Source organism: Leucopleurus acutus (genome assembly GCF_964270905.1).
Source record: "Leucopleurus acutus genome assembly, chromosome: 2".
In the NCBI taxonomy this organism is placed as follows: domain Eukaryota; kingdom Metazoa; phylum Chordata; class Mammalia; order Artiodactyla; family Delphinidae; genus Leucopleurus; species Leucopleurus acutus.
Window position 1 is genome coordinate 84,696,171 of NC_139143.1, and position 104,283 is coordinate 84,800,453.

Consider the following 104,283-nt stretch of genomic DNA (forward strand, 5'->3'; position numbering starts at 1 on the left):
GCACGTTTCTGGACCGAGATAAGAGGGACTTTTTCGTAGAATGCTCTATGGGGTGGGGGGAGGGTATTTTTGGAGAAATAAAATGAAGCTGCAGTGTAAGTGACTGAAGTTTCACATCAGGAAATCTTGTCATAAAGGGAATTTGGCTGGAAAAACCTGGGTCGCAAGAGGGGTAGGCTGCAAAAAAAAACCCCAGCAAAGTACTGGTGAAGTTAGGGGTTTGCCCCAGCAGTTCCCTAAGGAGCAGTTCCCCTTCGCGGAGCCAGAGGGGTGCCGAGAAGCGTATTTTATTGCACGCATGCGTAGCCTCCTCTCAAGGACTCCCAGGCCGCACTCGAGCCCCGCGCGCCGAAGATCAGCTAGCGTGTGTCGTGAGGTTCCTCTGGCCCGGGCTGGGTGCAGATACCTGTCCATTACTCCCGGGGGCCAATGAGAGGGACGAGCAGGACGGCCTGCCCCGCCCACTGCCTGGAGCGAAAGACCTCGCGCGGGCGGTGGCTGCTTTTGCGGATTTAGAAGTCTCGTTTTTACCGGCGCGTGGCGGGGATATCCACCGGGTTGGAGCCCTAGGCCGCCCTGCCGCTGGCGCCTCCTGGAGGCCAGACCACGCCTTGCAGCTAAGGAAGCCTCGCCAGTTCCTCTCCGGGTTTTTTGCCTAAAAGTCCTCGACAGGAATCCGCTGGGAACAGTTTGAAGAACCCTGAGATGGTTTCCAGCTCCGCCCTTTACGCTTGTGATCCTGCCTAGTCAAAGCTCTACCCTAAGCCTCCGTTTCCCCACCTGAAAAATGGGGTTGAGAGGCTCAAGTACGATAATGTACGTGAAAACCCTTTCTAAAGGAGAAAACATGGTATCTTGTGAGATGGTGGTTCCTTCAAACTCACCCTGGGCTATTATTCCTAACTTTGCGATCTGCTTCTACTCAACAATCCGCTTCCCTTTTATCCTTACAAACTTCGTTTATAGATTTTACCTTTACCCTCAAGGTTTTTAAATGCCCTCTGAACACTTCTCACACATCGGATAGCTTGTTCCACCAAATTTGGCCGTCCTCCAGAGTCTACCCGCTTTCTGCTTGGAGCTTGTTTCACCGGGTTGGAGAGGTCCTTTAGATCTCAATTTTTTCTCACTGGATGCTTTACTTAAACCGAGATACTTTGAAATCATTGATAGTTGCTAGATAGTGGAGGAGAGAAAGGAAGAAGTAAAGAATCTTTCCAGTCACCTGACTTCATTATCCTTTTCAAACCAAGCCAGGACAAAGAAAAATTCTAAGACTGCAACCTTTCATAGCCCTCTAAGGGCCAAGTCTCACAGATACTTCAGTTCTTGCCCTGAAGGTGGTCACAAAGGCGTAAAAGATCCTCAGGTTCAAATGTAGACCCAAAAGAGAAGTACAATAGAAATTTAACAATTTACAGGTTAAAGTCCTGGTTTCAGTTTAATTGTAAAGGATGTTCATTTATTAGTATTTCTAAACTATGGGGACTTTCCTGGTGGTCCAGTGGTTAAGAATTCGCTTTCCAGTGCAGGGGACACTGGTACAATCCCTGGTCGGGGAACTAAGATCTCACATGCTGTGGGGCAACTAAGCCCGTGTGGCAATGAAAGATCCCGCCTGCGACAACTAAGACCTGACGCAGCCAAAAATAAATAAATATTAACAAACAAAAACACTATGGCAACTTCTCTAGCCAAGAATGCCTAAGCTGGACTCTCAGAACCTTCTCAGGGCTAGTGAAAGCAACTATGTTGCAGTGAGAGCAACAGTCCTTGGACTCTGCCCCTTAATAATTTTATGGGTGACCTTGGCAATTCCACTAACCTCTCCGCGCCTCAGTTTCTTTTGTAAAGTATGGAAAGAACATATGCCAACGTGGGGTTTATAAAACACCATATAAATATATAGGCTTAAATTAAGTGCTCTGTGGGAAACGGTTATTTGCCCAAAATAGACTATTAAGAATGCAATTCATTAGCACTCATCCTGAAACACCTCATCCTGACAGCAGTGAATAATAAATTAGGGATAAACTGAAAGAAATGATTATCACTATCAACACAGGGATAAACATGATCCTAACTCAGGAATCTGCTGATAGTCTTTTTTTAAAAAATACATTTATTTATTTTATTTATTTTTGGCCATGTTGGGTCTTCGTTGCTGCATGCAGGCTTTCTCTAGTTGCGGTAAGCAGGGGCTACTCTTCGTTGTGGTGCACGGGCTTCTCATTGCGGTGGCTTCTCTTATTGCTGAGCATGGGCTCTAGGCATGCGGGCTTCAGTAGTTGTGGCATGTGGGCTCAGTAGTTGTGGCTTGCGGGCTCTAGAGCGCAGGCTCGGTAATTGTGGCGCACGGGCTTAGCTGCTCCGCAGCTTTGCAGACCAGGGCTTGAACCCGTGTCCCCTGCATTGGCAGGCGGATTCTTAACTACTGTGCCACCAGGGAAGCCCTGATAGTCTTTTTCTAAAATTAGGATATTAGCTCAAACTTTGTGTTTAGAAAAAACAGAATGTACCAACAGGATAAAGTTGTCATCCTGAGGGATTTCTAAGCTGATTTCTCAGAGGTATCCTGGGAGGTTATGGAGAAACCAGGGCCCCAGTAGGCAGAGTCCAACAGCTTGTATAAAGCTTTGGGGACCTGAAATACAGAAGGTTCCACAGTCACAAAGCTTGAAAAGCTGTTCAGCATCTTGGGTTCTTTGGTAGCTAAGTCATAGGGGCCTGAGCTATTATTATCTCTCAGATTTATGTCTCCTTGATGCTACTACCCCACCCTTGGGAACCACACAGGTGTGAGTCACTCTCTGTTACTTAATCCAGCAGTTGACCCTTCAGAACTGTTGACTCATAAGAATTTAAGGTCACATGTATGAGAATAAGATTGAAGTACATGGATAAAATATGAAGTCTATGAATCCAAAAGATCACCTATCTTTACCAGGTGTATTAGGGTCCCAAGAGAAAATAGTTGACATGCTCAAAATAATGAAGGGCTCCTTTTAAAAAGTGTTGGCAAGGGATAGGTCAGTAACTGGAGGCTAGTAACAGCCTTACACCTGAAAGGACAAAGGGAGGTAATGGCTACGAGACTTGGAAGGAGAGATTTCATTGAGTGGGGCAGTAGCCTTTAATCAAAGGATACAGCTAGGTCCAAGTGACCCCAAGGGAGGGAACCTGGGAAATCAATACACTGATTTCAGTCTTTTGTCTCCATCCAGTCTCCTGCCCAGAGCTCCCTACTGACTGAATCCAACTGGAAGCCAAAGCACAGGGAACCCGTTGATGAAATTCATACAGGTTAGCCTCCCAGGATAGAGAACGAGATACAGTAAGGAGGAAAGTGATCTAAAGGAAAGACAGAACAATCCAGCACACCTAGAGATGAAGACCCCATCCATTTCCTGCAAGAGAGGTTATCTTTGACTCTCCTTGCTCAAGTGTTGCTGACCAGCAGCTTTATGGAGATGCCTCCTGAATTAGTTTTGGAGCAAAACTTACTTTGGGGACTTTGCTAGAAAGGCTGCTTGGAGAATTTACTTCTCTCCAGTTTCTTAACTGCAATTTGAGATGAATTAAGCTGCCCAAAGTCAAGTGAGACGGTATTGTGACTAAAGGATAAACTACAGAGGAAAAAACACTACTAACTCTATGTAGAAACTGTAGTTTTAGAAAGAAAAAAATTTTTTTAAGCTGAGGGACTTGGGGCAAAGTCACAGCCTGTTTTTTAATATCTACATAATGAAGATAATACACACCTTGCAAGATAGGTATGTTTGTGTGCATGCAAAGTTCCTAGCTCATTGACGGACACGTAGCACAAACTAAAAGCATGTTATTATTTATGATATTGGCCTCTCTCTAAAATATCATTTTACTTTACAGTAAGAACTTTCTTAAACTTTAGGACTGTTTATGGTAGCAGAGTGCAGCCCCACACCTGGCTCAGGGGTCCCCTATAGTCTAAACTTACTATTAGGTATCAGACATCTTGCAGAAACTCCTACATAGGTGTAATTATCACTAGGCTGCTCCCACTTCAACCTTCTCTTGTATTTTCTACCTACTGATCTTGGAGTAGAGGGCTCACTTTCACAGAGAGAGAAAATCTTAGGCAAGTTGCCCTAGTTCATGGTTTTTTCCATCATTTAAGAATATTTACCCTTCAGAGAACTCTAGGTTCCTATCTCTCCAATTCCCTTCCAACTTTCCCATATGCCTGATGATTTTTCTCACTAGGATTTTTTTTTTATTTTTGGCTGCACTGGGTCTTTTTTGCCGCATGCGGGCTTTCTCTAGTTGTGGTGAGTGGGGGCTACTCTTCGTTGCGGTGCGCGGGCTTCTCATTGAGGTGGCTTCTTTTGTTGTGGAGCACGGGCTCTAGGCGTGCAGGTTTCAGTAGTTGTGGCACGTGGGCTCAGTAGTTGTGGCTCCTGGGCTCTAGAGCGCAGGCTCAGTAGTTGTGGCACACGGGCTTAGTTGCTCCGCGGCATGTGGAATCTTCCTGGACCAGGGCTCGAACCTGTGTCCCCTGCCTTGGCAGGCGGATTCTTAACCACTACACCACCAGGGAAACCCTCTCGCTAGGATTTTAATTCAACACTTTCAGTTCTTTGCTTCTCAAGGCTTTTTGAGTTCCTGCTCTTTTTCTCTCGGCAGAGCAAAGACCATATATACATTTATGAGGTACCTGCCAGATGCACCTTATAGTTAATATGTACACAGTACTGTTTACCAAAAAGCAATTATCCACATGCAACCTAGTACATGGTAAGCGTTCAATTTCCTAAATACTGACTTTGAGAGCTTACCTGGAGATTCTAATGTTGAACACTGATACTTATATGTCCTTGACTTTGGTTTTACCCTCATTTATTTATTTATTTTAAATTTATTAATTTTATTTATTTTTTATTTTTGTCTGTGTTGGGTCTTCGTTGCTGCACGCGGGTTTCTCTAGTTGCGGCGAGCGGGGGCTACTCTTCTTTGCAGTGCGCAGGCTTCTCATTGCGGTGGCTTCTCTTGTTGCGGAGCAGGGACTCTAGGCACGCGGGCTACATTAGTTGTGGTGCGCGGGCTCTAGAGTGCAGGCTCGGTAGTTGTGGCGCACAGGCTTAGTTGCTCCGCGGCATGTGGGATCTTCCCGGACCAGGGCTCGAACCCGTGTCCCCTGCACTGGCAGGTGGATTCTTAACCACTGCTCCACCAGGGAAGCCCTACCCTCCTTTATCTGAGAAAGGCATCTTTATTGCCGATGGAGCAGCTTTTGAGAACATTATACACTAGACGGGAACACCCAAGTAGCCAGCCAAGTGGGTCCGTTCAACCCTGGCTATCAACAGGGATTGCGCCACAACCAGACTGCTACGCATATTTACTTAATAAATATGTGCTGAATTAGACTGAGATAACAACAAGCACCTTATCAACTAAGAGTAGCTTAGAAGCCAGCAGAGCAAATGCACTATGTCCAAGCCTCCCTGGGCCTGATGTTCTTCCCGTACCCCGCCCCTTATCTTGGCATTGACTTAACTCCCACACAAGGCACAGAATCATTTACTTCAGCTACTGTTCTCCTCTCTTGGTTGTTTGCTTTTAGGGAATGGAGTGGGGGATAAAAGAAGGAAAGAAGATGTAAATTAATAAGCCAGTCAAAAGTTCTCTCCATTCTCACTTCAGTTCTTACCTCAACTTGCTCTGCCTCTTAAGAATACCAGCTGAGGAGTAGCTAGATAAGGAAAAGGTAGAGAGTGTGAATGGGTCAGAAGAGGCACCAAAGAGGGGAAAGAAGATGCTCCCCCCACCAAAACCACCCTCCCACTGCTCCACCCTCATTAGCTCAGTAGGACGGGGAAAACTTGCTCTTAAGGATTATCTGTGACCAGGCAGTAGATACAATTTTTGCCCAGGAGATGGAAAAAAAATTTCAATGACACCTGAAATGGTAAGACTTTGGCATTTTAGTAAGAAACATTTTTTTATTTTAAATGATAGTACAAAAATTGTATATATAATATAGATCTGTATAGGTGTACATACACACAAATGCTCACACACACACACACACACAAACTTGCTCATCGGAATCAAACCCTATTTAATTAAAATCCTAAATAAAAAAGAGAATTATACTTAAGTTTTCTTAAAACATACTGTACATAAAGCTGTCAGACAACCCAAAAAACTGAAGATGTTTTGAGAAGAAGCTAGGCACCCCACCTACCCTGTCTCTGCTCCCCCCCAACACAAATGGCCTTGGCAGAAGGACAGTACACAGGGCAAAGCCAGAGAAGGGAGCTGCTGCTATCATTACTGTTGATAGAGCAAGATGCCTGAGACCAACTAGGAAGCACAGGATATAGGGTATGACCTAGATTAATTCTCAGAAACAAATCACTTAAGAATAAACAGAAAATATGTGGTAGGGAAGGAGGGGACAGAAGGAGGAAAGACAAGGCGCATAGATTAGAAATGACCTATTAATTAAATTCTAGTGCCTGGGAAAGACTCAGTGAGATAAGAACAATGGGGTCACAGAGGCAGAAGTAGTTAGAGGGGAAAGGGGAGGAGAGAGACAGGGAATCACAATTTCCTGCCATTAACAAGCCAAATTGCTATGTAGTAGTCTGGAGTCTAGGGATATCACCCCACCTCCTAATCTTAAGAGAAGCTTAAAAAAAAAAAAAAAAGGCAGCACCAGAGGTTCAAGCTACTTAATTTGAATTTACATCCTTCTTGCTCCTGGTCTCTTGTTAAATATACTGGCATAGGAAATAGAGTACTAACTCAGAAGGGGAAAATATCACATAAAGTGGAAATAGATAAGAGCCTAGAGCAGCACAAGGCGGTCTTAATATGTATTCCATTCTAAAGCTCCTTTTCTGGCCATACAGAGATGTCTATATAACAAGTAGAGAACAGGAGGCCATTCTCCAACAAATCTGGACAAAAACCGATTCCCACTCAATATTAAACTTCTGGGAATAATTCACTACATGCCTCATGTCTTCTAGCTCTGAGGGTCTATAATGTTGTTTGTTAGGAAAAGAGCCACAGAAGTCTTTCTCAAAATGATCATTCCTTAAAAGGCTGAGATGCCTAAACTGGGAAGCAGATGTATAGAATGTCTGCTCCTTCTGCCATGGAACTTTACCTAGGGTTTCTTTCCTTTTCAGAGGTGTAAGAAATTATACAAATGCCAGTCAAAACAGCTACCATAGGAGCTGAAAGGAGGTTTGCTCTGTGGAAAGGCAGCTCCATCTCTACCCCTGACCCTGCTCTGAATCTTTCAGTTTACCAATGTCATCACACTGTATGCTAAAGAAATCTCTGCAAAGCTTGGTACTAGCTCTCCCTAGGGCCTCACTCCTCAGGTTTCTTATTACTGCCAGTTGAGCCTGCCTCGGAAAAAGGGCCAAAGAAATGCTTGCTTTTTCTTCCTCAGTGTCTTTACTCAATTGAAAGAAACCCTCTCTAATGTTTTTAATGAAATAAAAATATTTTCAGCTTTTACCAGGTACTTTAGAGTTGAACCTCAAATAAACAAAGAGAAAAGTGGGAAAATTCATATGTGTTTATAAATGTACACAATATATACGTGCAGCAAAGGGGTGTTAAAAATGCCCTGGTCACAAAATACCTAACTTCAACTGGAAAGCCCTCTGTTAAATTCATTTCTTTTACAGCAATATAAAAAAAAGTCATTTTGCATGCCACAGATTTCTAATATTACTGAGCAGACACAAACATTTTAATAATGCAGTGCTAAGGCTGAAAAAGGGGGAGAGGCAAAGGCAAAAATTATGAAACACAGATCTGACAGAGAAAAAGAACATCTTTTAAGGTGCTGAGTTCAATATACAGAAAACCTAAAGCCAAGTTCTCCCATATTTCAATTAAGAGACCTCAACTCTGGCATTACAATTAAGGGATCCCACAGAGGTAGTGATAGGAAGGGAATGTACATTTATACATTTGTAAGTAATTTCCCTGAAACCAGGAACAAGAACAGAAATATTAAGATTTATTTCTTTCTCCTTTTTAGGGGAAAGCTTAAAACCAAAATGTAAATGTAGGGTCTAATATTCCTATATTAATACTGATATTATTAAAGCAGCTTTATTTTAAAGTAGGCAATCATCCTAGGCTTCAGGTTTCTCCTGCTCAAGTACCATCTCTGAACCACTTGTCTGTTTGATTCTCTGTAATCCAACCTTACCAGTAAGCCAGTTGGAATCCCCAAACCCAGAAGATCTAGGAACATTTTTCCAACTTCCATGGCTGATCCAGAAAAATATGCAAAATCATACAATGGTATGGCCATTCATGTCTTTAATATTTAATCTAACTACTTCAAGGGATCCTGACCTACCATTCTCTCTATGGCAATACAATTAGAGATCAAGCCCTTCTCTGGGATGCTAAAAGGTCTATTCCAAGTAAATAAAAACAAATGCCCTTTTGCTACCCACCCCTTTCTAGACATTTCCCTCCTCTCTCCCCCTATCCCAACCCCCCCTTTAACTCCCTATCTCAGAGAGCCCATCATCAAAAATGACTTGGGCTGTATTAGATATTTTACTGGGTGGGAATGATAGGCTCTTACAAAAACAGAATAATAAGAAACTCTAAACAGTTCCCCCAAACAGTAGGTACTCTGTATGCTCAGAAGAGAGTGTTGGATGGAAACTCCCCGCCCTCAATAAGAAGCTACCTCAGAGAGTGAGGTGGTTGGGCCTGCATATTTTCTACACAGTTAACCTCCACTCCCTGAATAGGAAAGAATAAAAGAAGGAATTAAAGTCAATGTATGCACCAAGAACACACACAAAACACATCTAAAATAACACTTGGTCCCTCTATAGTTAAGCTAAAGCTTTGAAATGGCACACAATAGCAGCTTATTGTTAGCACCTGATTCACAAAGGGACTCATAAAAAGGAAAAATATTGCAAACAGAAATAGGACGACTTGACAGCAGATACCACAATTTTACCCTCTCCCTTACCTAGGCTGTTCCACTGCATTTCTCCATCATCCCCAACAGTGCAGACTAATCTCTGATCATCTGGGAAGTGCTTAGTACTTGGTCCATGGAGTAAACCTAGCTATGCTGGCCCGTAGCCAAGATTAATTTCAAAACTGATATTTTCGTCTATAAACCTCTAACAGCCAATTCTGTTTGTTAAATTTGGTTTGGGGAGTTACGTTTTCAGTCTATTTTAAGCCCCAAATGATTCTGCACCTCTGGAAAACTGCAGCAAATTACTTCACTAATCAAGGTAAACAGAACCATGTTAACTGTCACATTTTATTCCAAATTAAAAATGTATGTTTTCCCCATGATTGCTAATTAAGAAAACCATATTCTAAACAGTCATTCAAATGTTTACTTGCCACAGCTCCCTCTGGTTGCTTTTAATTTACAACAAAGCAAGCAAGCAAGTTCAGGATGATGACCTCTCCATAACCCCTCTCTCTCCATCCGTATTCCCTTTTTTAAAAAAACTCCAAGAAATCCCAGCAATGAAACACTTTCAAAAGTATATAGGCAAAGGGAGCAGGCATAGTGGGAGAGAAGAGAGTCAGGTGACGAAGCATCTGGTCAGAATCTTTGGTTCCTTACATTACGGCACTGGTAGTTCTCACTCCCTTTGCCAGCACACACTGAGCAACTATAAGGCACAAAAGCTCTGCACAAGGCCCGACCTTAAGGAAATAGAGCAATTTACTCAACCCAAATCAGATGGAGAAAGCTATACAACATCCTCAGCATTCATCTCTCCCCCTGTCTTTTCTTGCATATGAGAGGATACCATGTAAGTTCCACAGAAAGGCACACTTAGAAAACTCAACAAAGTTTTATAAAATTAAAAAGTTGATATTAAAGCTTGGTATTACATAAATAAATGGTTGGAAGCAAGTTGTTCTGACAACAGACTACCCTCCTGATTGCGATTTCATAAAATCCAGCCAGAGCAAAGTTGGTATCTCAGGACCAGATTGTTTCCTAACCCCACGAGCCTCTTTCTGGCCACTTTCCAGCATTGTAGAGGCACAGCCTGGAGGATTTTGGATTTATATACACTTCTCTCCTTTCCAGTTTTTAAAAATTCTATTTCAGTTTCTTAAACTGGCATCTGAGCTATGGACACACAATGGATGCAAATTTAGTCAGGCAATCACACATTTCTTTTCAGTGAAATTAACTCAGGATAGTGGGGAGTGCCTGCCTGCTCCTTTGGAAGTGGAATATATTTCTTTCTCTTCCCCAAAACTTGCATCTAATCCCTCCTTCCAATTAGGTTTCTCCTCTAACAGGTACACATCATAAATCTAAGGCAGTTTCAGGTCACTTGATGGTACAACTATAATATTAAAGGCTCTGGGTGTGTCCATATTAGGAATATTATTTTAAAATCTTTTCATAGAAAGTCAGTTATTTAAAAAACAATCAATCTGCAACATCCAGCATTCTTTTACCTCTATGCTTCAAGCAATGAAGTGAGCTGAGAAATTTGGTCCTTATTCTTTTGGTCCCTCAGAAGACTTGTTCCCTAAATTTGGCTTTGAATTTTCCAGTTGCATAGAGAGCCTTCCTGAGCCCAAACTCTGTACCCTGCTATAGTTTTCTTCTTTAGGACATTCTTAATTTTTATACAATGTTTGTCCTTTGTATTTTCTTTTAAAAAGAGGAAAAAGATAGACACAGCACAAGCTGTGGCCCTTGCACATTAAGTTGAAACAGTTTCCATGGAAACTCCAGTATGAGGCTCTGTGGTCCCTACTGCCCCAGTCACTTCTGTCTCTCTCCCCTCCATCTCCCCCTCTGTAACTACTACAGCATCTACCTCAGCCACCTCTTCAACCATGGTGAAATCAACTCCATTGGGCTGTTGTCGGGCCATGGCCTCTAGCTTGAGGCGGTACTGTTCTGCCTCCTGCTCTTTCTTTAGGAGCTGGTGTCGGTATTCCTGGGCTCTTCGATTAGCCTCCTGGAGTTGCTGCTGAAGTAGCTCTCTTTCAGTGCCTTCCTGTAAAAGTAAACCGCCACAGGTAAGAATTCCTGAGAGTAGACAAAAAAGAAGGGTATGGGCCTTGAAAGTTCTGGCTTTTGAATCTTTGCCTTCTCTTCTCTCCACCACTGCTAAAAACATTACCTTGCTTTCCTCCACACTGTCTGTCATCTCTTCTATCCTTGGTTTCTTAGTCAGTGGCAATTTCTCTGCTTCTTCTGCCTCTTCTTCAATGACAGTCTCCTCTGCAACCTGACCAGCAGGTACAGTTAAAACTATAAGCCAAAGGACACCAATTGGAGGTGATGAATACATAGTAAAACAAAGAGACTTTGCTTACTTTGAATCAGACAATAAACTAAAATATAGGGCTTCCCTGGTGGCGCAGTGGTTAAGAATCCACCTGCCAATGCAGGGGACACGGGTTCAAGCCCTGGTCTGGGAACATCCCACAGGCCGTGGAGCAACTAAGCCCGTGCTCCACAACTACTGAGCCTGCGCTCTAGAGCCTGTGAGCCACAACTACTGAAGCCCGTCCACCTAGAGCCCGTGCTCTGCAACAAGAGAAGCCACCGCAATGAGAAACCTGTGCACCGCAACGAAGAGTAACCCCTGCTCACCGCAACTAGAGAAAGCCTGCGCACAGCAATGAAGACCCAATGTAGCCAAAAAAAAAAAAATCATCTAAACTGAAATATATTCTCTGATATCTCACTGTTCATATCTCTTTGGATTTTAGAATCAATAGGCAAGGCATGGCTTTACAGAGAGAAACCAAAAAGATTAGAGGCACTAAGAAGACCTCAGAAAGGAAGGGTGAAGATTTGCAGGTTTGGAAGCCATGCAGTTAAGACCCAACTCTGAGGCTTTTATATAGAAATGTCTGACTGTAGATCAGAAGCTGTGACCACTTAGCTTACAATTCTGCAGGAATAACTTATCTAAAGTAGGTCTGATATCTTAAATAAGAATTTTGAGAAACCTTTCATGAAAGCAGTTTGCCATTAGCTGTGTCTAATTTAACTATTTCTCTTCTCATAGATAAGTGAGAAAAGGGTCAACACACATATGCACACAACACACATGATGCACTACACACCTATCCGAATGGCTAAAATTTAAAAAAAAATAGTGATAACACCAAACGCTGGCAAGAATGTGGGAAACTGGATTATTCATAAATTGCTGGTGGAAATGTAAAATGGTACAGTCACTGTAGAAAATAGTTTGGCAGTGTTTTACAAAAGTAAACATGCATTTACCATATGACCCGGAAATTTTACTTTTGGACATTTACCCCAGAAAATTGAAAACTTATGTTCCCATACAACCTGTACACGATTGATCATAACAGCTTTACTCAGATATAGCCAAAACCTGGAGACAGATTAAGTAGGTAAATGGTTAACCAAACTATGGTACATCTATACCATGGAATACTACTCAGCAATAAAAAGAAATGAACTATTGATACAAACATCAACTTGGATAGACCTTAAGGAAATTATGCTGAGAGAAAAAAGCCAATGTCAAAAGGCTATATACTGTATGATTCCATTTATATAACATTCTTGAAATGACAAAAATATAAAGATAGAGAACAGATGAATCAGTTAGTGGTTGCCAGTGGTTAGGAATGAGGTGGGAAGGGAAGTGGCTATAACACAAGGAATACAGAGTAGCAAAAGGAATCTCGGTGATGGAACTGTTTTGTATCTCAACTTTGGTGGTGTTGATGCATTAAATTGCATAGAACACAAACTCACAAATGAATGCATATAAAACTGGAAAAAATCTCAATAAGGTTGGTGGATTGTACCAATGTCAATTTCCTGTCTGTAATATTGTACTAGAGTTATAAAAAATGTTACCATTGGGGGAAACTGGGTGATAGGTATATGGGATCTTTCTGTATTATTTCTTACAACTATACATGAATGAATATATGATTATCTCAAAATAAAAAGTTAAAATTATACTTAGGTTTTAGGATGCATTGTGATTTTTGTTTAAAGCAGATTTACCTAGTTATTTGGTTTGGTTGATTTTAACATTAGCTTGTATTCCTTGAACACTCATCAACTGATAGCAGTAGAAAGCATCTTGGATATCTGCTAAGTGGAAATGGAAATTCTGTCTGGGATTAAAAATTTCTTACAATTAATTCACAAAATTTCAGCTCTCCTTCTTTGGGCCTGGTTAAATGCATCTGTAAAAAGTAGTGTAGTGGACTTCCCAGGTGGCGCAGTGGTTAAGAATCTGCCTGTCAAGGCAGGGGACACGGGTCTGAGCCCTGGTCAGGAACGATCCCAAATGCCGCGGAGCAACTAAGGCGGTGCACCACAACTACTGAGCCTGCACTCTAGAGCCCATGAGCTACAACTATTGAGCCCGTGCACCTAGAGCCCGTGCTCCGGGCTCAATGAGAAACCCTGCACACTGCAACGAAAAGTAGCCCCCGACAGGGCTTCCCTGGTGGTGCAGTGGTTGAGAGTCCGCCTGCCGAGGCAGGGGACACGGGTTCGTGCCCCGATCTGGGAAGATCCCACATGCCGCGGAGCGGCTAGGCCCGCGAGCCGTGGCCGCTGAGCCTGCGCGTCTGGAGCCTGTGCTCTGCAACGGGAGAGGCCACAACAGTGAGAGGCCCGCGTACCGCAAAAAAAAAAAAAAAAAAGTAGCCCCCGCTAGCCGCAACTAGAGAAAGCCCTCATGCAGCAACAAAAACCCAACGCAGCCAAAAAAAAATAAACAAATAAGTAATGTTTTCTTAATAAGTAATTTAAAAAAAATGTTTTTTAAAAAGTAGTGTAGTTTATCTATGCAAAACCTCAAATTTTATTTTTTTCCTTAAAACAACTTCGTTCTCATTTAACTCCATTACAAGCAGAGGCTCTCACTTACTCAATGAGCCCCCCAAAACTTTAAATGATAATCATGTCCACAAAAATATCAGTGGTATATTTTCAAATAAGCTCCAAGAACTTATGATACCAAAGCCCGAATTATAAAGGTTTAATTTCTACTGTTTCTTCCCATACTGCAAAGATCCATCAGTTCAAATAATTTGAAAATTATAAAATCCCCATAATTATTTAGGCCAAATCAAAATTTTGATGACACAAAAGCTAATTATACCAACCCTCCTTCTTCAACCTTCAGTATTTCTGAGAAATGAAGTTGTAACGATTAGTTTCTTTCTTTTTTCAAAAAAAAATTACTTATGTATTTTTAAAATATGTAATACATTCACATGGTTCAAGGATTAAAAGCTATAAAAGCATATACATTGAAAAGCTTCCTATCCATCCCTAGCTACCCAGGTGCCCTGCCACAAGGGAACCAATGTTATCAGTGTTATTTCTGAATGTTCTTCCAGAGATAGTCTAAGTCTATGAACATATTAGCAAATATACATATATTTCCCTTTTTTAAAAATACAAATGTAGCATACTCTACACACCCCTGCATCTTGCTCTTGTCACTTAATATATTTTGGAGATCAGACCATACTTTCATACAAGAATCTTCCTCATTGTTTTTTTATAGCTGCATAGTATTCCATTGCATGGGTGGTGTGTATCATAATTTATTTATCTAGTTCCTTAATGACTTCTACTTAGGTTCTTTGTAATCTCTGATGATTACAAATAATGCTGTAATGAATAATTTAGTATATATGTCATTTCTGTGTGTGTGAATATAAATTCATAGAAAAATAACTTTTTAGCCAAAAGGTATATGCGTCTTCAATACTGATACATATTGACAATTTGCTCTTCAGAGGATGCAGTAATTTACACTCTCACCAGTGATTTATAAGATTGCCTGTTTCCCCATACCCTTGACAATATAGTGCTTTAACGGTATCTTGCTGCAGTATTTATTTATATTTCTCTTGCATGAAAGAAGTAGGTTGAATGTATTTTCCTATTTTTTTCCTATTTTCTTTTCTGTGAACTACTAGTTGACATTATTTGCTCTTTTTTCTACCAGATTATTGGTTTTACTCACAGATTTTATATATATGAGGAGAAATAGCCTTTGCCAGCCTGGCTTCTGTTTCTTTTCCTTTTTCAGAGCTTCTTTGTCCCATCTGGCATCTGGCTTTCTCCCATTCCCACTACTTGCCCTAATGCCTCATATTTTTTTTTTTTTTTTTTTTGGCCATACCACGTGGCCTGTGGGATCTTAGTTCCCCAACCAGGGATCGAACCCACGCCCCCTGCACTGGAAGTGCGGAGTCTTAACCACTGGACCGCCAGGGAAGTCCCCCTAATGCCTCATTTTTAGAGGTGTGTTGAGTGTCTAAAGTATCTTTTAATAAACAATTGTTTAAATGGGATAACTCACCTTGCTGTCCATCTTGCATAGTTACAATAAATGGCTGGCCAATGCCTCCAGTAGGGATTGCAGTTTGGATATTACCCAGAGGGACTCCATCAGTCACTATGGTGATGACCCTCTGGCCTCCACTCCCCACCACTTGCTGGATTGATGAGTCAACAGAATTTCCTTCTATGATTTCCTCTGAATTAGCTACAGATGACAAAAGGAAACATAACATTTCAGCTTTAAAAAAAATAGAAGTACAGTAATTTCAGCCCCCTTAAAACTGATAATATCAGGGATAGAAAAACTTGAAAAAAAAAGTTAGATTCAACACAGTTCACAAAAGCAAGCTCCTGTAAACAATGCTAAGTCAGAGGCGAAAAGAAAACAGGGAGGGCTTCCCTGGTGGTGCAGTGGTTAAGAATCCGCCTGCTAATGCAGGGGAGATGGGTTCAAGCCTGGGAAGATCCCACATGCTGTGGAGCAACTAAGCCTGTGCACCACAACTACTGAGCCTGTGTGCCACAACTACTGAAGCCTGCGAGTCTAGAGCCCGTAGTCCGCAACGAGAAGCCACCGTGATGAGAAGCCCGTGCACCGCAATGAGAAGTAGCCCCCGCTCGCCACAACTAGAGAAAGCCCGCACATAGCAATGATAGACCTAACACAGCCGAAAATAAAATAAATAAAAATAAATTTAAAAAATTTTTTTAAAAAGAAAGAAAACAGGGAATGCATTAGAACAGTACTTTCTAAAATGTCTTCAGGGACTTCCCTGGTGGCGCAGTGGTTAAGAATCTGCCTGCCAATGCAGGGAAAACGGGTTCGAGCCCTGGTCCAGGAGGATCCCACATGCCACGGAGCAACTAAGCCTGTGTGCCACAACTACTGAGCCCACGTGCCACAACTACTGAAGCCCGCACGCCTAGAGCCCGTGCTCCGCAGCAAGAGAGGCCACCACAGTAAGAAGCCCGTGCACCCCAACGAAGAGCAGCCCCCGCTCTCTGCAACTAGAGAAAGCCCGCGTGCAGCAACGAAGACCCAACGCAGCCAAAAATAAAAATAAATAAATAAGTAAAATGTCTTCATTGACATGTTAGCTTTCACTAAAGATAGGTTCTATGTACAAATACATTTTCAAAATGCTCATTTAAATATGCTTAAATTTTTGTGTTTATTTTGTAGGAAGTATCAGAGACCCTAACAGACTAATGAGCATTGTGACTCTCTAATATAAAATAAGATATGTTGAGTTTCCCAAACATATTTGATCTCAGAACTCCTTTTTCAGAAAGCATCTTGAAAGTCTAAACAACTTTAGAGAGCTTAGAAAAATAACTATAGAGATCTATTTCTATAAGAAATAAAGGCATTTAATAGTGAACTAACAAAATAATATGTCAAGAAGTCAAAACATTGAAGAAGTCTGATAGACAAAAATAGTAGATGGCTTCTCTCATCTGACAGATCAACAATAACATTAACAGCAATGATACTATGTGCCAGGTACCTTTCTAAGAGCTTTACATGTATCATGTTGAATAAAGATTTTCAGTTTGGTTAGTCAGTATCCCCAATAACTATTAGGGGAAACAGCTCCTACCACTATGAAATTTCTATATCTAAAGAGTCACAAGTAGAACTCTGCAATAAGTGGGGTAGGGACTATCCATATGAGACACATTCAGGCAGTTCAGTGGAAATAGAGCATCCACACCTCTTAGAAACGAAGAACAGTTAAGTGTTATAGCTGAAAGGACCCTGATAGGTAATCTAATCCAACCATCATGTCAGAGATGAGGAGACTGAGACCTGGAGAAGTTAAATGATTTATCCAACATCAAAGAACAAATCAAAAGAATAACAAGCACAAGTTTAATACATTGCTTTTTCCTCTGCCATGCTGTTCATTCATACACATCTGAGTAGAGATCTTTATGATTGTTGTCAGTTGGAAAAATAGGATTGGAGGAATGTTCTCAGCATCCAAGTGTCAACGGCAGAAAGAAATCAACAATCTGCTTTCATTTATGATGGAGCAGACTGCCAGAGGTTTCCAGAAAGATTCCTAAATGACTATTTAGCCCTACCTATGACTATTTGTCCCCTACCTATATGAAGCCTTAAGCCTTTTCCCTGTGGGTCACTAGCTTGGGCTAAGTGACCTGAAACCTTTCTGTTTTAAAATAAGAAGGGCACTATACAGAATGTATCTTCACAAATCCACTGGAAATGCCAAAATAACATCTCCAGTGAAAATAGAAGCAAGCCAACCTGAGGTACAAAGAATATAACAATGAGCCAGGTAGCAGTCCCATGTATTTTGATGCTTTAATACAAGACATTTAGGCTGCTATTCTGAATCATTCTATGATAGCATCAGACAAAGCATAACATAGAGTATTTCCAAAACTCTGCTAATATAAGACTAAACATTTCAATCTGATGCAACTGGAGTCAGGATAAACAAACTTGAAGCTGCAAAACTACAAAGGAATAACTTACTTATTCTCTGATATTATTCAGCTGACTGATTATATCGCTTAGCGATTTTTCTTTCTGATGTTCAATGACTCTACATCCCTTTATCCTAGCTGTCTCTAACCATAATTCTTTAACATTTCATGCAAATTAAATCTGCTGGAGATTCAAAAGCAAAAGAAGAAATGGTGATTCACCCAGCAGATATCCCTTACCTACCTGTGGCTCTGTGTGAGTTGCAGAGGGGGGCTGATGCCTCAGCAAGAGCTGCAAGGGTGGCCAGCACTGAGGTGGTAGAATTTGAGAAGTGTACTGTTGAGGAGGCATGGGGGTCACCTATTTCGGTAAAAAAGGCAAATGAGGTCCAGCGGAGAGAATAAATTGAGATGAACTAAAAATGGCTTATTAAATCAAAACCTCAGCTTTTCACTCTAATGTGCTTAATCTTGCTCTCTAATGCAAACTTACAAAAACCAATTATCATGGTGTTAAAACTCTTAAGGTTTAAAGTCTTCTCTTTAAAGTGGATTAAGGTAATATGCTTGGTATAGGGCCACACTACATTCCCTTCATTTGATCATTCTCTTGGCATTGCCAATGCTGAGCACCAGTAGCTAACAGACCAAGAGTGCCACCCACTCCCTAGGCTGGCTATGCAGAGCTCTCCTTGGCACCAGGCAGTAAGGGTACAAAGCATGCCTCACCCCAAACTAAGCAGTGTTGAGGGAATAGGCCCCTCCTGGGCTTTATTCAACCATGCTACTTCTATTCATCAGCTAGAGAGGTGAGAAGACTAGCACTGACTTCAAGCACAAAGACATTAAAAACGTGAAGTTTCACATATTGAATGTCAAAGGCTAAACAATTACCTACTTTACCTACTTTAGTTAAGTCATGATGTGCTTTTCAAAAACAATTTGTTCATAATCTTTTTCTCTTGTATCTGTGTGATATCCTTACAGCTAAGTTCCAAGAGGGAAGTGTATTAGATCTGGCAATAGGCACTCCTAACTTTATGAACTGAAAGCATTACTCAACAGTTTTGCATAAATCAAACTTTTATAACATGAATTTCATTTCCCTCTTTCACTATAATTTCAGAGATACTTATTGTACCAGTTGTGAATTAATTGCTTCTTGGCTGCAAATCCACCCTTCTTTGCCGTATCTTGTGATACTGAAGCTGGACCCCATAAATATTTCTTGTCATCTGGCATGAGATTAAGTTTTGTCATACAGAAGTAGTGGCTGCTCCCCTTACTGGCTATTCCTGAGTTCTCCTCTCCTCATAGTAGTTACTCCATTGTTACTAAAAAGTGTTTATAAATTAAGTTTATAAGCTTATAAATTATATACTTATAATATATATATTATATATGTATAATAAAATAAATACATTTATTTTATATGTACAATAAAATTACGTATAGTAAAACTACACCATATGTAGCTTTGTCACCTGACTGAAATGTGACTGATACACTTCTTTTCTTTTCTTTTTTTTTTTTTTTTTTTGCGGTACGCAGGCCTCTCACTGTTGTGGCCTCTCCTGTTGCGGAGCACAGGCTCCAGACGCGCAGGGTCCATGGCCATGGCTCACGGGCCCAGCCGCTCTGCGGCATGTGGGATCTTCCCGGACCGGGACACGAACCCATGTCCCCTGCATCGGCAGGCGGACTCTCAACCACTGCGCCACCAGGGAAGCCCTATTTTCTTTTTAAATGCGCTTTTTTTTTTTCTTAATTTCATTTATTTTATTTTTGGCTGCATTGGGTCTTCATGCTGCACGCGGGCTTTCTCTAGTTGTGGCAAATGGGGGTTACGCTTTGTTGCGGTGCACAGGCTTCTCATTGTGGTGGCTTCTCTTGATGCGGAGCATGGGCTCTAGGTGTGCAGGCTTCAGTAGTTGTGACACGCGGGCTCAGCAGTTGTGGCTCAAGGCCTCTAGAGCGCAGGCTCAGTAGTTGTGGCTCATGGGCTTAGGTGTTCGGTGGCATGTGGGATCTTCCTGGATCAGGGCTTGAACCCATGTCCCCTGCATTGGCAGGCGGATACCTAACCACTGCGCCACCAGGGAAGCCCTAAATGTATTCTTAAGTTCTCCCACTACTATGCTTAAAAAAAGTCAATTATCTATAAAGTACTTAAAAAAACTTAAGTCCTTTTCTGATATGATTAATCTAGTTAGTTTAACTGGTTTATAAATTTAAATTTCAGAAGATTTTTCCATAAAAAGGTGGATTACTTGTATAATACACATAGCTGCAAACTATCTTAATCAAAGCTTTTGGGTGATGACTGTGGGAGTGAAGATAAGGGTAGAGATAGTAATAATATCCTTATTTTAATTTCTCATGAAATACTCAGGGAACCAAATGGTCTGAGTAGAACACAGTGCTTGACCTCTAGAAAGGAGCCTGTGTCTATCTAATGACTTCAGTAAGAGCAAGATTCAGCTATAGCCTATACCCTAATTTTCCCGCTTAGTTCATGTTTTTCTTATCACTCAGACTATCGTACCAAGTGCTGACATAAAACTCACAGATGAAACAAACAAGGAATAATCAATTTTTAGATATATGCCTCATGGAGGTTGGAATATATGTGACAGTAAGTCACTAACAATAAAAAAAAGAGGCTGTTATTATTTTACCACAGTTAAAACACACACATACACACACACACACACAAGCAAGGCTGTTATAATTAAAGTTCTAGGACAAACATCAGGTAGGCCACCAAGCTAAAGGAGAATACCTGGGTAGAACTGCTTCATGAGAAAGGCATTATATACTTCTTAGCATAAAATGATTCCAACCTAAGGGTGCTCTCCCTTTGATTCAAACATAATGACTCACCCAACTTCCCCTCAATAGCAAAATGAAGAACATATGTGACAAATTAGGTTTAGTTTTCTGACATACACAGTTGAAACTGAAGAGATGATGCAAATTACCTCTTTAGACTTATCCCAGGTAGTTCTAGGAAAATAAAGTACTTTATTGTTAAATAATGTTAATTCCTTCATTCTCTTTAATATAAGACCCCACATCAAATAAAGTGAAATGTGCATGGTTGCTCTTGCTTTTGGAAGGGAAATGGCATTGTTAGTGACAACTTTTTACCTATTCAGAATGTGGCTTATATAAATAAATAAGCTCTTCAGGCCAGGATTTAGGGTAGTGTGCTATGGTTGGCTAGGCAACCTCAGCAAACTAGATCCAGAAAAATTAAGTAACTTGCCCAGGGTCATGCAGCTAGTAAATGTCAGAGCCCAGATTAGAACCTAATTATTAGATTCCAAAGCCTGTACCCTTTATGAACCAATATAAGGCAATTTATATTTGACTTTGGAGTGCATCTTATGATTCTACAGAAACAGGAAATTCGTCTTCATAACTTTGTTTTGCTCTGATTAATGTTTAAGTTAGTCTGCCTTCCCAAATCACTGCAGTTTGATGGTGGCACTGATGACTGATATCTTTAAGTCACAAATGGAAAATTGAAAGCAAACTTTATAATCTGGATTTTGGTATCAAAAATATCCACCAAGGACTTTCCTGGCAGTCCAGTGGTTATGACTCCGGGCTTCCAATGCAGGAGGCATGGGTTCAATCCCTGGTCGGGGAACTAAGATCCCACATGGTGTGGGGTGTAGCAAAAAAAAAAAAAAAAAAAAATCCACCAAAATGATAATCCTATGATACTTTCAGTTAATTGTTTTTTTTTTTAAGGTCTTTCCAGTTAATTCTTAACAATATTACTGGATGATGGGAAACAAGAGGCCTACCCCACCATTCAGGAAAAGAAAATCCTTTAATCCAGTTCAATAACACAACCTGAATTTGTCTTATAACTTTTCCCTTTCTTTTATCTGCACTGATTAAGCATCAGATAGGTCAATTCCCTAAAGGGGAATAGCTAGGTAGAACTGCTTCATGAGTAAGATGACACTGGAGAGATCAGCTCTAATTATGTGATGGTTTAGCAATTTCAATTTGCCGTTGTCAACATACAGAAGAGAGAAAGAAGAGTAGGTTTGCAAAAAGCAACACGACAAGCATGATATAGGTCCATGGGAATCAAGGCTAAGAATCTCTATCCTGAATGTCTTCAACTTTGCTTATCATTCCAGATAAGAATCTGCAGAATTTCAGTAGTTAGACTAAAGACTTAACTCTAGCTCTTTTTATTCAATACGTGTCTGTGAACATATAACTTTATTGGCTTCTAAAAACTTTTGGATTAAAAAAGCACTTGTTCTAATCAGTGAGGCCTGAACCACAACAAATCCAAATGGCTGTGAATATTCTGATTAACAGTGATTTTAAACAACAGTTGATAGTTATAAAATGAAGGTCACTACTGCCCCCTTGTGGGCATGATGGACTCAACCTTCACTGAGAAGTTGTATTTCCACTTAACATTAGCTATTACTGAAGCCCTGCTATAAAGTGGGTACTGAAATACAAAATCTAAGTCTCACAACAACCTCATAAAGTAGATTATTATATCCCAATTTTATATATGAGTACAGAAGGCTTAGAGAAGTAATTTTTCCAAGGTCAAGCATCTTAGCCAAGTAATAAATCAGTATTTGAAAGCAGTTCTGAATGCAAAATTCTATGTATAGTGTGTTCTTTCTATTTTACAATGCCTCTCAATAATAATACCTCATTCAAGATCTTCCTTTGATATTTTACAAACTTAACTATGAATACAGTTGTGTATTTTTAAATGAAAGTCAGAAACAGAAAAAGAAACCAAGAGTCAGTAGGAAAATTTATTTAAATTAGGACACAAGTTCCTTCATTGTAAAACAAGTATTTGTAAGGAGATGTTGAAAATAAACTCAATTTGCTCCTTTTTATTTTTAAAAAATTTTTATTAGAGTATAGTTGATTTATAATGTTGTTTTAGTTTCTGCTGTACAGCAAAGTGGATTTGCTCCTTTTTAGATAGATATTTTTGTTAAAAACATACAAGTCTCAAAAGATCAACACCAAGTGCTTTTCTTTGCTATTTTGTTGTTATATATGTTCTCAAGAACAAATCAAGACTCTTACACTTTAGTCAAATAATCACATGTACCTCTTATATATATCAGCATTCCAACAACCATTTATGTTTGTTCTGCTTTGTTACTGCCTTAGACTATAAATATTTAACTATTTTCCTTAGCAGTACCATATTAAAGCACCCATATATTTTCATTTAGGGGTCAGACATAACCCTTCAACAGATTAATCTGTAGAATATTTTACTTTTAACACAGTAAACACTTATGTACAATCCCAATGTATGATTTTCCCTTCCCTTAGAAAGAATAAGTGCATTAGCTTTTTTTTTTTTTTTTTTTAGATGTACGTGGGCCTCTCACTGCTGTGGTCTCTCCCGTTGCGGAGCACAGGCTCCGGACGTGCAGGCTCAGCGGCCACGGCTCATGGGCCCAGCCGCTCCGTGGCACGTGGGATCCTCCCGGACCAGGGCACGAGCCCGCGTCCCCTGCATCGGCAGGCGGACTCTCAACCACCGTGCCACCAGGGAAGCCCAGTGCATTAGCTTTTAAATCTATTATAAATCTTCCATTTGAGGAATGTTTTAATAAAGGAGTGGGTATCAGACAGGGTACCTATTCATCTCATAAGAAAACCTGTAATTCTGTTCATTTTAAGTCTAAGATAAATGTCACATTATCAGAACATTACCTGAGGTTGTTTTGGTGCTGGCTGAAGAAACAAGGCTTGCGAGGTTGACAACTTCTCCTGACGTGAAGATGAATGGGGTACCCATAGTCACAGGGTTGGCTCTCTCAGGATTAGCATTCACCTGATTCTGCATTGCTTCCTATAAAACAATGCAAGATATTTCAAAGTCAGAACACTTACTAACCAGCCTTAGTTATACAGTTACTGAACAGCCCCCCTACAATGCTCTGTCAAGCAGAACTAGTTCCGGTGCACAATGTCCCAGGGACCTCACAGTTCTCATTAAGACGACTGTTTTTTCTCAAACCAGGGCAACAGAGACATTAGATTGCTTTCCCAAGCTTATCTCTACTTTAGAGAAAAAAAAAAAGGTGTTATTATTGGCAAAAACTTCTAGACAATTCACTTAACCTCTCTGGATATTGGTTTTTAATTTGAAAAATAAAGGGGGTGGCCTAAAAAGTAATTTCCAGCACTAATATTCTATGATCAATTATGTACAAGACAATGTGCTAGCTGGAGATCCCTGCAGAGAATCTACACAGAACAATATTCTCCAGGGTTTTGTCCAACTACTTATTCCATTCTGCCATTGACGAAATCCCTAAGAGAATATATAACAAGCAAATAAATGAGTGCCGGATTTTAAAGTCTAGTTCCATATGCTGCACTTCTGCTTCTAGAGATATCTGCACAATTTCGGTATAAAGATGCTTATCTTTATTTTATTTTTTTACTTTCATAAGCAGTTTTCTACAAACATGATCACTACTAAAAAAAAGTCAAATTATAAAAGGGCTCTAAACAAGGAATTGAAAGTTGAAGAGAATAACCAGTCTATAGGGAACCATATGTCAGAAAAAACCAACCAACCTCTGATAATACAGTAGAAATGGTTATTTTTTTACATATAATTATCCCCTTGCTAAGAGCTTCAATTGAAACAGATTATCCATTCTCTGATTACTGTAAAATTCCTTCTTTACCCTCCATTATCACTTCCTTAATTCAAGCCTTCATTGCCTCTTGCCTGGCCTAATGAAGGTCTTCAGCATTAAGTGTCTTCTCTCTCAAGTCTGTACCACACTCCAAACAATCATCGTTTTAAAAAATCTTATCATATCAATTCTCTACTTAAAAGCTTCTATTGGATCCCCCTTGCCCACAAAATAGTCCATACTTTTTTTTTTTTTTTTTGCGGTACGCGGGCCTCTCACTGTTGTGGCCTCTCCTGTTGAGGTCCAGACATGGAGGCTCAGCGGCCATGGCTCACGGGCCCAGCTGCTCCGCGGCACGTGGGATCTTCCCGGACCTGGGCACGAACCTGCGTCCCCTACATCGGCAGGCAGACTCTCAACCACTGCGCCACCAGGGAAGCCCAATAGTCCATACTCTTTTGCATGCCATCTAACAACCCTATGTTCAGAACTCAGCCTCTCAAGCCTTAGCTCCTGCCACTCCCAAACTCTGCTTCTCTTGCCCAATCTCTGGTCACAGAACTACTTACTCTTTCCTGAATATTCCATGTCCTTTCCCACCTCTGTCTTTGATTTGCTTTTTCTAGCCTAGAATATCATCTTCTCACACCTCTGCCTACTACTCCTTCAAAACGCAGTTCAGAGCCTACATATACTTTAATCCTTGCCTTAAGCATTATCAATACTCCCTCTGTAATACTCACTAGGTATCTGTTTACCACCATAGTACTGTAATGCTTTATATCTTGTCTTTACCTTCATCATACTGTAAACACTCCAAGGACAGGGCTATGTCCTACTAATCTTTGTATCTCTCATCCTGTTATTTCCTGATATACCAGTGCTGGCTTAGGAAATCAATGGATGATATCATCACAGCTGATTTTTAATTTTGAGATGGCTTCCTTATGACTCAATATGCTTTAGAGCTATGTACTATCTCACAAGAGCTGATGTATATTCATAAAACATAAAGAGGTTTTTAATATTATCCCAAGTCAAGTTTAATTAGAAAGGGAAATTTTCATGGAGAAAAAACATTCTAAAGCCAAATAAAAACTTATTTTTGTACTGGCCACAACATTGTTCTTCAATCATCATGAATAATTCAGGGCTTTATAGAATATTATTATTTTTTTAAAGATACTAATGACACTGAGTCACAAGATTGAGACATAATGGAAGTATTACTTTGATAAGATAGAGAAAATTCAGTTTTGATTCAGTTCCTACAAAAAATCCTTAACTTCAACTGAAGTATACTGTGGTGTATAAAAAGAACAGGACCTGAAGGATGACCAGAATCTCAGCATTGTTTTTCTCCAGGGCTATGTCAAAGGCAGATTTATCAAACTTGCTGAAAGCATGGACATCAGCTCCATATTTGATAAGTAGCTCTACAACATCTCGATGGTGGTGCTCTGTGGCCCAGTGCAAAGCTGTCATCTTCAGCATGTCCTTGGCATTCACATCTGCACCATTCTGTCATAGAAAAGTAATTTTTTTCAAAGAGACACTGGTTACAGTAGCACAGGTACAATATCCCATCACCATATACAGAGGATTTCCATAGAGATTACACATATTCAAATTTAGAAATGTTTAAGAAATATCAAAGGGAAAAACATGTCTCCTGAATTCAAATTCTCCTGAATGCTCATAGACACAATGCCTTAAATGAGAGGCCCTTTTAAGGACATAGTTGGAAATTATAACAGATGGGAGAGGAAGGGGAAAAGAACAGATTTTTGTTGCATTTATTAACAGAGAGCTGAGTGCCTGAAAAAATAGGCATAAGATCAGAGAACACCTGCAGAAGAAAAATGAAGAAAGTTCAATAAAGTTTGTTTAGCCTTTAAAAACTTAGAAAATAAAATCCTCATAGCCATGATGACTCTTGAAAGAGATGCAATTCAATACTATAAACTGTCCTAAACTTAATCTTTCCCAACCTAGTTTCCTACCACCTGTTGAAGTAAAAAAACAGGGAGGTATTTGTCTTTTTTACAATATAGACCCCCTCACTCTTCCTGCTTTACCCTAACAAGTAGTTCCACGATGTGTGCATGTCCATCAGCTGCAGCCATGTGCAAGGGGGTCCTGTCCACTTTGGTCCGGGCATCCCTGCTAACGCCTGCTCGAAGGAGCACTTCTGCTGTGGAATAATGACCATACTGGGCTGCAAGGTGGAGGGGTGATGTTCCAAGCTGTGGGAAAATAATACTCATTTAATATCAACTGTGTGCAGAGTCCTAAATCATTACTGGAGGGATACAAATGAACAACAGGTGACGCCTAGGTTCCTGTCCTTAGAGAGAGAAACTGGCTGGACAGATAAGCTGAAGAAATTATTTCATTAAAATTAATACACTAATGGACAAATAAATATACAACCAATTAAAGAAGCGCTAAGTATAATGGATTTAAGTCAGGTAGACTTACCAGGTAAAATTCCATAAAGGGTATGATTTTAAATAGGGCTTAGAAGAAGGTTAAAAAAAATGGATAGAAAAGAGCATTCTGAGTCAGGGATAAAGGGAAGGGATAGGCAAGTTCAAAACAATTCTAGGAAAAGGGCAGAGACTAGAAAGTTACATGTGAAATTTAGGGTACAAATTTCATTGGTTGAAAGAGAAGTTTGTTACCACAGTAAAGCTAAGCAAAAATACTGATGAGATGAAGTGCCCCCCCGCACCCCGCAGAAAAAAATAGCAATGGTGTGTCAATAGCAATAAGCACGTCTGTATCATCTCAAAGTAAGTCTTGTTACTAATCACAGTTATCTATCAGCATCCATTTTGGCCAGAGATCTATTCCTTTTTCGTGTTATGGTCTCTATTTTAAAACCTATTTTGTTATTCTTTGCTTTTCATATATTCACTCTCTTTACCTGATTGGATTTAATTCACATTGCTCTTTTCAGGTCTATTTATAGAAATGCTAATCTCATGGGTTTCCTTTCTTCCTTTTTGTGAAGTGCTAAGAAACTGCTGGCCTCTAAATTTATGAATTAATCACCCCAGAACAGAGGACAGTGCTTATCGAATTGTTAAAATTAGGCAATGCTTACAAAATCTATGAATACTAAGCAAACCCATGTTATAACCGGGACCTGGATCTTCTGACACTCTGCTCTCCAAGTTGACTGCCTGAACTCATGAAATTACACCTTTCTCTTTAATGTTTTTTAACAGTGGTAAAGGAAATAAAATGGCTAGGCTATTCCTTATTAATGAGGACATTTTAGAGAAAAGGAAACAAGGAGCTTCATTAGTTTAGAAATGCACTCAGTACACTGATTTTGTTTAATTTCTAGCTAATTACAGCCTATAACCCAAGTACACTCCAGGGAGAAGTAAACCTTTAGAAAATACTCTAAAAATTAAAACATTATAGGGCTTCCCTGGTGGTGCAGTGGTTAAGAATCCGCCTGCCAATGCAGGGGAAACAGGTTCAATCCCTGGTCCGGGAAGATCCCACATGCCGCGGAGCAACTAAGCCCATGGGCCATAACTACTAGAGCCCACGCAACTAGAGCCCATGCTCTGCAACAAGAGAAGCCACTGCAATGAGAAGCCTGCGTACCACAACAAAGAGTAGCCCCCGCTCTCTGCAACTAGAGAAAGACCGCAAGCAGCAACGAAGACCCAATGCAGCCAAAAATAAATAAATAATTTTTTTTTTTTTTTTTTGTGGTACGCGGGCCTCTCACTGTTGTGGCCTCTCCCGCTGCGGAGCACAGGCTCCGGACGCGCAGGCTCAGCGGCCATGGCTCACAGGCCCAGCCGCTCCGCGGCATGTGGGATCCTCCCAGACCAGGTCACGAACCCGTGTCCCCTGCATCGGCAGGCGGCCTCCCAACCATTGCGCCACCAAGGAAGCCCCAAAAATAAATAAATAATTTTTAAAAAATTATAGAAAATCACAAGTATATAGTATCTTACAATTACCACCCATATATCCACAGGAGATTCTTTCAATTTGGAAACTAAAAGAAAAGGAAAACCACATATTCAGATGAGGCAAAGAAAATGAAATGCTTGTAAGGAGACTGAGGCAGAAAGAGAATGAAGAAAAATCAGTACAGACTGTTTAGCCTTTATGAAAAAGGTTGGTAACAGTGCACGCTGGGAATAATTAAGAGAGCTTACCCAGTCTGTGGTGAATGGGGCACCATTTGCCATCAATGTTCTCACTTCATCATCTTGGCCTTTTCTTGCTGCTTCTAGCAACCTCTTCCCCAAGTCCACCAAAGACATCTTTATGCATAGGAACACAAATTTTTGGGAAGCTGTCACTCAAACACAAGGAAAGCTGCCTGTAAAATGTTTTTAGAAGACCTCTTGTATGTATGTTTTTAGCAGACCTCTTGTATATATGTAAGATACTTCTCAAGCAGACTATCTGATAAAGCACTTCTTTTCTACTTCATCTAACACAAACAGTCAGATATTTGGGAAGTTTCTGGCCCTAAACCATAGTTCCCTCACCTTCAATCTCCAGAAAAATACTTTGGAAATACGTGAAACACATTACTGCCTTTCTAGCTTAAGGAATCAATAAAACAGCATTTCACCCCTTTGAAACAACCATGGGTAGAAATAGTACATTACAACAAAAAATGAATAGATAAACCAAGGATACTGAGACTCAGGTACATGGCAGACACTTTTTCAAAAATGAACAGAGACGTCACTGCACCTGTGGAAGGTGTCTTAGCAACACCTAGAGTTTTTTTTTAAACAAAGTCATCAGCTTGGCCAGATTACATACTTTGTTTAAAAGTATAGTTATGTCTAAAATCATTACAGTTTTTCACTTAATAATTTGGGCATTATTAAATCTTTGTGAAAGCTCATAGTAAAAAAACATCTGAGTAGGAGAGATTTTTTATTCCCTGTAAAAGGCATATAGCCAACTCTCAGTTATTTAGGGTAAAAGAAAAAACAAAACTGTTGCTAAACACATGAAATCAAAGGTAATAAATGGTGGAGATTAGGTCTGAAGAGCATGCAAAATGGTCATTTAAATGGGTGGTTACTGGGACTTCCCTGGTGGCACAATGGTTAAGAATCTGCCTGCCAATTCAGGGGACACGGGTTTGATCCCTGGTCCAGAAAGGTCCCACATGCCGCGGAGCAACTAAGCCCGTGTGCCACAACTACTGAGCCTGCGCTCTAGAGCCCATGAGCCACAACTACCGAAGCCCGTGCGCCTAGAGCTCGTGCTCCGCAACAAGAGAAGCCACGGCAATGAGAAGCCCACCCACTGCAACACAGAGTAGCCCCTGCTCGCCGCAAATAGAGAAAGCCCGCGGGCAGCAACGAAGACCCACTGCAGCGCCCCCCCACCCCAAATGATGGTTACTGTAAATCAGAAACTGGCCTGGGTATAAAGGATACCCAGGATAGTGAGAAGTTTCTATATTCAATGCAGAATTGACTGAATGGTATATAATCACCACTCACTACAAATCTTCCAACCAACGAGGAAACGGCTATTCTTGATAAATTTAATTTTTATTATGTTTCCTTTCAACTTGTACTGCTTTGTCCATATTGTAAAAAGTAATTTCTCATTTTAAAAAATGAACAAAGAGAGTCTGCCATTTCAAGGAAGACAATTGGCAGTATTTACTGCCAATTATCAATTATAATTTCAGCTTCCATGCAAAAAACAGAATTTTGGGAATATCCACCTCCATGAGCTGATAGCTCACTATAAACTTTTCTCATAAAAGTAGTGGTGATACTAATGAATGTGATTTTTTAATACTGTATAAAATGCATCAACATTTGGAGGATGGGAATTATTTGGTGAACCAGTATTTTTCAAATGACCAATGCATGTTACAAAATCGGTAAAAAGATTCATTCAAAGTGAAAGCAGATCAATGGGTTTTAAGGTAATCAAGTATAAAACATTCATTGACATGGTTTCAGATTCCTCATTGCAACTAACTTTTAAGAAATTGCCACTTGTTGTAACATCAAAGAAGAATATCCACAATTACCTGAACAAGCTATTAAAATACTCCTCCTTTCTCCAAGTACATATAGCAAAAGATTGAATGTAGAATAGATATGAAAATAAGAAATACATATGAAAATTATTAAGCCAGAAGTTAAAGAGATTTGCAAAAATATAAAACAATGCCATTTTTTTTTGTTTTTGGCCGTGCTTGTGGGATCTTAGTTCCCCCCCCCGCCAGGGATTGAACCCAGTCAGTGAAAGCACCAAGTCCTAACCACTGGACTGCCAGGTAATTCCCAAACAATGTCATTCTTCTCACGATTTCTTTAACTTGGAAGTTATTTACTTTCATAAAATTTTGTTATTTATGTTAACATGTAATGGATTTATTATTGTATTTTAATTAACATTTAACAATTAATTTCAAAACAGTAAATAGCAATAGATACAGCAGATTGGAGTCCTTAATAATTTTTAAGAATATTAAAACCTGAAAACCAAAACTTTTGAGAATCATCTAGCCACTATGTGATTTAGATTTATTTTATTTAATATTCCAATCTATATCATAGAATATTGTGCTCAAACATGGGTATCCAGGAGACCACTAGGGGAGATTGTTCAACATGAATATATAGTCTAGGCCCTGTGACTGGACTGGAGCAGAGGATGAATTTTAATAGTGTGAAAGTCTATAATCTGATCTAAGTTTTTATGACTTAAGAAAATGTTACAGAAAAAATGATAGCATACCCTTCTTACAGAAAACTTATATTTGCATTCCTCCATGGTTATCTTTCTTTTAAAATATCAAGCCTGCCTTTCAATTTAGTTATTACTATTTATTTATTTATTTATGGCTGTGTTGGGTCTTCATTGCTGTACGCGGGCTTTCTCTAGTCGCGGCTACCGGGGGCTACTCTTCCTTGCGGTGCTCGGGTTTCTCACTGCAGTGGCTTCTCTTGCTGTGGAGCACGGGCTCTAGGCACGCGGGCTCAGTAGTTGTGGCTTGCAGGCTCTAGAGTGCAGGCTCAGTAGTTGTGGCGCACCGGCTTAGTTGCTCCGCGGCATGTGGGATCTTCCCGGGCCAGGGTTCGAAACCCGTGTCCCGTGCACTGGCAGGTGGATTCTTAACCACTGCTCCACCAGGGAAGTCCCTACTAATAGTTTTTGGTTTTGGCTGCACCCATGCCCGCCGTTGTGGAAGCGCAGCCTTAACCACTGGACTGCCAGGAAGTCCCAACTAATAGTTTAAAACAAGAACAAACATTGTTAATCAACTATACTCCAATATAAAATAAAAAGTTAAAAAAAAAAGAAAAAACCAAACTGATAGAAACAGTGAAAAAAAAGAACAAAATTTTAGGTGGTTCATTAGCAGAAATGACTCACATTTTCTCAAATTATACTATATATAAAAAGTGTATCACCAAGACGCAAACACCTCTACTGGGAATTCCCTGGAGGTCCAGTGGTTAGGACTTGGTGCTTTCACTGCTGGGGCCAGGGTTCAATCCCTGGCTGGGGAACTAAGATCCCACCAGCGCACAAAGCGTGGCCAAAAAAAAAAAAAAAAGTAAAGTCATAGAATGTCCTTTTCCCGAGATGTTTTAAAAAGAGAGATGAGAGAGGAAAGTCCTCCTAGGAAGGGGGAGTAGAATAAGATGATGTCAAGTGGCTCAAGGAATTCTGTGAGAATAGGAGAAAGCTAACGGGAAGGAGAAATGGAAGCGAAGAATCCATGATCTGACGACATTTTTTTCTTTTTCTATTGCACACGTCCCCACTGGGCCGCCAGCTGTACAAACAACTGTGCAAGAACTGGAGGCGGGGCCCTTACTGCTCTTGCTCAGATTACTGAGCTCACTAATAATCTTTAGGCTATTACTGGGGTCAGAGAATTAGGGTCTCCGTTTTCTCCTGTATCACAACTCCTCCCTTGCCTCACAGCGACGTTCTGTCTTTTTGGAAGAAGGAGCAGGGAGCCACGGTCTCAGCCTAGGAGGCAGCCCCCGGTCCGGGCTCCGCGCTGCCTCCTAGTGGTCACCTCTGTGGCCTTGGCTTCCCTCGGTCCAGCTCCCCAGCCCCAGATCTTACACCCACCCCATTCTTCACCTCCTCCCAGTCCCCTCCCCTTCCTCCCGGCAGCATCCCCTTCCTCTCCTTCCCCCAGCCGCCCCGGCTCTGGTGAAGGGACACCGCTCCGTCTGCATCCAGAAGTCCGGGTCTGGGCTGAGAAGCGGTGCAACTTTTACAAGGCAGCCTCCCTCCCAGCCGTGACACCCCCCGATTCCACGCATCTCTTCTTCCCCCTCACCTCCTCGTCCGGGACGTTGCCGGCTGTGTTTTCACCGAGCCCGCCAGTTTGGTCCTGTTTCCTTCTCTAGTTAAGACTCCCTGTCACTGACGGTTACTTTTTGACCTTTTCACATATGCATATTTTGGGGGCCTTTAACCCCCCCTCGCGGAGAAATGGAGGCAGCAAAATGGCGGACCCGGAAGTGAATACGGCGAATATAATTTCTGGCGGAGGAATCTATGAAGAAAAAATGATTAGAAAAGCCACATTTGCATTCAAACAGAAGGGTGATGTACCCCAGAGCCTCATTTTCTATTCCCGGAAGGGCTTTGAGGTAAAATAGTGTGTATCCGAGACATTTTAGGCAGGACTATTTAGCGAGGCGGAGTATTATCGATTACGTGTCTTATAGTTCCGGCAGGGGACGGTCCCGATGGTTTGTTTTGGCGCCAAGAGCCCCGCAAACCGCTGAGAAATCGGATTCTGCATTGGTCCTGCTCTCTTGCTTGTTTTTAGGGGGCTACCCTTAGGGTTGATGAGAAAACCCTATTTCTCTTTCTCAACCTCGGGTGAAGATGTTTGGGACATTGCTGGCTTTGCGCATGAATTGAGCTCTGGTGCCGGACGGCCACATTTCCAGATACAGCCTTAATGTAAGGAGCCCAGAGCCAAGCTGTCAGCGCGAATATTGAAACAACGGAGTCATTTCTTTGTGGGGGGGCCTGGAAGAGGATGGAGCATGAGTTTGCAAATCCATTTAAGTACTTTATTTACCAAACAGTTGATTCCCATCTCCACCCACCGTTCTCCTTGAACTAAAGGACAGCGAGAAGTCGGGAAGGAAGACCTTCAAAAATAAGTAAAAATAGAGGACATATCACTGCTCCACTCTTTATTCGATTTTGGCTTTTGTCGTTGATGGTGGGCCTTTCAAAGTCTACGGGGAAGATTTACATGATACCTCCTTCTCTGGATTTCTTTCTTTTTTTGTAATTTATTGAAGTATATAGTTGATTTACAATGTTGTGTTAATTTCTGCTGTACAGCAAAGTGATTCAATTGTACATATATTCTTTTTTATATTCTTTTCTATTCTGGTTTATCACAGAATATTGAATATAGTTTCCTGTGCTATACAGTAGGACCTTGTTGTTTATCCATTCTATATATAATAGCTTACATCTGCTAATCCAAACTACTAATCCACCCCTTTTCTGAATTTCTCTAGATACTGTTCATGTACTTTAAAGGATTTACGGCATACTGCCCAAATTGGTATTTGCAGCTTCCCTTTTTGAAGGTCAAAATCATTGTCTCATTCTTGTTTACAACCTCTCTGTTGTCCGACTCTGTCTCATATAGTAGGCAACCATAAACTACTTGTAAATTAGTCCAAATAGTTTTTTTTTTTTAATGAAGTGAGTTATAAGTAAGCAGATAATGTATTTGGGTTAATTCGTTTATTTTGTTAGGCACCCAGGCTGAGATAATGCAGTGCAGATTTAATGCCATAGGTGCCTTCTGAGGCATCTGGAATTGTTACCTCAGATACTGGTAGTCAGTGGGCAAGCACAAGAGTGGTTGGTTACAGCTTTCTCCCAAAATACTTTAAATAATTTCAAGCTGATTTCACCCTTGTTATCTATCTGTTCAACTTGAAATTCATCATTTTAATGTATAAAGGCTACTCAAACCCTTCCTCAAAGTTGAATATTAGATAAAATATATAAGCTGAACTTGGAAGCAAGGCTAATTTTTGAGATCTATACTGGTTCCTTGTGAAGAGAGAAAACTAGAATCCAGTCCTGGGATTGAATGTCTTTATTAAAGAAGTGATTAAATGGCAGCACAAATCAGCAGCAATAATTTCAGAAGGAGTGGAGACAAGGTGTAGGGTCAGAGTTGATTGTTCATTTCATGGTATCAAGGTAGCTGAAGAACTGTGCCTGAGGCCCATTTGATCATTATTCTACATTGCAAATGCAGGAGGGCAAAACTAAAATACTAAGGACCAAACCCTGGGCCTTTTAGAAACTGAATAATACCCTACAAATTATCATAATAGTCAGCAGAATTGCATCTTAAGATTTGAAATCCCAGTGGTTTTCCTCAGCTAGAGTTTTCAGCCGACAGGAGCAAAACTGTAAAGTAAGCTTGAAGAAGGAAAACCCTTTTGAGAGAGCATATCTATTTCTGAAATGATTCAGTGCTTTCCCCTACTGTCATCTCCCATGATGTATTATTTCCTCTTGTTTTAAACCTTTATCCCCAATTTCTCTGAGAAAAAGTGTATTACAGGAAGGAGCAGGACCACCTTAGCCTTTTAGAAATCCTACAGTTGTAGAGCAGATAATCTCAAACTGAAACTTACAGGGTTTTCATCAACACTTGAAGAAATATTTGTGTTTACTGGCCTGGAGCAAGAAATTAGGAAGGTTTGAGGAATCTCTGAAGCTGATTAAAATGAAGTAAAAAAATCAGTCCTCCATTTTGCACTCCATACTACTCTCTGGTGCCCTCATCAGGCCTGTTTTCTGGAATTAATATCTGGGGGGGAGGAAAGGAATCCCTGTGACCCAATACTCCATTGCTTGAACCCTTTACTTTGTGGCTTGAGGGTTTTTGAGAGAAACTGATAAGAAAGAAAGATAGATAAATTAAATAAATAAATAAATAAATAAATAAATCACAACTCTGGCAGATTCATCAGCACCACCTCAACACAATAGAGGGGAGAGAGCAAGACTGATAGGGTAAAAGGGTGGAAAGGAGGGGCTTGAAAGGGCAGGAAAGGAGGGCAAGGTGGTGGGAGAGAGGTCTTGGGCTTAGAGCAAGTCCAATTCGAAGGAGTGGATGCTGGCAATGGGAGCTCTCCAAAAGTTGAAGGTGCTGTACTCAAGGAGGGCATCGCCTTCAGGGTTTTTCTCCTGCTCTGCTCCGGTTGCTTGCCCCGTTGTTTTGCCAACGCTGCTGTCCTTGATCTTGTAGGTGGATGTATCTGACAGACCCAGGCCTTCCAGCTCCGACAGATCCAGTTCTGGAATGGGCATCCTCCAGAAAAGAAAGGAGCTGTACTGGCTACTCACAGGGTCCCTCATAACTTCCTAGAAAGAAACCACTTATCAGTCTTCATGGTATTGCCACCTCTTTGCGGCCCACGGCCTTTCCTTACTGAGAAACTTTACATCCCCATTTGCCTCTGTACATAATCCAGGTTCCCTAGGACAAGCTTCAGGAATCTTCCTCTATTACCATTTTCTACCATTTCCTAACTCCTCCCCATCTTGGAATGACTTATTTACTGCCTACTGCTTGGGTCTGGTTTTCAAGGCCTTCCAGAATCTGGCCCCATTCTTCCTTGCAGTAGTACGTTCTCTGCTACAGCTGTGCTTATTCCTGTCTTAACTCTCTCCACTCTCCACCTTAAAATACTATCCAAGTTTCAAGACTCCATTCAAGTCCCTAGAGGAATCTTTCCCCTGAACTCTTATTCATATTCTTGATTTCTTCCTGCCTTTCGTTTAATAGGTCATGGTACCTCTGAAAAGGGTTTCCATGATTTTTCTACTTTCTATTTTCCTCCCTGCTTTCTAAACCCTACTGTAAACTCACCTCTTCCTGGAGGACATCCTTAAACTTAACTCAGCTCCATCTACCCTATTTCTTCCAGTATCTCCCACAATGCCTGTAGAGTTTCACCTGACTATATCAGTTTGGGGTTACAGATCACTGTTATACGTCTTGTATGGGGATAATCTTATCTCCTTCAAGGAACTGAGAGTTTCCCCAAGGGTAAAAACCAGTCTACTTTGTACCTTCTTCACAAGTGCTGGGCTTTAAACACAAAAGACACTCAAGGCTGCTGACTAATTTTCCCTTAGTATTTAATACAATGAATACCTTGCCACTCCCATTTAAAACCCCACAGATAAACCTTAACAGCCTATTTCTCTCTAGCCTACCTCCCCTTCAGAACAAAATGCAGGTGCTAAAAGAATTTTTCTATGCCATAACAGGATTGCTTCTCTGACCCAGTGCTAGAATACACCTGATGATAGAGCAAATGGATTAGAAATTTCAGGTAAGGAAAGTAAAGTTTAGTTTGGAAAGAGAAAGTCTTTTAACAGAATTAGATACTTTTCCATGTTTTAATGAGTACTTCTCTCACCTTTCCTGCCCGTTCCACCCACACCCTGAACTTAGACTATTATATCTCCCTGCAGCCCCCACCCTGCTGCTTACTAACCAAGGGAAGGGGCAAGAAGCATTAGTTGAAATGTTCCCAAAGGAGCAGAAAGAACATTCCACTGCCTCCAAAAATAGAACCCCCATTTCACAAGGCCTTCCTCCAACAGAGTCCATTGGCTCTCACCAGGCCTTGAGACTCCTAAATAGTGGCCTTAAGTAGGTTCCACAATGCCCCCATATAATGTGGCAGAAAAAGTAGGCCTTAATCTAGAATACAGTTATGTGTGAGTGTAGGGGCTTTAGGAATGGTAAGTGGGTAGACCAGGATGTTTTTAATGTTAGAGTTACTCTTTTTCTTCTTAGGTTCAAGCTCCAAAATAAACCCTGGGAGCTGAGCATTACTCAGCAGACAAGCTGCTTAAAAGGAGGGTAATTCGAGGACTGTAAAAGCGTGGGGGAGCATGTTGAAAAGGTGAGGTCATCATCCTATGATATTCAGCCCTGATCATCTCCACAGTAATTTGCAGAGGCATGTGCACAGAAAGCTACAAAAAATGTTGTTCCTATCAACCAGCCAACCCTGGCTTGGTCTGGGACTGTAGAGATTGTAAGAAGCAAACCTTAGGCGTCAGCAGCATTATTGACTTCTTCCCATGGGGATTTTTTTAAACTAACAGTACTAGTTGTTTGCCAATCTAGCTGGCTTCTTTTGTATCCCTTCCCTTACCAGTCCCCTCCAGAGTGAGCTTAGTATAATGCTGGGCACATAATAGGCTCTTTAAAAAATAGAATCATGGGGGGAAAAAAAGCATAGAATTTTAAAACTAGAAAACACCTTAGAAATTATCCAGTCAGTTTGGATAGGGTCTCATAATTTCCAGTCTTGATTCTTTTTTGATGTGTTATACATAGATAGTTGCCTGCAGCTTTTTATAATCCTATACCAATATTCTCAAAACTTGCAAGAATTCTTAGTTCCTGAAGAACAGATATTCAGTGGGTTAAGTGTGATTCTGATATGAATGGTGAAAATGCAAAGGCAGAAGAGAGGAAGATAGGATCTGAGAAAAGGAAAAAGCTCTTTGACAAACCGACCCTTTTCTTCAACCAGTATATGTATAAAAACTGTCCTGACAATTCTGAATGTCTGGCAGAGCTTCTCTTGCAATTAAAAAAGGTAAAGGAAATTGTACAAAATATTAACTTAAAAGGTCCAAAATCTCTAGCCATGCCATTGATTCAGAGACGTGTACAGAGTACCAAATGCATTTCGGAAAGGCACTCAATCAAGTATATACAGCATTTAAAATCAAGTCAAGAACATTGACTGCACCGAAAATTGACGCTAAAATACCCGAACATTTTAAATTTAATATAGTATGGATTTAATTCCCAAATACCCAAAATTTGCACAGGGTCCCATTTCAGCTTGCTTTCTCTTCCCCAAATATTTTCTACCCATAGCTCATCTATCTTTATATCTCTCATTTACATATCTTAAAGGGCTTGGACAGTGCCTTGTACCACAATATATGCTCAATAAATGCTTCCCACTATCCTTCATTTTAAATTATTCAGGTATTTTAGGCAAAGGTAATTTCTAAATATCACTGTCTAGTCTTAGAGATACACAATTAGCAAATACATAGCATAAAGTGGCTCTCTCTGAGCCACACAGACACGCCCAGATACCCTTTGTCCACATCCTCAGTGGGACTCTAGGGCCTACCCAACAGGGCCTTGCTGTGTCATGCTGCCACTGTAGAGGGGAGGACAAGGGATGGTGGTGGAGGGGAATGGAACCTCTCTGGCATCTCATTATGTGTCTCATTCTGCTGCAAATAAGCATTCCTTTTCCAGAATCTGCCCCCATACCTAGCTCTTGTGGACTGTACTGGATTTCAATATGGGATCAGGCAGTTCTCCAACACAGAAGCCCCTACCTTCCTACCTCAAACTGCCTCTTTCTTTGGAGAATAGGTTTGGGAATGGGAGGAGACTGTTAAAAGAAAGATCAGGATTAATCTCAATATTATCGCGTATCTCTCTCTCCAAACTCCTTCCTATGGAGACAAATAAGTTTGGGGTGAGGGTAGACACATCAATGGAACACAACAGAAAACATTTGAAGATACAGGGAAGTAGAGGCTAGAGTGGTACAGTAGGACTAGAGATTCATCAAAAAGCTGGGAGAACAAATTGACAGCTTGAAAAGGAAGATGTAGATTACTAAACTGAAGATAATAAAATTAACAATTTTATTATCTTCAGGACAATGTTATAGGCAAACTGACAACTGAAATGAGATAAATGCTGAGAAATAACTACATGTAAATTGTTAGAAATTAATATCTGTGTAAAGGATTATAAGGCATGGATGGAGATCTTAGCAAAGATGTAAAACTGTGAATAACTGCCTATTGTTCACAGCGCCGCCTTCGCTCCTCTTGAACTGTCCCCCAACCCCATCCTCATTTGGGGTCTTCAACCTAACTAGAAGCACCGACTATCTTTTCAGCCCCTTGCCGCCGCCCCACCACTCCCGCCCCGGTTTCGTTTACCTGTTATCAGTGAATTACTAGCGTGTTCCAAAGATGGAGGGAGTACTTCGAGGGCTCCGATGTCTGCTCTGGGCTGGAGAAAAGAAAGCTGTTGGGGCTTTGACGGCTTTGTCTTCTCACTCCCTCTCTGTTCAGTGACTGAGTCAGTCTGCTCAGTCTCCCCCTGCAATGCAGCCCCTCCTAAGAATGGCGGAAGGACTCCCCGCCCCCTCCCGGCCTGACTCGGCTAATTCAAAAGATAGGTTCCAGAACACTTGAGGGAGGGAGACAGGACTAAAGCATCTCCGTAGGCTTATTGGTCTGATTCCCGAGCTCTTCCAGCTCCCCCGTGCAGACTGAGGGTGTAATGAATGAGTAGTTAATTGTCCTCTAATTTTAGGTTTATGGATTAAAAGTCTTGACTCTAGACAACGTGGTTTGTCCCTTTATTCCCCAATTTAAGGATTTCAGGTCACCCGAACTGTTTTTGAGAATCACAAAAATTCTCCCTCGTTACCTCCCGATTTGCCTTCCCACCCTCACACTGGGTAAATAAACCTAGCCCTATTGCATCTGCGGTAGGGCACAGGGACATCGGGGATGCGTGTGCTTCTGCCAATCTCTGAACTCGGTTGGGGCCGAAGGATTTGGGGGCTCCGCTTCCTTTCGCCCCACAACGCCTGACGCGCAAACAGAACGCACGATTCTGGAGGGTCCAGCTTGCGTGCCAGGCCTTCCTCGAGGGTCCGCTTTCCCGGGTTTTCCCGGCAGGGGCGGCGGCCCTCGGGGGCTTCCGAGGCCCCTCCCACGTCCCTCCGTCCTGCAGCGCCACCTCAGTTCAGAGGGGAGCTGTGCGCCCGGCTCCCAGCCGGACGGGTTTCGTAATCGCGTCGCGGCCGTTTCCGCCCTCAGCCAGCCGCACCTCTGCTGCTCCGCCCTCGGCTCCCCCACCGCGCCGAGGAGCGAGCCCGGGAACCCCACGCTGCCGGGCACCGAGCGGGAGCCCCCCACCAGCTGGCGCCGGACGCCTGGATGCCGGAGCAGAGCAGGTGAGGCCTCGGACTCGGCCCCTCGGCCCGTGCGCCCCGCCTGCCCAGTCAGGCGGAGACGCACCGGATGCTGGGGGTGGGGGGGGAGGGCGTCCACGGCTGTCGAGATGCTGGGTCGGTGGCAAAAGGGGTGCGCCGGGTGAGGAGCCGTCCCTGTCCGTGCTCCGGCGGTGCGCAGGTGAGGCCAATGAAGAGCAGAAGGGAAGACGGGTCTGGAGTGTTGGGGGGAGACGGGAGGTGGGAAAAAGGTCTCTTTTGAGACTCGCCAACCTCGGTGCTGCCGTGTGCCAGCAAACTGAAGCAGAGCTGGTCCGGGAAGCTCTAAATCTGAGACAAGCAGCCACGCCAGACAGTGACAAAGTCGGAAGGATTCACAGAGAGGCCCAATCCTAGTTCAAACTTGGGAGGAGCAGAGAATTTCTGGGTAGAGTCCGGGGGTGGGCAGAAATGGAGCCTATGTGACTGAACCTATGGGGCAGGGGGAGTTGAGGGCCTAGGCCTGTTTCCTCTTAAGCCTCCACAAGACCTTTCCTGGGGAAGGGCACGGTTGGTGCTGGGGCAAATGCCTGTCACTTGACTGAAAGTTGGGGTCCACCCCCACTTCTCTAGAGCCCCGCAGCAGCCCTCATGTCTGGAGGTCTCCATAGGGGACCAGCTGCAGCCCTGGGCTCATAGCCAGAATTGCCCGCTCCATTTTCTCAATTCTCTTTCTCTTTCTCTCCAGCTGCTTCTTGTGAAGGCTTGTCAGGCAGCGGGGTAGGAGGCCTTGGGGCTGGAGTCAGCGGGACCGGGAAAACCGGTTTGGGGCTAGAACAGGACCAGGGAACTACCTCTGTACATCCTTCCTCCGTGGAACCTTTCTCCCATCCATTCTCCTGCTCACTCCCCAATAGTTTTAAAACTCTTAAGCTCTCCTGTGACCTTGGTGTCTTTTCCAGCTCTGTATTTCACCCTTCCTATTTGGGACTCAGGCCCAAGTCACAGCACTACTTGGCAGTCAGGGTATGGCCTTATACGATCTAATCCTGACCCCTCCTACTGTTTACCCAGCCCTTCCCCTTAATTGTGGAGTTGAAATAGTGGGTAGTGGGTTCAGGTGCCTCTTCTTCCTGGGCTGACCAGTTGAGGACTTCATTTTTCCTCAACCCACTCTTCTCTAGATATTTTAAAGGAGAGTGGCAGCCAATCACTCTTACTTCCTTTTCTGGCCTGTTCCCCTCCCCCCTCCCCACCACCACCTCGTTCACCCTGCCCAGTCTTCTCCTCACGCTGACCCCACCCCCAGGTTTCAGAGACCCTTATGTCCTGTGTCCTAGGGAATGGAATTTCCTGGTCACTTCTCACCATCATTGGTCATTTCATGCCAAGTCCCACACACACACTTTCCCTCCACCCAGCCCTGGCCAGGTCCGTGGAAAAGGAACAGAAACGTCCTTGTTCCCTCCACTGCCCCTTTCCCTCTCTCCTCCTCCCCCTCTTCTCTCCTTTTCCCTCCCACCATCCACTTCTGTTCACTCAGCTTTGAGCAAGGAGGGTGTTGGGGGAGAGTCCAGTTTCAGTACAGCGTGTCTGGTAGTGTTGGGGGTTTCCTCTGATTCTTCATTGTTTTCTTCATCCCCTCCCACCCCCCCAGCCCTTACCACCCAACACCACCACCAGCACGACAAACCCTGTGACTGACTGACTTCCCCACTGACCACAGCTCCCCTCTCTGGACAGCCGTGTTCTGACTTCCGCCCTGTCTCATTACTCCTCCCCTCCAGTGGTGGGAAGGGAAGTAAGAGAAAGCCTGGACTCCCGGGTCCTTCCATCCCTCAGAAGCTGTGTCTCACTGTTTCTGTGATCTCATCTCAAGGCTGAGAAGAAACCCTCTCAGTTCTTAGATCAGTGTAGGGTGCCAGAGCATCAGGGTTCCAATCTTGGAGGAAGGGGAGATTCCTATTCAGGCTAAAGTGTAATGTGCGTGAAACTGCCCTGTTTGGAATCTTTGAGGTTGCTTGTATTATAGCACTAGGGGAATGCAGTGAAAATAGAGGAAACCTATATGTGCCCTACCCTGGCTGGCAATAATGAAGAGGGGAGGAAGTTCTTCCTTGGACACTAATGCTGTTGGAAAGTGCTCATGTCTGGTTGGCTGATGAAGATTGGGGGTGGAAGTGGTAAGGAGGGAAGAGAGAACAGGTCACAGCATGAGGGGAGGAGGGAGGGAGGGAGGCCCAGGCCCTATGGGGTGTGAGGCAGAGCGGAGTGGCACGACAGGACATGTGAAGAGGGTGGGGAGGCTGGAAAAAGATTCCTCATGGGACAGAAGATACCTGGCACGTGTACCTACAACCTGTGCACAGATGATCTCCACAAGACACACACGTGGACATAGGGTCATGCCACATATGTGCAAACAGGTGCACACAGAGGAGTGCATTGACATAGAACACAGATAAAACAGTGTAGGCAGCCCTCAGGAAGGATCTCAAGGTCAAGTAATAAAAAAACTGTTAAATGGCTTCTGGGAGGGGTTGGATCTCAGTTGAGGGAAATGAGGAGGAAAAAGGGCAGGGAACAGAGAGGGAAGAAATTCCTCACTGTAGGAAGCCTTAGGTTCCAACCTGCTGCAGTTGGTCACCTAGGACCTAGGTAGTCAAGGCCTCTCTTGGTCTTAAAGAAAATCTAGGTGTTCAGGGTAAGGTAAGGAAAAAGGGAGGGTCGGGGTGGAGGCCTTGTTTGTGAGAACAAAAAACCACCATTTCCTCTTCAGAGTCACTTAAATGCCCCTCCCCTTCTGCCTTAAACCCAGGGGGAAGGGAGGTGGAGCTTGTAGCACCCCCAAACTTTGCTCATTTCTGCCAGTATCATTTAGTCCCCTCCCATCCTCTCTTCCTAGCTTCTAGCCCCCTTCCTCTCCCCTCCGTCGGTACCAGCAGCTACTGTTCCGTAACCCTTTGGTGCCCTTTTGGTTGTTTGCCTTTCTCTGAGAGTCAGACTTGGAGGTTCTTATGTTTGGAGAAGGTTAGTGTTGGTTGTAGGACTAGGGCCTTTACAGGGGAGCAGGAAGATACGGGCTCATCAGGAGCCTTCTCAAAGAGTGGGGGAGTGGATTTCTCATTAAAGTTTCTCCTCTCTTTACCTTCTGCTCATCCAGGGTTCCAGGTCTGTGGAAGACGTAACCTCGTGCCTGCTTGCCCATCCCACTCTCCGACCTTGCTAGTCTCTCAGGGTCTGAGACACTGACCTTCACCGCTCAGCTTAAGGGCTCCGAGGACTCCACTTTCTCTAGACCTGTCCAGCTGAGTAAACCCAGGGTGTTGTTACACCTGAGGGGAGTGAGGAGTGGGCGGTCAAGGCACCAGAGCAAGAGCCCTCTGGGGCCTCAGGCAGAGGCGTGAAACTGGAACCATCGGGGAACATGAGTGAATTTTGGCACAAACTGGGCTGCTGCGTGGTAGAGAAACCCCAGCCGGTAAGTCTCCCCCACCCCACCACACAGAAACCAGTTACCGTATACTGGGACATAGATACATCAGTCTAGGATCCACCGTCTAAAAAGCACACTTCTTGCCTTCTTCTCTGTCAGGATAGCTTCTATGGCCTGGCAGGTGTGTACATGGAATAAAGGGGACTGGGTGATGGAGGAAGTGAACAGTCCTAACTATCACTTCTTTTTCCTGTCCATTTTGAGTTGGACAGGGGTTGTAGGTGGAGCTTAATACCTGTCAGTTTTCCCCACTGTTTCCTCATCAGCCAGAGGTGACTTTGACATGTCCTTTCTTTGTCCAGTGTTCACTCTACAGGCCACTGCCCTTACCACCCTGCCTGTGTCCTCTCTCTGTTTATGTTGTTCTAACCTTGCCTTTCATACCCTAGTGATTTCCCTATTATGATGCCGTATCCCCTTTCCCACCAGGCCCTTAGCTTTTCCCTTAGTGGTTTGCAACTCTTCCCTTCCTCCACTGTGATGTAACTCCCTGTCTTCTCCAATCAGAAGAAGAAGAGGAGACGGATTGACCGGACCATGATTGGGGAACCAATGAATTTTGTCCACCTGACTCACATTGGCTCTGGGGAGATGGGTGCTGGAGATGGACTTGCCATGGTAACAAGGGAATGGGGAGAGGTTGATATGAGGTTGTGACCTAGAACTGTGCCCTTTTTTGAAAGTTCAAGCTGGGGGCATAACAGAATTCTCGATGGGAAGCAAGAAGCTAGGATTCTAGTCCTGGTCACAGGCTGCATAAATCTGAGATCTGGCATTTCAAGTCTCTGTCCTAGGCTCCCTCGTCTTTACAATTAGCAGATTTTTCTTCATCGGATGGAGGATATATATGTCTTAATAGTTACTTGGAGGGCTTTTTCCAAAAACCATAACCCTTCTTTCTATTAACTAAGAACTGCTATCTCAGCGCCACAGTAAGTCATATTGTGGTTGGGAGTGTTGGGACAGGGAAAAGGCTGAGCACCTCTATCCTAAGTAATGTTTAATATGCATTTCTGCTCTCAAAATAAGGGAAATGGGCTTGGAGGTAGTGAAGGAATCTTTTCACCAGTTATGAAACACAGATAAATATGGGAGAGTCCTTTGTGAGAGGATCTTACTAGTACAAGACCGACCCACTTTGTCTCATCCTCATGAAGGTCATTGTGAAGGGAGGCACTGAGACTTACTTCCCTTGGAGGAATAGAGATTAGTTTTAACCTTTTCAGATTGATTTTATTGTCAAGGAGATGGGGTCAGCCTCTTCCCTGGAGGGCACAGGGGAGCTCTTTTACTGTGCCATAGGAAGATTTAGGAGAGGGTCTCACGTGTGCTTTTTCACAGACAGGTGCAGTTCAGGAGCAGATGAGATCCAAGGGAAACCGAGACAGACCGTGGAGCAATTCTAGGGGCTTGTAGCTCCAGTACGACTGGTGAGTGATTAGAGAAACCCATCCAACACCTCCAGCCCCCTGCCTCCGAACCGTGATCCTCTGCGAGAATGGGAAGTGAAGGGAGGAAGAAAATTAGAATGGAAGAGTCAAAAAGGTAGGATCCAGAAAGGCAGAGAGAAAGGGATGTGCAGACAGGTAGAAATAGAAAAAAAGAGCACACTGTGGAAATAGTTAAGTGTGAACCAGGTGGTACCCTCTCCCTAAGGTTTTCTTCGAGGCTAATCTTCCTTCTTTTTTTCCTTTAATCAGGTTCCACTGTGTGTCCAGCCTTCACCCTGTCCAGCCCAGAAGAGATGCTGGCCCTACCAGTTTCCCTCCTAGAATCAGTAACCCCAGGGCCCCTCTTTTCCCTATCTGTCTAATAGTGCCTCAAATGGCTTGGGGGCTGGACTCCCTCTACTCCCTCTGGCTGTAGCCCCTCCTGGAGATGGGGTCAAGGCAGCAGGACTGACCAAGTGACTACTGGTTGGCCAGAAGGAGCTCAGCTGAAGCCCTGGACACTATCAGATCTGAGATAGGAGTCTTCTGGGAACTTGGAATGAGTTCCCTTCTCCTGAATGACGGTCTAGGTGCCATATGTTTGTAAACTCAACCTGGAACTCCTTAAATGTGGTGGGTAGGTGAGATTACCAAAGCTGAAGCCGGCTTTGCTGAGAAGCTCCCTACCTCCCTGCCCTTATCTTTCATCCTGGAATGAACTGAAGCAGACGTCAAGCAGGGTCTGGGAGGGTGACCACTGGCTAGTCTACTTTTTCTCTTTAGATCTCAGACTTGAAACTCAGTCCCTCAGTATCTCTCTGCCGATACCAGGGTCTTTCTCTAGGTAGGCCTCTAACCCTATGTTTCTGTAGCATTGCTGGCTCCTAAGATCTTTCCTTTTTTTTTTTAAATTAATTAAAAATTCAATTTAAGATGAGTTCTCTTAATTACCCCCATCCTGCTACTACCTCTATCCTTAACCCCATCCCTGTCAGGAGCCTTATTGTTTCCCACTGGATAAGAGTTAAGAGGTGGGTCTTAACCTGAAGTCTTGGGGATCTGCCTTCTGCCCACCTCCCTGCTGGCCTAGAGAGCAGGAAGAGGGATCTTGGAGAGAAACCCAGACTGCAGCAAAACTAGGAGTTATGTCTCAGGGTAGACTTACTGATCACTGAGAATGGGAGTGGTGGTGAAATAGATAGGTTGAAAACAATCATCCTTGAGTGATCTTAAGATCTTCCGGCATGAGAGCCGGAAGACCTCTAGAGCAAGTTTTCTCAAACTAGGCACTTTTGACATTTTGGGCTGGATAATTCTTGGTAGTGAGGGACTGTCCTGTGCATTATAGGATGTTTAGCAGCATACCTGGCCCACCCTAGTTATAACAACAAAAAATGTCCCCACATATGGCCAAATGTCTCCAAGGGGGCAAAATCACCCCCAGCTGAGAGCCACTTGATATTTTTCTCTCAAATGATTTCCACTTGTTCATCCTAAGCCTGAGTCATGGATGAACTAGGGCCCTGTGTAAAGTAGGCTCAGTAGGGCTGCACATAATCTCCAAACACTTTATTCAGTGTGTTGCTTGTGCTTGCATGGGTTCATGTCTCTGTGATGGACGTGTACTGTGCTTCTCCATCCTTATGCTGTCTGGAGGAGGGGTTCCTGTAGTGTGGAGACATGAACAGGGTATGGGGGGACTGGGGAAGGGAGGGAGTGAAAAACAGTAGAGCCATGGATACCCCAGCTTATCCTCCCCAAATTTTAAGCTCTGTTTCTGTGCCCTAGTCCTAGAACCAGACACAAATAAGACTCAGGGAGTTTTGTCTGAAGACCAGGTCCCACTGCCCACCTGGCTGAAGAGTCTGCTTTAGGTGGGAAAATAATGTAGGAGTCGGGTCTTCAGGCATTTTCAGTTATCTCAGGTGATTTGTTCTGGCCCCTTCCTTGCAGGGTGATGAGGAGGGCAGAACAGATGAGCTCCTGTCTGCTCTGAGATGAGAAGGCAGGGATCTCATTAGCTCAGTAACAGGAAGGATCCTGTTTGATGGTAGTGGGGGTCAGGAATGTGAGAACTAAGATCCACTCTGCTGACTCCACCATCCATCCAGTTTGCCCCCACCTATAGTGACTGAGGTTCTAATTTCAGTGTATTTCCTGCAGATTTGTTTTTAAGTGTTTGAGCTTGGTTATAGAGATACATTCCCAATGTACCCAATTCCAGTCTAGCTAGTTGCTCTGCAAGTAGCTCATCTTGTTGGCCTAAAGTAGCTGACTAGCCTAAGGGTTATACTAGATCTAAAGGGTTAACAGGATAGGGCAGAAAGATGGGGGAACTCCTGGAATCTCCAGTCACCCCGATCTTGAGCCTTATTGTACTGCCTATTCTTTTTTTTTTTTTTCGGCCACACCACGCAGCACGCAGGATCTTAGTTCCCGGATCAGGGATCGAACCCACGCCCCCTGCAGTGGAAGCAGGAGTCTTAACCACTGGACCGCCAGGGAAGTCCCTCTACTGCCTATTCTTTAGACACAATCTTTTCTTTGGTGCTCTCTCACCTTTAGCTACCTTCTCTAATGTGTATGCTACCATCACTTTAACAATATTTAGAGTGATGGGAATGGGTTTGAGAGTCATAATTTATATTAAAAATTGTTGGACTTTTAAATACATTTTCAAATAAAAAAAGTTTAAGCAAAATAGTCCCAGAGTAATCACTACAGGTGTGTGTTGGGTTAAAGGGTAGACGTGGTTAATGAAGGCAACTCCTAGAAAGTGGCTGTCATGGAATTTTGTGCTGACCTTGCCCTTTCTGAGGAGAGAAGGCCAAGTGTCCTGAAGGCAAGGAGAAGATAACCATCACCTCCCAAGGGCTCAACTCATTGTTCTTCCTGTTCCTTTTTCTTGGCATTCATCTGAGATTTTTCAAGTCTTTAAAGAAGTACTTGTTTAAAAACAACTTTGGAAATGAAGAAGATGAGCAACTTGTCAACATTTTTATCCTGGGGGATAGTGGAAGGGACCAAGCCAGATGCTGCTAGCTACACAGTTCAGTCTTAAGGTTCAAGAGATTTATGGTCTCCCCACCTTTCTACCTTTGTAGAAAGACACAAGACCAAACAATATATTTTTTTTCTAGTTTTGTTTTTCTGTACTAAAAATATCCAGTGGGTGCTGGGATTGAATGGGGAGGAGAGGTTGAGATGCTGACACCTCCTCTTGTGGATGAAATGGCCGTTACCTCCGATTTCTGTTTATCTGGGTAAGGAAACGAAATAGAGAAAAGGGAAAATATAACCACATCCATATTCTTTTCCCCTCCTTGCCTCATCTCCCTCTCCCCACAAACCCTCATTCCCTTAACACTGCTGCCCACTATTTATGCTTCTTTTTTATATTGAATAATGGTATTAGACACAAGGAGAAAGACAAAACCAGAAACTGACAGAATGACCAAGTATACATTTTATTGTCCTCCTTTCCCCAAAGGTCCTGTCATCCTGAGACCTTAAGAATATTTTATCAGGTTGATCAGGAACTTTGGTAGCTCTTTTGGTAAAGTAGAGGACAGTCCTTCCCTGAGAATTCTTAAGTTTCTGGGAATAATCCCAGGAGGACAGTTCTTTGGGTTAGTAGTGGTTAAGATCATCGGCACTAGTGTCAAACAAACCTGGTTTAAATACTGCTGTGACTCCGCTACTTACTTTGTAAACCCCCTGTTTCTTTATCTGTAAAGTGGGAATAATAATACCATAGTGTTGTTGTGAGGACTGATCCAGGTAGAGTGCACATAAGACCTCAGATATTGGCAGCTGTTACTGTTAAGCTGCGTTAATAAGCTGAAAACTACGAAATTTTCCACATCCATCAACTATCTCCACATCAAGAGTTCTTTATGTATCTACAATCTTAACAGTTTGGTCAATAATCATCTAATGACCTACATGTTGCCTAATAGCCAAACAGCAGTTGCTCAAGAAATGATGGGTGGAATCAATGGCTAACAACAATGTGAATAACCAATGCATTTTATGAATCAAAAACCAAACATAAGCAATAGCTCACGCAGACACACTGGCTGGCTTAGCAACAGGGTTCTGGATATCAGGACTTTTCAGATGCCTTAACAAAGATGCTGGCTCATCACTAAACACTTACTGGTTGCATCTCTGTGAACACTGTAGACAGGCTGTTCCAAATATCCTCCAGCTCAGTCCTGACCCTTTTCCAAAAAGCAAGGGCTGGGTTGGGCCTGAGACTGGGGATGAAGGGGGTGAGTCTGAGTCGGCTGACTAGTAGGGGAAGAGGAGTAGTGGTGGTGGCCCTGGTGGTGGTCTGAGTGGTGCAGCTGGTGTCAGGACAGAGACCTGCATCGAGGGGGCACTCCTCCCGCTCACGGTTGCAGGGGCATTGGTGGTAGGTGCAAGGCCGGTGCTCAGTGTGGGGTTGGCTCAGCGCCCCAACTCGCAGGCGCCCCGAAAGGCCACGCGGTTTCCCGGCCCAGGTCCGGCTCATGGTGCCGGACTTGCAGTGGCAGTGCCACGGGCCCCAGGGCATTGGCACCAGTAGCAGATCCTCGGGAGCTGGCATGGCTGTGGGCGAGGGTGGTGGCCACTGGTTTGGGGTGGACCGTGCTGTTGACCACTGGTTCAGGGTAGTGTCGGAGAGCAGCTGGTCCACATCAGCCTTCCAGGTGGAGGGCCGCTGGCTTGAACTCATCCTGATTTCGGAATCCTGGTCATTCGCTGTAAACCCTGGGCTAGGCCCACCAGGTGTACTGGAAGTCGTATTGCGAGTCTCCAACTCGGTGTTATTCTTTCTAGCGTAAATCACAACCCTCTCTTCCAAAGACCCATCCTCCTCCGCCGACAATCGCGACCTGCTACCTGTGGACACCGTGGAGGCCAAGAGCTCGGCAGCGGCCGGGCCTGCCAGGCTGTCGGCCACGGCCACGACGTCATCCTCATCCTCCATGTTACCCTTATCTTCTGGGAAACAACGCTCCGGGTGCTCCGGGCGGTGGTCTGGTAGCTGCGGGTCATAGGGCCCCCGAAGCGGAAACTGTCCCGCGGTCGAAGTCAGGCCTTCGACCCCCGCCGCCCGGGGCCCCAGACTCAGCAGCAGGGCCCAGAGCAGCGCGCCAGCAGCGGGGACCATGGGACTGGGCGGTGTGGGGCTGCGAGGGAGGCCAGTGAGGAAGGCCGGGGCTCCCACCTTCTCTCCCTCCCTTCGGCTCTCGACCCACCGGGTCGTTAGAACCTAGGCCCGCGGGGGAGGGGAGGGGGGCTCTGACGCGCGCGCCACGCCCCTCCCCCAGGCCCTCTCCCCGCGGGTCAGCTCCGGCAGGCCCAGGGGCTCAGCTGAAAATCCCAGGGAAACTCTGCAGCAAGAACTCCTGTGCCAGAACGGACAGACGGATTGTGATGTAAGGGGTTGGGGAAAGAGTAGTTCACTTACTCGGCGCGGCGCTTGAATCTCTCATCGCAGTTTATTAATCGCTACAGATCTGAATTTACGAAAGAGGACAAAACACAGGTTTTGAAAATGCCCCTCCCCAGGCTCACAGGCAGCAGACGTGACTACTGAGGGAAAGGGAAACAGAATGGCTCTTCAACATTTAGGGCACTGACTCCTGGCTCCCAGCAGGAGCCCTGCCCTCCCCATCCACCCCGTCACCTTCACAGACTGCTAGAATACCCCAGGTGGAAAGGATCTCAGACTCAAGGAGAGGAGGTTATTTGCGCAAGGTTCTACAGCTAAAGCAGCACAGCTTTGCACTTTCCTATATAAAATGCCACAACATGCACCCCTCCAGCTGAAATGAAAGTTACCCAGCACATGAGGCTCTGGACCTCAGAGCCCTGCTTTGAAGTCAGGGTCATGGAAGGAACGACATCCCATTGAGATGTTTAGATCCAGTGGTACTGGGATTGAGGATGAGATGATTTACAAAACAGCTCAGATGTTTCAGGGTTTAGGGTGTAAGCAGATCAATATCTTTGCTTGGTTCTTAAGCTCATTATTCCAGTCCTATGCTAGGTCCCTCCTGAGCCATGGAGATCCTGGTCCAGCCTAGGAGAAAGAGAGGGAAAAAAAGTGGTACAGGAGCAGACTGGGTTTTACTCAGGGGTTTAGGGAGAGAAGCCAGGTGAACTGGAAGAGGTAGATTAGATGCTTGGGTCAGTCATCATGTAGGATCCTTTGCTCTCTAGCAACACTCCCCCACTGGATATTCTCTCCTATTCACTGCCAACATATCCCTTCTTAATTTCTAGGGCTGGTCTGAATTTCCTCTAAATTTTGTGCTGTGATTACTCCTTTATTCCTTGATGCACTTATAGGATTAATTTTTTTCATTTGTTCTTGTTGGATACAGTAGTGTCCTGCATGTATGGAGTCTTCCCAGATACAGTGAAGCCTCTGAAAGCAGAGCCTCTGTCTTTTAGTTCCTTTGTTCCAACAAGGCATTAAGAAAGTGGGAGTTGGCTCTTACACATCCCACCCCAAACTTTTATCCTTAAGCCAGGACTCACCGTCTGACAGCTTCTGGGATGTGGACCTGATCCATGGAGATGAGTTGGGCCAGCTCTCCAAGGCTGTTCAGAAAACGGATCTTCCGTGTGAACTTGGAACTAAAAAGAGAGGATCAACCAAGTGTGTTTTATACGGGGAAGTGGGCTCCTGGAGATCCTTACAAAGGGAAACATAATAAGTAGAGAGTGGTTAAGGCTAGAAAGAGTCAGGGTGGGACAAGAAGTTCTTAATCTTGATTGTGAAAATGGGGAGAGGGGAAACGGGGTCTTTGTCCCCCAAGCTAGTACCTGATGAAGGGCTGAAGCAGTGCCAGGAATGCCTTCACATACCATGTAGCATGGACAACCACCAGGGCAGTCAGGTTTTTCCGGAGCCTGAAGAAGAACATGAGACCATTCAACTCTCCTTCCACCTTCATGCCTGAAGATCAGGTGGAGCTACCTTCTGTACTTTAACTTCCTTCTCTAATTTCTAGATTTCTCTGATAGTTGGGTGGAATCCCCATTCCTTTAACTGCAATCTCAGCTCCATCCATCTTGCTTAGCCTCTTCATTTTTAGGAAACTCTCCTCTTGGAATACCTTAGCCTGGCCTTCTCTACCCCCACTTCTTTCCTGTGCCCTACACTCCCATAGTTCCTTTTGTACATTCCTCCATCCCTCCATGACCAGGTGAAGACCAGTGAGGAGAAAAAAAAAAAAAAAGGAACAAGAAGAGAAAAGTGAGCAAATGGAAGACGGAGGGAAGAAAAGGGATATCAAGGAAAAAAGGCATAAGGGTCAGGGATGAAGGCAGACAAGAGAAGAAGACAATGGAAATGTGAAAAGTGAAATAAACGGCAAGACTATGAGAAAAGGAAGGGCTGCCTTCCATGTGCCAGGCAATGCGCCATGTTGATTTATTTGATTCAAATACTCAGTGGCAAAGGTATTATCATTGACATTTTACAGAGAAGGAAACTGAGTCCCAGAAAGTTAAGTGACTTGCCCACAGTCATAAAGGTAGTAAGTGATAAAGGCAAGATTTGAAACTAGATTTCCATGACTCCAAGAGAGGACAGAAGATAGGAGAGGCTTGGAAAAGGGTATAGAGGGACAAAGAAAAGTGGAAGGGGGAGTTCCCTAGTGGCCAAGTGGTTAGGATTCCGGACTTTCACTGACAGGGCCCAGGTTCAATCCCTGGTCGGGGAACTGAGATCCTGCAAGCCACATGGTGCGGTCAAAAAAAAAGTGGAAGAGATTGAATGGAAGAAAGAATGGAAAGATGGAAAAGAAAAAGATAAGATAGGGCGTGGTAGCCCTCTTGTCCGAGAGGCTCACCGCCGATCCAGGGTGCGGTAACACCGGCGTATCCAGCTCAGAGGTGGAACTTGGGCCCTACTTGTGCCTCCACTCAGGTAAACAAGCAGATAATTTTCAGCTATCAGCAGCTCCAGAGTACCCACCATATACCTGGGGAGATGAAACTGTCAGGGAAGGTATGCGTTTGGGGTTGTGGGGAGAGAGAGGCACATTACTGTAGACTCTACAATCAGTTACTGATCAGAGAAGGGGTTCTTTTTAATGTTTCCCTCTCTAACATCCACTCTGGAGCACTTTAAGCCTTCCACCTCACCTAAACAAGTGTTCCATGACATAGGTGTAGTCGGGGATGCTGCTTCTGGGTAGATAACAGGAAGCAAAGAGGATGACAACACTGAGGCCGTCACCATGGTAGCCTGAGGAGGAGAAGGGGAAAACTCATTCAGTCATTGATGGACAGTACATCTGTTTAGGTTGAGAGACTCTGAGGGTCTCTAGAAGTTGCAGGAAGGATTCTGAACCCATGACTGAATTTCCAGCCTCGGCATTTTACTTAAGAAGTCACAGTTCTTACCCCTCCATTACCTCCATGAGATAGGACTTTCTTATAGGGCTCAATGACGGTCATGTCCACTCGCTGCTCCCGCTGTCCTGTTCGGAACACCCTCCAGCGATGACCATCTTCTCCAGCCACATCCCACATACAATCCTGGCCCAGCCTTTCAGCTGCCTCACTGGCCCCCAGGCCCTCTGCCTGGGGCAGCTCATCTAGAAAAGAGGGATGGGGAAGGATCAACAAGGCAGAATACATACCTCTACTATCTTGTAAGTTCCTCAGATTCTTAGAGTTTATTACCTCAACATCTAATTCCTCATTTTTTACCCATGACTCTAGCCCTAGTTTGTCCAATCAACCCAACCCCTTGCTGGTTTCTTTCCTGTGACTCATTATCTTCACTTTTTCACTAGACAATGGCCTGGAGGTAACCTTACACTATGGTAGGTTGATGGCCCTTGCCATTTTTCCAGATTCTTTCTGCCCATGCTTTTCCTTCCTTGGGTGAGCTCATTTATTCCCATGTATCCAATTACTGCCAGTAAGGCGATGATTCCTTTCTAACCCAGACTTCTCTCCTACCACCAGACCCATATCCCTAAATGCCTAGAGTGGACATCACTATTTTGTGTTTCTCTGTCATCTCCAAGTCACCAGACTCCAAGTGCAACTCAAACTCATTCTCTTCCTCCTCTCTCTCATATTCTTTCTTGATGAATGACACCATCCATCTAGTTGCCTGAGAGAGAAAACCCTTTGTCATCCAAGACTCTTTCTTCTCTACCAGCCGTCAAGCCAACAAGACCCCAGATCCTCCTCCATCTATCTCCATTATATCCTCCTTTCATCATTCTTTCCACTATTAGTGTCCCGGTGCAGGTTCTGAGCCTTTCTCATCTGGCCTTAGTACTAGCCTCCTAACTCATCTCCCTGCCTCTTGTCTGTTTTCCTCCATTCTACCCTTTACACCACTGCTAGAGCAAGCTTTCTTTTCTTCTCTCCCTTTTTCACTCAAATGGCAATATACATAAAATACAATATACTATACTCACTAATTTCGCATGATCTTTCCATAGCAATAAAAAGAACTGCTTCATCTTAAAAAATAGTGCCTAGTATTTAGTATTCCATGGTATGGATGTACTGTAATATTGTAGAACTAACATCCTATTTATGGACCTTTAGGTTGTTTTCAATCTTTTGAAAGCCATCAAATCTGATCATGTTAGTCCCTTGATTAAAACCATTCAAGGGACTCCCCATTGCCTACAGGATAAAATCTAAACTCAGTGTGGCAGCAAGGACCTCCATGATTTGACCCTTGCCTACTTAACACAGTCTTTTGTCATTCTCTCTTCACCTCCCAGCCACAGAATATATATTATATTCTGTGATATAATAATATATATTTTGGTTTTGTTCCTGGCTTCTAAAACAGCTCCTGATGATAAAGGTAAAAGAGGTATCCTTTCCTATTCATAACAAGCCCCTTTCCAACCACAGAAGTTTATGTTAATGAGGTGACTTTGGAAAACTTCTGTGGATGAGTGGCTGGTTGCCAGGCCAGCCAACCACATGATTAGAGGTTTGGAACTTTTACCCTCTGACCTCTGAGGAGGGGAGAGAGACTGAAGGTTGTGCTAAATCACTAATGGTCAGTGATTTAATCAATCCTACCTACATATGAAGCCTCCATAAAAAAACCCTAACTGAAGGGGTTCTGAGAGGTTCTGGGTTGGTGAACACATGGAGGTGCTGGGAGGGTGGTGCACCCACGGAGCTCCACAGCCCCTTTCACATAACTTATCCTATGTATTTCTTCCTTCTGGCTGTTCCTGATCTGTATCCTCTCCTAATAAACTTGTAATCTAGTAAGTAAACTGTTTTCCCAAGTTCTGTGAGCTGTTTTAGCAAATTATCAAACCTGAGGAGGAGGTGGCAGGCACCTCTGATTTATCGCCTGTCAGTCAGATGCACAGGTGACAACCTGGACGTGTGATTGGTGTCTGAAGTCTGGGGCAGTCTTGTGGGAGAGCCCTAAACCTGTGGTGTCTGTGCTAACTCCAGTTAAGTGTCGTGACTGAACTGTAGGACACCCAATTTGTGTCTGGAGAGTTGGAGAACTGGTTGGTGTGGGGAAAACCCATACATTTGGTGTCAAAAGTGCTGTGAGTAGAGAAGAAACAAAGTTTTCCTTAATACCTAAATAGTCATACTTAATACTCTGAATTCCCCACCATGCCATGCTATTGCCCAATTTGCTTCTTCCACCTAGAATGCCTCTCCAACTACCTGATAAGCTCAGAATGGCATCCTCTGTGAAGTCTTTCTTAACACCTCTCAGGTGGAACTGACCTTTGCCTTCTCCCTGCTTATACTGTACCCTATACACATGTAGATCATAACCTTTAACTGCACTTATTTGTATATATGTTTACTTCATACTAAACAGAGAATTCCCTGAGGGTAGGGATTATCTTATTCATCTTTATAACTCAGTTCTAGCTCAGTGATAGCAATATTAACAGTTATTCAATAAAACTTCCCTCAATAAATGAAGTACCCCCTTCTCCCCCCATACTGACTACTCTCACATTGGACCAATAAGCTCTACCTTTCCATTCTGAGGAAATTTTGCTGGTCTTCCCTCTTGGTCCCCACCTGATTAGTTCTAACTTCAGTCCCATTAAATCCATCCTGAGCTTTTTAACACTGGCCTCTACTTCTACCAGCTCAGTCTTCAGCTTTCTTTCCCACCTTCCCGTTCAAATTCATGTCCACTGTCCAGCTGCTCCGAGTCTGAAGGTGTCTCCAACTCTTCTACCTCCAGGTCAGAACTGCCATCAGGAGAGGAAGGTACAGAGTGGGTGGGAGAGGCTCCGTCATCTCCAGGTCCCTCAGTCAGATTCAGTCGCAACTCTTGGGCACAAAGACGCTTACGCATGGGGCGCTGGCCACACAGGGCTAAAGTGCTGGGGGTTCCTGGGGTTGGAGGAGGGGAAAAAAAAGAAGAGAAAGATGGGTTTGTGTTGGTGGGGGATGTTAGAATTCCTGTCTATGTAAGTGATAATATGGGGTGAATTCTAAAGAAGGACTAACACGGGACGTTTGGGAAGTAGAACCACAAGGGACAGGGTGGCATAACCCTTCCCTGGACTAGAATCAGGGAGGCCTGGGTTCTAATTGACCTACCTGCCTGTGAGTCTCTTTCAGGATTATGAGGATCTCCAGAAGGGTCAGCCTCTTCAGGAAGCAATCTAGAGGGGAAAAGATGAAAAGGGGGAAGAAATATAGGCTAAAGGCATTAAGCTGGTATCAACTTATCAATTCCGTGTCCCCGCCATGATATCACCTCTTCTTTCTTTTCCCCACCTCTTTCCTTCAAGTCCCAATTTACCATCGCTGCCCTCCATTTGTGACCAGCCCTCCCTTTTTCCAGCCTCGCTCATACTTCCTCACCTAGGGAATTCTTCATCCTGCCAGTCTTCCTTCAGCTCCAGTTCCCCAAGTCTCAAGGATGCTCCTAGTACTGCTGTTTCTGCATTCTCCCTGACCCTATAGTCTCCCAGAAAAAAAGATTATTATGAGACAAACTAGGCAGTGTCTTAAGGGAACTGGAATGAAGAGCAGTAATGAAGGTACAGAGCAGAGGGCAGGCCTTAAAAAGAAGTCAGATCTCTGGTCTCCTAGATGTTTCTACCACCTTCACCACTTGTTAGAAAGCCATCACCCCTACTGTTGGGTTTAGGAGCAGAGGAGGCATGGAAGGTAAAGCTAATTATTTTTTCCTGTTGGCAGTTGCTCCACCTGCACAGTAGGGGTGAGAGGTTTTTCACATTACAATTGGCTGGAGCCCGACAGACCAGCCCAGCTGTCACTGGGCAAAGTTGGGGAAGATGTCACCTAGTCAGGCCTGCCTTTCCTCCACCACACTAGGGAGTGGTGAGGGGAAACCACGGTAGAGGGGTAGGGGAAGAAGGTAAGGAGGAAGAGAGATTTGCTGGGAAGGAGAACCTGGACCTTAACTTAGTTCTGGGTCAGCTTTCCTGATGGCCATTCTGGAGGGTGGGTATTAGAAACCGGAAAACGGGGCAGATTTATCAAAAACAAAACATAGAAACTTCCTTTAAAAAAAAAAAAGCAATAGGGAATTATCCTGGACTCCCTCGTTCCCTAATTCCCATACCTTACTGATATTTCCTACCTAAAGCCACCTCCATCCCTTCTCTGCAAATTAATTCCCTTACAGTCTTATCTCCTCTAGGAACCCGAGATTTGACTTGGAAAGAGCTGGATGGTGGGAAAGTCCCTTAAGACTAGTCACTCCTTGCTTCCAATCAAGTTAGCCAGCGTCTTCCTTACCCGAGATCCAATGTCTTTTCTCCTGCCTCTTGTGTAGTTCCCATCTTCAGAAGTCTTCCTGTCGCCTTTAAACACTTGGAGTTGTCGGGGAGCCGGATGTCTCAGCTCCCCAACACTTCTGTATCCCCTTTTTCTCTGTCTCAGCTGTTGTTGCTCTTGCCTCCAAGGAGGAGGGAAGGGTGGAAGGGAGGTAAGTAACCTCACCTTCAAACAGGTTTTGCCACCTCCCTTCCGAAGAAGCAGGTTTGCACAAAAGAGAAACCATGCCCATTGGGGCGGGTTCTGGGGAGGAGACTACGTATTCTAAAGTGGCTAGTCTTGGGTGAGTCAAAGAAGGCAATTTTCTAGACTCCTTAAAACATTCTGGAAGCTGCTTTAAAAAAAAAAAAGAGGTAATGGTAGAAACCATTTTCGTTTTAAGACTATCGTGGGCCTACTTTTCAAGCATAAGCAGAATCAAGGACACAGAAGTATGTTATAAAGAGGGTTCTGGAAGAAACAAATTAAAGGAAAGGCTGAGGATGAGGGGAGACATAAGACTGTTGCTCCTTATTCCCAAAAAGAGTCAACAGAAGGAAGACAGTATGTACAGCAGAAAGAAGGGAAATGAATCTTGAGAAGGTTAAAACAATTATCAGAGGGAAAGGCCTGATTATAGTTGTAAAAAGAGACAATAAGGCCCCAAACAGGAAAAAAGTATTTAATACTTTAACAAAATGCAAAATAAAAGTACCCAAGTTACAAAACATAAATTCCTTTGGTTCAGTAATCACGCCACTATTTTACCTTCCAATGGCTACAAACATCCCCTCAAAGTGAAGTCAGTTTCCCTCATATGAAGACATCATGCCAAAACCATCACATACCCCACTGTTCAGCGAAACTGTTGAAAACTTACAGGGAGCAGAGCTGTGGGGTAGGAAAAGGGGGAACAGGTTGGTCTGAAGAGAAAAGGGAGACTCTACACATGCAGAACAAGTCAGTGGAAGGGAGCTCTTTGCTGGGTCACTATGGTATGAATCATACCCCTGGACATGCTACATGAGGCTGAGTACCTTGGTACAATCACAAATAAACAGACAATTCAGTGACCCTGACCATTCCCAGGGAAAAAGAAACAAACAAAAAAACAGAGAAGCAGAGGCAAGAAAGGACGGTGTGGCAACAGGCAGATCACAGAAACCAGGGAACATCAGTTTTGCAGACGGGGAAATGAGATCTAGAGGAGTGAGTGTCTGGACAAAAGACACACAGTTGATGGCAGTCGGTATGAACTCCGTGTTTCCTTCTAATATGCCCAAGGAGAAAATCAGATGGATAAGAAATCGACAGAGCCAGGGGTCTCATTGTAGTTCTACTGTCTTTTGCGAAGAGTGCCCATGAGGTCTTAAGGCTTTCCCAGGTGTCTCCTGAACTCTCAAGAACCAGGGGGGGGTCTTCTGGGTCTCTTCAGGGTCCCTGTGGCTCTGAGTCAGAGGGATCCAAAGAAACTGAGAGTCAGGCCAGCCGATCAGGACAGAAGATAATGGCCTCCAATCTGCTCCCAAACAATCCTGAAACAGTCACAATAAGCTCAGAGTAGAAATTTAGCAAAAACTGGGAATGAGACACCATCACCTAATTGGCGGCAGAAAGAGGAGTCATGGAGGTGGAAATCAACTAAAGGCTAAAAACTGGAAGAAGCTAAAAGTAGGTACTGTGTTCAATAAATACTTGAATTAATAAGAGAATAAATGAACACTGGAGACAATGAATGTTTGGTTCCATAAGAAATACTGGTTCTGTTAAAAAGCCTGACTTAGGGCACTTTTGGGGTACACAGTCTTTCTGTGCCACTCTGCTGGAACTGTGTATGTTATCACATCATGACCCTGGCAAATGAAATAGAGGAGAGTCAGTGCAGATTTAAGGAATTAAATTAAATAATAAAATTTGTTTGCTTGGTAGAGATTGTGGGGAAAAGGGAGAATGCCAGCTCAGCTTTCTTTTACTTCTTTCTCCTCCTAGGTTTATGAGAACAGTATACCAGATCCTGGAACAATGAAGACAAAATTGCTGAAACATCTCAAAACATGCATTCAGGGTGGTTCAAGCAACCTCTTTCACTTCCCCCTCCCCTCCCAACAGTCATTTCTTGGACCGGGAGGCAGTGGTAGGTTCTGACAGTGAGATCTGACTACATTTTTCAAAGATGACCTCAGCTGAGAATTTCGGCAGCCCCTGATCCAGAGGGCACTCATCCACCAGGCTGTTCATGGGTGTGGGGGGCAGTGGAGGCTCCTCCTCATCTTGACTCAGTCCAGGAATCAGGGAGTTACCTGCCCTGTCCAATTCCTTGTCTACCTGCTCCCTGGACACACCCTCTGTCTGAGGCTGTCCTGAAGCGATGTTTGTGGAGTCAAAATATGCTGACAGGGCTTCCTGGAGCAGAGGCAGAAGTTTCTTTCGAGAGACCTGGGTGTTGCCTTGAAGATACGCTTGGAGGTTAGGGTGGATGCTTGGGGCAGGGGTCAGCTTCAGGGACGGAGAGTGGGAGCGTTCTAGGACTCCACAGACCTAAAAAGGAGACAAGATGGGGAGGTGGTATATAAGGTGGTGAAGCAAAAAGCTGAGACTTCTAAGAGACTTCTCTTATAGAGGATAAAAAATATATTTTTTTAATTAAGTCATCTAGGGTTGTTTTATTGCTTGCAACAAAGGCACATCAACTAATACACACAGTATTTTAGAAACAGAAGAAACATTTGAGATGATATATTCCATTTTATTCATAAGTACACCAAAGCCCAGAGAGATTAAGTGCCTTGAATGTAGATGATGGTAGAGTCTGAACCAGAACCTGGGACTCCCACCTCCTCGAATATTGTTATTTGCAAGGGTATTCCTGTGCTCAAAAACTTGAACTCTATCCTTAGCTGAGATGGGACAAGCATCTACTATATTGAGGTCAGGAGAAGAATACAGGCAGAAAGAATAAATAGATCAAGTTGGGGTGGGAAGTATGCCAAGCATCGTGCCACGTCTGGCCATTTTCAAATATTAATTTCCTCATTTAATCCTCACAACTACCTTACAGGTTGGTATTACTGTTACCCTCATTTACAGGTAGGGAAACTGAGGCTTAGATTAGGTAACTTACCGAAGGTCAAGTTTTTTTTGTTTCTGTTTTTTTAAAATTTTATTTATTTTTTATACAGCAGGTTCTTATTAATTATCTATTTTATACATATTAGTGTATATATGTCAATCCCAATCTCCCAATTCATCCCACCACCACCCCGCCCCTGCTGTACCCACTTGGTGTCCATACGTTTGTTCTCTACATCTGTGTCTCTATTTCTGCCTTGCAAACCAGTTCATCTGTACCATTTTTCTAGATTACACATATATGTGTTAACATATGATATTTGTTTTTCTCTTTCTGACTTACTTCACTCTGAATGACAGTCTCTAGGTCCATCCACGTCTCTACAAATGACCCAGTTTTGTTCCTTTTTATGGCTGAGTAATATTCCATTGTATATATGTATCACATCTTCTGTATCCATTCATCTGTCGATGGACATTTAGGTTGCTTCCATGACCTGGCTATTGTAAATAGTGCTGCAGTGAACACTGGGGTGCATATGTCTTTTTGAATTATGTTTTTCTCTGGATATATGCCCAGTAGTGGGATTGCTGGGTCATATGGTAATTCTATTTTTAGTTTTTGAAGGAACCTCCATACTGTTCTCCATAGTGGCTGTATCAATTTACATTCCCACCAACAGTGTAGGAGGGTTACCTTTTCTCCACACCCTCTCCAGCATTTGTTGTTTGTAGATTTTCTGATGATGCCCATTCTAACTGGTGTGAGGTGATACCTCATTGTAGTTTTGATTTGCATTTCTCTAACGATTAGTGATGTCGAGCAGCTTTTCATGTGCCTCTTGGCCATCTGTATGTCTTCTTTGGAGAAATGTCTATTTAGGTCTTCTGCCCATTTTTGGATTGGGTTGGTTGTTTTTTTTAATATTGAGCTGCATGAGCTGTTTATATATTTTGGAGATTAATCCTTTGTCCATTGATTCGTTTGCAAATATTTTCTCCCATTCTGAGGGTTGTCTTTTCATCTTGTTTATAGTTTCCTTTGCTGTGCAAAAGCTTTTAAGTTTCATTAGGTCCTATTTCTTTATTTTTGTTTTTATTTCCATTACTCTAGGAGGTGGGTCAAAAAAGATCTTGCTGTGATTTATGTGTAAGAGTGTTTTTCCTATGTTTTACTCTAAGAGTTTTATAGTGTCCAGTCTTACATTCAGGTCTTTAATACATTTGGAGTTTATTTTTGTGTATCGTGCTAGGAAGTGTTCTAATTTCATTGTTTTACATGTAGCTGTCCAGTTTTCCCAGCACCACTTATTGAAGAGACTGTCTTTTCTCCATTGTATACCTGTGCCCCCTTTGTCATAGATTAGTTGACCGTAAGTGCTCAGGTTTATCTCTGGGATTTCTATCCTGTTCCATTGATCTATATTTGTTTTTGTGCCAGTACCATATTGTCTTGATTACTGTGGCTTTGTAGTATAGTCTGAAGTCAGTGAGTCTGATTCCTCCAGCTCCACTTTTTTTCCTCAAGATTGCTTTGGCTATTCGGGGTCTTTTGGGTCTCCATACAAGTTTTAAGATTTTTTTGTTCTAGTTCTGTAAAAAATGTCATTGGTAATTTGATAGGGATTGCATTGAATCTGTAGATTGCTTTGGGTAGAATAGTCATTTTCACAATATTGATTCTTCCAATCCAAGAACATGGTATAACTCTCCATCTGTTTGTGTCATTGTTGATTTCTTTCATCAGTGTCTTATAGTTTTCTGAGTACAGGTCTTTTCCCTCCTCAGGTAGGTTTATTCCTAGGTATTTTATTCTTTTTGTTGCAACGGTGAATGGGATTGTTTCCTTAATTTCTCTTTCTGATCTTTCGTTGTTAATGTATAGGAATGCAAGAGATTTCTGTGCATTAATTTTGTATCCTGCAACTTTATCAAATTCATTGATTAGCTCTAGTAGTTTTCTGGTGGCATCTTTAGGATTTTCTATGTATAGTGTCATGTCATCTGTAAACAGTGACAGTTTTACTTCTTTTCCAACTTGTATTCCTTTTATTTCTTTTTCTTCTCTGATTGCCATAGCTAGGACTTCCAAAACTATGTTGAATAATAGTGGCAAGAGTGGACGTCCTTGTCTTGTTCCTGATCTTAGAGGAAATGCTTCCAGTTTTTCACCATTGAGAATGATGTTTGCTGTGTGTCTGTCATATATGGCCTTTATTATGTTGAGGTAGGTTCCCTCTATGCCCACTTTCTGGAGAGTTTTTTTTTATCATAAATGGGTGTTGAATTTGGTCAAAAACTTTTCTTTCATCTATTGAGATGACCGTATGGTTTTTATTCTTCAATTTGTTAATATGGTGTATCACATTGATTGATTTGCATATACTGAAGAATCCTTGCATCCCTGGGATAAATCCCACTTGATCATGGTGTATGAGCCTTTTAATGTGTTGTTGGATTCTGTTTGCTAATATTTTGTTGAGGATTTTTGCATCTATATTCATCAGTGATATTCGTCTGTAATTTTCTTTTTTTGTAGTATCTTTGTCTGGTTTTGGTATCAGGGTGACGGTGGCCTCACAGAATGAGTTTCGGAGTGTTCCTTCCTCTGCAATGTTTGGGAAGAGTTTGAGAAGGATGGGTGTTAGTTCTTCTCTAAATGTTTGACAGAATTCACCTGTGAAGTCGTCTGGTCCTGGACTTTCATTTGTTGGAAGATTTGTAATCACAGTTTCAATCTCATTACTTGTGATTGGTCTGTTCATATTTTCTATTTCTTCCTGGTTCAGTCTAGGTAGGTTATACCTTTCTAAGAATTTGTCCATTTCTTCCAGGTTGTCCACTTTATTGGCACAGAGTTGCTTGTTGTAGTCTCTTACGATGCTTTGTATTTCTGCGATGTCCGCTGTAACTTCTCCTTTTTCATTTCTAATTGTATTTTATTTTTTAAAAATTTATTTATTTTATTTATTTATTTTTGGCTGCGTTGGGTCTTCATTGCTGCATGTGGGCTTTCTCTAGTTGTGGCACGTGGGGGCTACTCTTCGTTGTGGTGCACGGGCTTCTCATTGTGGTGGCTTCTCTTGTTGCAGAGCACAGGCTCTAGGCGTGTTGGCTTCAGTAGTTGTGGCACATGGGTTCAATAGTTGTGGCTTGTGGCCTCTAGAGCACAGGCTCAGCAGTTGTGGTGCACGGGCTTAGCTGCTCTGTGGCATGTGGGATCTTCCTGGAGCAGGGATCAAACCCTGCACTGGCAGATGGATTCTTTTTTTGTTTTTTATTTACTTATTTTTTCTTATTAGTCATCCATTTTATACACATCAGTGTATACATGTTGATCCCAATTTCCCAATTCACCACATCACAACTCCCACCCACCACTGCTTTCCCCTCTTGGTGTCCACACGTTTTTTCTCTACTTCTGTGTCTCAATTTCTGCTCTGCAAACCAGTTCATCTGTACCATTTTCTAGGTTCCACATATGTGCGTTAATATACAATATTTGTTTTTCTCTTTCTGACTTACTTCAGTCTGTATGACAGTCTCCAGATGCATCTACGTCTCTACAAATGACCCAATTTCATTCCTTTTTATGGCTGAGCAATATTCCATTGTATATATGTACCACATCTTCTTTATCCATTCGTCTGTCGATGGGCATTTATGGCAGGTGGATTCTTAACCACTGCTCCACCAGGGAAGTCCCTCATTTCTAATTTTATTGAGTCCTCTCCCTCTTTTTCTTGATGAGTCTGGCTAAAGGCTTATCAATTTTGTTTATTTTCTCAAAGAACCAGCTTTTAGTTTTATTGACCTTTGCTATTGTTTTCTTTGTTTCTATTTCATTCATTTCTGCTCTGATCTTTTTCTTTCCTTCTACTAACTTTGGGTTTTGTTTGTTCTTCTTTCTCTCCTTTATGTGTAAGTTTAGATTGTTTACTTGAGATTTTTCTTGTTTCTTGAGGTAGGATTGTATTGCTATAAACCTCCCTCTTAGAACTGCTTTTGCTGCATCCCACAGGTTTTGGATTGTCATGTTTTCATTGTCATTTGTCTCTAGGTATTTTTTGATTTCCTCTTTGATTTCTTCAGTGATCTCTTGGTTATTTAGTAACGTATTGTTAAGCCTCCATGTGTTTGTGTTTTTTACGTTTTTTTCCCTGTAACTTATTTCTAATGTCATAGTGTTGTGGTTGGAAAAGATGCTTGATATGATTTCAATTTTCTTAAATTTACTGAGGCTTGATTTGTAACCCAAGGTGTGATCTATCATGGAGAATGTTCTGTGTGCACTTGAGAAGAAAGTGTAATCTTGCTGTTTTCGGATGGAATGTCCTATAAATATCAATTAAATCTATCTGGTCTATTGTGTCATTTAAAGCTGTGTTTCCTTATTAATTTTCTTTTTTTTTTTTTTTTTGCTGTATGCGGGCCTCTCACTGTTGTGGCCTCTCCTGTTGAGGAGCAGAGGCTCTGGATGCGCAGTCTCAGCGGCCATGGCTCACGGGCCCAGCCACTCCACGGCATGTGGTATCTTCCCAGACCGGGGCACGAACCCGTGTCCCCTGCATCGGCAGGCGGACTCTCAACCACTGCACCACCAGGGAAGCCCCCTTATTAATTTTCTGTCTGGATGATCTGTCCATTGGTGTAAGGAAGGTGTTAAAGTCGCCCACTATTATAGTGTTACTGTAGATTTTCTCTTTTATAGCTGTTAGCATTTGCCTTATGTATTTAGGTGCTCCTATGTCGGGTGCATATATATTTATAATTGTTATATCTTCGTCTTAGACTGATCCCTTGATCATTATGTAGTGTCCTTCCTTGTCTCTTGTAACAGTCTTTATTTTAAAGTCTATTTTATCTGATATGAGTATTGCTACTCTAGTTTTCCTTTGATTTCCATTTGCATGGAATATCTTTTTTCCATCCCCTCACTTTCAGTCTGTACGTGTCCCTAGGTCTGAAATGGGTCTCTTGTAGACAGCATATATATGGGTCTTGTTTTTGTATCAATTCAGCAAGCCTGTGTCTTTTGGCTGGAGCATTTAATCCATTCACATTTAAGGTAATTATCTATATGTATGTTCCTATTACCATTTTCTTAATTGTTTTGGGTTTGTTTCTGTAGGTCCTTTTCTTCTCTTGTGTTTCCCACTTAGAGAAATTCCTTTGGCATTTGTTGTAGAGCTGGTTTGGTGGTGCTGAATTCTCTTAGCTTTTGCTTGTCTGTAAAGCTTTTGATTTCTCCATCAAATTTGAATGAGATCCTTGCCGGATAGAGTAATCTTGGTTGTAGGTTCTTCCCTTTCATCATTTTAAATACATCGTGCCACTCCCTTGTGGCTTGTGGAGTTTCTGCTGAGAAATCAGCTGTTAAGCTTACGGGAGTTCCCTTGTATGTTATTTGTCATTTTTCCCTCGTTGCATTTAATAGTTTTTCTTTGTCTTTAATTGTTGTCAGTTTGCTTACTATGTGTCGCCAAAGGTCAAGTTTGAATGAAACAAAGCTGATACTTGAACTCAGGTCTGTCATCAGAGCTGGTGTTCTAAATTACTATATTATACTATTTCTAACACAGGAGGAAGAGAGGAAATGGTAGGGCAGACCGTGAAAAGAGGACTACCATTTTCCAGCACAGAGGCAGCCTGGGCAATGGTAGAGTTGTCAGATAGCTACAGAGTTCCAGAGGGACCATGGCAGGGAGAAGGAGGGGAGATTTAGGAAGGTGGGGAGAAGTACTTTGTATGGTCAAAGCACCCTTTCCTTCATGACATGATTAGTAAGAGAGCATTGTGCCCAGCAATGAACCTTACATATAATATTATGTTTAATGATTACATCACACTAATTAGTAGGTGGTAATATGACATTTACAGAATCAGAAGTCAACTGACTTGCCTTTGGTCAAAGAGCAAGTAAGTGGCAAATCTGGGACAGAAAAGCCTATATATCTGCCTTTAAAGGCTGTAGTTCTTTCCACAATGCCAAACTACTTTCCACTGAATGAAATTACATTTGCTTCCTGGAGGAGAAGATAAAGACAAAGAGAGGTGGGAAGGGGCAGACATGCCTTTCATGCACAAAAAAGATTATCCAGCTGTATTCAGACCAGTCTTCAGCAGTCCTCGCTGCTAAGAAATACAAAGAATCCCTGGACTGCCTTAAGTCCACTTTTAAATTCTTCCCTGGGCTTATCAGTAACCAACAGAGGAAAAGAAAGGGGAGGAGGTGGGAAAGGTGGCTAAATGGAAGATCAGGGAAAAAAACCAAACCTGCTCCTAGACCACTTCTCTACAGAGTTAGCACAAACTGCTTAAGTAGTAGAAAAGGTTTCTCGTCTGTTTCCAATTTTCAAGGCAATAAGGTAAAAAGAAAGGAATTGATTTTCAGGGGTGAGGAATTAATGCTTAAACCAAGAATCTAGTTTTAACTACAGATTTATAACACGTTCTTTTAACCTGATTTCAATTCCTTCTAAGTAGGAATTGTGTCTCTAATTCTCTTTGGAATCTCCCTTTCTCAACAAGAGTATGATTAAGGATATTCACACATAGAGAGAATGGAAAAAAGCGGGTAGTGGTGATTCTGGAAACAGATCAAGGACCTCTGGATAAATACAAGAATGAAGGAAAGGTCTTTACAGCACAGGATAGTGCGTACAGGCAGAACTCTGTAGGGTCCTCAGGCTGGAGAAGGGACAGGGACTCACCGTCACTCGGAGTGCTGTGTGGGGACAGAAAACTGCCAACTGCCGCACTGGCTCATTGCAAGTGTTGAAAAAGATAGTCATGGCGACCAGGGCATCATAGCTGTGAGCCTGGCAGAAGGCATGGAGATCTGCAATGAGGCCAGACCTCTGCAGAAAGGCCTAAAACAGAAGAAATGGACAGGGATGAGGGCTGCCACTGGATCCTCATTATCACCCTCAACAGAAGATGCTTATGAAGGGTTTCTTTGCATGTTAACCTGGGACTTGTACTCCATAAAAAAGGTATCTAATGTTTACTCTGTGCTATTTATGTGCTGGAAGGCAATATATAGAATGAGGAGAATGAGCCTTTCTATGAGGCCATTCTATGAGCCTCACAGAATGAGGCTTTGGGTTCAGACAGAATTGGTTTGAAAATCAGCTCTGTTACCTATCAGCTATATGATCAAGGATCCCTGGACTTAAGTTTCCTCATCTGTAAAATGAGGATAAATCATTTACCAAACTTGATTGTTTTAAGAATTAAAAAATGATAATGGGGCTTCTCTGGTGGCACAGTGGTTGAGAGTCCGCCTGCTGATGCAGGGTACATGGGTTCGTGCCCCGGTCCGGGAAGATCCCACATGCCGCGGAGCAGCTGGGCCCATGAGCCATGGCCAATGGGCCTGCACGTCCGGAGCAACGGGAGAGGCCACAACAGTGAGAGGCCCACGTAATGCAAAAAAAAAAAAAAAAAAAAAAAAAAGGTACGTAATGTGCCTGGTATGTCCAAGGCTATCCTGCTCTTACAATCAATCAAGCAAGGTCTTTGCCTTGAGGATATTTTTATTCTAAAACAGAACAATGGCGCATACAAATAAGTACAGACACACGACAACTGCATCCTTGGCTCTTCATTCTTTGTCTATCTATCTATATTCTTCTCCAAAATCTCACGCAGTATTTCCTCCAATGAATAATACCACCAGCTGCTTTAGATCAGGGCTTTTCTTTATCCTTAGCATTTCTAATGAGTCAATTTGTACTATGATTATGGTACTCGGCAAGCCTTTTGTGTTCTTATGTTTGGTTACAAAACTAGGTTATAAGTACCAAGGGAAGAGGCCATGCTATTCTGTTTCAGTAAATTATTTAGTAAAAATTTTTACATGTTATTTAGGAGAAAGCTGTGCAGTCTATGAGAGTACATGTTCAGATCAGATGAATGATTTAAACCAATAAGATATGGAGCCAGGTATTAAAATACCACTATCAGAGTTATATTCATTCACCCATTCGACAAAATTCACTAAGCATCCACTATGCGCCAGGCATTGTCGAAGGTGCTGGAGATACAGCAGAAACAAAAGAAATAGGGTCTCTGGTGGAGCTGATAAACTAGCAGAGGAATATAGACAATAAACAAGGAAACCATGAAACATGATGATTTCAGTGTGCTAAGTGCTATGAAGAAAACAAAATGGGAATTCCTTGGCAGTCCAGTGGTTAGGACTCCATACTTCCACTGCAGGGGGCCTAGGTTCAATCCCTGGTCAGGGAACTAAGATCCCACAAGCTGCATGTACAAAAAAAAAAGTAATATTTAGAGATTTTTGAGCATGGAGGATATTACTTTAGTTAGGGTGGTCAGGAAAAACCTCCTGAAAGAGAAGACACCTGAGCTAAGTCCTGAATGAAAAGAAGGAGCCAGCTCTGCAAAAGGAGTGCACAGGCTCTGAGTTGAGAGCTAAGAGTGAACTTAATGGTTCTGAAAAACAGAAAGAAAATGGGTGGCTACAGTTCTGTGAGTGTAGGAATGGGGCTGGAATGAAGAAGTCAGAGAAAAGGACAAAGGCCTGATAAAGGAGGGCCCTATAAACCACTGTAAGGCTTTTAGATTTTATTAGAAGTACAATGAAAAGGCAGTAAAGGGAGGGGGCCAATAGGATCTGACATATCTTTTTTTTTTTGGTCTCAGTTCCCCGACCAGGGACTGAACCCAGGACACAGCAGTGAAAGCGCTGAGTCCTAACCACTAGACCACCAGGTTACTCCCCTGGATCTGACATGTCTTAAAGAGATCACTCTGGCTGCTGTGGGGAGAACAGTTTGCAGGGGTCAAAAGTGGAGGCAGGGAAACCAGCATGGGGGCCATTACAGTAGTGCAGTGAGAGACGATGGACTGTGGAGTAGAGATGGAGAAAAGGAGGGGTAAGATACATTTTGGAGGTGAGCCAGGAGTGAGGGGCAAGGTTACATACAAAACTAAAGGTTTTCTCTCTCCACCCACACCTACATCTTGCTCTTACCTCCAAATCCATATATATTGCACTAATGGCCACCTTGGTGCCTTGTCTGGAGACGGTCTTCTGGTCCTTTCTCAGCATCTGCTCTGTGGTCAGTCCTAGAAAGTGGATGTGAGACTAAGGGTGAAACAAGAGAACCAAGAGAACCCAAGGTCCCAAGACCAGGAAGGTGAGAACACCAAGACAGGTCAAGGAAGAGGAAAAACACAGCCTCTCTTTGGGGCAATGAACAGGGCTAGTAACTCAGGATGTAATTATATAATAGAAATTTATTTATTCACTTAAAATAATATTTATTTATTTATTTTGTCTGCACCGGGTCTTAGTTGTGGCATGCTGGATCTTCATTGTGGCATGCATGTGGGATCTAGTTCCCCGACCAGGGATCGAACCCCGGCCTCCTGCATTGGGAGCACGGAGTCTTACCCACTGAACCACCAGGGAAGTCCCAATAGAAATTTACTCTAAATAAAAAATTACTTTCAATTACTGGGTCACAATAGGTACCTTTAGAGCAAGGACTCTGGGGAGAAGGGTAAATGGAAGAAGAGAGGCTTTTACTCCTGATTTTCCCCATTCTGTGTTGTTTTACTTTTCTAAAAGTACAAGTGGGACCTCTCTTTCTTTTTTTTTGCGGTACGCGGGCCTCTCACTCTTGTGGCCTCTCCCGTCGTGGAGCACAGGCTCTGGATGCTCAGGCTCAGCGGCCGTGGCTCACGGGCCCAGCCGCTCCGCGGCATGTGGGATCTTCCCAGACCGGGGCACGAACCCGTGTCCCCTGTATTGGCAGGCGGACTCTCAACCACTGCGCCACCAGGGAAGCCCTCTTTCTTTTTTTTTTAACGTCAACAGGCGGTAGCTGGGTAACAAATCATGGAAGTTTTTTTGTTCTCTTCCTTCGTCCTTTGTATATTCACCCTAAATGTTTCTTTTGCTTCCCTAACCATTTATCTAGATCTCACTCCGATAATTCAGTAGAGTTGGCCCTCTGTACCACGGGCTTCACATTTGCTGATAAGGAGGGCCGACTGTATTCATTATACTATGCCATTTTACGTAAGGGACTTGAGTATCCGAGGATTTTGGTATCTGTGGGGGATACTGGAACCAATTCCCTACAGATACCAAGGGATGACTGTATTCCCTCAGCATACTTTATTTATATGTCTATATTCTCTAATTAGACTAGAAACCTCTGAGACTCTTAATATATTCCTTCTCATCCACCCAATAGCCAGGATAGAACAATGCAGTAAATGACTGCTTAATTCATGATCAGACTCACACACTACCTAGCTTCTTTCTGGTATAAAGCTTAAATCATTATGCACGCTCTGAAATTGTTCTGACCGTATTCAAGAACATAATGAACAAGGCTTTTGTCCACCAGTTTAACATTTCATACCTGATACATCAAACTTTGCCTTTTGCAGAGAATCAAAGATATCATTTCTCTTGGGCAGATTTGGGAAGAGGGCCTCTAGATTCTCCACATATTGGTTGTCCTTTAGGGTTGCCTTTCCAATTTTAGGGTCCATGTTCACACAGTCCAGGATGATTGTTCCTGCAGAGGAGGAGGATGGCAGAACTCAAATCCTGTGGCCCTCCATTCCTGACAACTAGAACACACATAACCCTCAAACCAAAAGGACACAATACCAAAGGAGACTGTACGGCAACTCACTGAAGACAAAACAAACTGGGACAATGTCCTGAGTAAGACATCCCAAATTCAAACTAAAATGTAGTCAGGGAAATGGGGAAAAGGTAGAAAGGAAGTGTAAATATCTCAATTCTTGGAGATTTTGAAACCTAGTCAGAGAGAGATGATCTCTCTTCCACAGGCCAAATTCCAGTTGGAAGAGATAGTCTAATCCAATTCTCTCTCTCTCTTTTTTTTTTACAAATGGAGAAAATAAGAACAAAAAAGGTTAAGAGATTTGCTCAAGGTCATATAACTACTTCCTGGGCAGAAATGGTATTAGAATTCATTTCCTGCTTCTTTGGCTAGTCCTCTTTCCATTATACAATGCTACTAATAGGCAGCTTCTAGGTCTGTTGTTCTGTGCTTCCTTTCTGCTTTCTCCAACAAAGTATTCCACAGGCCTTCAAAGGACAAAGTATCCCACAGCCTTTTTAATGCCTAATTGCCCCCTGAAAGAATCTCCTCCTTCATATCTACTAAGTGGCTTTGAGAGGGTGTAGTCAGGCTGGAAGAGTCTAGACTTCTCCACTTTCCTTTCTCTGGCATGGGAATAAAGGAACTAATCAGGTCCCAACCCCCAAGCCACCCTCACCATGAAGAAGGGCTGCTGTTTGCCGGTCCAAGATCTCTGGTGCCCCCTGCAGGATTCTCTCGGCCACCAGGGTAGCGCAGGACCCCACCAGCTCAACTGAAACATGGCAGGGAGGGCAGTGTTTCTGATCGATGGGCCGATGGTCTAGCACCTCTGCTACTGCCTCCTCTAAGGCTGCGTCACTTCTGTGTGGGAAAGGGGGGAGGTGTGGGGGAAAAGAGAAAGAAAGATAGGTAGGGGCACTCCAGCTGCACCTCACTCATGAAGAAAACAGACATCATAGGCAGACACTTAGACCTTTGATCACTTCTACCTCTGCCTCACTCCTCTCAGTTCTTCTCTTAAATATTATAACTAAAGCCATCTTTAAACACCATATAGGTGAATTTGACGAAGTATCAGCTACCAGTATCTCATCCTTTAGGGCTGTCTTTCCAGTTGACACCTGGACACCCAACATCTAAATCTCTCCTGTTCCTTCAATTCACTTAATATCCAAATTTCATGCAGGTCACCTGTGGCTTCTGGCTCAATTCCCATCCATTCCCTCCTTTCCAACCCTCTGCTACTGCCTTATTCTTGGCCCTCAATCTCTCTCATCTGAACTACTCCAATAGTTCCTTAACCAAACACCTGCTTCCAGTGCCCTCCGAAACTGTCCTCTATAAGACTACCTGAAAGAGCATTTGAAAAATGCAAATTTGGTTCTGCTAGGATCTGGAATAAATAGAATTAACAATAGTCCCCACTGCTCAAAATAAAGTCTAATCTCCCTGGCAAGGCCTACAAGATCTCCATGATCTGGCCCCTGCCTACCTCTCTAGTCTTATCTTTTTTATGTCCTACTCCTCCCTCATATTTTATGTTCCAGTTATGCAAAACAAATCTCAGTTCTCCCAACTCACCATGCTATTTCATACCTGCCTGCGTTTTGCTAACTACCTCAACTCCTCATTCACCAAGCAAATACCTAGTCTTTCAAGACTGAGATCAAGGATCAACTCCATTAGGAAACCTTTCCTGACACTCCCCTCTACTCCCCTCTTGCATATTTAACCACTCCATCCTTCATGTAACTACTGTCCCCTAGAGTGACGGTCACCACCTACCTCTAACACCCATTACAATGACCTGTTTACCTAGTTCCCTCCTCTGACTGACAACTTCTTGAGAACAGAGATTCTACCTCACCTTCGTCCTCTAAATAGAAGTTTATTAATGAGTGAGTGGATAGATGGATTAGTACCCTTAGGCTGTCCTCTGTCAATGTCCTGCTATAACCAGTGTGCTTAAGGAAAAAATATTCATATTACTATTAGCGGGAGCTAGACACACTTGGGAAGGCCTTGTACTTGTATTGCTTTGTTGGCAGTTTTTTTCCAGTCCTAAATTAGGGATGGGATTATTATAGGTGTGTATGTTTGTTAAATAGCATTAAAGAAATATTGCTTTATGGAGGAAATGATGTTGCTAACTTTTTAAAATTAAAAATGCCGTTGTAACCATTATTCAAAAGTTTCTATTGTAATAAATCTGCCATGAAATCTTAAAACAATGATACCAAAGGTAGATTTACAATATTTCTGAGTTATCTTTTAGTTTGAACTCTCCATGTTTCTATTTCTTTTTATTACTTGTATAACTAGAGAACTGACAATATTTTTTTATTGTCTTTCTATATCTGATATCACCCATCAACTATGCTTAGCCTGTGAGATCCTGTGAGAAAACATTCTTTCTCCTACTCTTTAAAAACCTTACTCATCACAGCCCATGGCACATGGTAAGTATCAGCTTAACTTTCTTCCACTTACTTGGGTAAGACATGATGGTCAACAAGGATGAGGGTGAGCTGGCCAGCCTGCTGCAATGCATGGAGGTCAATCTCATCCCGGAAAATCAAGAGGGACTCTGGAATGTGAGTCTTCTGAAGGAAGAAGACATTGTCACCTCGTAGAGGTAGCTCAGAACGTTTTATATTTAAAACTGGCACAAAGACTTCTTCAGCCTCAGTTGTCTAGAGAGGAAAGTGAAAAGAAGGTATGGCTATGTTCTGTAATAGGATAGGAAAAGTCACAAGACTATTGGGACCAAGGGAGACATGATCTTGGGTAAGTCACTGCCTTCCTCAAAGCCGCAGTTACCCAGTCTTATCAAAATAAAAGGATGACCCTTCCCCTCTCTCCTTCTTGGCAATAGCATGAAGGTCAACAAGACAACTCACGGAAAAGACCTACTTCTAGATGCTGGAGAGAAGGCAATATCAGTCCTCCAGAGCTGACATGGGCATGAGGAACATACACAGACCACTGATACCCATAAGGAATTCAATAGTTAACTGTTTGAATATTGCTTTATAGTTTACAAATTCTTCAAAATACATTTGTTCATTTGATCCTCACAGCAACACTGCAAAATATTATCATTTCAGATTTTATAGTTGGTGACAGGAGACTCAGCAAAGTTAAGAGATCTGACTTACCCAAGGCTAAATGCTGTTAAGTAGCAGAGCTGGGTCTTGAATCCAAATCTTTTCATTTTAAGGCACTCTGTTCCTAGGTACTCACCTTTGCCAGATAAAAAGCCAGGGCGAGAGCTGACACCATGGAGTCCAAGTCACAGGCTTCATTTCCCAGCACAACATGTATGGGTCGGGACTCCTAGAGAGGCAGGAGAGTGGGAAATTAACAAAAGCATCTCCATCCATTTCTGGTTACCTTATACTCATGTAGGGCTGCACACACATCCTCTCACTGATCTTCACAGAGGAGGTAGGTCATATAGTCTTAGGGGTCCTCAGTTCATGGATAAGGATATTAGTTAAGAGGGCATAAGTGTTTTAGCTAAGCTTTAAGCATTCCACACATATTTATAGTTAGTGGAAAAGTGCTCCTTCCTCTCTACTACACTGTCTCCTTGAATGTTAACTTTCAGAAGAACAGCAGTAAATCATTCTCTGATTCTTATGCTTCTCTGGGCACTTGAGGAGAAGTCAAAAGTAAAGCATCTGGGGTAGCTGATGTATTCAAACCATATCAACACTGGTTTGTACTTTTTTCCCATTTTTAAAATAGGGAAAAGAATCCTTGCATTTCTAAATCACGAGAATAGGTGAACAGACTTTGAAAATAAAGGTAAAAATAAGATCTAGTTCATTATTTAGTTCATTATTTAGATATCTAGTATCTAGATATCATACTAGATATCTAGTATCTAGATATCATTATTTAGTTCATTATTTAGATATCTAGTCCATGAAAACTCCCCCTACCCAGAGGAGCTTCAACCATAACCAGATATAAACAACACTCTCACAGGCAAGAAACAGACACTTTCCCCAGCAGGTTCAGATTAAAGCAAGAACAGTTGCTGCTGCTGCTGGAACTTTTATTTTTAAAGCTTTGAAAAGTTTCTGCTGATAAGAACTCTGAGGAGGGAGGCATATCTGTCGTTATTATTAATCTTGTTCCCTTGCATCTCCCTACCAGAATTTTAAATAAAATTCATTAAAACCTAAAGGTGTTGGGCTTCCCTGGTGGCGCAGCGGTTGAGAGTCCGCCTGCTGATGCAGCGGATGGGGGTTCGTGCCACGGTCCAGGAGAGTCCCATGTGCCGCGGAGTGGCTGGGCCCGTGGGCCATGGCCGCTGGGCCTGTGCGTCCGGAGCCTGTGCTCCATGACAGGAGAGGCCACAGCAGTGAGAGGCCCGCATACCGCAAAAAAACAAAAACAACAACAACAACAAAAAAAAAAACTAAAGGTGCCCACAATAGCAAAGAGAGGGGTTTTGTTTCGAAATATCTATTGAGTGTGCCATGTATTTAAAAACATTTTTTTTGGCTGTGTTGGGTCTCTGTTGCTGTGTGAGGGCTTCCTCTAGTTGCGGCGAGTGGGGGCTACTCTTCATTGTGGTGCTCGGGCTTCTCATTGTGGTGGCTTCTCTTGTTGTGGAGCACAGGCTCTAGGCGCACGGGCTCAGTAGTTGTGGCTCACGGGCTCTAGAACGCAGGCTCAGTAGTTGTGGTGCACAGGCTTTGCTGCTCTGCGGCATGTGGGGTCTTCCCAGATCAGGGATTGAACCCGTGTCCCCTGCATTGGCAGGTGGATTCTTAACCACTGCACCACCAGGGAAGTCCCCCATGTACTGTTCCAATATTTTTACATGCATTAGCTGATCATTTAATCCTCAAAACAACCCAAGGGGTAGGCACTGTAAGAATTATTATTTCATTCCAAGTAGAAGCATTTGGCCAGGTAGAATGAGAGTATACAGTCCATGGCTCAGCTTAGGCACAAGGATTCTATCTTACCAGTTTATTTTTGAATTTCTATCTCAGCCTACTTCTGAAAGAGAGGAAGGAATAAGAGAGACAAAAGCAACACACTAGTTTCTTGATTTCAGCACTGGGCTGCTGTCCTGTGCATTGCAGGGTGTTTGGCAGCATCCCCCAAACTCCACCCACTAGATGCTAGCAGCACCTCCAGTCATGACAATCAAAAATGTCTCCAGACTTTGCCAAATATTCCCTGCGGGTCAAAATCACCCCCAGTTGAGAACTACTGGGTTACAGAAAGGTGAAAATCCACTCTGGCTTCTTCAATCAGGGACGATTTGCTAGATAGAAGAGTTTAGAAAAGTGGGAAAGGTGTTCAGAGGAATAAAACATAACAAGGAACAGTTTATCAAGTAATGTAACTTTAGGAAAAAAGAGAACCTAGAATTATCTTCCTTGTATTGGCTATTACCCACTCCCCTCACTTGCCCAGAAAGCCAAAGCCAGAAAGGGACAATTTTAGAAGACTTCTGGTGGCATAAATTGTCCTATCTCGTAACTAGAAGGTTTTTATTTTTAAACCACCCTCTTCTCCATCTCCTACTCCCATCCCTAGAGAGAAGGACAAAAGACAGAGGTTATCTGTCAAGGTTTTGGGCAAAGGGCCTCTGGGGAAAGTCTGCCCTTGGGTTCTCCCCTGTGCCCATTTCTCTAAGCCTATTTCAAGAGGGTGGCAGCCAAGACCCATTCATACTGAACAGCATGGGAGTGGGAAGATTCTTTTCAATATTAAACTCTTTGCCAACACAATATGAGAATTCTGTACCCAAGACCCAAGGCCTATATTAACTCCTCTGACTTGCAATTCGTCCTCCTGATACCAGAGAAGGCCCCTCTGTTTCCTGGATACCAAGAACTGCCCAGATGGCTGTGGACCAAAGTGGCAACAAAGCACTTGAGATAAGTGGCTGCTGAGATAACTTGATCACTGAAGCAGTAAGGGAGGGCACCATGTTCTCTAGAGAGGGAACTATACAAACACGAGAGGCCATATGGCCCTGACTCTGGAGGATAAAGGGAAGAGGAACAGAGAAAAGGCAGAGCAAGGGGGAGAGGCCTATTGCTGGGCTTGAAGAGGCCCTCGGAGAATCTTTCCAAAACTCATGTTAGTGCTGTTTCATTCCAAGTGGCAGCCGAATCAGGATCAGTCAGATCCCCAGCACCAAGAGAAGATTAAGCAGAAAAGCAGAAAGTAGGGACCAAATGCAACTTCATGGCTCTGAGGGGAGGAGAAATGACCCCCAGAGGAAGGTGAATGACTAACCCCTTGTGCTCAGTCAAGCTCAGACAGCAAACAAAAGGAGCTAACACAAAAGGAATACTCTGCGACTTTCAGCCAATCTTGGAACAGGAACAACCAAGGGAGGTGGTGGCATTCCTTTCCCCTGTCAGCACCCACCACTACCCCACCATGACTGGTCCATTCGCCACCCACAATACATGATGTGCACATTCCCAGCGCTGTCCTTTGCACTATTTGTTCTTCTCTGTCTGAAATCAGCAGAACTGCCATTTGAAAAGACCACAGACTGGAGCTGAATCTCAGCTGTTTCTTGTTGTGGGACTTTGGCCTCGCTAAGCCTCTTTTTCCTCATATAAAAATAAGGAGACTACTGTAACCAATTTCATGAAGTTGTTATGAGGATTAAATGAGATCGCACACAAGAGCCTACTCTGTAGTAGTACAGATGAGCTCCCTTCCGTCTTCTCCTTTCTCTAGCCCTTGCTGTCCAGTCAAGCCCAACCGCAAGCCCCTTCTCTCTGTGAAGCCTTCCCTGCACCCGGGCCACAGCAGTCCCTTCCCCTGCACTTCCAGCTTCTGGCACTTGGGATTCTCATACAGAACTTAACTACTACCTTAAGGAGCTCGCTATCTTTTCATGGGCATGTATCACAAATCCTTAACGTAGCATACAAGCTAGGTGACTATATACTTTGTTGTTCAAACCAGTACACTTTTTTTTTTCTTTTTGTGGTAAGCGGACCTCTCACTGTTGTGGCCTCTCCCGTTGCGGAGCACAGGCTCCGGACGCACAGGCTCAGCGGCCATGGTTCACGGGCCTAGCCGCTCCGCAGCATGTGGGATCTTCCCGGACCGGGGCACAAACCCGTGTCCCCTGCATCGGCAGGCGGACTCTCAACCATTGCGCCACCAGGGAAGCCCAAACCAGTACACTTTTGAGAATGAAAAGGGGTGCAATTAATGATTATGTCTCAATAAACTGACTGTCCTGGGCAAGTCGGGTATATGGATGCCTAACTTACAAGGTACCATTCTCCTCTTTGTTTAGGAAAAACATGTAAACTCTTATCCCCCACCCCAGCCCCCACTAGCTGAAAGCAAAAGCCTCAGTTTTCTGACCATCAGAGGAAGAGTTCAGGGCAAATATAGCTATACTTAGAGCATGAGGAAACCTGAGCTGCCAATGGAAGAAATACAATCTGAGAGCCACTAGTAGATATAAACTTTTTTTCTTCTTTAAAAAAACCTAGGCCTTCTCTGGTGGCGCAGTGGTTAAGAAGCCGCCTGCCAATGCAGGGGACATGGGTTCGAGCCCTGGTCCGGCTCGAACAAGGTCCCACATGCCGCGGAGCAACTAAGCCCATGCGCCACAACTACTGAGCCTGCGCTCTAGAGCCCGCGAGCCACAACTACTGAGCTTGCGTGCCACAACTACTGAAGCCCGTGCACCTAGAGCCTGTGCTTCGCAACAAGAGAAGCCACTGCAGTGAGAAGCCCGCACAGCTCCCGCTCACAACTAGAGAAAGCCCGCGCGCAGCAACAAAGACCCAACGCAGCCAAAACAAAACAACCAAAAAACAAAAACCCACTAGCTGAAATGACTGTATCCTGATGTTCTTTGCGGCCTCAACATGGAGTTGGGGGGGAGAGGGGATGGGTTTCAGGGCTGGCAAAGTCAACTACTTCCCTTCCAAGGCTGCATATGTTCTGATGCCTACTCTACAAATGAGTTAATGAGGGAGAAATGAAAAAAGGAGACAAGGAGCCAGAGATAGAGAAGCCTTCCCAGCAGGGAAAATGGGACTGACTGATACTGATGCAAGGACTGCAAATTTCTAAGGATAGTCAGCCACTCCTGATTCCTGCCTCATTCCTGAGAAGTGCAGACAACACAGATTATCCAAAGCTTCTGGATGAACACCTAAACTTGAATGCAGCCCCACCCTGAAGCAAAGATTTTTTTTCCCCCACTAAAAGTGAAAGATGACTCACCATGAATAGGACATTAACTTAAACAGGATTTCTTTTTTTTTTTTCTTTGCGGTACGAGGAGGAGGCTCAGCGGCAGGCTCAGCGGCCATGGCTCATGGGCCCAGCTGCTCCTCAGCATGTAGGATCTTCCTAGACCGGGGCACGAACCCGTGTCTCCTGCATCGGCAGGCGGACTCTCAACCACTGCGCCACCAGGGAAGCCCAAACAGGATTTCTTTTAAATGGAACAACCTACTATCATTGTGGCAGACACTGTAGAAAATTTCTCTGGTATCAAATGCTGAAAATATGGTATCAGCAGGAGAGGTGGCTGGGTTATCAGCTGTTTGTCTTGTGTAAAAGGCAAGCATTCACAATTTCCTAAAAGTTATATGTGGTTTAATAGCAACACTCAAACTTAATAGTGTCTCTGTCTAAATCATGTCTTTCTTTACACAAGAAACAATAGTGTGGCCTCTGGGGAACTGGATAGGGAGAAGAAAAAGGATCTTTTTCTTTTTCTAATTTCATATCCTTTTTGTATTAACAGTTTTCCCTATGTACATTTACTACTTCTATAATTAAAAGCAATCTAAATTGTTAGTGTCCACCTGTATGTCCTGCCACCAGTTCACCCACTAACATTGCTAGAGTCTAATTTTCTCATTTCTCCTGGCCCCGGCCAGGTTGTGTGATAAGAGCGCTAAGATATGACCTCACCTTCACAAGTTTGGAAAAAGGAAGATATAGATCTTGCTCCTTGGGGGATGAATGCAGACAGAGAAAGGTCAGGATATCAGTAATACTGAAAAAATCCAGTATTTTTCAGCTTCATATTCCTGAGGAAGATATACTCAGATGCTGTAGTCTGGATGCATGCAATGAAATGCTATCTGGTGAGGTTTCAGGTTCAAGGACTCTACCAAATGGTGGAAAACAGACTGGTCATTTGGGTTATCGGGGGGAAACAAAATACAACTTCTTGGCCCTTGGAATGTGCCACAAAGACTCTATATTAGTCCTCCAATGAGTTCCCTGTAGTGGAAATCAGAGGTAACCAAAATGAATTGGTCCCAAATTGCCTTATGCATTAAAACAACTTTCCCCAAATTTGTATTTCACAAGGAAAAATTTGGTGTAATTCGTGTTAAAATTGAACTTCACTCCTATTCTTCAGGTGAGGGTTTTCATTTACGACAGCAGCTGAGTCTGCAGGAGGAATTCGGTGACTTTTAGGATTTGTTAAAGACCAGAATCTTATCACCCAGGGGAGTTTGTAGAGTTTAAGATATTTAAAAAGGAAACAAAGTCAACCATCTGTCTAGGTTTCTCCAGGGGCAGCGTAACTTGAAGTAGGGGGGGCCAGGTGGCCTCCTGGAGCCTCTCTCTGGCCAGCTTTTTGCTGCTAACTGGGGATAGCGGCTTAAGGCTGCATGACCAGTCAGCAAGGCTGGGAGATTCCAACTCGCTCAGGGAGTACCAAAAATAAGCCACAAAGCATTCAGGAGTCATGCTTATAGTTTTGATGCCAAACACACTTTGTGCTTATCCAGTCCAGGCCGCGGATTTTTATGTAATTTGTGTGTGTTAAGGCCAATGAAGAAAACTGGAGGCAAAGGAATGCAGGTTGTAGTCAACAGACATGCCTGCTACCACCACTTTTAATTCAGAATGAATTAGGCCCGCCAGACAGAAACCGCCGTTCAGAGGCAACAAAGCCGTGGGCACAGCTTCCCTCGCACCCGCGGGGTTCACCTGGAGGCCAGTGGGCCCGGGAGGCCTCGTGAGCGGAGAACTGAAAGAGGGGCGGGGAGAAAGGAACAAACACACCTCCCGGCAGGCACAGCTCCGATCCTTTTGACGGAACTGACCCAGAAACTGCGAGCAGCGGTTCAGCGGCAGGACCCAGACCCACAATTCCGCCTCCCCGCTCTCGGGCAGACCCCAAAGGCAGGAGCCCCCAGCTCAGGAGTGGGGTGACTGAGCAGCATTCCCATTCTCAAGGGATAGGTTCTCGTTCCTCACTCCTCAGGCCCCAAGCCTGATCAGATCCCAAGCCCCCACCCCACAATTTCGCGTTCCCTCCACACAGACCCTCGGGGCTCCCCAGGTCCCACATCTTTGTCCTTCCGGGACCCCAGGATCCATTCCTTACGATCACAGAAAGGGGTCCGTTACCTGCAGAGCAACTCGACAACCCTGCAGATAGTCCTCCATGGTGAAGCTCAAGGTGTGCCACTGCCCCTCGCCGCGGAGAGGTTAACTGGCGAATGAGCCCCGCCCCGGGTTCAAGGGTTGAGACGAGTCGGGAGGTGGGACTCGAACCCACCACACCCCGACTCGGCCCCGACCCCGGGAGGAAGTGCGTAAGCAAGGGCCCCGGGAGTCCGACGTCGCCCCGCCCCCAGCGGCGGAGGCCGAGTTCTGCGCCCAGGGACTCACGGGAGGAGCGAAGTGGGGGCCGGAGGCGCGAAATGGGGCGTGGTGCAGGGCGTCCTGGGAAGTGTAGTCTCGAAGCGCCAAAATGGCCCCAAGAATTGAGGGAAGGAAAATTTTCTGAGATCACAGTGTATATGAGTCACATAACCTATCTTTGTGGCATCTGAACTTTCCCTCTTGAGTCAGGCTAAGTATAGCATCTTTCCATATATTACACCGCCCATCTGGTTGACATCTTAAATTACACTGGGCAAAAACAGCTCCTTATCTCTCTCTCGAATTCTCTTCCTTACCAAACTGACCAACTGCCACCAATTGCGTGATTATACATGTTATAAAAACATTAGAGTAGTCTTTGACCTCTCTTCTTTACTTAATACCTACAGTCTCTCGCCAACTCCTGCTGCTTCTTTTCTGTAGCCTGTTTTTTTTCTACAGCGTCGGCAAATGTCTCATTCTTTTCCTGGACTGTTGTAACCTGGGTTCTTTGCTCCCTGCCTCCCTCATTGTTCCAACTGCTCTTTCAGCCTTCGGAGTTGCTTGAAGTTTCATCCTGCGGCAGCCCTGTAAGTAGAGCTTGGAGGGCCCTTCAGAACGTAGAGTAGGGTTGCAACCTCCTTTAACTGCCACCTTCCAGCCCCAGGGTAGTGCAGAGTACTGCAAATAAAGGTATTCTCATCATCAAATGTTCCCCTGTTTATTAATCCATCCCTTTATTTCCTACCACCAGCCTCACACCAGCTTTCCCTGCTCCCCAAGCTAGGAATTGAGAGGAGGTGACAGATGAGAAGCTGAGGCCTGTGGTGGGAACAAGGACTAGAGCACAGGGGTATTGGATCTCCTGCTTGCTCAGCTGGTTTTCTCCCTGCTGCACTCTTCCCAGAGCCTGGGGCTTCTTCCACACCTTCTTCTGCACTACCCAGGCACAGCCCAACCGGTTTCATTTCTAGACTAAAAAAATGAGTCAGTAAGGACTTGGAAAGGATCGGCATTTTTTCACTTTAAATGAATAAATATGGAAATATCACGCTCTTTGGCCCTGCTTCTTTGGATCCAGGGCAAAGGACTGCCATGCCCGGAGAGATCCAACAAGCTGCTGCTGTCCAGCCCTGCTCCTCCCCACTCAGCAAGGGCCCTTGCTCTTCCCTATTCTCACCAGAGAGGCACAAGTGCTCCGTCCCTTCCAGCGGCAGGCGGAGGGAAGAGAAAGGGTCTGTTGTTTTTCTCTCCCTGTTTCTCCCTCACTGCTGATCACCAAGCTGCTGACCAGGTCAGAAAGCCCTAATGGAAATCCTCCAGTGCTGGGCAGGCTCCTCCTCCTTTGGGGAGCTTGTCCTTGACTGATTTTTCTTTGTCCTGATGGGAAAAAAGAGAGAGAGAGAAAGAAGAAAAAAGAAAAACCACAAACTTCCTTTGAAAACCAGCTTGTAGACAGGGCCTGGAGCGCACGCCCTAGACTCGGCGACTCAGAAATCCCGAAGACGCTCTGAGCGACCTGGGAGCACCTGGGCTGCACCCCTGTCTGCCTGCACGCTCCTCCAGTGCCCCCCGGTCGTGGGCGTGAGTCCGGAAGTAGCCACAATCCAGCCAGGACCGCCGCTCGTAAACCTGGGTAAACCTGTATAAGCTCTGGCGTTGACAGCTGGAAGGCAGCTGGGACTGTGGCGGCGCCCCTCCCTGTACCCACCTCCGCCATCGCATTGCCAGAGTTGAACCCCCCTTCTAGGTCCTGGAACAGCACCCACTTCTGTAAGGTAAAAACTGTTTTAACCATTTCCTTCGCCTTTTCTCCTAACCCCCACTGCTCTTTTTCCTCTCCAGCTCTGGGGAGGTGACACTGGCTGTCCTTCCACCTTGGGTCTCTATAAGTCTGGATTTCGAGAGGAGCTCAGGCAAAAGGAGTACGTAAAAGAGATGCTGCTTGGTCCCTACACTTCCTCCTTTTAATGACACCTTCCCCCTCTCCCTTGCTAGCAAGTAGACAGCGCACTGTGGTTGCCTTATTCTGAGGGAAAATCTAAATCATTAGTTGCATGAAGATTTGGGTCAGACTGAGAGGGAGATTAGAGTGGGACAGTCAGGCACTTGAGGGGAGAGTAAAGTTCCTGGGGAGCCAGGGCAGGGGACACGGGTGTCTTCTTGAAGCTACATACCCGGTTTATATGCTTCTTCCAACTTTTATATGCTTCTTCCAACTTTTGGCTATTTACTGCCTCTGGCTATAGGGAGGGTCCAGGGCTCTTTTGACTCTCTTACCGCCACCAGAGAATAATTCCAGCTGGAGAGAAAGTGTAGGACTTGAGTTAAGAAAAGAGGAAAAGCATGAAATCCTGATTTGTTTGAGAACCTATGAGTCTCAGAGTCTCTCCTGCTCTGAAATACTCCATTATGCCCAACCCACCAGGCATGCCCCCTGTAGAGTGGAACTCCTCCATCACACTTCTGGCCCCTTTTAAAGACTTAGCCCACTTAGCTTTTTGCCCAGATTCTCTGAGACCCAGCTCCCTCTGGTATCCAGCTCCTGGATACCACTGGCCTGGCCAGCTAGTGGCCCAACCCCCGCTTAATTATTGATCATTTCTGGCATTGGACAGAAAAGCTAAGAAATAAGCGCTGTTTTTCTCCAAGCTTTAAAAAAAGTGTCCCAGGCTCTGGTTTCTGCTTCTCAGGCTCATCCTAAGTGTCATTTGGGAAGGGAGGAAAAAAGGAGAGAGAGGGAAAAAAAAAAGCTTAAGGCCTGCAGGCAATTTTTGCTGCTATGATTCGAAATCAACAACATGTAAATGAGATGCAGCTAGCATAAATTATATTTGAATCAGGAGGATGATCAATCTGGGTGACTAGGCTTATTTCGGTAACTTTTCTGTTCCTCAACTTCACCCCCCAGGCTTTACCCTAGCCCTAAATTCCTGCCGGATTACAAAAGGAAGCATAGTCTCAGGTTAGGCGGAAGCAAGAGAAAAGATTTCTGACAAGTTTAATTTCTCCCCCTTTCTCACCCTGATCAAGGGGGTGAGGGGAGTAGGGAGGTTGAAGGGAAATGTTTTCCAGGGGGCAGGGTTTGTGGCTTTTTATTGTCTACGATCCATGGTGTTAATTAAATGTCTATGCTTAGCGCTGGTAGAGAGCGGGTTAAACAGGTCCAGAGTTGACATCTAAAATGACCTAGATGGGAATAGATGGAAAGAACATATGCACAGGTAGAGGAGTGGAGACAGAGCATTTTTTGTTTTACAGAAATCAATAATCAGTATTTTTATATTCCATGTAGTGGGCAAGAGAGTATCTCTGGGTTTCGGCAGTTTTCGGAGCATAGAGGAACTGAGGAGACGTCGCTATCCCAACTCTAGCTGTCAAGAGAAGCTTACTGGAAGAATGGGGTCGGGTGGTGTGTGTGTGTGTGTGTGTGTGTTTTGTACGTCTAATCTGAAATTACTTATCAGAACTGATCTCTGATTCAAGTCCCCAGGGCCTGCATTTCCCCTCTCCAGCCTACAGGAAGCTCCTCCCAGGATCTTTTTGTTGTGTTTTGCAGTTGTGTAAATCTGGAGTTGTGAAGGTGGAGTCCTTTGAGGAGAAGGACTTCTTTCTCACCAGTGTTTCGCCTTTAGGGGCATGGTATTGACTCTCTTTATTCTTCACCCCAAGCACTATATGACTGTTCATCTTTTTGCCCTTGGGATGAGGCAGAGAGAAGATGGCCCTAAAGATATAAGCCATGTGTGCTCAGGATGTTTCCTGAACAGCCAAGGGACAGGGTTCGGGTAGGGCAGAGGAATTACTCTCATTCTGGCTGTGGTGGGGTTTACTGACATGATGCCTATTACAGGGTGAGCTAAAGATCACTGTATTAATAATCATTAGTATAGTTTTAACATTTCTTTCTCCATCTCTTTTTCTTCTTTCTCCTTTTACCCGCCCTTTCTGTCTTGTCTCCATTCCTTGTCCTTCCTGTTTCAGGGAAGCTGACGCCACCCAATGTCTTCAATCCCACCGGAATCATCCCCCTCAAGCCTGAAAGTCCTGTACCCTCGTTGGTCCTATCTGGTCACAGCAAGTTAGAGGTGAAAGAGCCCGGCCTGGGGCCCTTCTGTTTACCCCAAAGCTGTACTACCTGTAGCCAGGAGTGGCCAACAGACGCTAACCGAGCCTTCTGCACTACATTCCTTTTCCAAGACTTTTCTGGCTCTGTTTGCGTTCCAGCCCAATGATTTCCTCCTTATTGGATCGTTCTCTCTCTTGCATATCAAGCCTCGATTAAGCCAGTCCCTGAGGACAATAAAGTCCTTTGGTGCCCCTCAGTTGACCCCTCCTGACCATGGAACACCATCAGCCTGAGCATCCAGTCCGTGGTGAGGCCAGGACTGCGGAAGTGGTCGTCCCTGAAAACCATGAGGTCCTGTCAGAACCCAGTGAGCCCCCTCAGGACAAGGATGCCGAAGAGGCTGATGGGGCAGCTGGAGAACAGGAGCCAGTAGATGAAGCTTTGCTGCCAGCCGAGGGCCAGGGTAACCTCGAGTCCCCTCCACCTGATGCTAGCTCAAGCCAAGAAGGGCCAGCCCAGGGGACACAGCCTGAGGTAGAGACAGTGGGGGCCTGCTCCTGGCCCCAAGAGCTTCCCCAGTCCCCCAGGGCCCGACAACCTGAGCTAGACTTCTACTGTGTAAAGTGGATCCCCTGGAAGGGAGAACGGACACCCATCATCACCCAGAGCACTAACGGCCCTTGCCCTCTCATCGCCATCATGAACATCCTTTTTCTTCAGTGGAAGGTAAGAAAGAGCTTGGATGGGGGCTCAGAAAACCTTGATCATTCTGATTTTCTCAAGTCAAACTTTCCAGATTATTCTTTCTATTTCTCCAGCTTGAACAAATGAGATAAGATATTTGTTAAAAACGAAACAACACAATAATCTGTCCTACTCCTCTGTCTTCTACTGTCTAGCAAATGGGAATGCCTTGCAGTTTTCCACATTCATTCCCTTGCTCCAGTTGCAAGCCTTTCTTTTCCACCACACCTGACTGCTGGACAACCCCTGCCCTCCCCCTGCCTTTCTATGGGTTCCTCCTTCAGTGCTCCATGAAGGAAAGCACACACCTGGCTAACACTTTGTCATTCCTTGCCTCCAGGTGAAGCTGCCACCTCAGAAGGAAGTGATTGCATCAGATGAGCTCATGGCCCATCTTGGTGAGTGACTGGGCCTTGAAGGAGAATTACCCAAAAGCTTCCAGTGCTATCTACTCAGCCAGAAATCCAGAGTGTTGAGGGACTCCCCATGCGGGGATCTTATGTGGCAGGGAAGGTAAAAATCTGTGGGGATTCTCTGCAAGGCTGGGGAATGAAAAGGAAAAGTGAAGGTGTCAGGAGTCCTGGGTCGTCACCCCAATTCTTCCCTTAGCTTTCACATGGAACCTTGCGTGTACCCTTCACCTTTGTGGGCCCATTTCTTCCTCTGAGAAACTAAGGCCCTTTGCAACTGTGAAAATCTGTGGTTCTGTGACATTACCTCCATTCTCCTGGAGAAGAGGAAGCAGCTTTTGGGACTGTTGGCGGGGTAAGATGATAAGGAATCCTGTCTTGTAGGAGACTGCCTTCTATCCATCAAGCCCCAGGAGAAGTCAGAAGGACTTCAGCTTAATTTTCAGCAGGTGAGGCGAAAGGTCTGTGGACATGGGGGTTTGCAGGCTTATAAGGAGACACCCAGGCTATTAAGAGAGGCTTTTCTGATGCTTCTCAGGAGGGTTCCTTGAACCATAATTTCTTTCTGCAGGAGGGGGAGGGTGTATCTCTGTCCTAGAAAATATGTTCATTTACATAAGATAAAGAAGGGTTGAGACAAGGGAGGAATTTCCATTGTAAGAGAACACCAGGGAAGAAAAGCAACAAGATTAAATTTTTTTTTTCCTGGAGGTGGGAGTAGAGGGGGGGAGGGGAGGCTAGAATAGCCATCATTTTCTTTTTTTTCCCCAGTTTTATTGAGATTTAATTGACATATAACACTGTGTCAGGTTCTTTTTTTCCATTTTATTTTATTTTTTAAATTGAAGTATAGTTGATTTATAATATTGTGTTAGTTTCAGGTGTACAGAGTAGTGATTCAGTATTTTGCACATTATATTCCATAATAGGTTATTTTAAGATACTAGGTATAATTCCATGTGCTATACAGTATATCCTTGTTTACCTATAGCACTGTGTAAGTTTAAAATATACATGTGTTGATTTGATCTATCCATAATTTTCTTTTCTACCCCAGAATGTGGACGATGCAATGACAGTGCTGCCTAAACTGGCCACAGGTCTAGATGTCAATGTGCGATTCACAGGTGTCTCTGATTTTGAGTATACACCTGAGTGCAGCATCTTTGACCTACTAGGCATACCTCTGTACCATGGCTGGCTTGTTGATCCACAGGTGAGGGTAGGGGGCGCAAGTGAGACTCAGTCAGCTCAAGCTGAGAGAGAAGCAAAATTTTGTGTGGAGGGGTTTAGGGAGGTAGGGAGTAGATTGGCTTGGGAGGGGATTAGGGTTTAGAGGCTGGATCCAGTGCAGAATTCCTTTAATTTTCACCTTTCTGGGGGGTAACGTTCAAATACAAGCAAACAATATGGAAATAGGTCAATTCTTCAGACATCAAAAGTTTCAGGAAGCTTTGGTCTTAGGGTTTGCAGTCTTTGTGGGCTTGCTTCACTTCCTTCCTGTAAAAGATCTCCATTTTTTTGGTACCACCCCACCCCGCTGCTCATGCAGAGTCCTGAGGCTGTGAGTGCAGTTGGGAAACTGAGTTATAACCAACTGGTAGAGAAGATCATCACCTGCAAGCACTCCAGTGACACCAACCTCGTGACAGAAGGTGACCTCCCTCCCTTCTCTTCTGTGGATCTTATGTGGAGGGAATGATGGCTACTTAGGTTTAGTGTTTATTGTCTGTCTCCCCACCACCATGTCCCACTAGAATGTGAGCTCCATGAGAGGGAGTTTGGGGAATTGTCTATCTAGTTCACTGATGTGTCCCCCGGTACCTAGTGCCACGCCTGGCAAAAAGTAGCTCTCAGTTAGAATCTGTTGAATGAATGAATACAGCCAGGCTTCAAGGAAGTGATTTCACAAGGTGGGACTGACCCCTAGGGCTTTGACAGGCGGTCTCTGGATGATCCTACCGTGGACTTTGCATTTAAGCCACCCGCCCCCCGCCCCCTTTCTTGTGCCCTGCTGCCAGGCCTGATTGCAGAGCAGTTCCTGGAGACCACCGCTGCACAGCTGACCTACCATGGTCTGTGTGAGCTAACGACAGCTGCCAAGGAGGGCGAACTTAGCGTCTTTTTCCGGAACAACCACTTTAGCACTATGACTAAGCACAAGGTGATGAGGGTTTAGGAGGTGGGGGTTTGGAGTGCTGTCATTCCCTCATGCGTTTTTCTTCTGGGTCAGTGTTTCAGTCAGGATAAGGTAGATTAAGCTGTGATAACAAATGACCCCTGAACCCCAGTGGTTTACCACAACAAAGGTTTATTTCTTTTTTCAAAAAAATATTTATCTATTTATTTATTTATTTATTTTGGCTGTGCCGATCTTAGTTGCGGCACACGGGATCTTCGTTGCGGCATGCAGACTTCTTACTTGCGGTATGCGGACTCTTAGTTGAGGCATGCATTCGGGATCTAGTTCCCCGACCAGGGATCAAACCCGAGCCCCTGCATTGGGAGCACGGAGTCTTACCCACTGGACCACCAGGGAAGTCCCCAAAGGTTTATTTCTCACGCATGTTGCACGTCCACTGCAGATTGGCTGCAGCTCTGTCCCACATCATCTTCACTTTGGGGCCCAGGCTGACAAAACAGCCTTTATCTGGAACATAGGAGGGGAAAGTGCGGGGGTGGGGAACACGCCGCACGCGTGCTTTTAGTGCTTCTGCCTGGAAATGACAATGTCAGTTCTGCTAACATCTCACTGGCCAGAGCAAGCCATAAGGAGTAAGCCTGCCATCAGTGGGACAAGAAAGTGTAAATCCTCTCCCAGGAAGGGGCAGTGGAATTTTTGAACAATACTATAGTTTTCCAAAGCTAAAAGTTGTCTGAGCTCTCTAGGAATTGAGTAGAAGAGGGAAAGGTCATTGGTTCTCAAAGGATTTATCCTTATAACCGTCAGGCGAGCCCAGAGACCCATGGGAAGTAGGGTAGGAAGCAGGGCTGTATGCGGGACTTTAGCCCGAGGACTCCATGTTTGACCACAGTGACCACCATACTCACACCCAGCTGACCACGACTCAGACAGCCCTTCCTTCTCCCCACAGCCGCGCATATTTATAAAAGATCCACATGCTCACACTGACACGTTCCAGCTAGCACACCGATTGATTCCAATGGTCTCTGTGCATCTCATATGGGGCTTCTGTCACCTGTCCCACCAATGCACTTTGTCCTCCTCTTTGCAGGGTCACTTGTACCTACTGGTCACCGACCAGGGCTTTCTACAGGAGGAGCAAGTGGTGTGGGAGAGCCTGCACAACGTGGACGGAGACAGCTGTTTCTGTGACTCTGACTTTCACCTAAGTCACTCCCTAGGCAAGGGACCTGGAGCAGAAGGTGGGAGTGGCTCCCCAGAAAAGCAGCGGCAGGTGGACCAGGTGTGTGGGGTCTCTGGGGAGGGTTCAGAGAGCATGGCCGCCTCAGAGAGCTTCTTGCCATAGGTGTGAGCTGCCTGCATCTTATTATCTAGAGACTGTGACATACGACAGCCATGCCCCTCTCCTCTGTTACCTTTCGGACCATCTCAGCACTTGGTGTGTACTCTCTGGCACCAGAGGTAAAATACTTGGCTGGGGCTTCCCTGGTGGCGCAGTGGTTGAGAGTCCGCCTGCCGATGCAGGGGACATGGGTTCGTGCCCCGGTCCGGGAGGATCTCACATGCCGCGGAGCAGCTGGGCCCGTGAGCCATGGCCGCTGAGCCTGCGTGTCCGGAGCCTGTGCTCCGCAACGGGAGAGGCCACGACAGTGAGAGGCCCGCGTACCGCAAAAAAACAAACAAAAAACTTGGCTATATGTGTTGCTCTGGAGAAGGAGCTGGAGAATTGGAAGGATGAGGAAAGGCTGCTTTTTTTGTTGTCGTTATTTATTTATTTATTTTTTTGGCCACACAGCTTGTGGGATCTTAGTTCCCCGACCAGGGATTGAACCCGTGCCCCCTGCCACTGGAAGCTCAGAGTCCTAACCACTGGACCGCCAGGGAACTCCCAGGAAAGGCTGGTTTGGAAACCTAAACACAGCCTGGACATCCCCCCGCCCCAGCCTCCCTCACCATCCCCGTTCTTTCCCCTCTCTCCAGGACTACCTGATCGCCTTGTCCCTGCAGCAGCAGCCGTCGTCGCAAGGCACATTGGGTCTTAGCGACCTGGAGCTGGCCCAGCAACTTCAGCAAGAGGAGTACCAACAGCACCAAGCCGCCCAGCCCGTGGCAGCACGTGCCCTGTTACCGCAGGTGGGTCTGCTCCCCCTGCCCTTAGCGCTGCCCCTCCAGCGTTCCCACATCCTCAGTGTGCCACTCCTGCTTCCCCTGGTCCAGACACTTGTTATTCCTGCCATGTCCCTTCAAGGTTTCCCTCAGGGCCTTTCTCCTGTCTGTCCCTCTCCCCTGGGTCCCTTCCTGTCTTTCTCTCCCCACTGCCTCTCCCAATCCTGACCCTGCTTCCATCTAGAGTCTCTGTCCTGGACTCTTCCACAGTTGATGGGTGACCAATTGTTAAATCTGATACAGGGGAGAGGAGCTGCATTTGGACGCCCAGCTGCCGAGCGTCGGCAGAGGCCGAAGCAAGAGTCCGACTGTGTCCTCCTGTAGCCCCGCTCAGTGCCAGGCTGCCTTGCCTCCGCTTGCAGAGGCTGGGGCTATTTTGCTTGCTCCCTGGCTCAACTTGAGATATGCAGGGTAACTTATTTATGGAATGTTGGGGATCAGAGCAGGCAGTAAATGCCAAGGTCAGACTTGGTGACGTCTTTGCCCTCACGTGCTGCCTCCTCTTCCTCCCAGCCATCCTGGGCAACATTGGGGTTGGTCGGGTGAGGATTTCTGATTCCCAACTCCCTTTCCCCAGAATAGTCACATTAATATACAGACTCAGGCTCCAGGGTGAGGTCCCTGTCTAGAACCCATCTCCCCTACTTTCTGCTCCTGCAGGCCCACCCGTATCCATCCGTTTGTTTCAGGGTTTAATTTGGGTTTCTATCTCCATTATTTGTAATGCCTTCCTAGGGGTTTGGAAATAAAACTTCTTTCCTGAGGTCTGTTGTTTGCCTTACCCTGCAGCTATGGGGTTAAGTATTTGACTCAATTGAGGAATGCAAAAAGGGGGAGGGGGAGGTAAAAAGGTGTGAGGGGGTGGCCTGTCATTTCTAATACAAGCAGCAGGGGGAGCCAAAGCCTGCTTTTTCCTTTTTTGTTTTTTATCTGTTTTCGATAGGTCTTCTTTTGGAAGTAGTACTATAATTTGTGAGGTGGGTTTCCAAGTTCCTACTTTGGACAGATGAATTTGGGGATTGTGCACCCCGATAACCCCATCTTCCCGTGCAGGGGAGGGTTTGCTTGCTCCTCAGGTCATACAGATGGTCCTTTGCTACCTCTAACCATTTCTGACCTCATTGTGGTTCCTGGTTCTCAATTATTTTTCCTGAAATTTCCTGGTGAAGAGAGATTAACGGGGGGGAGGGGAGACACCGAGGGGAGGGGGGGTTGTTGACAACTGCAGTCTAGAGCCTCAAACGGGACTCCTGTTGAATATCCAACATGAAAGGCACCTCCAGCTTCAAGGCCTCCTCCCAGCCCATGTCCTGCTCCACCCAAACTTCAATCAGGGAACACAAATGACAGTGAAGTTTGCCAAAAGAATTCAAATATCAGTGAGATGTGCTGGCCAGAATACGGAAAGAATGAGTAGAGCAGAAACTATCAAAGAGATCCCATTATCGCATACCCAAGACAGAGCTAGGGGACCCAGGTGCAGATATCACTTTGAAATGAGGGAAATTAAGGGATTTAAGAGGAACTTGGAGTTCCAGACTCCACAAGAAGCTGGAACATGTGGTGCTCAAGTGAGGGGTTATTTTATTTGGAGGCCCACCTGGTCTCCTGCAGGCTCACCCATACATGGGAATCTCAGATTCTTGAAGGTCATATGGGGATGAGGTCTCAGAGGTCTTCAGCCCTGCACAGGGCTAGTAGGGCTGACCGGCAGTTCCCTTTCACTGCATTCTGCAGACAAGAAAGTCAAGTATTAGAAAGACCCACCACCACTATGGCTTAGGCACTCTGTCCTCTCCCTCGTGCTGGCCCAGAGATTGTGTGGTGCCTGGAGTCCTGCACTAAATTCACCAAAGACCCATGAGTTCTCCAGGACATGACTATGCTCCACTGTGTGCGGTGTGGAGGTTAGGGGTGAAGCTCCGGGGCTCCAGGTTAAGAACCAGCGAAGTCTCACCTGGAGGGAAGAGTAGAGGGACTTCCCAAATTTCTTTTGAACTCAGCTCGGATACTTAGAAGATCAGTCTCACTTCGAGAAATAAGGATACGCATCAGAACTTGGTAATTGTCTCAGTTTCCTGGTAGAGGAAGAAAGAGAATGTGGATGTGGTGGTAGTGACATTCTCACAGACTAGGGATTGGGCCACATGGTGAATTATTCTAGGGAGTGTTGGTGAAGAGAGAGTCAAGGAAAAGAGAAATATGCATTATGTAAGGGTAATGATGTGGCAGGAAAGATCGATTGCTGTGGGGAATATTACTGGACAATTACTTGTTCCATCCATGTCTTTCCTGGCCCTGCCACTAGCTTAGAGCCTCGCTCTTGAGTACCCCGCTCCAAGGGCAGGTACTCAAGAAAATATAGAGGAGACTTGCCACCTATAAAGACTTACAGCATGAGGGACTTCCCTAGTGGCGCAGTGGTTAAGAATCTGCCTGCCAGTGCAGGGGACACAGGTTTGAGCCCTGGTCTGGGAAGATCCCACCTGCCGCGGAGCAACTAAGCCCATGCGCCACAACTACTGAGCCCACATGTCACAACTACTGAAGCCCGCACGACTAGAGCCCGTGCTCTGCAACAAGAAAAGCCACCGCAATGAGAAGCCCGCGCTCCACAATGAAGAGTAGCCCCCGCTCTCCACAACCAGAGAAAGACTGCGTGCAGCAACACTCAATGCAGCCAAAAAAAAAAAAATCTTAAAAAAGAAATCTTAAAAAAAAAAAGATTTACAGCATGAAATCCAGAAAGACTGTTTTTAACTTACAAGTTCGAGAAAGTCCAAGGAGGATACACCCACCCTGTCCCTAAACTGAGTTGATGGGGCTCTGATAGGGAGCAGGGTCATGTGACTTCCCGTTCTGATCCTGACCTACCAGGGTCGTCTTGTTATCCTCATCTTTATACATCAGTTTCTCCTGGTTGGACCCCTGGGGTTCAGCATCACTGTCCTTCTCTCATACCCGCACCAGGCCTCTTGCCTTTTGGTTAAAGATGGTAATGGAGGGTTCAGTTTAGAAATAATAGAGATATAGTACATATTCAAATCATGAGCTATAACTGATTATAATAAAATATTTTGGGGACTTCCCTGGTGGTCCAGTGGTTAAGACTCTACAATCCCAATGCAGGGGGCCCAGGTTCGATCCCTGGTCAGGGAACTATATCCTGCATGCTGCAGCTAAGACCCAGTGCAGCCAAATAAATATTAAAAAAAAAAAAGGAAAGAAATGTTAAAAAAATGTTTTTTTGGTTGCAAAAAACCTGTTTGTGTCATGAGCTGTGCACTGGTACTGTCATCATTTCCTATTATCCTCTTTTTCAGAGTTATCTCAGTCACTTGACTCCTAACACCCTTCCCAGAACTGCCTGAAACCTACACTTAGGGCAACCCCACAGATCATAAACTCCCACAAAGAAACAAACAAAAAAAATGATGAAGTGAATACAGGATGCTATATTTTATTTGGACTCATTCATTACCTAATTGTCAGTGGGCCTGATGGCTACTCTTTGTTTTGTTTTGTTTTTTTTGCACTTTAAATTAAATTAAATTAAATTATTTAGCTTTTGGCTGTGGCTTGTGGGATTTTAGTTCCCCGACCAGGTATGGAACCCAGGCCCTCAGCAGTGAGAGCAAGGAGCCCTAACCACTGGACCGCCAGGGAATTCCCTGATGGCTACTCTTTTGAATTCCATGTATCCTTGGTTTTATGTTGTGATGAAGACTGCCAAATGCTTCCCAGTATCCATTCTTCCCTTCTTCCAACTCTTGTTACTCCATAGTTATAGAATTGGGGTAGGAGTCACTCATTAACTGAATATTCCCAATGGTGTACAAGTACCCTCTATACCAAACCTATATCAAACGTAATTCTTGTCTTGTTACTTGAGAATATATTTGGCATCTCATACTGCCCTAGGATCTTTATAATGAACCTTCATTTTATGGTTCAGATTGGTCCAAATTTGTCCTGAATCAGCTGTCATTTAAAGGTCATTTTTCTGAATAAATATTCATCACAATTATGTTTTCACATTTCTCTCATAAAAGAATAGTTTGGAAGTGTCTTGATTTTTTCCTTTTTAAAAATTTTTTTTCAGAAAAATAGGCCTGTATTATTTTTTGACTCGTACTTCTAAGATAAATCTGGCATTTACATCCAAGGGTCTACCAGCAATAGATGATTGTAAAGTATTTGGATTACAGAGTCCTGTAATCCAAATACTTTACAATCATCTATTGCTGTGGTATACGTTTGTTTTTATGACAGGAATCTAGATAACCACAACTCTTCAAATGAATCTTAGTGTTCACTCATTATAAAAGTACAGGCTTTATTGGATGGGTACAGTAATCAAAATGGAAATCTCTGGATGATAAAATAAATGCTTCTGTGTACTGTCGAATAGCTGTTAATAAGCATGATGGTTTCTCAACCAGTATACAAAAAGCTACTCCATCTTCAAATTTTTGGTGAGCTTTTTTATTTATAAGTTTTGGGGGACAGTTGTACTAGGAGATCTAGCTCAACGAGCACAATGACCGGATTCTGTTTATGAAATTCCTCAAACCAAGATCGCCAATTTAAGTTTGGATAATACGGAACAAAGTCTGACCAGTGTGGAGAAAAGTGGTCTTGGGTGCCAAGAGTATGCTATAGCTTATAGGATAGACCAACACCTATGATATAGACCAGGAGTTGATACATGGCAGTTACATGTCCTATAGGATCATTATGTGTATTGTAGGAGACTAGGTGACTTAATAGGTGTGTGACCTTGGGCAAGGTATTTAACCTCTCTGTACTTCAGTTTTTTCATCTATAAAACAAGGATGTGAGTGTGGATGTGAGGATTCACTGAAATGTGTAATGTGCTTGGCATAGGCCCTGGCACCCAAGGAGCCCCTAAGAAATGGTGGCTCTTTTGCTATTTTTTCTAGTGTTATCACCATCCTCATTCTGGCAACTGAATCCATATCTGTATTTGGCCACCTAGACATTAATTGGGCCAAAAATTTTAGCTTTGGTGCCCTGATGGGTCAACTAACCTATCTCTAACCACAGCTCACTCCTCTACTCTTCACAAGACAGTTTGTAAACCTAGGAAAAGAGAGCTGCTCTATGTTTACAAAATAATATGAGATTGTTACAGTAGCAGGAGCGTGAAACCTCCTCTCTCTTGCCCAGGAGATACTCTGTGGGGTATCGTCAGTTCCTCCTTTCGGGCTCCTTCTGGGTCTACAGACTGGTTTCTAAAAGGTAATATGCCCAAGTGCAGAGGGAAGGGGCTCACCTTGGCCTGCAATGGCCCTTGGCAGCCTCTGCACATCCTTGTCTATACTGAAGCTCAAGAAGGTTCTGAGGATGCCCCAAGCTGCGGTCTGTAAGAGCACGGGGGTACCAAAGTCTGCCCATTCCCCAGTGCCCCAGCCAGGCCCTGGGCATGGCCTCAGGGCCAGCTCTCCCTTTCCTATTCCCCGTCCCACCCCCCAGCCCCTGTGTTGATGTAAAAAAAAAAAAAAGATTCCTACAATCCCAGCAGCGCCTACCTTGTTGGCAAGGCCCAGGTGGCTGAGGATCTCCTGAGCCAGGGATGGTCCCATCTTCCTGCTGGTCACAGACATGGTGCGACTGGATGCCCTGGGGGGAGGGACACAGGAGCCAATTCAGGGGAACGTCCCAGCCTTTCTGGGCTGCTTTTTGACCCCAGGTCCGGGAGCCTGGACTCCCTTTACCCATTCCTCTCCTTTGTTGCAGAAAAAAAGAACAACCCGCTTGGCAGGTTTGGGAGCCCAAGTAGAGGGTAAGAGGCGAGCCTCCACCTTCCCCACCACTCACCATCCTTCTGGAAGCAAGTTTGATCAGGGATGCTGCTAGAACTAGCACCAAACAAACCCTCCCAGACTCTAGGGTTGGTCCCAAGGCTCCCCAGCCCTTGGTCTGAGGTGGATGATCCCCTTCTGAGGTCACCTCCCTTCCTTCCATGGCCTGGCTGGGTGTTCCTGGGGCAGTGTAAGGGAGGCGAGGCGAGGCAGCAGGATTAAGTATGTGGGGCAGGAGATAACCGCATTTTCCCCCACCTTCAGCCCCAGCCTCCAAGTAAGCCCCACGCCCTGCCCACAGAGCTTCCACCACTGTGCGCCTTTCACCCTCGGAGTCTCCAGCTGGGATCTTTAGGTCAGCAGGTGCAATCTCTGAGCTGACATGAGTATGTGTTCTTGTGGGTACATGGGTGCCTGGAGAAGGAAGCAGGCACTCATGTTAGAAAAGGAAAACTCCTTTCTCCCTCCCCCAAGTGATCAACAAGTTCCTCCATCCACCCCCAGCCGCAGCATGAGAGCCCAGGTCCAGTGCTTACCCGGAGGCGCTGGGGGCGAAGTGGGTGTCCTCAGAGCCTGGTGGCGTACCGTGTATGGGCACCAGCTCCTGTGTGGCCTGGTACAGGAGAGGGTGTGTGTGCAGCCCAAGCTGAACAGCCAGTCAGATGACCTCTCCAGCAGACCAGCCCAGCTATCCTCTCAGGCTCTGGCCCCTCCCAAATGTGGGAGAGGACCAGGCTGTACCGGGTCCCACATGCCAACACCTCCCTACCCAGCATCTCTCCTCCCAGGAACTGGCGTTAACCCATGCAGAGAACTCCGCTGGCCTCTCAGCAGCTCAGGCCCGACACAGGAGGCTTTGTGCACTGCTGTCCCGGCGGGGCCAGGTGGGACCACAGAAGCCCAGTCTCTAAGTCCAGCTTCTGACCTGGCTCTGCCTCTGACTCCAGCTCCCTGGGGGCGTGGGGGTGAGGGCAGGTCAGACAAGGCTCCAGGCTTATTTGGAAGCTGGTATGGAAAAACCTGTTGGGGCACATACCAGCAGGGCACCCCAGCCTGCATCCCAGAGGGGTATTAGAGCAGTAGCGAGTGGGAGTGATTGGAAAAGAGTAGTAGAGTGAGTGGAGGGGGGGGGGGGACGGGACTGTGTAAATCTTTAGGGAAGGAAGGGCACAGGTATTCCGGGGATAGGAGCAGATCAGAGTCAAGAGAGAAAAACGCACAGGGTGTTCCCTGTGGGCAGAAGCACCGTGCTTCCAAAAGGCAACAGGGAGATGAAAGAGGCTCTCTGGGTCCCTGTGTCTTAGATTCCTTGTGTTGCCTTTTGGCCGCCAGGGCTGTTTTAGCTGCAGGTGATGCAACCCCAGCAGCTGGGCTGGAGGCTGTCTGTGCACAGAGCAGCAGGTAACAGTTTTGGGGAGCCTCAGGGGTCCCTGAGCAGACAATTACTCGAATCTCACAGCCAACTCCCTAGGGTCTGAGAGCAGTCTCCTTCCTGCTGCCCTAGACAGGTCTGCTGGGGGCTGGGCACAGAAGCCAGAGATCCTCTGCCACTCTCCCACCCTGGGAAGGTCCTCACTGGCTTTCTGAGGAGGGACCAGCAGCTCTTCTTCAGAGCAGACCAGGCCTAAGGAGATGCTATAAAGGGAGACTTCCATGGTGGCAATCACGGCTTCTCACTTTTCTCTCCTGTTAAAGTGGAAAACACGCACCAATTTTTGCTGGAGAATGTGGGTTCAGTCCCAGCTCTGCCACTTGTTATGTTCTGCAACCTCAGCTAGTCACTTCAGGTCTCCATCATGTCTCTGTTTCTTTTTCTCTTTTTTGGCCATGCCATGCGGCATGCGGGATCTTCCCTGACCAGAGATCGAATCTGTGCCCCCTGCGTTGGGTTTGCAGAGTCTTAACCATTAGATCACCAGGAAAGTCCCTCTGTTTTCTTTACCTGAAAAAAAAAAAAAAAAAAAAAGGGGGAATATTGGGAGAAGATGAACTGTGTGTGTGGGGTGGTGGTGGGGAGGGGGACTCCTGGGGCACCTGAGAATAGACTTCCTGGGAGGATTAAATGAGGTAATATTTGTGATGGCACTTGGCAGAGAAAAGTGCCTTGTAAATTAGGGTTGCCGGATTTAGTAAATACAGCACATCATTTGTTAGTATTAAGTATGACCCATATATTTCGTAGGATATACTATACTAATAAATTATTTGCTGTTTGTCTGAAATTGTAATTTAACTGAGCATCCTATATTTTACCTGGCAACCTGAAAAATGGGATGCAGTTTCAGCATGGTGATTAAAAGCAAAGGTTCTGAAGCCAGATTCCTTAGACTTAGAATTCTGGTCTGCTGTGTGACCTTGGCAACCACCTTAACCTTTCTGTGCTCAGTTTCCTCCTTGTCAAAATGGAGATAATAACAGTGTTTACATTATAGGCTATTGTGAGAATTAAATAAATTAATACATGTAAAGCACTTTAGAAGAGAGCTGGGCACAGAATGGTAAGTACACATGTCAAAATGTTAACTAATATGTAATAATTAATATTGTTATGTTATTTTATAACAATAACTGTTATTAGCATCTCCCTAAGAATTCCAACCTTGGCTCTCTTCTGTAACTTCTTTCTTGCCAATCCCCAATCTGGCCACAAGAGGCCATCGAAACCCACTGAGAGAGAGCCTCGAGACCCCTGGCGGCCACTTGAGGTCTCTGAGGCTCTGGCTCCAGCCACGGATATCCAGGGGCTCTCTTGGTCCACTTGTTGGGCTCCAGCCATAGATATCCAGGGGCTCTCTTGGCCCAGTCTCCCGAGGACATCAGTTTCCTAGGTGAACTTGGTGGGCAGGCAGAGTCGGGGAAGAGCCTCAGGTAGACATCTACGCAAGCGACCCTACTGAGACAGACCTCAGGACACATGCAGGAGACTTCTAGGCTGGGTTACCCTAGTACAGCGGCTCCACAGCCAGGGTCCCTGTGCCTTTGGTTTTCTGTATCCTTCAGAATCTCTTTTGGGCACGCGTTCCAAGCAGGCTTAGGGGGAAATGAAGGGTGAGAGAGGGCTCCTGTTTCCCCAGTCCAAACCTCTGCAAGGTACTGCTGGCTGACCTGCAAGGCTGAATCCTGAATTTGGAGGCAGAAGAGTGGTCCTGGTTGCCTAGGAGTGTGTGTGTGATGTGTTTACAAATGCTCGCCTGAAGCTGGTGGAATCTCACTCCTTTTGTCCCTGGGTTTTGTTTTGTTCAACTCCAGGGCCAGATTGAGGTTGTTTTCAGATTTACTAAATCACCCTCCAACCCCATGCTCTAAATTTTAGAATTTCAGAGTTGGAGGAGATCTTAGCGATGACCTGGTCTACCACCCTCTTGTTACTGACTCAAGGAGGTTGAGTGACTTCCAGAGGCCGTAGTGTTAGAACCAGAATCCAGGTCTCCTAACTTCTCAGTGTTTTCCTCATCACTCAGATGAGGGTGTCGACTGAAAAAAAACACACAACGTAAAAGTTGAGAATTACGTTTTATTTGGCAGATAATACTGAGGGCTTAAGCCTGGGACGCAGTCTCTCAGACAGCTCTGAGGGAGTGCTCTGAAGAGGTCAGGGAAGAGCAGGATATATAGGAGTTTTATAACAAGAACCAGGCAGTCAGGATATCAAAAGAAGGACTTCCCTGGTGGCACAGTGGTTAAGAATCCGCCTGCCAATGCAGGGGACATGGGTTCAAGTCCTGGTCTGGGAAGATCCCACATGCCGCGGAGCAACTAAGCCCGTGCGCCACAACTACTGAGCCTGCACTCTAGAGCCCGCGAGCCACAGCTACTGAGCCCACGTGCCACAACTACTGAAGCCCACGTGCCTAGAGCCTGCGCTCTGCAACGAGAAGCCACCGCAATGAGAAGCCTGCGCACCGCAACGAAGACCCAACGCAGACAAATAAATAAATAAATAATTAAATTTATAAAAAAGAAAGAATATCAAAAGATTACTGTTCATTAAAGAAAATAAGACATGTCAAGTTAACGAATTCAGTGCTTTTCTATGTATGGAAAGATGCAAAAGTCTAGGCTCACTGAAATCATTCCTTTGATATGTATCTCAGCTATCTGGGGCCAGTATCCTGTGTTTTCCCATCCTGAGTCTCCTCAGGGTGCATTGTTGGGGGGGTGTGTGTGGCTGCAGTGGCTGATAGCTTGATGGTGGGCATCCCATTTCCGTCCTGAGTTCTCTCAGGATTCACTGTCAGGGGAGCTGTAATGTGATGCCTTTTCTTTTTTAAAAAATATTTATCTATTTATTTGGCTGTGTCGGGTCTTAGTTGAGGCATGCGGGATCTTCGTTGCGGTAGGTGGGATCCAGTTCCCTGGCCAGGGATTGAACCCAGGCCGCCTGCATTGGGAGCTCAGAGTCTTAGCCACTGGACCACCAGGGAAGTCCCTGTAATATGATGTCTTGCTGGCTGCAACATCCTTTGTTTACTGATATGGCAGGCAACATTTTTTCATTCACAGGGGCATAGCTGACTTGGGGTCCCTCTTAGTGGAATGCAGGAGGATAAGCAGTAACATACAGAGTCTTAGCTGTTGACTCATGAAAACTTGTTCAACTCTAAGTCCATATTGCTTTTCTGCAAATACTTTGCATTGCATGGTTTCAGAATACATAGAAACTCCTCCTGGCCATATTTCCTCTTGTTATAAAACTTTTTCTCCCCAGAATTCCTGGCACCTCAATCCCTCTGCTCACGTACTAGCCAAGCTCTACTCTTTTATCCAAATAGGTTTCTGTGTTGCCCAAGCCAGCCTGACCTGGGAAGACCAAGATCCACTTTCCACAACTGGGGTCCATGTCTTTGCCTGTCCCAGATACCTAAATCCCAGGCCAAAGGCCTAGTTGTGTCCTCAGCCTCACCTCCGGACACCTCAGCAGCCCATACAGAGGAAGTGAGTCACAACAAGGCGGGCAGCTTGGGGCACTGTGGGCGTGGCCATGCCAGCCCAGGGTGGTGGGGGATGGGTCACAGTGATCAAAATCTCTTGGTCCAAAACAGGCAGAGAGAGAGAGAGAGAGAGAGAGTGTGTGTGTGTTTCTAAACTGGTAGCATCATTCTAATGCTGCCTGAGGCCCAGTTTCCCTTTCTCCATCCACCTTCTCCTTTGTCTCCTGGGGGAGGGGTACACCCTCTTATCTTTATTTTTCAGGCCTTGTCTATTCAGCTTCTGCCCCAAACTTCCCCTCCCACTGCTATCTTAAAAGAAAGTTAACTGGTCTTCAGTTCTCTGAGGAATCATTTAAAAAGTCTGGTGAGGACTTGGGAAAGTCTAGGAAAACTGCCCGAGAAAAGGGTTCAGAAACTAAAGGAGGGGAGCCAAGTAGGACAGAGATGGGGAGGGAGAAGAGGGTACCCAAAGTTTAGCTGGGGCCCAAAGAGGAGACACTGGAACCCTGCTGGAAAAGGGAATCTGGGGAGGGCACTCAAGACAGACAGAGGGGACTTAGGACTTGGAAGGCAGAGGAAGGGGGAGAAACAAAGGGGTAGAAAGATATGATATGCTAATAAAGTTCAGCCTGGGGCAAAGAAATTAAGGGCTGGAGGGGTTGCTGGGAACTGGAAAATCAGGCAAGTCTGGGGCTAAAAAAAGGCTGGAGAGTCCCCTGGGTACCGGTTCAGGGGGTGAGGGGCCAGGGGCCAGGGGGTGGACCAAGTCTCATTTCCCCAATGTAGGCCTGGGCCAGGGGTCCCACTGCAAAGAGCAAAGGAAAAGTTTGTAAGTCAGTCAGCCTCTGCCTCTCTACCTCTCCAGATAGCGTCTTAAGTGAGGGCCAAGCTCTCAAACTGGATTAGTGGGAGGTCACATTCTTTCCTAAGAGAACTGTCAAAGCACCTGAACTTGTCTAGATAAACCATGAAACAAGCTACTGTCAGAGGTTCTAACGGTGACAGTATAAAAACGCCATTTCATTAAGGTAAAAAATTAAGTTACCTCTACTAGGCGGGCTCTCTCTCTAAATAAACCCTCAAACACATCTTAGTCACACTCTGTCCTCATTAGGAATCAAGGCCAGTTTTCTAGGATAAACATGTTGCCTCTTCCTGAAACATCAATTTTACCAGTCCAAGGGAAAAACATTTTAAAATATGAACTTGAATACGGATAAACGTGGTCTAGATTTAAAACTCAAATACATTTTACACAACAAAAGTTGGGGTTTGGCTCCTTCAGAGTCTGCTACTGTAGGTTATGTGTGCCACTGGGGGTAGGTTTTACAGCACTTGGGTGGAAACGCTGTGAGTTTTAAGGCAGGTCTTGGGTGGGGGACGCCCTAGGGGTCGCAGGCTCTGCGCTGGGAAGGGCAGCCGAATCTCGAG

At 44.4% G+C, this 104,283-nt stretch overlaps 8 protein-coding genes across 13 annotated transcripts; 2 read left to right on the forward strand and 6 right to left on the reverse strand.

Annotated features, from left to right (window-relative positions):
• Nucleotides 1-8,567: 8,567 nt before the first annotated feature.
• On the reverse strand, nt 8,568-33,082 carry GABPB2 (GA binding protein transcription factor subunit beta 2). 3 transcript variants are annotated; one of them, XM_082833680.1, is made up of 9 exons: nt 32,804-33,082; nt 28,665-28,772; nt 26,553-26,720; nt 25,801-25,995; nt 23,537-23,675; nt 18,048-18,164; nt 15,369-15,554; nt 11,163-11,293; nt 8,568-11,036 (listed from the first exon to the last, which is right to left on the reverse strand). In XM_082833680.1, the coding sequence occupies exons 2-9, from the start codon at nt 28,770-28,772 to the stop codon at nt 10,737-10,739; spliced, it is 1,344 nt and encodes a 447-aa protein (XP_082689806.1). In that variant the 5' UTR covers nt 32,804-33,082; the 3' UTR covers nt 8,568-10,736. The 3 variants fall into 3 exon arrangements, with proteins under 3 accessions (XP_082689806.1, XP_082689807.1, XP_082689808.1); XM_082833681.1 differs by having other exon boundaries at nt 28,665-28,831; XM_082833682.1 differs by lacking the exon at nt 18,048-18,164.
• A 1,551-nt stretch (nt 33,083-34,633) lies between these two features.
• MLLT11 (MLLT11 transcription factor 7 cofactor) lies at nt 34,634-40,240 on the reverse strand. Its single transcript, XM_082832887.1, has 3 exons — nt 40,216-40,240; nt 39,535-39,607; nt 34,634-35,889 (listed from the first exon to the last, which is right to left on the reverse strand). The coding sequence occupies exon 3, from the start codon at nt 35,881-35,883 to the stop codon at nt 35,611-35,613; it is 273 nt and encodes a 90-aa protein (XP_082689013.1). The 5' UTR covers nt 35,884-35,889; nt 39,535-39,607; nt 40,216-40,240; the 3' UTR covers nt 34,634-35,610.
• A 221-nt stretch (nt 40,241-40,461) lies between these two features.
• CDC42SE1 (CDC42 small effector 1) lies at nt 40,462-48,190 on the forward strand. 2 transcript variants are annotated; one of them, XM_082860820.1, is made up of 5 exons: nt 40,462-40,562; nt 43,702-44,019; nt 44,542-44,652; nt 45,376-45,464; nt 45,735-48,190. In XM_082860820.1, the coding sequence occupies exons 2-4, from the start codon at nt 43,966-43,968 to the stop codon at nt 45,448-45,450; spliced, it is 240 nt and encodes a 79-aa protein (XP_082716946.1). In that variant the 5' UTR covers nt 40,462-40,562; nt 43,702-43,965; the 3' UTR covers nt 45,451-45,464; nt 45,735-48,190. The 2 variants fall into 2 exon arrangements, with proteins under 2 accessions (XP_082716946.1, XP_082716947.1); XM_082860821.1 differs by lacking the exon at nt 40,462-40,562 and adding an exon at nt 40,690-40,740.
• Nucleotides 48,191-49,611: 1,421 nt separating this feature from the next.
• Nucleotides 49,612-50,622, reverse strand: LOC309957886 (protein MENT; the record flags this gene model as incomplete). The annotated part of the gene is given in 3 exon segments (XM_082833428.1): nt 49,612-50,441; nt 50,444-50,538; nt 50,540-50,622. Coding segments are annotated over 3 exon segments (1,008 nt in total).
• A 381-nt stretch (nt 50,623-51,003) lies between these two features.
• On the reverse strand, nt 51,004-58,802 carry BNIPL (BCL2 interacting protein like). The gene is made up of 9 exons (XM_082833107.1): nt 58,218-58,802; nt 57,048-57,112; nt 56,613-56,837; nt 53,885-54,067; nt 53,613-53,715; nt 53,318-53,449; nt 52,287-52,373; nt 51,999-52,097; nt 51,004-51,537 (listed from the first exon to the last, which is right to left on the reverse strand). Exons 1-9 carry the CDS (start codon nt 58,259-58,261, stop codon nt 51,501-51,503), a joined length of 975 nt encoding a protein of 324 aa, XP_082689233.1. The 5' UTR covers nt 58,262-58,802; the 3' UTR covers nt 51,004-51,500.
• Nucleotides 58,803-58,902: 100 nt separating this feature from the next.
• On the reverse strand, nt 58,903-82,415 carry PRUNE1 (prune exopolyphosphatase 1). Of its 2 annotated transcripts, XM_082833105.1 has the most exons (8): nt 82,325-82,415; nt 75,167-75,259; nt 74,414-74,616; nt 72,600-72,784; nt 71,708-71,866; nt 70,306-70,400; nt 68,018-68,176; nt 58,903-60,773 (listed from the first exon to the last, which is right to left on the reverse strand). In XM_082833105.1, exons 1-8 carry the CDS (start codon nt 82,361-82,363, stop codon nt 60,345-60,347), a joined length of 1,362 nt encoding a protein of 453 aa, XP_082689231.1. In that variant the 5' UTR covers nt 82,364-82,415; the 3' UTR covers nt 58,903-60,344. The 2 variants fall into 2 exon arrangements, with proteins under 2 accessions (XP_082689231.1, XP_082689232.1); XM_082833106.1 differs by lacking the exons at nt 71,708-71,866; nt 72,600-72,784; nt 75,167-75,259; nt 82,325-82,415 and having other exon boundaries at nt 74,414-74,606.
• Nucleotides 82,416-83,791: 1,376 nt separating this feature from the next.
• MINDY1 (MINDY lysine 48 deubiquitinase 1) lies at nt 83,792-92,859 on the forward strand. 2 transcript variants are annotated; one of them, XM_082832865.1, is made up of 10 exons: nt 83,792-84,339; nt 86,546-87,356; nt 87,715-87,772; nt 88,169-88,233; nt 88,842-89,000; nt 89,337-89,439; nt 89,806-89,948; nt 91,021-91,212; nt 91,911-92,063; nt 92,340-92,859. In XM_082832865.1, exons 2-10 carry the CDS (start codon nt 86,904-86,906, stop codon nt 92,418-92,420), a joined length of 1,407 nt encoding a protein of 468 aa, XP_082688991.1. In that variant the 5' UTR covers nt 83,792-84,339; nt 86,546-86,903; the 3' UTR covers nt 92,421-92,859. The 2 variants fall into 2 exon arrangements, with proteins under 2 accessions (XP_082688991.1, XP_082688992.1); XM_082832866.1 differs by lacking the exon at nt 91,021-91,212.
• Nucleotides 92,860-93,663: 804 nt separating this feature from the next.
• ANXA9 (annexin A9) lies at nt 93,664-97,723 on the reverse strand (the record flags this gene model as incomplete). Its single annotated transcript, XM_082858752.1, is given in 5 exon segments — nt 93,664-93,827; nt 94,054-94,088; nt 94,091-94,165; nt 94,168-94,256; nt 97,368-97,723. Coding segments are annotated over 5 exon segments (618 nt in total). The 3' UTR covers nt 93,664-93,764.
• Nucleotides 97,724-104,283: the final 6,560 nt, after the last annotated feature.

Coding starts and splice junctions, on each gene's coding strand:
- GABPB2 (XM_082833680.1), bottom strand. CDS start 28,772: ATGTCTTTGGTGGACTTGGGGAAGAGGTTGCTAGAAGCAGCAAGAAAA. Junction 25,996..26,552: donor TCGTGGAACTACTTGTTAGG/GTAAAGCAGGAA, acceptor TTTCTATGACAG/AATGGTGCAGATGTGAATGC. Junction 11,037..11,162: donor ACAGTGTGGAGGAAAGCAAG/GTAATGTTTTTA, acceptor TTACTTTTACAG/GAAGGCACTGAAAGAGAGCT.
- MLLT11 (XM_082832887.1), bottom strand. CDS start 35,883: ATGAGGGACCCTGTGAGTAGCCAGTACAGCTCCTTTCTTTTCTGGAGG.
- BNIPL (XM_082833107.1), bottom strand. CDS start 58,261: ATGGGAACTACACAAGAGGCAGGAGAAAAGACATTGGATCTCGG. Junction 57,113..58,217: donor GAAAAGACATTGGATCTCGG/GTAAGGAAGACG, acceptor TTTCCCCTCTAG/ATTGCTTCCTGAAGAGGCTG. Junction 54,068..56,612: donor ACATGAATTTGAACGGGAAG/GTGGGAAAGAAA, acceptor CCTCTTTTCTAG/ATGAGCTGCCCCAGGCAGAG.
- PRUNE1 (XM_082833105.1), bottom strand. CDS start 82,363: ATGGAGGACTATCTGCAGGGTTGTCGAGTTGCTCTGCAG. Junction 75,260..82,324: donor GTTGTCGAGTTGCTCTGCAG/GTAACGGACCCC, acceptor CTGCCTCTCTAG/GAGTCCCGACCCATACATGT. Junction 72,785..74,413: donor GACCATCATGTCTTACCCAA/GTAAGTGGAAGA, acceptor TTTCCCACACAG/AAGTGACGCAGCCTTAGAGG.
- MINDY1 (XM_082832865.1), top strand. CDS start 86,904: ATGGAACACCATCAGCCTGAGCATCCAGTCCGTGGTGAGGCCAGGACT. Junction 89,949..91,020: donor GCACTATGACTAAGCACAAG/GTGATGAGGGTT, acceptor TCCTCTTTGCAG/GGTCACTTGTACCTACTGGT. Junction 91,213..91,910: donor AGCAGCGGCAGGTGGACCAG/GTGTGTGGGGTC, acceptor CCCTCTCTCCAG/GACTACCTGATCGCCTTGTC.
- CDC42SE1 (XM_082860820.1), top strand. CDS start 43,966: ATGAGTGAATTTTGGCACAAACTGGGCTGCTGCGTGGTAGAGAAACCC. Junction 44,020..44,541: donor TGGTAGAGAAACCCCAGCCG/GTAAGTCTCCCC, acceptor TTCTCCAATCAG/AAGAAGAAGAGGAGACGGAT. Junction 44,653..45,375: donor CTGGAGATGGACTTGCCATG/GTAACAAGGGAA, acceptor GCTTTTTCACAG/ACAGGTGCAGTTCAGGAGCA.